Below are 144,179 nucleotides of genomic sequence, written 5' to 3'. Positions count from 1 at the left end.
AATTTAATTAAATATATGATTTTATTTTGATGCAAAATTTGGTTCAAAATTGTTTCATAATATGTGAAAATGTGTACAATAGAAAAGATGCATGGATTTCAAATTCTTTGTCAAAATAAATTCATACTGTTATTTCCATTTCCATAAATTCTGGGGTATTATTCACCACCCAGGATTTTGTTAATAAGGATCTTTAGGGGAGTTTGTTAATAAGGATCTTCAGGAAGTTTAAAAAAACACCCCACAAACACAGTGCTCTTTTCTTCTCTCCCCTATACCTACAAAACAAATTACCCACCACATTCTAACCAACAGATTAAATTCTTTGAAATCAACAAAGAAAATAAAATACATGAAGTGATTCATTTCTGTCACAAATTTGTAAGTAAAAAGAAATATTTGAAAGGGTAGTTTCTTGTGACCTGTAAGAACTATACATTTTTATCTGAGATGCTATTTAAGTGCTTTACATGCCTGTCACACTTACTTGTCACAAAACCCACGTCATAAGGGTCACATTTTTGAAGAAAGCAAACAGACACACAGAGCTGAGTAAGTCGCCAGAGGCCTTGTAGTTAGCAAGAACAAGAACCAGAATCAGAGCCTCTAGCAAGGCAACTGGAGACGACTGCTTGGAAAACGCTGCCAGCAAATAGCTGACCAGTCCTTAAGACAAAAACTTACTTTGTTCTGTCTTAAACCACAGATACTTAATAAAGTTTGAATAAGCTGCCTTATAATATAAAAATTTTCTCTAGTTGGCAAACTATTCGGATCAAGTCACTTAAGAATATAAAATATAGGCCTGGCGTGGCAGCCTAGCAGCTAAAGTCCTGGCCTTGCACACATCAGGATCTCATATGGTCACTGGTTCTAATCCTGGCAGCCCATTGTGGTCACTTGGGGAGTGAGTCATCCGATGGAAGATCTTCCGCTCTGTCTCTCCTCCTTTCTGTACATCTGACTTCCAATAATAAATACATCTTGAAGAAAAAATGACATAAAATATGAAGAAACTTGTTATAAACATCAAACCCATGCAATTAGTAGTATCTATAAAAATAATTTGTATGTTCATCCTCAACAAGCAAAGTATTCTGCTCTATCAGCTAAGAATGAATTATGGTAATTCAGGTATACTGATTTATCAAAACACATAACAAAATCAGTTTTCCTTACTTTGATTTTAATTTTATAACATTATTGCGTGAATGTTAACAAACCGAGGGCACAAAGCCCTTCCCCAACCATGAAACTATTCCTCAAAAATAATCTATTGTGGGGGCCCAGCATGGTAGTCTGGTGCAACACATATGGGACAACCCAAAGCTTGAGACCCTGCAAGTGCATGGGAATCCCAGAGGAGGCTCTGGGCTCCTGGCTTCAGATCAGCTCAGCTCCGGCTGACGTGGCTGCTTCAGGAGTGATTCATCGGATGCAAGATCTTCCTCTCTGTCTCAGCTCCTCTATATATATCTAACTTTCCAATAAAAATAAATAAATCTTTTAAAAATAATATATTTTTTACTGTTTGTTTAAAAAAAAACTGGTTCTTTGCTTATTCTCATTTATTTCAAGCACAGAGAAATAGAGACAAACAAAAAGTACCCAGCACTGGATCACTGACACCCCAAACCACTCCCTGAACACCCATGCCTGTAATAACTGGGGCTGTACTTGAGTTAAAGCTGAGAGATGGGAAATCATGTGTCTGACAGCAACCCTGTTACATGAGCCATTGCTTCTGCCTGTCCAGGTGTGTATTAGCAGGTAGCTTGAGTCAGGAGCAAGAGCCGGAAATCACACAGATACAGCATGTCAGAGCATCAAAGAGCATCTTAACCACTCTTTCTCTTTTTCAACTCTCTGGAAGTACAGACGGCGTGTTTTCTGATTGTAGCTCCTGACAGGCATAGCCGATAGGAAAGACTAGCCCTCCATTGTCGCAGTTCCTCTGGTCCTCTCTCATGTTTCCTGCTTTGATCTTTGTTATTTTTAGTTCTCTTCTGGTTACCTAGGTAACTTTAAATACTATACTTAAAGCTCTATTTCTCCTTCTATCAGCCTCTGATAGTATCTCTTGAATAGTATGTATTTAGGAGCAATATTGACCAACTAGAACATTGCATGCAGACAGATGCAGCTTCCTAGGTCTGTTACACATGAAATCACACGCAGTCCTGTGCCTGGAAGGGCTTTACATTTGGATTAATGCTCCATTGTGATAGTGTTGAAATACCTGACACAATAAAAATGTTTTAAATAGAATGTGACGTGTTGTTTATGAATAAGTAATCCCTATTCAATGCAATGCCAATTAAAACTCCAAAAGATTTTTCAAGCAACTCAACAAGTATCTTCTTAAATGTATATCTTGAGAATATACAACATTTTCCTTTGCTATATCGGATGTCAAAAGCTACTACAAAGCAACGTTTGTTTTTTTTTTTAAGATTTATTTTTATTATTTTGTTATTGGAAAGGCGGATGTACAGAGAGGAGAGACAGAGAGGAAGATCTTCCATCCGATGATTCACTCCCCAAGTGAGCGCAACAGGTCGATACTATGCCAATCCGAAGCCAGGAGCCTCTTCCAGGTCTCCCACAGGGGTGCAGGTTCCCAAAGCTTTGGGCCGTCCTCTACTGCTTTCCCGGGCCACAGGCAGGCAGGGAGCTGGAAGGAAAGGGGGGCTGCCGGGATTAGAACCGGCGCCCATATGGGATCCCGGGCGTGCAAGGCGAGGACCTTTAACCACTTGCGCCACCGCGCCGGACCCTACAAAGCAATGTTAATGTAATATTGGTATAAGGATAAAGAACTGAAAAATGAAATAACATAAAATGTGGAAAATCAGATCCATAAACATTGGAAGTATATATGATAGGAATGAGGAGTGTTTCTACAGAGGCAAGATAGCTTATTTAATAAATAGTTCTGGGAAAATTGCTAAATATTCTACTCAAAAATCAGGTGTTGGTAGATTAAGTCTACACTACGAAGAAAGAAAACTTTAAAAATTAAAACACATAAAATATCTTTTAAAAACTCAATCGTTGGGTCTGGCATGGTAGCCTAGTGGCTAAAGAGCTTGCCTTGCAAGCACCAGGATCTCATATGGCTGCTGGTTCTAATCCCGGCAGCCCCACTTCCCATCCAGCTCCCTGCTTGTGGCCTGGGAAAGCAGTTCAAGACAATCCAAAGCCTTGGGACCCTGCACCTGTGTGGGAGACCCGGAAGAGCTCCTGGTTCATGGCTTCGGATCAGCTTCCACTTGGGGAGTGATTTAGTGGATGGAAGATCTTCCTCTCTGTCTCCCTTGTCTCTGTATATCTGACTTTCTAAAAAAAAAAAATAAATCTTTAAAAACAAAAACAATCTTTCAGGAAGTATTTCTTTTAAAAGACCAAAAAAAAAGATAAATCTAAGTTCATTAAAACTATTAACATTTGTTATCAAAAATAAAGCAGTGAAACAATAAGTTGGATAAAGGTATGTACAACAAATATGCCTGAGAAAAATACTAATACCTATGACACTTAATGAACTCCTCTAAAACCATAAGACAATGAAACAGCAAACTGGCCAGAAGACAGGAACAAGTATGATCGAAGACCAAATATTTTTAGGTGGCAACTCATTAGAACAGCTTGATAGGAATACGAACAAATATAAACACTTAGAAAAACACTTTGCCACTATGTTGTAAAGTTTGAAATTAACAAACTCTGTGAACTATGTGAACTAACGATTCTATTTCCGGGAATATATGCTAAACTACACATGCACATTTTCTTTTTTTGCACATATTTCTAACATACATATAAACATGTTCACTCCTACATAGCTCATGATAGAAAAAAAAATAAAAATAGAAAAAATCCAGCAAGTGAATACAGAAAGAAAGGTGATATATTATGATAATTAAATGTTGTAAGGTAGAAAAAATGAATTCACTATGAATATATTCAACATCATGACTGAATCATGTAAACAAGACAGCATGGGAAAAAAAATTAGCAGAAAACTATGTAAACACAAATGCAAAACCCAGGGTGCTAGTTAGTCCTGTGGCAGGCTAAAGGATGAGAAAGAAGTGTAGGGTGGATTCACCATCCAAGATCCTTACAGAAACACACAAGCATTGTTCTCTACATTTCTGAGACAAAGAAATGCTTTAGTTCCATTTTTACTTAGAGTGGCCAGTTGTTTGTGCCGTTGCTGCCACGGTTAGGGCATTCTAACCCATTTGTCAGTGATGTTGGCAGGCATGGAAGCCACAGTCTGCACCTCAGCTGTAGCTTGCCTCGGCGGCTTTCAACTTCATTAGGCTTTTCATCTGGGTATTGCCTTTTCTTTCTTTGCCCTCAGATGTGCTTTGGAGAAGATCCTTATAATAATTTATCCAATACTGCCAACCATCTTTTGCCATGGTATACCTTAAATCAGCTTTTCAGTTTCTTCTATGAAATTGATATTTTCCCCAGCATTTTAACTTCCACTTTTGTCAGTGCTTGTCAACCCATAGTAAAATAAAATCAGTAATCCCTCTGTTTTCAGATCTGCTGCCAAACACATCCATGTAATATTTACTTACAATTCCATCACTATCTAATGTAAGAGTTTCTGTCTCGTCTCTGCTTACAAATTTCGCTTTTGGCTTGTCATACATTTTCCCTTAGTCAAGCATATGAAGTTATCTAGCTTAAAACTATTTTTAATGAATATGCTTTGGAATTTTATTCTATACACAATCATGTTGCTTCATAATTTATGAGTTTCAGCTTTTGTTTTTCTTGCTTGCTCCTAGTTTCTTTCTTCAAATATTTTAAATGACTACTAAGTTTCTTTATTCTTCATATTATTTTTAAAAATACTTTTAAAGATTCATTTGTTTGTTTGAAGAGCAGAGTTAGATTGGAGAGACAAGAAGAGTCAGAAGGAAAGACCTTCTGTCCACTGGTACACAAGATAAATGGTGAGGGGTTAGGGGTTAGGGTTAGGTTAGGGTTAGAGGCTATAAGCCTCCTCCCTTTTTCCATCTGGGTGACCAGGTCCCAAGGACTTAGGTGATTTACCAATGCTTTCCCAATTGCATTAGCAGGGGACTAAATCAGAAGAGATTCAGCCAGGAGATGAACCAGAGAGCCAAAAACTTTTTTTTGATAAGGTACATTTTTTATTTTAATTACTTTCGTTTTTATTGTAAAGATTTGTTTTATTGGAGCTGGCATCATGGCGCAGTGGGTGAAGTTGCTACCTGTGATGCCACAATTGTTTTTTAAAAACATTTTTGAATTTTGATGATCTTTATATAGTTGATTAGGGCTCAAAGGGTCAAGAACTACAGGAAAGTGGTTAAAACTATGGTTTCCACATTTTCTTTTTTTCCTTTCTGTATCTGGGGGAAAGGAAGAGACAAAGGTAGAAGCCATATCCACCCTCCTAACCATCCCAGGGTGCTGGATGTGGGGCATGCCTCAAGGGCACTGCTCAAGTCATTTCACTAGTTCAGCTGTTCTGAACTGCTGCCAATCTTGCCATTCCAAGTATGATGAAATTTCTTCAGAATCCACTGGCTGACATAGTCCACCTTAATATCTTCACTTGCCCAGATTTTCACTGCCAACACTTGGCTGGGCGAGTTGATCAATTTATTCTGTCTTCTTTTGGTACTAGGTGTCCTATGCAAGCTCCATTGTACTATCATATCCTCCATGTGCACTTGGATATACTGTCCAGTGCTCCATCTGAGCCACTAAGGCAGCTCAGATTTGACGCGTGAACTCCATGGTCAGACCATGGAACCTGCAATTCTCTTCATGGTTGGGGTTCTCAGTCTGGCAGCTTGATTGGAGGGATCCCCAAAGAAACTTTGTCTGAAGTGAACAGATTCTTGAGTGTGCTTGCCAGTACAGGGTCTGGCACAATCTGTCACTCCAACCAGCCTATACATATGTTGGTGGTTGCAATTGCTGGGTCAGTTCTGCCTCCAGCCCTGTCTTCTACATAACTCAATAGGTGTTGGAGCCCATCCCAATCCTGTCCACCACATACTCAGCCCTCATGCAAACCAGTGGGAGCTGTAGCCTAGTTGGGGAGACCCCCAGTAACCCTCACCAGGCCTGCCCCATTCCCTAGTTCCCATGCTTGCCAGTATGTACAGCAGACTGGTCCAGTTTATCCCACATCCCTCACATTCAGCTCTCATACATGTCAGTGGGCATTGAAGCCTAGTTCAACCCAACCAGCCCCATTATCCAGCCCACACACCTGTCAATGGGTGCCACTCTCTGTCTAGCAATGCCTGCCCAAGTCCTGGTTCTCATGCTCCCCAGATGGAGTGGCAACCCCAGAGGGAGGTGCCCACTGTTTTCCTACTGGCCCATTCACACTCCCGGATCATGCACTCTCCAGGTGGTTCTGCAGTTTGGCTTGACAGAATTAGCTTCCTGTGTTAGCATCTGCTATCTGATGCTGTGGCAGAGCCCAAACAACCCACACCCACTTTGATATATAGTTACACCAGCAGGAACAGTCAACCCACCCTGGCTTTTCCCTGGTCCAGCTCACATGAAGCCAACAGGTGTTGTAGCTCTGCCCTGTCTGGTCTACCCCCATCCCAACTTATGCTCTCCAGTAGGAGTGGTGTTCCAGCAGGGGAGCCCTCCACATCCCCCTACCAGCTTTGCCCCTTCTTCCCTGTGTCTTACATGCACTGGTTGGGTGACGCGGTTTGGTCTGATAAGGCCTGCCTCACCTCAGCTTTTTCCAGTGGGTGCTGTAGTCTAGCCCGGACCAGACCATCCCCAATTCCACCTCATATTGGTGGGGGCTACAGACCAATAAACTGATCTTAGAATTGTCTTTCAACTTTGTTTTTGGAGTAACTTATTACTGATTTCTTACATTGTAATTTGCTTCCTCCCTCCTCTCCACAACTTAGCATGCCAATCAATCTAGACATAGTTTTTTGATTGAATGTATTGATATTCAAATACTCTATGTATCAGATAGGAATTGTATGGATGTGTTAGAAAGACAACATAATAGTATCTTAGTAAAAACTACGTTATTCTTTTCACATGAAAATAGTAAATCTAAAATAAGTGGTTCAAGACTGTCTAAAGTGTTCTAATGTTAATTTTCTGTGTTCCTTTTATCTTTCTGCTTTGTAATTTTGAATTGTCCACTTCATTTTCAATGTTGTCTCATGATCACAAGATGGTTGTTACTGTTTCAGTAATTAACTTCCAACATTCCAGGCAGAAGAACTAAGAAAGTAAACAGGAAAAAAATATTTTCCAGTTGAGTCAGCCTGCCTTAAAGAATTTACCTAGACCATGCACCAAGGATGTATGTTCATCACCTCTTTGTGGATTCAGCTTTAACTTGTCCACCGCATATCGGTTTCTGCTTACATTTGCTACAGCCTTGCCTTTTAATCACATAATGTTCTTATTTGTCCTCTTCAGTGCTTTTAATTTTAAATTCCTCTTCCATTATTTTAAATTTGCATTTACTTAACTAATGCTTAATTAGTATTAGTACACCTTTCCTTAATTTCAATATTTATCCATTTATGTAAGTGTATTTTTAATCTATTTGACTGCTTTAAGTGGAGAAACTACTTGTCTGTGTTAAACAGTGAAACTTGGTCCATTCAAATATAATTTCAAAACTGAAATGCTTTCTTTTGTGTTTTGTAACTGTTTTGTGTTTACAATTTATGTTGCATTGGTACTTGCTGTATTTTTCTTTCCTCTAATACATATATTTCTTCATAATATATTTAAAATAACATAGCAAATGCTGCATCCATCATAATGCTCAATTTATTCACCCATTTCCCCCCGGCAACAAGATGACACACTTAAATTAATTTACTTCACCCTAACTTTACCACCCCTGATGTTTGGTAAACTTTTATTTCTGCTCACCAGCCACACACATTGCAGTACAAAGTTTATACGTGGTCCTGGGACAATTGGACCTATTTGGAAAGAAAAATTGAAACTCAACTCAAACCACCAACCTTAAAGAAAAATTAAAGCCAAATGCATTATAAACCTAAAGCTAAGAGCTAAAACGTTCAGAACTTTTACAAGACAATGTAGAAAGAAGCTTTTCAACCTAGGATAAGCAAGGAGTTTTTAGAATACGACATCCAAAGAGCAATGTGTAAAGAAGACACTGGAGAACACCAAAACGTAAAACTGTTGCTCTTTGAAATAGACATGTTAATATGAATGTGAAATATACACATTTTAACATGAAGCTACAAACCGAAGGAAAATATTTGTAAGGCACACAACTAACAAAGGACATGTATCCAGAATAATAAGGAAATAAGCAACCAATTTAAAAATAGGGAAAAAACTTTGGGGTAGTCGGCCATAGAAGATATACAAATAAAGACATGAACTCAATATGGCTACTCACTGGGAAATAACAAATTAAACTCCATCTATAGCATCACCATGCCTATTAGAAAGGTAAATTCTTCAAATGACAGTACTAGTGTTGGCAAAAACTTTGAGCAACACACTTTACCAATAGAAATACAAAATAATATAACTACTTTTGAAAATGAGTTGACAATTTCTTATAATGGTAAGCACATAATCACAAAGGAGCAGCCCCATTTCCAGATATTTACCCAAGAGAAACATATTTTGTCTTCAGACACATGCTCCTATGCAAATATTATACCAAATTTTCTCATAATCTCTCAACTCAGGAAATAAAAACTATGCCCTCCAAATAGTGAATATACTTAGATGCTTATACATATATACATATAATTTACTACTGTTCATCAACAGAAACTAGTTAGCCATCATACATGCAACAACATGAAGTCTGAATATATTTTGCTAGTTGCAAAAAATTAGCCTCAGGACCACCACTGTGGTATGACAAGATAAGCTGTTGACTGTGTGGCCCACATTCAGTCCAGGACCATGCCAACATGCTTAGGAAAGTAGAGGGGAATGGCCAAAGACTTTGGATCCCTGCAACCGCCTGGGTAACCCCAATAAAGCTCCTAGCTTGCAGCCCTTTGGGGAATAAACCAATAGATGGGAGGATATCCACTTCTCCTCGCTTTCCCTGTAATTCTGCCTGTAAAATAAATGAAAGAAATGTTTGAAGAAAAATCACTCTCAAAAAATCACATATTGCACGGGTCCATTAATATGACATTCTGGGAAAGATGAACTTGTTGGGAAAGAATACACAGCAGTGATTGCCAGGGTTTGAATGTTGAGAAAGAGGAGGTCACACAAATGCTATCAATTGTCCAAAAAGAAAAAAAACAACAAAAACAAAAACAAAAATGTTGTCATTTGTCAAAACTCAAAGAGCCATACACCCAAAGCAGTAAATTGTAATTATGTAAATTGAATCTTTAAAAAAAGAAATCAATAACTGAATTGTGTGCTTTGTGGTTACTTCAGAACCAACACAGCCATAAAGCACAAAATCCGTTCTTCTAAGTAATCTGGTGAGTAAAGCCCATAGAATCCTAAAGAATGGCAGACGGCTTTTTTGCCAGAAGCATAACAGGCCAACCAGAAACTGAAATACCTAGCTAGGCCTGGATCAGACCAAGACCAGTGCTGTATGCTCCAGGAGCTCAGCTGCTACAGATGAATTCTTTTCTTGAGCCTGGTAATACTAGCAGCTCTTGCTGTGCACATCCATTTTGGCACTTGTTTTCAGCCGCCATCTAACCTGGAGGAGGGACTCAGCCAAGGCCAGCTCCTCAGAGTTCAGTTTTTGGAAAAGGTTTTTGCTCTGATTCTAAGTGTTCCCTGCCTTTGTGCTCATCCTCTGGGCTCAGCTCTAGAGCTGGGTAGCACAGTTCTTACCAGATCTCATCTGATCTCCTTTGCTTATCTGATTCATGGCATTTTTCACTAGTGGCTGGTTCTGGTTGTGCATGTAGGAAAAGCCCAGCTGTGATGTTCACGGATACTAAGGCAGAGGTTCTCAGCTGACTTACTGAGCATATGCCTCTCCGGTGTGTTTAATGTCAGAACTACCATTACACTGTCACTAGACTATAGTTCCCTCTTACCCAAACTATGCATTTAACACACCCTTCTGCCATTTACAATCTTTCCCCCACTTGTCAGATTAAAACATTACAGCCTAAGCCAAGTTTTCAACATATTCTAAGAGGAAGAAAATAAAAGAGAAGCAAAGAAACTATTCTTTTCTCAAGACTTGTGGCCTTGGAAAGGAATAATTCAGCTGCATCTGTGCAGTCTACAGGCAATCTCAGTTACATTCCACTCTGCAAGGTCATTATTTCCGTTAAATAAAATCATACTTGAATTACAATGAATTATTTAATTTTCTAAAGCAATAAGGAGTACTTTAATCCTTTAGTGAAATTGTAACAAGACAATTTCAATTCTCGATGCTTGGAAAGCACTGATGATTTCAAGATGCTATTACTCAGAAATCAAAAACTCAAACCAATTAAAAATCCAAACCCTGCTTTGATCTATGTGCCCAAAACACTTGAATACCTGTCACTCATCTTTAAATAAATTTATAAGAGAAACTATTTTTATACAACTAACCAATGGAAATTTCATCCAGTTTACATACACTTTTATTTTGTTGGAGGGTCCTATCCTAGGTAGGAAATCATTTCTGAACCTATCATACAATTTCAACAACAGATTAACTCATCCACATAAATCATAAGACTCAAGAATTCAAGCTGTCTTTAAAGAGGAGTTTTAGAACACATTTTAAAAGAATCACCCCCCCGCCCATTTCATCTAAAAAAATAATGATTAACTTGAACCTAAATTCCTCCTTGACTTCTTTTCCAGGGAAAATCAAAAGTCACAAAGGCTTTTAAAACATTCTTAGCATTTATTATTCTTTCCTAAATGTAACATTTCTACTATTTAAACCTTTCAGCTTTGTAGCTCTGTATCATTTCTGCAAGAACTGGCTCTGTGAAAAGCAGAGCTTTTTCATCTCTGTTGTCACCAGTTTGTTCTTCTAAAATCTCTAGCTGCTGTCACATCAATACTGGAAAAGCACCCAACTGCTAATGTTTAAGGCTTTGGGTTCCGCCGTTGCTATCTGTAGTACCAGGTCCTGGGGCATCTCTCGGAGACACCTCTTTGGACTCACGTCTGGTTATCCTGCTTCTCCTGCCTTCAGTGTTCCAACTCCATTTTCTATGTTAAAAAACAAATATATTTTTTAAAAGCACTAAAATAAAAAAAGAAAGACTAAGGAGTGAGATACTACCATGTTCTCATAATTAAGAATGAGAAATGGCTACCATAGTCCCTGCTCACAAACATTGAGCTCTGCTTTGGACCTCTACGGAACTCAGTATCAGTGAGGAACAGGGAGCAGATTCAGTGCCCTGGACCTCTCTTTCCTCTTTCTTTTCTCATGTCCTGGAAAGCCCATCTCCCATCGACTATTTTTCTCATTAACTCAGTTGGGAACCCAGTGATTACCTTCAATCTATAGATTGATATCTTTAGTACTCTTAGGAAGGGGAGAGAAAAAGAGGGGAGAGGGAAGGAGGAGGGGAAGAAAGAAGCAAGAGAGCCATGTCAGCAGGGAGCTGGATCCAAACAGCCTGAACCTGATGCTGGTGTTGCAGGTGAAGGTTTAAGGCACCTTAGTGCGGATTCCAGGAAGATTTCCTTCATTGTTTCTTCACTACTGACTCTCCTTTATCTGTTCCTTTTGCTTCTCCTGGAATTTCTACTAATTTTCACATTGCTCTTCTCATATTTTCCATATCCTTTTTTTTTTTTTTTGCTTTGTGTTTTGAGTTAGATTCAAGATCACAAATTTGGATCTTGATAGTAACTATCCTCTCCTTTAGTTCATCTAATACATTGCTTAGTTGGCAAGTCAAGTTGTATAGTTTCAAAACTATCCTTTATGCTGCATTTGAATTTCCTCAGATGCTCTCATTTTTATTTAAATTGTTATGATGTTTTTTGGCAAAATTAGGACAAAATGCTACTTTAATTCCCTTCAATATTTACAACAATATACAGCATCCTAAGACTTTGAGAAAACTGAGCATCCATATTCTGATTTGAGAAGAAATTTGTTTTTTAATAATAAATTTATTTCACTTTGATGATGTTTATATAGTTAAGAATGATACATGCCAGTATGGACTACTGAATACCGTGGGGAGGGTCAAAGAATGGGGGACAGTGGATGAAACACCTGTTTCCAAACTCCTTTGTCTTTCTGTGGCTGGAGAAAATGGAGAGGAAAGGGAAGAGGCCACTCCCAGACAGCCACCTAGTCATCTCAAGGTCCCTGATGCTGGAGCATGTTTGAGGATACTGCTTAAGTGGTTTTAATGTTTCTGAAATTTTGTTGATTTCGCTGCTCAATGGATGAGGAAATTCTTCCAAGGTCCACTGGCTGACATAGTCCATCTTAGAGTTTCCACTTGCATACATACTCACTGACAAAACTCAGCCAGAAAAGCTATTTAATTTGTTCTGCCCGCCCGCCCCGACCCCCCCACCCACCCCCGCCGCCATGGTACTAGATGTCCTCTGCAAGTCTCAATGAACTGGTTGTCATGTTTCCCACGTGCATCTGGGCATGCTGTCTACTGCACAGGCTTCAACAATCATGGAGACACAGTTATGACACATGCACTCCACCATCAGACCACAGATCCTATGATTCTCCATGTGGTTAGAGTTCTGAGTCCAGTGGTCCAGTTGGGATGTCCCCAAAGAAACCTCACCAGAGTGACACCAGACCTGACTCTTGTGTGTAACCAGCTGGTAATGGGGTCTGGCTCCGTCCATCACCCACATCAGCCTACACAAACATTGGCAGTTACATTCACCCAGTCAGTTCTGTCCCCAGATCTATCTCATACTGTGGCCCAGTTCATCCCTGCCACCACATATTCACCCCCACCCCCCCCAAACACACACCAGTGGGAACTGCAACCTCGTTGGAGCGACCTTTGCCATTGAATGATGCAACCCGCCATAATCTGGCCTAGCTGGGTCTGCCTCCAATCCAAACTTTCTGTGGTGAGTGTTGCAGCCTAGCCCTGCCCAGCCTGCTCTTTCCCTGGCTTTCATGCAAACCAGTGGGTGGTGATAGCCTAGTCTAGCCCATCCTGGCCCGCACCCCATCCTGGTTCCTGTATATGCCAATGTGCTAAGATTTGGCCTAGCACTGCCCAATCTGTCCCTGACCCCAGAGCCAACTCACATACCTACCAACAAATGAGGCAGCCCTGTATTGTCTGATCAACATCTAGCCCTGACTTACATGCTCACTAGCAGAAGCTACAGCCCACCAGGGGTATTCCCTAAGTTCCCTCACTAGGCCCATTCCCATACCCATACATGTGCCAGCGTGTGCTAGGCCCTTACCCGACACAGTCTGCCCCCGAGTGTATGGGCTAGTGAATGTTGCAGCCTGGCACGCCCTATATCCAATGCTTGGGTACACCTGTGGCTAAATCCTGGATCAGCCTAGCCTGTTCCTAATCCATGAGTGTTGGAGGGTTCCATGGTTATGCCTAGCTTGATCCATCACCACTTCCAGCCCTCAAGCAATCCAGTTCCACAGGGGTGTGCCCACAAGTCCTCCACAGAATTTGCTCCCAGACCTGGTTTTCTCATTATGCTTCGTGTCATGGCCCATTCTGAAATGATCTATGTCCTGCCCCAACACTCACTGGCAGGTGCTTTGGTTAATTCCTGCCAGGCAGGCCTCCCTATCCCCAGGATCTACCAGTGCTTTTGTGTGCATCAGTAGATGGTGGCTGATACCAAGAAGCCCAGCTGAGGTCTCCCATGTTGGCAAGTGCATTGGTCTAACCCAGAAAGATCCTCCAGTTTCCCTCCTCCAAACCACCTGGTCTTAGCCCCTAATTCATCTGCAAGTGCAGCAGCCTTGTTGGTAGAAGTCCCCCATAAGGCACTCCTCACTTGCCACATTCTACCTCTGCAGTCCTCCCTGCCACATATTCCCAGACCCTTACCCTGAGCAATCCACAGAACCCCATGCCCACGAGCATGCAGATCCCCAAACCTAGTCACTGAGCAGTGTGTTGTGCCAGCTTGGGTCCCTGTCTACTTTCCAGGGTCCCACATACACTCAAGCCCAGGTTCCCAGACCCTGTCTGCCAGTGTACCAACATTTGCCCCCCCCATATCTTTTTAAAAAATAGGCACGTATGCTAGCACACTGGTATAGTAACAAATATTTGGAATTAAGCATGCCCAGAATGTACATCTGCTATTACCTGCTTTAATCTCCCCAGCGTTTAACACTTGCCTAGGTACAATGTAACCTAGGCAGTTGCCTACAGCTGGGAAAAGCACTATGTTTTTTCCTAGCAGATTTGTTTACTTGGATGTGTCCCATGGATCTTGCTATTTACAGCTGCTAGGCTCCTGAGCTGGTGTTTTATTGTATTGCCATTTTTCACTCTGTGAGGTTAAGTTCTGGTTGTTTTGAAAGCATTGAGATATAAAGGTGGAGGCAGTTAAAAAAACAAACAAACAAACAGACTAACAGACTCAACTCCACAAGTCCAGTGCGGATGCAGTCACCTGTGAGCAGTTACTAAACACACACATCACTTTTATTCTGATCACCGAGATTTGGGGGGTGGGGATACAGTGTTCTCCATCTCAGCCCACAAGGTCATGGATGCTGGTTTCCAGGTGTTCCTGAAGTCAGTGGTGGAAAAAACACCCTATGCACATTTTGTCCTGCAGAGCTCAAGGCTTTATATGTACTCAAAGCTGGAATTGCCAGTGTCTGTTTGCCTCAGAACAGGAGATTAGAGTTTGGCTCTACATATCAAAAATACTTGTCTCTGCTTCCAAAACCTTAAAATTCCACTAATACTAAAAAAAAAAAAAAAAGAAAAAGAAACACCCTTTGGGTCACAGATTGACTTTCAGCTTTAAAATTCTGCCTGATGTTCTCTAGGTGTATTATAAGCATTTTCACAAATTCATCACATTACAGAAGCTTCTGATTTTAAAAAACTACAAGATTTATACTCTTTTAACGTTGTTCCTATAGTCTTCGGTCTTAAGATGTGATTGTCAGTGTAGGATTAACATTGGCTCCAAACTCTAAGATTGAAGAATGAATTTCCTCTGAATAATTAATTGGTGAATTTCCATGAATAGTAATATCCTGTTGAAAATGTAACTTGCTCTATTCTTATTTGCAAAAACAAAAACCTTTATTTAGACAGATCAGGATTTTCGGATATACATCTTTCAAGCCAAGCTGATTTCAGTCAGCATTTATAAGTGAGGTTTCATGTACTAAAAAAACACAGCTAATAGTAATTGGTTCCACGTGAAGGTTTAAAAACAATGCAAAACAAAACAAAACAAACCAGAACATTCTGTTCTGAAATATGATATGTGATGCTCAGGGATATCAACCTAGATGTGGAAGAGTTAAACCAGCAGTTGTGTTTTCCTGACAATGCTCCCATACACTTCTGAGGAAATGTTTGTGTCTTCAGTTTCCCAAAATTAATTCTGATGGATACCCTGGCCATGCTTGATATGTGTATCTAGCACAAGCCTTCTTGTCTCCCATGACATTTACTATTTCCCTTGTTTCCTGTGGTAACAGCTCCTATGTCTAAAACTGCACTCTCATTGGAAACATTATTGCTAATATCTCCAGCCTTCAATTAGGTCGATGATGCTACTGGTGCCACTAATGAATGCTCAGGCCAAAGCAATACACTGCCACCACTGCTGAAACAGCTGCTGTCTACCCACTGTTTAAAGCTGTTGGGCCCAATGCAAACAGCCTCAGTATGCCAGCTTTGGAAATCTTTCACTGTTTCTCTTGTATCCCCATTCTACAGTGAGGCCATGGGTTCTAGGGCAAGGATACAATCTGATTGACTGAATCAGGCCTCCTTCCCAATAGCCTCTGTCCTTTAAACACTTTTGTTTGATATGAGTGATCCAAATAATATGCTTCTGGTTCCCAAGAAAAACAGATTTGTGGTGGGCCTTTTCCCTTTAGTATTCTGGTCATAACCTAAATCCAGGCTGTGAAAAAAGCTTAGGCTCATACAAGCACATCTGGATGACATTCATTCAAATTATTGTTATTTAAATGTAAATATTAACTTTGTCATGCAGTAATTTTTCTTCATTATTTTCTTATTTTTAAAATAAACACTTTAGAAATACTTTTCTCTCATTGAACATTTATTCATTTGGAAATGAGAGTTACATAGAAATCGGGATACAGAGATTGAGACCTTGAGATTCCACCTGTTGATTCACTCCTTGGGAGCTTCATCTGGGTCTCCCAGGCGGCTTCAGGGGCCCAAGCATCTTGAGTTGCCTTTTCCAGGCCATTAGCACAATAGTAGGGAGCTAGATTGGAAGTGGAGCAGCTGGGATTCCAACTGTCACATGGCATGCCAGCATCTCAGGAGGCAGGTTTTCTTACTATGCCACAATGCCAGCTGGGAATAATTTTCTTTTTGCAAAATGGTACAAACACAATGTAGAATTCCTTAAGTTCTCTAAGCACTTTCTCCTCATGTTAGCACTTTACATTGCCATGTAACATTTGTCACAAGAAACCAACATCTTTGAGTTACTATTGACTATAGATTTTGTTAAGATTTAATTAGCTTCCTTTTGCTCTTTCAGAATCCAATCCAGGATATCATACCACATTTTGGCATCAGGTGTTTTCAGTCTCCTCTGACCTATTACCATCCTTTAGTCTTTTATTCTTTAAATTTTTATTTAATTTTCTGTTTTAAATTATTTTATTTATATAAAGTGAACCAGTTTCATGTATTTCATGACACAGATTTCAGAGCATAGTAATACTTCCCAGTACATTCTCCCTCCTGACTGTAGTCCCCACCCGTCCTTCTCCCTCCTTATTTTTCAGGTTTCACAATGGCATATGACCACTCTTTGTCAAGAGTATAGACAACAATCAAATCTCAAAAAGCCAATTGTGCTTATACGAGTTATAATTTTTCTAATGTATGTATTAGTTATCACATATCAGGGAAAGCATATGATATTTATCTCTTTGAGACTGCCTTATTTTGTTAAATATAACGGTTTTCAGTTGCGATCATTTTGTTACAAAAGAAGATATGTTATTCTTTTTTTAATAGCTAATAAGTATCCTATAGTGTATATTTATCACATTATCTTCATCCAGTCATCTGTTGATGGGGACCTGGGTTGATTAATTTTTTTAGCTACTGTGAATTGCACTGCAATAAACATGTGTGTACAAATAATTATCTTGTATGCTGATTTCATTTTATTTTAGTAAATTTCCAGGATTGGGATGGCTGAATCACACAGTAGATTGATTTTCACATCTCTGAGGAATCAGCATACAGGCCTCCAGAATGATTACAGTAACCTGTATTTCCACCATCAGTGTATTAGAGTACTTTTCCCCAAGTCCTCACCAGCGTTTATGGTAGCCATTCTAACTGGGGTGAAGTAACACTTCACTGCGCTTTTCATGGCATTTCCCTGATGGCTAGTGATCCTGAGAATTTTTGTGTGTGTGTGGTTGTTGGCCATTTGAATTTCATCCTTTGAGAATTGTCTGTTCATGTGCTTAATCATTTTTTAACTGGATTGTTTGTTTACTTGTCATTGAGTTTCTTGAACTTCGAATAGATTCTGAATATTAGTCCTCTGTAAGCTGCATAGTTTGCAAATATTTTCTCCTATTCTCTTCGTTGCCTCTTTGAGTATTTCCTTTATAATACAAAAGCTTGTTAGCTTAATATAATCTCACTTGTTTATTTTTGCTTTAATTGTACTTCCGGGGTCTTATTCAAAAACTCTTTGACTATGCCTATGTCTTACAGAGTATGATACGTTGATATATAAACATATTCCTGATACATTTTTCAAGTAATTTGCTGGTATCAGGTTGTAGATCTTGACCTATTCTGAGTTATATTTTTTGTATAAGGGTAGGGGTCTTGTTTTATACTTCTGCTCATGTACATCCAATTTTCCCAGCATCTTTTATTGAAGAGACTGTTCTTTCTGGATTGATTTCAAGTCACTTATCAAAAACTAGTTGTTGCAGGTACATGGGTTAATTTCTAGGATTCTATTCTCTTCCATTGATCTGCATATCTGTTTTTATGAATGAACCATACTGATCTGTTGATAACTGCTCTAGAGTACTCCTTAAAGTCTGGTATTGTGAGGTCACTGGCTTTGTTTTTGTTGTTTAAAACTGCTTTAGTTATGACTGGTCTCCTGTGTTTCAGTATAAATTTGAAGATCATGTTTTCTTGACCTAAGAGGGTCACAGATGTTATAACTGTACTTACATTTAATCTGTAAATTTCTTTTGGTACTACAGACATTTCTACCAATCCACAAACACAGAAGATGTCTCCATTTGTTGTGGTCTCTTCTATTTGTTTCTTTAATGTTTTGGAATTTTCATCATAGAAGCCCTCACATCTTTGGTTAAATTTATTCCAAGGTTATTTAAAATTTTGTGCAGCTGTTGTGAATGTGATTGCTCTTACAAGTTCTCCACCATTAAACCGTATATACAAAGGCCATTAATTTATGTGTGTAGATTTAATATCCTAAAACTTATCAGACTCTTTTATTAGGTACAATAGCCTCTTTCTCTTAGTACAGTATTTTGGTTCCCCCATATACTTAACTTTCTTCCTTTGAATTTATATCTATTCGATTTTATTTTCTTCCCTGATGGCTATAGCTAAAACTCCCAGGACTATATTAGATAGCAATGGTGAAAGTAGGTATGCTTGTCTGGTTCCAGATATTAATAGAAATGATTTCAACTTTTCCCTATTCAATACGATGTTGGCTGTGGGTTTGTAATGCGTTACTTTGTGTTAAGGAATGTTCTTTCCACACCCAATTTTTTTTTTTTTATTGGAAAGGCGGATATACAGAGAGGAGAGACAGAGAGGAAGATCTTCCATCCGATGATTCACTCCCCAAGTGAGCGCAACGGCCAATGCTATGCCGATCCGAAGCCAGGAGCCTCTTCTGGGTCTCCCACGTGGGTGCAGGGTCTCAAAGCTTTGGGCCGTCCTCGACTGCTTTCCCGGGCCACAGGCAGGGAGCTGGAAGGGAAGCGGGGCTGCCAGGATTAGAACCAGCGCCCACATGGGATCCCGGGGCATGCAAGGCGAGGACCTTAACCACTTGCGCCACCGTGCCGGGCCCACACCCAATTGTTTAAGGATTTTTTTCATGACAGGACATTGTATTTTATCAAATGCTTTCTCTTCATTTGTTGAGATAATCAATATGGTTTTATTCCTCAGCTTGTGAATGTGATGTATTATATTTATTGATTTGCACATATTGAACCATTCCAGTGTACCAGGGATAAATCCCATTTGGTCCAGGTGAATGATTATTCTAATGTATTGTTATATTTGATGAGCTAATCTTTTGTTGAAGATTTTTGCATTTATGGTAATAAGGGATACTGGTCTACCAACATATTTCCTTGTTGTAATACTTATTTCTGGTCTGGAAATTAGAAAGATGTTGGCCTCACAGGAGGAATCTGAAAATAGTCTTTCACTTTCCATTGTTTTGAAGAGTGATAAGAATTTGAATAATTTCTCCTTGAAAAGTTTTGTAGAAGTGAAGTCATCCAGTTCTGGACATTTATTATTTAGGCTGGTCTTTATTACTGATTCCATCTCCAAGTTAGTTATTGCTTTATTTGTTTGCTGTCATCATGACTCACTTTAGGCAGATCGCATGTATCCAGAAATCTACCCATTTCTTCCAGAGTTTCCAATTGTTGGCATAATCTGTTTTTAGTAATTTCTGATGATTCCTTGTGTAACTGTGGTGTCCCTTGCTGTAACTCATTTTTAATATTAGATTTTATTGACTTGGGTCTTCTCCCTCTTGATGGGAGGGGGTTAGTTAGGTCAATGGTGTGTCGATATTTTTATTGTTACAAAAACTATTCTTTAATTCACTGATATTATATATTGATCATTTGCTTCAATTTCTTTGTCTTCCATAATTTTAATTATTTCTTACTTTCTACTACCACTGGATTTTATTTTTCATAATGCCTTGGTTTGATGCCCTGCTCTTGCTCCTAACTCCAGTGAGGCATATCCTGGGAGGCAACAGTGATAGTATAAGGAATTCCATTCCTGCTACTGTCATGGGAGACCTAGATTGAGTTCCTGGCTCTTGGCTCTTTCCCAATCCTGGATTGAAGGCATTTGAGGGGGGGATGGCTGGATGAAAGATTTCTCTCCCTGTCCCACTTTCATTTGTTCACTTACTTATTCATTCACTTACTTAATTACTCAGTCTGTCTGCATTCCAAATAAATGTTTTTTTTCATTTACTCAAAAGGTGACATACACCTAAGTGAAAAACACACAAAAATATAGAATTTCTACAAGATAACAAGATGCAAGATTGCTGAATAGAGATAGCTCCGATGTAGTGAAGAATCAGAACACCAAAAGAAGGATCGCATTTCCAGGAGATTGACTGAGGGAAACTCTAGCAAAGACGTGACGGGAACTGTTAACCGCACAGAAATCCATAAGCCAGCAGAAGGAGAAAGAAGGGCAAAGCTCAGCATACACACACACACACACACACACACACACACACCCCTAGAGGATTTGGTCAACTTCAATTGAAATCCCTCAGTGCAGAGAATAGGCATTTTGGTGCTGTAAGCCTTGGCATCACACAAGCCCACCCAACAGGAACTGAAGAAAGTCCCATCCATATCACAGATCCAAGGCAGTAAGTATTCATGCCCAAAGTCACAGCATCACTCAGGCTTCCCTGGCAGGACCAGCAAACATCACCCTCTGTCCCACATCACCAAGCGTGTAGCCCCTGCCATCTAAATCCCCAGTGTGATTCATTCATATTTCTATGGTACCTAGAGAAATACACCTTTGTAAGTTAATATCCAATGCAAAGTCATATTACTGTCTCTGTGAATTGTAGCATTTTATACAACTGTGACACTGATACATACTGCTGACACTGATTATAGCTGAAGAGATCATTTGGGGGTTGTAATCCCAATCAACTATCCAAATGATACCCCATAGTTCATCTGAACAAAACAAAACAAAACAAAAAAACCCTTTTTTTTTAAACAAAAGTTAGCACCACAAAGATCAATAAACTGTTATACCAGACGTACAGATGATAACATGGTCACAGGAAACCAGGAGAAGCAAGCAAGTAGATTATCTTCAAAACATCAATCATTTCTCAAGAAATACATCCTAATTTGAAGGAAACCAATGAAATGACTAAAATAATTGAAAATGGTGATTCTACGGATCTCAGAGAAACACACGTGAATACAAGTAGACAGCTCAAAGAAATGTGTTAAAACAATGTATTGTATGAATGAGAAATTCAACAAAGAGAATTAATTAGAAAGAAATCATCCTGCACATCCCATTTGGTTGCTAGTCTCAAATGCTCTACTTTTGATACCGCTTCCTATTAATGCATATGGGAGAACATATAAAAACAGTCCAAATACTTGGGGATCTATTACTTACATGGAAGACCCAGATGAATCTCCTGACTCCTGGCTCCAGCCTGGACCAGTCCTTGCAGCCATTTGTGGAGTAAGGCAGCAGATGGAAGATGTCTTTCCCACCATGTCTGTATCTTTGTAACTCAGTCTCTGAAATGCATAAATAAGTAAATCTTTAAAGTCCAGCTGTAATGAAGGAAAAATTCAGGAGCTGATGGCTTTATAATTGAATTCTACTAAACATTTAAAGAAAAACCAACTCTAATCATCCTAACATTATTCCAAGATACTGGAAATCTGTCAAGCTACTTTTTATGACGTCAGCATTACTATGACAACAAAACCAATATCTTTGATAAAAATAGAAGCAAAAATTCTCAGCAAAATATTGGCAAACTATATCCAACACTGTATCAACAACATAATGGTTCATTATCAAGTAGAATTTATCCCAGGAATGTAAGGAGGTTAATTAACTTGCAGGTTAATAAATGCAGTAAAGGATACCAAAAGAATAAAGAAAATCGCATGATCATCATGTAGATGCAAAAAAAAACATATCTTCATGATAAAAGCTCTCAGAAAATTATATATAGAAAGAACATCACTGAAAACAATAAAGGCCACATATAACAAACTCAAAGATGGCATCCTACCAAGTACAGAAAAGCTAAAACATTTCCTTTTAGACCTGGAATAAGAGAAGAAGATGTGCACTTTCACAACTCTTATTCAATATAGTATTAAAGTGTTAGAAAAAGCAATTAGGGAAGAGGAACTAAAAGAAACGGCATGAAAATTGTAAAGGAAGGAGTCAGAATATCTATGTTTTCATCTGATGTGGTATCATACATAGAAAAACCTTCACACTATCAAAAAGCTGTTAAAGCAGATAGGCAAATTAAGTAAAGTTACAAAATACAAAAATCAATATTGAAGAACTGTAGCACTTTACACACCAACACAGTTTTTCTCAGCGAGAAATAGAGAAAGCATTCCCATTCACAAAAGCCATAGAATATGTTGAATGAATTTAACCAAAAAAGTGAAATATATCTATAATGAAACTAGAAAACATTGATAAAAGTAACTATCAAAGACACAAAGATGGAAGGATAATCCTTGCTTAAGGATTTGAATAATTAGCATAATAAAAATGACCATGCTACTCAGAACAACCTATACATTCAATGTAACCCCTAGAAAATACCAATAATATTTTTATAAAAATAAAAGAAATGCACCTAAAGTACAAATGGAACCACAGAATTTCCAGATTAGCCAAAGTAATGATGAGTAAGTAAATATATAAAGCAAGCAAGCAAGACAGAGGTATCAAAATAACTGAGTTAAAAGGTATATTATAAAGGTATATAACAGCATGGTACTGGCATGAAAACCATCACACAGATCAGTGTAATGAAATAGTAGAATCCAGCTTACGTGCAGCCACCTGACTTTTGACAAAGGTGTCAAGAACATTACTAGAGAAGGGATAGTTTTTAAAATAGATGATCCTGGAAAAACTGGCTATTTTATATCCTTACCTCTTTGGGGCTGGCATTGTGGCACAGGGAGTAACACAGTCATCTGCAATGCCAGCATCCTGTGTGGGTACTGGTTTGAGTCTTGCCTGTTCAACTTCTGATCAAGCTCTATGCTAATGACCTGGAAAAGCAGTGGAAGGCGGGCCCCTGTCAGCCATGTAGGGAATCCAGATGAAGCTCCTGGTTCCTGATTTAGGCCTGGCCACAGCCTGCCCATCGTGGCCACCTGCAGTGTAAACCAGTGAATGGAATCTCTCTCTCTCTCTCTCTCTCTCTCTCTCTCTCTCTCTCTCTCTCCTCCCCTATCTCAAATAAATTATCTTTTCAAAGATTCCTACCTCTCACTATATATGAAAGTCAGCTCAGGATGGATCAAATAACTTAATATCTGATAAAATAAAGCATAGAGGAATTACTTTGAGACATTTCAGACTCAACAAAAGCACATACAAAAAAGCAAAACAGAAATGCATTGTAACAAACTCAGAAATTTCTGTAGAGCAAAGGCAATGACCAATAGCATGAAGAGACATCTGACAGAAAGGGAGAAAATATTTTCAAGATACTTGTCTAAAAAAAGGATAAATATCTAGAATATAAATCCAACAAGAAAATAAAAGAGTAATCCAGTTATGAAATAAGCAAAGAAACAGAATAGACAGTTGTTAGTTGAAAAAATACAAATGGAGAATAAATACATTTAAAAATGCGTACCATCACTCGCTATCAGGAAAATACAAATGAAAACGACAATTAGATATCACTTCACTCCTGTCAGAATACCTATTACCTAAAAGATTGAAAGCAATGAAAATAACTGAGGAGAAAAAACAGGAACTCTTATACATTGCTGGTATGAATATAATTTAGTACCAATATGATGGAAAACAAAATGGACATATCTTAAGAACGAACAACAATAACAACAACAACAACAAAAAAAAAACACTAGAAATGAAGTGCCATGGGACCCAGCAACTCTGCTATTGCGTATATACCAAAAAATAAGAAATCATGTTTCAAAGAGATACCTGCTGTACCACATTCTTCACAACATTCTTCACAAAAGTTAAGATACAGTATCAGCCAAGATACCCATCATCACATGAGTGTCTAAAGAAACAATGTTACATACAGAGCCCATCAGGAGGCTTAGTTCTCATCTTGCAAGTGCCAAGATCCCATATAGGTAAAAGTTCATATCCCGTCAGCCTCCGCTTCCCATTCAGCTCCCTGCCTGTGGCCTGGGAAAGCAGTAGACCCAAAGCCTTGGGACCCTGCACCCACATGGGAGACCAAGAAGAAACTTCTGGCTCCTGGCTTCAGATCAGCTCAGCTCCTACTGTTGCAGCCATTTGGGAAGTGAGCCAGTGGATGAAAGATCTTTGTCTCTGTTTCTCCTTCTCCCTGTAAATGATCTGTCTTTTCAATAAAAATAATTTCTTTTTAAAAAAAGTGTTACATACACACAAGAGATTACTATTCAGGTATAAAGAAAATGATATTCAATCATTTGTATCTAAATGGATGCAGTTGTAGCACAGCATAGTAAGTGAAATAAGCCAGACGGGGCAGGCATTGTGACACAACTTATTAGACTCCTGCCTACAATGCCAGAATCCCATATGAGCAAAATTTTGAGTCCTGGTTGTTCTACACCACCTACCAACATGGAAGCTCTAGATAGAATTCTGGACATAGAATTCTAGCATCTATATGGTCCAGCCCTGGCCATTGTGGCTATTTGGGGAGTGAATCCGGAGATAGAAGATTGATTCTCTTTTTCTCCCCAAATTTGTACTCCTGCTCTCTGTGACGTATTCGGATATATAAATCTCTTTAAAGAAGAGAGAGAGAAAATTCAGGCACATTAAGATAAACATCATAAGCTCTCCCTCATGCAGGACTGCTTTCTCCTTTATGGGTAGGAAGCAAGAGGTAGTTTGAATAATCAAAGCCAGACCAAAGTAATAGGATCCTATTGTTACACAGTATAGCAGGGAGACTACTCTTCAAAATAACGTAGTATGTATGTAGACCAGAACACATAGGCTTTATGCTGTCAATAAAAAGGAATATCAAAGTAAGTGAATGCTGTTTATCTGATCAGGGTATATCATATATGTGTATGTAAATGTCACAACGTAGAACATAAATGTTATTACAACAATAACAAAGAATTTTTTAAAAACTACTTAAGAGAAAATATAAGCAAACTTGTGTCTGGTGATAACAGTTTTGGGTAAAAGCAGGGAACTGGATGGGAAGAGGAGCAGCCAGGACATTAACTGGTGCCCATGGGATGCTGACACTTGGAGGTAGAGGTTTAGCCATTTAACCCATTGAACTGCCCTCCCACCCCCTTGCACAACTCTTAGAATGGCCAAAATTCAAAACATTGAGTACATCAAAGTCAGGTAGACATGTAACATCAGAAAGTCTCATTCATCACCAGTGTGAATGCAAAATGATATTGCCAATTTGGAAGAACTTTCAGAACTTACTCAACAAGCCAAACATAGTTTTACTATGCAATGCATCAATTGTGCCCTATGGGGTTAATTCTTTTTTTAAGATTTATTTATTTTTATTGTAAAGTCAGATATAAAGAGAGGAGGAGAGACAGAGAGGAAGATATTGCGTCTGATGATTCACTCCCCAAGTGGCCGCAATGCCACAGCTGCATCAATCTGAAGCCAGGAGGCAGGAGCTTCTTCTGGGTCTCCCATGTGGGTGCAGAGTCCTGAGGCTTTGGGCCATTCTCAACTGCCTTCCCAGGCCACAAGCAGGGAGCTGGATGAGAAATGGGGCCAGCAGGATTAGAACCGACACCCATATGGGATCCAAGGCACGCAAGGCAAGCACTTTAGCCACTAGGCTATTGCTGGGCCCACGATGGCGCTTATTCTAATGAGTTAATAATTTAGTCAATGGGGCTGATGCAATGATTTAACTGACTAATCCTCTACCTGCAAGTGCCAGCATCTCATATGGTAACGGTTCATGTCCCAGGTGCTACAGTTCCCATCAAGCTCCTTGCTTATGGTGTGGGGAAACACTGTAGGATAGCCCAAAAGCTTTGGATGCTACACCCATACAGGAACTTTCACATCACCTGACTTCAGGTCAGCTCAGCTCTGGCCATTGTGGCCATTTGGGGAGTGAATCAGAAGACAGAAGATGTCTTCTCTCTCTGTATCTCCTTCTCACTGTAAATCTGCCTTTCCAATAAAAAATAAATAAATCTTTTTTTAAAAATTGGGTCCACACTAAAGCCTCAAAAAACAAAGTTTACAGTAGTTTTATTTATAAATGAAGAAAAAGTTGGAAATAACTAAGATGTTCTTCAGTGGGTGAATGGATACACAAAGTATGGCAGATTTTTCACAGTAAAAGTAGAGAAGCTGGGCCCATCGCGATGGCGTAGTGATTAAAGTCCTTGCCTTGAATGCACAGGGAACCCATATGGGCACCAGTTCTAATCCCGGCAGCCCCGCTTCCCATCCAGCTCCCTGCTTGTGGCCTGGGAAAGTAATCGAGGATGACTCAGAGCTTTGGGACCCTGCACCCGTGTGGGAGACCCAGAAGAGGCTCCTGCCTCTGGATTGGCTCAGCTCCAGCCATTGCGGCCCCTTGTTGAGTGAACCATCAGACAGAAGATCTTCCTCTCTGTATATCCGTCTTTCCAATAAAAATAAATAAATCTTTAAAAAAGTAGAGAAGCTAACAAGTTATGGAAAAGACACAGCAAAACCATGACTGCTTTCTTCCAAGTGTTTCTTCTAATGTATAAGAATGTTACAAAGTCCATGACAAGCTGGAAAAGGGAAAACTATACAATCAGTGCTCACCAATGTTGGGAAGCAAGAGGATGAATAAGTAGAAGACAAGAAATTTCCAGGAGAGTGTAGCTATTCTGTATGATACTGTAGTGAAGGATATTATGCACTTGGCAAAACACATGGCACTGCACAACACAGTGAACCTTAGTGAAAACTACAGACTGGTTAACATTAATCATCAATTGTGGTAAATATGCTATATTCAGCAAATATGCTGAATGTGTGATTTCAAATTTTGTTAACCAAAGTGAACTTATTATTTTAAAAGTCTTATTTGACTAGAACCAACAATGAAGCTGTTGCTTAACCTGGTTAGGTCACTATACTGACAGAAAGTATATTTTTATTCCATTTTCCCATAAGAAGTTTTAAGGGAAAACTGGGTGGAGGAGCATATATGGGAACCTTGTACCATCTATCAAGTTTTATGTAAATCAAAAACTGTTCTAAAAATAAAGACTGAATTCTGTTTGTCCCAGTATTGAGCTCAAATGAGAGGTCAAGGGAAGGTGAGAGTGTCAGAGTCATGAAAGAAGTGAGACTTATGCTAGGTTCTGAAGGGTACATAAAGATTTCTCCAACTGGAAAAAGTGGAAGACTGTTCAGTTGGAACTGAGAGCTGAACAAGACCAAGAGAGTTCAAATTGTGAGGAAGAAGGAAATAACAGAAAAAATCAGTGCAAAGACAACTGGCAGCAATTTAACAAACTAGGCACCAAAGCCAGCAGAGAAGTGCTACGATTCTTTCCAATATCAGATATCAGAGGTGGGAGCAGACTTGACCTTCATGGATGCCCACTCACTCATTCATTCATTCATTCAGTATTTAGTAAACATCTACTATGTTCCAGACATTGTGGCGGGCACTGAGGATAAACAGTGCATACAATTAGTGGGAATATTTGTTTTCACTGAACTTACACTCTAAAAGTGGGGGATGAAGGGACCTGGTATTTTCAAAAGAGAACAAAAGAACTGTTATGACTAGAATGATAGAGAAAAAGCGAATGGTACATAGACAAGATATCAGAAAGCAGATTGTGTAGGACACTGGGGCCATAATAAATCACTCTGCCCTTTACTTTCAAGATTCAGGGAGCCCCTGGAGGATTCCGAGCGGCAAGTGGACTCAGTTATACCTGAACAGGGACAGTCTGTCTTCTGTGTCAAGATGTAACAGAGATGACAAAAGTGGCTGCCAGGATATCAGTGAAGAAATTATTGCCATAATCCAGGTAAGAGAATGGAAGTTGGAACCAGGCCTTCAGCAGTGCAAGTAGTGACAGATTCAGAACTCTGAATGGATTAGATGTTTTAGAGAAAGAGTGGGACAGTATGATTCATTTTAGGCCTGAGAAACTAATTTGAAGGTAGAGGTTTCCAGTAACAGAGGGAGAACATGGAAGAGTGTTGCAGTGAGCTTGGCTGAGCCCATTTTCTATATTCAGCTGAGCTACCTTTATTTATTATTCCATGACACAGTTCCATAAGCCGCAGGGTTTCATTTCCCCCCTCCCCAATTCCCTGCCCCTCCACTGATTTCACCCATATTATTACAATAGTATAGTCCTTTATAATCAGTCATAAGTCCATCGTTCTGCTATTTAAATGTATCCTCACATTGTAGGCATGGACAATGGCAGAGCCCAGCATCCTGTTGTCAAGACACAATCAGCAGTTTCATTGCAAGTCCATCTTTGACTTATAAGTAGAGATGCACACTGCGTTTTACCTCCGCATCTGGTTGTGATCATCTCTACTACATAGTTCTTATACATCCCCTCACATGAAAAGCTATAAAACAAAATCAACTACAGAGAGAAAAACAAAAAAATTACAACATGAAATGAAATAACATGCTACTGAATGGCCAATGTATTGCTGAAGAAATGAAAAAGAAAATCAAAGACCTTCCTGAAGCAAATGATGCAATTGTCTTACCTAAGAGTCAGTAAGGAAAACAATTTTTTTGAATGAATGAAAATAAAAACAAAATAACAAATCCCCTGAAACAGTATTGAAAGGGTTATTGATCTTGAATCATAAAGCTTGCCTTATGTCTAAGAGAATATGACATTTGCCCTTTTGGGATTGATTTGTTTCACTGAGCACAATGGTCTCCAGTTGGGATCATTTGGTAACAAATGGTAACATTGGCTGAGTAGTATTCCACCAAATGTATGTAACACAGTTTCTTCATCCACCCCTCTTTTGATGAGTATCTAGGTTGTTTCCATATCTTTGCTATTGTAGACTGCTGCTGTGAATAGAATTACAGATCCATTTTTTATATGAAGACTTCTTTTCCTTTGATGTAGTCCCAGAAGTGGGTTAGCAGAGTCATATGGCAGATCAATTTCCAGTTCTCTTAGCATTCTCCATACTGACTTCCATAGAAGTGGTACTAGCCTACACTCCTACCAGCAGTGAAGGAGGGTGTCTTTCTCCCCACATCCACATAAGCAGGGGTTAGTAGAGTTCTGCATGTAGGCCAACTTCACTGGAGTTAAGTGAAACCTCAATGTGGTTTTCATTTGTATCACCCTTACAACTAGGGAGCCTGAGCATTTTTTCATGTGTCTATTCAGCTGAGCTAACTTGAAAGGGGATTTGAAAACCAAAGATCAGAGTGGGGATGAGGGCTAGTCAGGTGGGCAAGACTACTTCACAGTATGTGCAAGTAGTGAGGATAGGTACTTATTCATTCATTCAAAATGTCTTCATATCAACAAATTTTAATATCACAAAGACATCAAGAGAAACAACATAACTTCTTTTCCTAGAAGAAATTAATATCCCAATGAAGCAAACAGAAACACAATTAAATAATTATAGTACATTAAGCATCATAGATGTACTCAACATTTGATTCCCTTCTATGTGTTGAGCAGTGTGGTGAGAATGGAGCACAAAATGGGAAGCAGGTGTTTTAGCCTAGCAGCTAGAATCCTGCTTCTGACAATGGAATATTTGGGCTTGCTTTTCAGCTCGTTCCTGACTCCAGCTTCTGACTAATGCACTACTGGAGACAGCAGTGATGGTTCCTGTTATCCATATAGGGCAGTCTGGACTGAGTTACTCACTCTGAATTTTGGTCTTGACCTGGGTCGAGATGTTTCTCTGCCACCCATATAGGAGAACCAAACTGAATTCCTGCCTCCTGGCCTTTTGCTCTGCCTCTTGAATGCAATCAGTTGATCGGTCAATCAGTCAATATTAAGAGCACACAATAAATTCTTGCAAAAGTTAATGAAGTTATTCACAAAGGATTTCATCACAGTATGATATCATAGATTCAGCAATAACCTAAGATAGCTCATCACTACAGATATGTATCAGGAAAACCTACGGAATATTCAGTAAAAGTAAGAAAAAGTGTCTATGTACACATAGCAATGTGGATGTAACTCAAAAAATATCAAGTGAAAACAGTTGGGGATGGAGCTTTACACTTCAATATCACGTCTGTAAGTACAAAGGCATACACAAAAGATTACCTGTTTTAAATGGTCAAGCATCTCTATAAAATCCATTCTGGTTTTTATCTAGAATAATGTGATTTGGTTGAGGAATATGAAGAAAAGTAACTTTAAGAATATAATAGCCATGCCATCACCCCATATGGGTACTGATTCTACTCCTGGCTACTGCATTTCCCACCCAGCTCCCTGCTTGTGGCCTGGGAAAGCAGTGGAAAACAGCCCAAGTCCTTGGGCCCCTGCACCCACATGGGAGACCCAGAAGAAGCTCCTGGCTCCTGGCTTCAGATCTGCTCAGCTGCGGCCATTGCAGCCATTTGGGGAGTAAACCAGCAGTTGCAGCATCTCCCTGTCTGGCTTTCCCTTTTTCTGTCTCTCCTTTCTGTAAATCTGCCTTTCAAACTAATAATGACAAGAGTAAGCAGTACATACCTAAGCTTCCTCCTTAAAAAAATATACAAAAGTAAAAATAGAAGGAAGTTTGTTTTTGTAGAAATTGATGACGACAATGTGCTAACAACTGAAGAGCAAAGTTAACTCATTGCACCTGAGGCAAAATAGACACCTAATAGGAATCCAGCTGACCGTGCGAGGGGGCAACTCAGAGACGGTGACCTATGAAAGGCTGTCATAGGTTCAGGAAACAGAACCAGGTTGAGTGTGGATTGTAAAAAAACAATATGTTTGAAAAGCCTTGGTGAACCACACATTTTAATGTGGGGACAGAATAATCTTTCTGATCCATGTGTCCTTTTTACCTTGTTGGAGCTAAACATAATGCCCTGTCCTCATGCACAGGGTGAAATTCTCTTGCAGAGACGACGGTTACTTGGGATCTCACGAGTGCTCCAAAGAGCCCAGGCCAGTGAGCTTCCTGTGTTTAGTACTGCGACAGTCATGACCCTTGCTCTGCTGCATGACAGCCGCGCTCCTGCACCGAGCAATGTTGCTGCTCTGGCTGACGTGTGGCGTGAGGGCAGTGTGAGGCCTAAAGATGTCTCATTCTGGGGTACCTGCTGGCGAGGTTCATTCCACGTCCACCAGCTCAGCGCTAATTCTCACCTGTCACATTGCAGTTGCAACCATTTCCCTGTCGCGATGCACCCCTCTCCATCAGACTGGGTCAGGTCCCAGAGCCACAGGCGTGCGGCTCTTAGCCCTATCACAACTATAGGTCCAACGTTGCTTTCCTGAAATCCACTCCTGTAGGCTCTAGGTTCTAAGTTCAAAGCTGTCAGTCTTTGTCAGTCTTTTTTTTTTTGCTCAGCAGTATTTCACTTGCAGATAGAAGTGCCTGGTGCATGGGAGATACTCAATAAACTTACTAGCTGGCTACCAGCACTCCAACAAAAGCAAAACAGCAGGAAGGGTGGGTGCTCACGCAGTACAGGGGCGGGGATGGTTTGGGTCAGTCCTCACAGAGAGGGCCAGGGCAAGAGGTACAAAGGTGTGCTGGCGCCTGGAAGCAAGAATGCCCATACACACAGTCTGCACTAGGCGGTGGGCATACACAAGCAGAAATGAACTGTAAGGGAATTAAAGACTGTTTAGCACATGCTTTTCTCACGTATACCAAGTAAAATATGAAAGCTAATTGAGGAAGGGCCAATGTTTCCACAGGTCCTGCCCAGCCACATTACCCCGCAAAGGGCACAGCAGTGTTTGCCTTCTGCTGCTATGGGCGGCTGGAGGGAGGTGCGTGACCGCTGCTCCCACTGTTACAAGTTCACAGTCGTCTCCAATCTAATCTGTCACCTCTATTCTCCCCATGTCGCACCTCCAGTTCAATGGGACGCGAGGTACTTCACAAAAACCAGACCAATCCTCTCGTTCCAACCATAGGCAGGCCAAACTGTGGTAAGTACCTGTAGTCTAACCCTGTGGGCGGCTCTGTCCCACGCCTTCCGACTTGCCTCTACAATAATGGGGACCCAGGCCTACGCCAGCCGACGCGACACCGCTCAACCTGTCACCGCCCTTCGCGCCTTGCAGCCCTCTGCCGAGCTCGCGCACGCCCAAGCCCGCGCGCCCCGGACCCGGCATTCGGGCTGGTTCCCGGCAGTGCGCATGTGCGCGCTCCGCGGCCCTCAAGGAAGGAGAGGGCGGGGCCGAGGGGGCCAGCCCGCGGGGGGAGGGGCGGCGTCGCTCACGTGACTCAGTTTCACTGTTTACACGCGGGGCCGAGCTCGGAGCCTCAGTCAGGCGCTAGGCTCCGTTTCGGTTTCACTTCCGGTGAGGGGCCGCCTGCGAGCGGGCGGCGAGCCGACGGCGAGCGCGGGCGGCGGCGGTGACGGCGGCGCTGCTGCCGAGGGGCGTGCGGCGGCGCGGCGGCGGCGGCTGGGCCTGGAGCGCCCGCAGCCCGGCTCTTGGGGGCGGGCTCCCGGCGCGAGCGGAGCTGACGAGAAGATGGAGGAGCTGGTGGTGGAAGTGCGGGGCTCCAATGGCGCTTTCTACAAGGTACTCGCTTCTAGGGCAGGGCCCATCTTCCTTCTGCCTTCCCTCCCTTTTCTTCTTGGCGTCGGCTGAAGGCAGGCCTGGGGCCCTGTTCCCGAGCGCCGCGCCTGGGGCCGGTGCGCGCTCGGCGGGATGTTATTTGGGAGGGAAGAGCAAACCTGGGCCTGTAGGAAGCCCCGCTCCGTCTCCACCCTGAAGCTCACGGGGATGAGAAGGGAGCTGGGCGAAGTGGGGGGTTTTTTAGGGACAAGACCCGCCAGGGAGAGATGGGGATGGGGCCAGAGCAGCCGGCAGGTGTGCGATCCTGGCGGGAAGGGCCAGGATGGGCGTCAAGTGACGGCGATGGCTTATTGCTGCCCTCCTAAATACCCTCTCCGTGTGATCCGGGCCTGTCCTATAGGTACTTGTGGAGGCTCAAGGGGCGCTTCAGCCTGGCCGCCTCCTGCCTCGCACAAGAGCGTTTAAGGTCTCCTTTGGCTGCTTTCCAGTCCAGCATGGGGACTTGGGAGAGCTCCTGTGTTCTGGACAGCTAAGGGGTGCGGGGAAAGGCTGCGAAGTGCTAGCCAGCAGCAGATCACAATGGCAACTGATGTGCAGTGGCCTCTCTTTGTGGATTTCATGGCAGATTTTACCCTGAAAAGTTTCAGGAAAACCCTCACATATCTGAGCAAGAATGCGTGAAAGAAGTGGGGCGACGGCAATCTTCTTGGCCGCCCTTTGTAGAAATGGAAATAAATTCCTGAATGCACATGCCTCAGTGTCTATGAAGACCAGTGCTTGTGCTACTGAGGTTTGCTTGTGTAAGTCTCCGGAGACTCGAACAGATGCCATAGAACTTCGAGAAATTAACCGAGAGCATTGGATGATTACTGAGGCATTTTTGAAAAGTTTGGGTTTGTAAATATTGTGTGCGCTGCAGAACTTCACCATGTTTTCTTTGATTGTGTAATGCTGCAGAGCTTCTTGAAATGTTCGGTGGACATTCACGGGCTTACTGGCTTTGTAAGTTACATCATTGCAGCTCAGCTCTCCTGCATTTTCAGAAAGAAGAGGAAAACTTTCTCCCTCTATTTGTAGTGCGTTTATTAGGATGCACTTGTTGTAGATGCAGTCATGTGTTAAGTTCTTTCCTCTTCCATGTCTGTCGCTTCTATGAATATCTCATCGCCAGTCGAAAGCGCACACGTCAGGAAGCATGCAAAAGGGCATGCTTTTAACAGTTTGGGGGGAAACTTTGGATTACAATATGTAAGTGAGTAATATGTGTAAACTTTTTAATACTTTTCGCAAAAGAAATCCCTTCCTGCACAAAGAAGCAAAAGGCAGCATCTGTGTTCTTCATCTCACTGATACATAAGCGTTCCAGCTGACAATGCACTCAGTATTTTTGGTTGCGTTTATTTCAGCGATCCATACTTTTTGCTTGTTCGTTTGTGTAGAATCATTCTGGATCCTAGATTGGTAGTCTTAGGCATTACATTTGTGATTTTAAGTCATACTGCATATATGCCTATACATGTATGCTATATGCTATATGCTAATGGGTGATCAGCCCCCTAATCTGCAATATCAGCCTAGATTAATCTAAGTGTAACTCTTGAACTATCTTTTTGTGACGTTTACTTGCCATAGCGGTAAGGACTGCATCCTGGCCGTGAAAGCTGTCTTGGCTCCTGCAATTTTTGTTTGTAAACTGTCTGGAACATAAGAAATATCCTCTGCCTTGGCCAATGACCTGCACTTTCTGGGTTTCATTTTTTAAGAATTACTAAATTTGAAGATGAACAAAAAATAATGGGTTATCCTTTAGTTCCTTGGGGAAAATTATGCAGGGGAATTTTTTGTTATGGTTGTTTCAGGCTGATTTTTAAGAAAGCTCAAATGGTCTAAATTGATGAAAAAGTTGTTTTGTTAATTAAGAAATGTTTAAATCTTTTAAGTGACTTCTAATATTGCCTTGGGTCGCAAAGCAAAAATAAGTTGAATTGCTTATCTTCTGGGATGGACAGGAAGGACAGGCACTAAAGACTAAAAACAGGAACACCTTTGGAGAAGTGTTCAATTTGGAAAGAAGAGTGGGAACCTTGCTCATTAAGTTGATAGAAACCTCTTTGGAAATTAGATGCATTGAGCAACTTTAGGGTGATTTAACTCAGACTTTCTTGTACCTGACAGAACCACCATCTTCTGAAGGGCCGTCTTCTGATGACCTTGGCCATGTTTGCAATAGAAACCATGGATAAAGTATATCCTGACAACTATTTGATTCTCTCTCTAAAACACAGCTCAAGCTCAAGATTCAGAGTGAACGGAGCCATGAAGTCTAAACCCCAAAATGCAACTTGTGTCCTCTCTTTTTCCCCTTGGGTGTTTATTCTTCGCAACTTCAAAATTGGGTCTGATCTTCTCCAGAGCCCGCACTCTGATGCTAAAGTATGTTTCTCTGAGTTAGAGGAAGTTGGTCATGTGTACCACTTAGAGAGCCTTATGGGTACAGAAAAACACCTTATAGAATCTTTACAGAGCATTTCCTAAAGGAATAGTGTTTCTTCTAGGAGCGTCTCCCCCAGGTAACCTAGTTGTCTTTGGACTAGGAGTTTGGATGTGCTGAAAATGGTAACGAACCAACTCCATTTGAAATAGAGGATGCACATCATTCCAGGAGAAGTGCCACAGTGATGTGTCCTAGGTCCCTGGGTATTAGGAAACAGATTGTCCTTTGATGATTGTCTTGGTAGCTGGCAATTAAATACAATAAAATATACAATCAACGGGATTTTTAAAAATAAAGACATTAGTTACTAACACAACCAGCTAAAAATTACTGTTTTACTACATGTAATCTTGCATAAAGTTTCCAAGTTTAAAAACTTCCATAAAATGAAAATTAACTGTACTGACGAATTTCTCTAGAGATAACTTTGCTTGTAGATGTGATGTTGTGCTCCTGGCACTTCGAGGAAATGGGTTACTGAGGTCAACCACGTTCCCCCTCGCCCGGTTTACATACCCTGTTCAGTGTTTGTTTTCTTTATGGATGCAGTGCTTGTCCATGTGATTAGGGTCATATTTACAAACATGTGTGTCAGTGTGTCAGCCTCTGGCACCTCACGTGTAGTAACTTCTGGAATCCTCCCCCACAAGTGTGAGGTGCTATTGTCATTGCGCTTTTTGGGTGAGGCTGCAGAGGGACAGAAAGGTATCTGAATACCCAGTACAAGAAGGTAGAGTCAGAAAGCATCACTCCTGCTAGCAGTATGTGTGCTGCATTTGGAGCTTACAAACTGAAGTACTTAAGATTAAGTGCATACACACAAGAAAAACTATTGACTTAGTCAGTAATGGTTTATTTATAGCTGTGGTGGCTTTTGGTCGAATGAACCAGAAAGAATTGTATTTTTCCCCAGGATTTGTGGGAAAACCTGCTGGTAATGTAGTAGCTGTGTTCCTTGGTGGTCAGGGGTTTATGTTGAAAGCTCACAGTAACCCACCTTATCACCAGTGGCTGGCTTTTAGGGTGCTGATTACTAAGTGAAAAATACGAAGTGCAGTGCAGGAGTTGAAAGTTTAATACAGATGGAATTTCTCAATTTCATCATTTCTGGTAATGTAACATTAGAATTGGATAGCTGCAGTCGTTACATACTTTGTTACGATTACGATGTGGTGATAGCTTTGCTTCTTTGGCCCAATTGCTGGTAAACTGGTAATCCCATACTGTGGTTTTTTTTTTTAAGTCCTCCCTCCCAGCCCCCCATGAAGAACCTACGTCTGTTTTGAGCTGTTTAACACTTTTCTCAAACCCTAGAGATTTCAGGAACTTTTTTTTTTTTTTTTACATTCCAAATAGCCGTTTAGAATTTGGTGACTTCTAGAAATATGTTTCTTTTTCTATCATTTTTTTTTAAGTTTGCCTTTATTGAGAGGTAACTTTCTCAGATGCAAGAGTATTTCTGCTACCGCATTTTTTAGAACATATGCCCCCATCTAATTTATCCCTCATTTAGTGCCACCTCTGTGTGTAATTTCAGTAGCCACAACTCCAGAAAGTTGCCTCAGTTCCTTCCTTGCAGGAATCTGAAGTCTAGAGATTACCTCTTGGAGATTCTCACAGCTATTACGTCGAGCCAACATTCTGAATCTAGGTTTCATTCACAGCAAAATTAACTGCCAAGTTCACAGACTACAGGAAGAGCCCTAGTTCTCTTCTAATCCAGTGTGATTCTCTGTATGTTCACTAAAAACTCATTTAGTCTTCTGCCTTTGGAAGCATCTTAGAAATTTCCCTTTTTTCTTTGCAAACACCAGCTGTGCTTGATAGGTAAGGATCAGAGCTAAATGAAATTTCCAAATGCTTGGTGGTGCCATTGAGGTTTTCAGAACAGTATGATTGTTGCAGGTGAAGAAGGCATGAGATTGAAAGGAGGAACCTGAAAAATAAGGAACCCTTGTGAGAATGATAGTTGAATGACTTGATACTCATTGGAGCTATATGCCCTTTGTTTGAGGGCTGGCTGGGCCAGTTCTTGTATTCTACTTGTTAAAGTAGCAAACAGAAGATATTACAAGCCTTCTATATTGAGGTAATAGGCAAACACTGACTAAAAACAACTGATTTCGAAACAGTCTTGCAAACATCCCTGTGGAGATAACTCTCTCTCCCTCAGGCAGAGGCCCTGTTGTGCTATAATGATTATTCAAACCGTGGCTGCATTTGGAATTGCATTCAGAGCCTGTGGACTTTTTTTTTTTTTTTTTTTTTTTTTAGTAGTAGCAATACTTGGACATCTTCCTTTTTTTGTGGGAATATGTGGTGTTAGGCAAGTGACAACTATTAGCAGTGAATGATTAAACTTGGCAGTAACTTTTAGGCAAACATGAAAAATAATGTTGTGCAGCAGTGTCATAAGACAACTGACTTTTAGTCTGTTTCTTCTGGTGGGTATGCAAAGTCCCCAGAGTTTGTGGATGATTTAAATAAGTGCTGCCCTCTACAGTAGCCACTGAGCCATAGGTTGCTTATTAGAACTGGAAATGTAGCAAGAGTGGAAGAGAAACAAATTTCAATTTTATGGTCAATAGCTGAGAGTAACTTCACCAGACTGAATACAGCTCTACAAGCTGACCAAAATCTTATCATTCTCAACAGGTAATGTACAGTAAGAAACTAATATAAAATTTTAGACAAGGATAGACAAAGACAGAACTATGGCTCTTCTTGTTAAGCAAGGAATCACTCATCTCTTAGTAGGAGTCTTTATTTTAATCTAATGCTATCTTCCAAAGCACATTTTTAGTTTAATATTAGCCGTCATGTAAACACCAGAGAGATATAGGGGTATCTTTCCCATTGTCTGTCTGTCATGACTAAGAGCCCAAGAGTGTCAAGTTTCCGCACCCTTAGCTCAAAATCAGCCTTCTTTTTGCAGAAGTAATGAAGTCATAGTGAGGCGAAATCTCAGAGTCCAAAAGATCGTGGTCAGTATTAAAACTAGAGTTCTCAAAATACGTTGTAGAAAATGTTGATAGCTTAAATATAGGTCAGTAAAACTAAGCAAGAGCACAGTGCTAGCAAAAGAGTGTGAATTTGTTGGGGCTGGTTGTATGACAGTGTGACAGTGACGTGCCATAATGGCCATGGTTCCCAGCTGCTCCACTATGCTGCTGCAACGGGAGATGGCCCAATGCTCCAGCTGCTGCCACCTACTTGGGAGACCTGGAAGAAATCTGTGGCTTGGGCCAGGCCTAGCCCTACCCTTTGAGGCTAGCTGAGGAGAGAAAGCGCAGGTGGAAGATCCCTGTCCCTCTTGCCCTCTCTATAACTTTGAAATAAATAAACCTTCTTTAAATTTATTTTTATATGAAAGGCAAATTTTTATAGAGAGAAGGAGAGATCTTTCATTCTCTAGTTTACTCTCCAAATGGCCACAGTGGCCGCAGGGGAGCTGATCTGAAGCCAGGAGTCAGGAGCCTCTTCCAGGTCTCCCACTTGGGTGCAGGGTCTCAAGTCTTTGGGCCGTCCTCCACTGCCTTTCCAGGCCTCAGACAAGGAGCTGGATGGGAAGCGGAGCAGCCTGTACATGAAGAGGCGCCCACAATGGTTGTCAGTGACTAAGTAAATCTCTAAAAAGAAAGGAAATGTGTATTTCTCCCACTTTGAGCCAGCAACTATGAAGATTTATTTGTACACGTTAAGATAATAATTTAGCTACCTCAGTTATAATGCAGTACTTGATGTTACCGCAATGTACTTTAGTCTATAAGCAAAATTTTTCACCATAGTTGAATTTTCTTTATTTCAGCATTCTTGGAGAAGTGTGATTGATGCCTGTTTAAGTTGATTACAGTTCTGTTTTCCAGGGTCCTGCTTCAGCTTCTGTAGTTTTTCCTAGAAGTAGATGATTAATACTTGATTTATATACTTTAATTTGGATTTTGAGGAAGTTTAAGTAAAAAAAAAAAGGCGACCCTGTAAGTACCGGTTCTCCCAAATGGCTGTGATGGGTGGGGGTGAGCCAGCCAAAGCCAGGGGATGAGACTTCCGTGTGGCTTTTCCATGCGGATTGCATGGGCCCAAAGTCTTGGGGCATTATGCCCTGACTTGCCAGGCAGATTAGCAGGAGCTGGCTGAGAAGCAGAGCAGCTGGAACTCTAACAAGTGCTTCAGTGTGGCGGAGGGTAGTCTTAATGTGCTGTGCCCCACCTCCAGCCCCAGGAAGCTTCATGTGTTCTCCTCAAAGAATCCTTTTACTTACATCAAGCCTCTGAAGGCATTTTCTTTACCAAGGTGTCTGCAGTAAATCGTTGTGTTTATTTGCAACATTTCTCGAGCACCTACCATGTACTAGAACTCATGAGCTACCGAGGCTACAGGGAGTGAAGACAAGCTACCTATTTTCCGAGTACATATTCAGGATCCAAAGCCAAGTGGGTTCATTACTGTGTTTTTCCTAAGAGGTTTATAGGTTTAGCTGAGGTTTAGATCTGATGTATTTTAGTTACTTTTTGCATATGAGCTAAAGATTGACATTTCTTCTTTTGTCTGCAGTTACCCAAATGCCTCAGCACCGCTTGTTGAAAACACTCCTTCCCCTTGTTGAATTGTCTTGACAATCCTTTTTGTCTTGACATCCTTTTAAGCAAAAACATATTTTATTATAGTTTTAAATTCACAAAACAAAATTATTGAATTGTACAGAGTTCCCATATATGGCTTCCTTTTTGACAAAGGATTTTTTTCTCTCACACCCTGAATTGTTCCTCCTTCCTAAATCTGTGTGCCTTTTGCCCTTTCGCTCTGGGGAAATGCCTCTGCATCATCTACTCCCTGTAGTTCGGCTCATTCTTACTTCTCTTTTGATGTTCACTGGAAACCAGATTTTATTCTGGTGGTCTTCTCTTGTTATGTGTCCCCTCCCCCCATAACATATCTTTGTTTTTTAAAGATTTACCTATTTTTATTGGAAAGTCAGATGTACAGAGAGAAGGAGAGACAGCAAGACCGATCTCCCAACCACTGGTCTACTTCCAAGGTGGCTGCAACAACCAGAGCTGAGCTGGGCTGATTTGAAGCCAGGAGCCAGGGGCTTCTTCTGGGTCTCCCATGCAGGTGCAGTGTCCTAAGGCTTTGGGCCGTCCTCCACTGCTTTCCCAGGCCAAAAGCAGGGAGCTGGATGGGAAGAGCAGCAGCTGGGACTTGAAGTGACACCTGTGTGGGATCCTGGCTCATGGAAAGCAAGCACTTAACCAATAGGCTTCTGTGCCCTGCTCTGCCTACTTCCCCTCCCTCCCAGCACATCTTTACCCAATACTGTGATTGGAACCTCTTAGGAAATAATCCATTTGGTAACTCCACGTAGTTACTACTAAGCTCTCTGGAGCATAAGTGAACAAATTAAGATCTACACATCCTCAGGAAGCTTATTCTTAGTGAAAAAAAAAAATAAACAGTACTGATATAACGGAGTGAGGTGTGTGATGACAAGGATAGACACAGAAATGCCATCAGGGCTTTAATGTAGTCATCTGAGTTTTCCCTTACCTGAACTGAACTGAAAGCCAGCAGCAATCCAAGCAGCCCCATCAGTGGGAGATAACTGGATAAAATGGAAGATCAGTCAGAAGAAAAGGAGGAACCGGCTTTATGGAGAGTGGCCCCCAAACTACAGAGTGTGTCATAAGCAGTTGAGCTCTTCCAGAGAGCCAGCCCTAACGTGATAAAATATGAAGCTTCCAGAGTTTTGGGTATGGAGTAACAGATCAAGAAGAACCTCTCACAGCCAGAGGCGTTTGTCTGGCCCTACAAGCAGGGAGAAACCAGTGAAGGAGAGTAGAGAAATAGTAGGTACAGTGCAAATTTTAAAAAAGGTTGACGTCTCTCAGTTATTGTAAAATGAGTTCAGATACAAAGTCCTTCTGGATTTTCTTTATGCTTTATCCTATTCCTCTAATTGCCCAAACCCTGCTTTTTTATTACCTATTTGCTTTGTTTTATAGAATTACAGACAACATGCCAATTAAAGGACTCTTCATAATTAGTTGTTATTTTGTTCTTTCTATAAATTGCTATAATTGTGTCATCACATTTTAAAATTTGAGCCTCTAGACTTTATACTTATTTTTTTCCCTGCAAGTGCCTATGAGATTGAGAATTTAAACACTAGTAATTTAGACTTGGTGTTTGCAGCATGTGATTGGAAAATTTGTACCTGCCTATACATAGTTGTGAAATATTTAATCACTGGTGCATTCTCCTAAAATGCCATTGAAAGATATGTTAAAGCAAAACTACACTGATGGACATAGAACCGAAACATGTTTCTTCATTATTAATCGTGCTAATCTAAAGTATACCTTTGCTTTTACACTCAACCTGTGCATTGTAGCTTTCCAGTATCCCCGTATTTCCCATAAAATGCTGAACTCTGTGGAGCTGTTCTCTTGTTTAGTATTTGGTTTTACTTATCTTTTACAGTTCTAGAACCTAGCACATAGTATCTGGTATTCATTCAACTCACTAGGTATTCTTAAATATAAACTATTTGATAACTCCATGAAATTTTAACTGAAAACAAAAATGATCTTTAACTTTTTCTTTTAGGCATTTGTGAAGGATGTTCATGAAGATTCAATAACAGTTGCATTTGAAAACAAGTAAGTGTCTTGCTATATAGACTTAGTCTTCACATTGTTTGATATTTTCTGCCAATCTTTTGACTTTTTTATAAGTTAAGTCTAGTTTGAATGTTTTTCAGGAATGACTCTTCATTTTAGCCTGAAGTTCCTGAACAACTCCAGTTAAAGCCGTGGAATGACTGTGCTAATGACCTCAACTTCTCAGTCCCCTTGACTATGGAAAAAGTTCCTTCCTTTCTAGGAACTTGAAATTTGGATAGGGATATTTATAAATTTTAAAAGATGAAAATGAAAAATTCTTGGGTATTAGCAAAAAAAAATCTGTGAGTTTTATAACATTCAATGTAAAATTGGTGGCTTTTGTTCTTTAGTATAATTTATCAGGTAGTCATGTTTAACACTAGCTTGTATTGTATATTTCATATATTTATAATTCAAATAGTGATAGCTGATCTTTTCTGCTTTCTTTTGCTAGATGACAAAATGAAATTATGGCTCTAAGAAACATTACTTGTAGAATAGCAATGAGAGTATAGATAGTAACATTTTGGAGAGAAGTGAGATTGGTCTCCCAATGTTTTCAGTGCTAATAGTCTGTTTTCATAATCGTCATTCAAAAGTTCAAAGGAAAAATAAACTCCCTAATCTAAGTATGGAGGTAGCCATAATATTAGAATTTTATTAAAATCTGATGAATAATGGACAGTTAAGAGGTTTTGGCGTTTTATGTATCAAGAGACTTAATAGTATGTCATAACTAGTCTGCAAATCTGTAGAGACAAAAAGTAGATTAGAAGTTGCTTAATGCTAGTGGGGGATGGGAAGGACTAGAGCTAAGGAATACAGAATTTCTTTTGGAGGTGATGAAGTTGTAGGTTGATTTCTCATGATTGTACACATATGTGGATATAAGAGCCAGTAAATTATACATGTGATTTGGTGGGTCATATGATATGTGAGTTATATCTCAATAAGCCAGCTAAAATACAGCCTATGATTCGTATTGAGCAATAAATAAAACATCCTGATTCTAAAACTGTTGAAAAACACAACTGCATATCAGTCCCTAGAAAATAAGTGTTGTAATCAGAGCATTAGATTATTGTTTTAGCCAACAACAGAGCAAAGCAGACTCACACCTGAGGAACATTAGTTGCAGAAGACTGAGGACTGAGCATGTTCATCCCGTTACTGCCTGCAGACTGATCTCAGTCCAAAACACAAGTTTGGATAATAAAATACACATTCTCTGATCACATTAAGACAAATTCCAGAAATTGCCTCTGCTATTTCAAATATCCCTGATTGTGCAGTAGGCAACGGTATCACACTTCTAATGGAAAAATCTCTGATCACCTGGAGGGTAATTTTTTTTCCTTGTAATTTTTCTGTTTTTTGCTTACTCCCATCACTAGGTAAACAGTTTCCCATTAAGAGAGATATCTTCATTTGCCACTCTTAGTTTCTCCTCTAGTCTCTAGCCTGAAGTGTTAAGCAGATACTCATTCCCTCTGTGCAAGTAAGAATCTCTCTCTCTATATATATATATAATATATATATATATGTTTGTATTTGTATGTATATATGACTTTACCACAAGGGATTGCTTATTTTGAATCAGATTTCTTAATATAAAGTCAGAAGTATTGCATCCTTGAACCTTCTTTATCTCTTGGATCTGCATGTACTTTTTTTCAAGCTATCAGTCATCCTGGAAATTTGAAATAAACCAGCTGTTTTCACGTGTGTTCTTAGCAGCACAGGGATGGGGCACTGCTCTGCTTGCCAGGGCCGCCATCGCTCTGTTAAAAATCCATCTTCTGTAGAACCTCAGATTTGCATGTATCCATTCTTCCCTTTCAATCAACTTGTGTTAATCAGATCGTTTTGGGTGATTTTATTTTTTAACCTCTCATGTTTTTAGTAACTAATTTTTCTCTTTGTATTCTTGACTTAAAATTGTTTCTTATTCTTTGAAATCAAGGATATCATACATTATATACTTTACAATTAAAATTTAGCAATTTATGTTGCAAAGTACCAGTTTTCAATCCATAGACAAGGCTGTTTTGAAGTAAGGACTTAAATTTTTTACGGTTTTGAAGTGTGTATGAGTCATGGAAAGGCACATTCTAATACTTGTACAAATTCTGACTTAATTATTTGCCCTCTTAAATAATTATTTAAAATGTTTTGGAACAGTTCCAGAGAGGGAGGGGTTGGAAAGAGTGGGAGAGTGTCTTCCCTGAAGCGCTTCACTCCCCACAACGGCTGGGCCGCACTGCGACCAGGAGCTTCCTGTGGCTCTCCCACATGGCTGGCAAGGCCCAAACATCTGGGCCGGCCTACTGCTTTGCTCAAGCCACTAGCGGGGAGCTGGATTGGAAGTGGGGCAGCTGGGAAACCAGCTGATGCCCATATTGGATGCTGGTGTCATGGGCAGCTGCTTTACTTGCCACAAACCAGCCCCGCAATAACTCTTCTTTAAAAACAAAAGCAGGGCCCGGCACAGTATCCTGGTAGCTAAAGTCCTCACCTTGAACACGCCAGGATCCCATATGGGCACCAGTTCTAATCCCGGCAGCCCCGCTTCCCATCCAGCTCCCTGCCTGTGGCCTAGGAAAGCAGTTGATGACGGCCCAACTGCTTATGACCCTGCACCCACATGGGAGACCCAGAAGAGGCTCCTGGCTTCAGATTGACTCATCTCCAGCCATTGTGACCACTTGGGGAGTGAATCAGTGGGCAAAAGATCTTCTTTTCTGTCTCTCCTCTCTGTATATCTGACTTTCCAATAAAAATAACAAAACAATCATTTTTAAAAAGCAAATTAGCGCTTCCCTCATGCCCCTTTAAACGCAAGACATTAGCACTGTGCAGTGAACAGATCTTAATATTTGCTGGTAACACACCCCAAGAACCCAGAAGGACTTCTCCAGAAGTTGAGTCCTTCACTGTTTCTGCAGTTTGTTTTTTAATGTATCGTTGTGGACATAAAAGGAAATTTCGGGTGTCTTTCATTTTTTTTTCCATATAATTTAAAAATGGAAACCATAGGCCACTTGACTGACTTTTTGTAGGCTTTCTCCATTGGGTTTCTGTGGTTTAGGGGGTCACCACCAGCCCAGTGCCTGCTGATGTAGCATGCTACATGTAGCAAGGACTGACAGCCTCGTGGGATCCAACATTTAAAAGGGGGAAAAGTGAGTTGTGAATTGCAAATGTGCTGACTGGGCCAGTTTGCTTGGGAAATTGAAGACAATTTCTGCGGTGGTTGGATGTGGTTAAAAATTCCCTGGCAAGTAGAATTATGTTGATGCTATTACTAACAATTATTGATGCAAGCATTTAATGTAAATATCGAAGGAGATTTCTGTTGGTGCCGTGATATCTAAAAGTCTTAGGAGATGAAATTTAAAGAATGACTGTTGACATGATCTAAAATGAAAGGTACAGAGCTGCTGTGCTTTGTGGAGAATTTGCTGTAAAATGTCTGTCTTGGCATTAAGCTGCACTTGGCAAAAACTGACCCTAGTGAAGCATTTGCTTCTTAAGACTAGATAAAGAGAGTTCCTCTTACGGCAGATGCTGATGGCAGTGTGGTCAAGGGTGCAGTTGGCCTCCGAAAGTGTATTACATAATGGTACATGTGCTTACTTTCAGCTGGCAGCCAGAGAGGCAGATTCCGTTCCATGATGTGAGGTTCCCACCACCTGTAGGTTATAATAAGGATATAAATGAAAGTGACGAAGTTGAGGTAAGTTTCTCCTTTAGCGCTGGAGGAGTGGAGGTACTTGAATTGCCTGTACTTTTTTAAATACCTTAGCTTTGGTACTACTGAGCTACCTAGATGAGTGTGGCTAAAACATTCATTCCTAAGGCCAATCTTTTTAATAATGATTTGAAAATGGTACCTGATTTAAATGTGACAGTCTGAGGATCACCCAGGATATGGTTTTGAACATCCCTGTCCCGAGTTTGGTGTGTGTGCGCGTGCACACACAAGCACACAGTATTGATATTTTCTCCTTTTATTGCAGTCTGTAAATCTTTATTTAGGCCATATATTGTTTGTCTACCGCTGTATCGCTGTTTTAAGCAAAATGGATTAGGAAAACTGATTTTACAAAGAAAAGAAATAATGCTACTTAGTAGAACAATAACCTGGAATTTATTTTAGTGGTAGCGAATCTTCCTAGTAAGCTGCAACTTTCAGTTTGTACGTATAGACCACAATTCTTTCACTCAATCATCTGCCGTTGCTACAGATTGAATACACGAGCGAGAAAATAGTGTATGTGAGTGTTCACTTTAAATTACTTTTGCACTTCGGGCAGATGTAGTTTGCCTTCTATTACAGTACGTGTACTGTCCTACCTTTTCGCACATACCAGTTTGGGCTGCTTCTCTTCGTACAGTACGTTATAAACAGTTGCAATTTCATGAGTATTTATATCATGAAGGAAACACTAAGTAGGCTTTTGTCAGGTAAGACAAATGACACTGGGTTCTTGAATTCTTACTTTCTGTGCTAGGTACCAAATGTACAGCTGAAACAGAACAAAGTTCCCTGCCTTTGGTGAGGTCACATTCTAGTAGGAACAGCTAATAGCATGACAAGTGTGAGTAAGTCATATGAGGAGGAAACAGCAAGAGGATGAAAGGTAATGTAGGGAAGTCCTACACACTGTTTGACAGTAGCACAGGGGCCTCTGGATGTCCAGGCCTAGGAGAAAGCATTACTTTTATTGTACTCAGTACCTGCTAGGTGCAAAAAAGCTGGGTTCTTGTAAGGAATGCTCATATTATTTGTACCTCCTATCCACTTCCTTAGGAGAATATAAGCTGTGTGAAGGCAAGAAGCAGGTCTTTTGGTCTGAGGAGGAATGGTTACAATACCTCCCCAACCTGCTCATGCTGACAAGTGAAGACGAGTGAGATGCCAGGATGGCCTCCCTGTGCTAGCTCCCAGTTAGCTGAGTTCATTTCTCAGTTACTGCGGAGGTAGAGATAGCTGCAGGAGGGAAAGGTAGATTGGGTTGTGCTTGGTTCCCGTATTGTAAGTGTGTAAGGGAGATGAGTTGGAGCCCTGACTCGTGAGCCCCACGCTGTACCTCTCTCTGCTCTCTGGGCCTCTCCTCCCCACTTCCTGTGGTCCTCAGCACTTCTCCCTCCTGTTTCTGGAATGTTTGCATCTTTTCACTTATGCATACTATATTGTCCCTACTCCTGTTGCTCTCCGTTTGCTTAGCGTGTTCACAAAGGTTGCACGCTGCACACCTTCAGTGAACTCTGAAGTCGTCACCAATCAGTTAGAAGAGGTGATAGCTAGCATCTGAAAGAGCAGGAAGATAATATTCAGAAGGTCACCAGGATGAAACTGCAGGTTTTTTTGTTTTTTTGGTTTTTTTTTGGAAAGAAGGCAGGAAATGGCAATCTGTCCATTTAGTGCCCAGGAGACATGAATGTCAGAAGCTATGCTCAGCCATTAGTGGTCTGATCCATTTAGTAACTAAGGAACTAGGTATTCTATCCATGACAAAATCTTCCAAATAGTTCTTGCTTATTTGAATAAAATGAAAACAGGTTTGTCCATGTTTAGATGCATTTCTGAGGCTTAGTAAGTACATAGGGAAGCTATGGCCACACTTAGGAAGGACAGCTCGTTGGGAGCACTGGCATTCCTGAAGTAGAACAGATGTGCAGGAGAGCTGCCTTTTGCAGGCGGGTCTCAGGCAGTCTCCAGGAGCTCCCGGTCATGTAGAGCTCAGAGTACTTAGGCACATAATCTGGTTGAAGAGAAGCAGCATGATTTGAAACACACATCCGGGCATTTTTAAAGAAAATTTCCTAGACATCTAATTTATAGATTCCAAATGGTGTTGATCATGAACTATGTTGTATTGCAATTTTGTGCAGGTTTATTCCAGAGCAAACGAAAAGGAACCTTGCTGCTGGTGGTTGGCTAAAGTGAGGATGATAAAGGGCGAGGTAAGGAAAACACTGCAAGATTTTTTTTTTTTTGTCTTGCACTCATTCCCTTTTCTCAATCCATTTACTGCACTTTACTCTCAATTTCTATCTTGAAATGTTACCCATTTTGAATTTTGAATTACATCTCTAAGGTTTCCACTAGGTAGCTGGTATGTTTTAGGGTTTCCATTGATTTAACTTTGTTTCCTGTAGAAAATTTGTTTCCAAATACCTCAATATGTGTAGCTTCTTTCAGTCTAATTGCTCTGGCTAGGTATGACTCTTATTTATTTCTCTCAGTTTTATGTAATAGAATATGCAGCATGCGATGCCACCTATAATGAAATTGTCACAATTGAACGTTTACGATCAGTTAATCCCAACAAGCCTGCTACAAAAGATACATTCCATAAGATCAAGCTGGATGTGCCCGAAGATTTACGGCAAATGTAAGTGGGATGCTGGCAATGCTGAGAACTTATTGTATACAGTTAACTTTAAAAACTTTTTATACATATTAAATTCATGTTAAATGCCACAGTTCAATGAATTTAATATTTAGCTTTTCCTACTTATATAATCAAGGCAGCCTTGTATGTATTGAAATTTCTTTGGCTAGATACATGGCTACTGTACATAACATGTATTTGCTTTCTAATGAACCAGCTTCATTTGTGAATTGTAAGCCTTTGAAGCTGATAAAGCAAATGAGATTAATTCTGTCTTTAATCAAGTTAATTTCTCTCAGCTTTTCCTTTTTTAGCCAAAATATCTCTGTATTATCAGATTGTTGAATTGGCTCCTGTTTTGAGACATAAGCAGCAAAGAAATTAAACTAAACTTTCATGTTACATGTTTTTTTCTGCAACCACGATTCTTTTTAAACCCTAAATCCAATTGGATGTAGTTGTGTCACTCATTTATTTAACGGTACATATTCTGTTTCCAGGTGTGCCAAAGAGTCGGCGCATAAGGACTTTAAAAAGGCAGTTGGTGCCTTTGCTGTAACTTATGATCCAGAAAATCACCAACTTGTCATTTTGGTGAGTTTTCGATTTGTATTTGGAGGATTCATTTCTTGGGGTGGGGGGGTTTGCTTTGATAATGATCTTGTTAACTTCAATGCTTTAGTCCATCAATGAAGTCACCTCAAAGCGAGCACACATGCTGATTGACATGCACTTTCGGAGTCTGCGCACGAAGCTCTCTCTGATCCTGAGGAATGAGGAAGCCAGTAAGCAGCTGGAGGTATGTCTCTCTCCAGAGCACTGTGGCCAAGGCTGTCTGGAAGTAAGAACTGTACTGGTCCAAAGCGGAAGGGGCAGCTTGGCATTACTTACTATTTGCTAGCAGTTCTTTATAATCTGGAAAATGAAACTGTACGAAAGTATAATCATACTAAGATTTTCAGGCCTGAGCTTTCAACATAAAGCAGCACATTGTGGTATGTGAAGGGACTTCTGACCGATTCACCTTTTCTAGAAGTTCGTCAAAGCTGTTAGTAAATGAGGCAATGGTTCTCCCATATGATGTTATCATTAAAGCACTAGAGTATTGAAATATATAATCATTCCTTTCATTGTGTATGTTTATCTGTTTAAAAGGGTGGAGAACTTGCAATTGGTTCTCATTCTGTAAAACTGCCTTCAGATTCCTGCAGAGGCCCTTTCCCCTAACTTACTAGTTTGTCTCTTAAGGTGCATTTTATCTACTTTTATTAATTCTCCAATAATTTCCATCACCATACATTTAGTTTCATTTAATAACGACCTAGTATTGCCATTCATTATCATAGATGCTAAATGGATTTAGTTTATTATGCCAACTGATGTATTTTACTGTTAAATGCGGGAGTTCCCCATCATTATTCATTTTGATAAAGAAAAAAGCATCATGAAGTTGAAATTGGTTTTTAAAATGAAAGTTGAAAGCTACATTTTAAGGGAGAAGGTAGTCAGTTCTAGTATATTTTTTGAATTCCAACTTGATGTGTGAGTACTGAACTCTTATTAGGAGAGGAAAAAGTCAAATCTCTTTGTTTTCCTTTTGGCCATGAGGAATCTGTTTATTGTGGGGTTTTGTTTTGTTTTTTGGGCTTTTTTGCTTGTTTGTTTTGTTTTCATTCTTTCTTAATGTCCCTATGTTCACAATGTTGTGGTTTCTTCAGCAATTCTCTCGTAACTTTTAGGCCAGATCAGCCTCCTTACTCGTTGTGAGTATTAATGGATATATTTGTTTGCCTCTTAAATCTCTAATTCTCCTTAAATGATCTGTATCCTGTCCTTGACTTACCATACATTAGTAAAGTATCAATGAAGAGAATGACCAAGTTGATGAATCAGGACTCAAAAACATGACTTTGAAAAAAAATGGATATTGTACTTACAAAATTTTTTATACCAGATATGTGCATTTATTCAAATTATCGGGTGTGCTGAATAATGAGCGACTAGTGTGCATGCCTTTCGTCACTACTAATAATATTCCTGTAAGAATTTTGCATTTTTCAACATGAGCCACTAATATGTTTGGTTTTCATTAATGGCATGCTAGAACTAAATGTGAGACTTTGACATTCTAGTTAAAGATGATGATTATCCACAAGTTTGGGGTGTCAGTGTAACTTAGTTTCATCATTACTGAGTATTTGAAAGAGTTCATCATATTCCTGGAGCCAAATCTAGGTCTCACAGACTTGGATGGAAAGTAGGATAAGCTTAAATCTTTGGCATGGTCCAAGATCTCTTGTTTGTAACTACTCGGTTACCAACAAGCCTTAGAATCTTTTTCTTTAGATTTAAGGAGGAAAGAAGGTTTTAATATCATCACTGCAAAAGAGAGCTAGATCACCATCCCTACTTTCCCAGGCTACAAGAAGGGAGCTAGATAGGAAGTAGGGCTGCCGGGATTAGAACCGGTGACCATTTGGGATCCTGACGCGTGCAGTATGGTCACCAGTTCTAAACCCGGCAGCCCCACTTCCCATCCTCCTCCCTGCTTGTGGTCTGAGAAAGTAGTCGAGGATGGCCCAAAGCCTTGGGACGCTGCACCCATGTGGCAGACCAGGAAGAGCTCCTGGCTTCAGATTGGCTCAGCTCCAGCTGTTACAGCCGCTTGGGGAGTGAACCATCGGACGGAAGCTCTTCCTCTCTGTCTCTCTTCCTCTCTCTATATCTGCCTTTGCAATAAAAATAAATAAATCTTAAAAATAAAAATAAAAAAATTGTAAAAGCAATGCTGTTTGCAGAAAGCATATGTTTATGTCCTTTAATAAATAAAAACTGAATTTTTATAAAGATGGATGATTTTAACATTGCATCTGTCAGACCAAGGGAGACTAAATAATCTACTTCGTAGTCACTGCCTTGGCGATGTCATTAGTAACTAAAGCCACCTTACAGATAAACTTGTCAAAGTGACTTTGGAAAACTCAACAAGCTCTTTCCTATTAATAAAAGTGTATCAAATGGTACACATATCAAGTGACCTAAACAATATCTGTGCTGTGGGACATAGTTTCCAAAATTAATTTTCAAATGAAACTAATGTACAGGTCCCTGATATACAGGGCCATGACAATTTACATGGCTGACCTAATTGCAGTAGTCTTATATTATTTGATGAAACATGTTGATCAGCTGTACATTTTTCTTCAGAGTTCAAGGCAGCTTGCCTCAAGGTTTCACGAACAGTTTGTTGTACGAGAAGATCTGATGGGTCTAGCTATTGGTACTCATGGTGCTAATATTCAGCAAGCTAGGAAAGTTCCTGGGGTCACTGCCATTGACCTAGATGAAGACACCTGCACATTTCATATTTATGGAGAGGTAATTATTTTGCTAAATATATTTTTCCCAATCAGTGTTTCAGTTGGCTGGTTTTGGTCTTGAACCTTTCCCTTCTTTTTCTTAGGATCAGGATGCAGTGAAAAAGGCTAGAAGCTTTCTCGAATTTGCCGAAGATGTCATACAAGTTCCACGGAACTTAGTGGGTGAGTCAGAAATATCCGTTAACTCAATACAAAGCCAAAATTTACATCAGCAGTATATACCGATGGAATTTAATTTCCCCTCACTCAAAGGTATTGTTGAATTGAACCAACCTTTATAAATTGTGGTGTGCTGCTGCAGTGTATAGCAGTATCAGCCAGTTAGTGCATCACTTAAAGAACTGAGGATACTGAGAATAGAAGCCTGGCAGTGAGTTGTTACATGATTAACTGCAGAGAAATGAATTCCCTTTAAAGATGTTTGAAGATTGGGAATTAGGCCAGTGTTGTCGCACCACAGCTTAAACTGCCTTATGATGCTGGCATCCCATATGGATGCCGATTCGAGAAGCAGCTGCTCCGCTTCCAGTCCAGCTCCCTGCTCATGCATCCGGCTTAGCAGTGGAGAATGGCCCACGTATTCGCGTTGCTGCCTCGAAGTGGGAGAGCTTGAGCGAGTTCCTGGCTGCTGGTTCCATTCAGGCTGGCCCAGCCCTGGCTCCCATTTGGGGAGTCAGTTGTGGATGGATGATCCTCTCTTAATTTTACCTTTCAAAGGGAAAGCTTGCCAAACAAAAATCAGGAGTGAAATTAGAACTGTAAATGGTCTCACCAAATTGTTACTGGATGAGCGGGAGCAGTGTCTTTGTGGAGAGAAATGCTGGTGGAGCTTTCCAAGGTGTTTAGAAATTGACCCTCACAAAACATTTTCCTAATAGGCAGGTGTTACTGTCATTTTTCGGCCTTCCACAGAGGTGACAAGCAAAGTGTTTAGAGCATTGCAACGAAACTGTGGCCATGAACTTTGCCTTGACTAGCACCCCTTAAAAGGCCCAGCGCTGACTGAGTTCTGTCTTCAGAAGCATGTTGATAAAGCAGTGTTTCATCTTGTGTTTCATCTTTCTGTGGAGAGCTCTGCTCTTGTCTGCCGCTGACCTGAGCACGGCAGTTTTGGTATAAAAGCTTTGCCTCACTTGAGTTTTAGAGTCAGAGTTGTCAAGGCAATTGAAATGTCTGTAGTGTTTGCTGTTGTTGCTGTTGTAAATCATTGATCCTCTTCAGGAACGCATGAGCAACATTCATTTTGTCCCCACAATTAGACTGATGTGCATGGTCTACCGCTGGGAGCTTCGTTGCCAGTGTCGTCTCATTGTTTCCATAACATGAGTTATCCTGGGGAGCGTGTTGTGACACACTAAGTCGCCACCTCCCCTTAACCTTGGTGATGTGAGTCCAGCTTGCTGTATTCCTGATCCCGCTAATTGCTAATGAATTCTAGTAGGCAGCAGATGATGACTCAAGTGCTTGAGCCCCTTCCACCCACGTAGGAGACTCAGATGAAGTTCCCGGCTTCTGGCTGTGGCAATGCAGGCTCTTACAGGGATTTGGGGGAATCAATCAGCACATAGACAACCTACCTGGCTCGTTCACTCTGCTTTTCCAGCAGATTACATTTGAAATGTTCATCCATTTACAGATTGCTGACTCTTTAGCACATTATTCCCGTGACCTTTTCATAAAGCACCAGTGATCTTGCCATTCTTCCACCTGGCTTCACCATAAATTTGATATTTGTACTTCCATTTTAGCAGAATTTGTGTTGCTGTGATAGGAACCCTTTTCATATTGGTGTTTTACCCTTTAATATCTCAAACTAAATGTTGCCCAGAGAGTACAAAATTACTTTGGTGTAAAAAGGTTGAAAATGTTCCTGTTTTGTAATGCACATTTTCCACAAACTTTTTTAAAACCCTCCTCATAAAAACATAAACATTTTTTGATTAAAAAAAAAAAAAACACCAGGAATGATGCCCCCCATGTCCAAAAAAAAAAAAAAAAAGCTACCTGAAATGTAAGACTGTTGTTTTTAATTATCAATAGACAGAAACGTGTATGGGGCATGGTATGATAGTAGAGGAAAGTACTTGGGTGCTTCAGTTGCATCATTTCTCAGTATTTGTTTGACCTTGGCAGTTGATTTAGTCAATTGGCGTCCTTTTCCTCCACTTGTCAAACATCTCACAGAGTTGCAGTAATTAAATGGGAAGGTTACCCAATTGTCAGCTCTATTTTAGTGCAGCAGAATTTTACTAAACTGCCCATTGGGCTTTGGAAGTGACTATGTAATACAGAAAGTGGATTATTTGTTATTAAATAGTAAAAGCAGGTTCTACTTGTGAGCTCAGAAGATCATCAGAAAAGTTGCTGAAGTGAATTGTCTTAGTTTTTTTCTGTTGCGTTTCTGTTTGGTAAAATGAGAATTAAGGTTTCCAGATGGTCTGTTACAACGCTGGAAGCAGTTGTTTTCAGATTGTGTTTTTATATAAGATTTCACGAGGGAGATGCCATAGCAGTATTTCACAACTTTTGCCTAAGTCTTACAATATTATTTAGGATATATACACAAATTTTCCATAGAATATACACTCATGTATCTTTCTCTGAAATTTTTCCTTTTTCTTCACCTTCTTTGCTAGTGATTTGCTTTATTCCATTAGCTGTGGACAACATTAAATTCAGCATTAACTTATGAAAATGTGTCATCGATTAAATACAAAGTCAGAGACAAATTTCACATAGCTTGTCTTGCCCCCGCCCTTAACTTTTCATTTGAAGAAGAGCAATAATAATTTAGAGGGGACCTAGATCAGTGGTCCTGGTTTACTGCTATCAGCACTGTTCCCTGAACAAATAGCCGATCTGCGGAAGTTCTCAAGGGGTTGGGATAGCCCTGTGCAGCGAGAATTCCAAAGTTATGGTCTGATCAGAAGAACCACAAGATCCTGTTGTCAAAGGGCCTTTCACTGGGCTCTTATTTATCATACACACGTGTGTGTGTGTGTGTGTGTGTGTGTGTGTGTGTGTGTGTGTGTGTGTTACATCTGCTTGTGAAAAAATAATTGCCTATTTCAAGTAGTTGAAAACTTTGGGGTTTTAAGAGATGTTACTGAAGAATAGTTAAACTGGTTATAAGCTTTCTCATTATGATGTTGTTATCTTAAAAATGTGCTCTCTTCATCTTGGACTAAGCCCCTTCCTTACCTCTTCATACTTATTGTAACTTGTGACTTATGCACAGGAATAATAATCTGTTAACACATTGGCCCGAAGAATGGTGCTGTTTCTAGATGTATCTGGAGCTGCTGAACCCATTTGTCCTTAGGATAACTCTCATAAATGTATCATATCTGATTTTTAAAAATATTTACTATGGAGGAAGAAGCAGATTTCAATGAGTTACACAGGAATTGAAATTTGCAGATATGTTGCCTATTAAGTCTATTTCTTTATTTTTTACAAGTTTTACAGTAAGAATCTACACATCACAGTACCAGCAAGTTTAAAGTGTTCTCTTGTGTGCAAAGTAAGAGACTGTGAACCACAATAGCAATTAAAATTATTCAACTATTTCACAAATACCTTATCAAAGAAATTTAAACAATAATGACCAAATCAAACTGGAAATTAGTTTAATTTTGTGTTCCTGAGAAGAGTATCTGGCTTGGTATTAAAATCTTACAAGTCGGGCCCAGCGCAGTAGCCTAGTCATGAAAGTCCTCTCCTTACATACGCTAGGATCCCATATAGCACCTGTTCGTGTCCCAGTGGCCCCACTTCCCACCCAGCTCCCTGCTTGTGGCCTGGGAAAGCAGTTGAGAATGACTCAAAGCCTTGGGAGCCTGCACCCATGTTGAAGACCTGGAAGAAGCTCCTGCCTTCAGAGCACCTAGGCTCTGGCCATTGTGGCCACTTAGGAGGGTGAATCAGTGGACCAATCCTTTCTGTCTCTCCTCTCTAAAAATCTGACTTTCCAATAAAAATAAATAAATCTTCAAAAAAAATCTTACAATTCATTTGTGTATATGTGTGCATTTGTGTACAATTTGTTTATGTATGAATGAATGAATGAATGCTATAAGGCAGTTTACAGTGGGGGGTGTGCTTCACTTGAGATAATGTATTTTTAAAACCAAACATGCATTATTTATTTTTTAGGCAAAGTAATAGGAAAAAATGGAAAACTGATTCAAGAGATTGTGGACAAGTCAGGAGTTGTGAGGGTGAGGATTGAGGCTGAAAATGAGAAAAACGTTGCACAAGAAGAGGTATGTTGCAATATGTGTTTCTGCTTTGTCTAATAGAAGTTTTAGTTAACGTTAATTTAGAGGCCTCTGTAATATGTACATAATATGAACATAAATACTCTGAACGATCAGGCATGTCTGATGTAACTCGTTATATATTTGAACATAATGATCTCTGGCCTCCTGTGATGTGACTTTGGGTAGATCACTTTAACCTTTGCAAGTTTCTTTCAAATGGGTAGGCATACATTTAAAAAATACACAATGTACATCGTTGGACCTGGACACTAATGACACATGAATGAAATGCAGGAAATTTTCTGTTGCTGATAGAGCATTTTCAAATGTTAATTTTGCTGGAAAAAAGACAAAATTGGGACACAGTTATGTTTTCTGGCATTTATCTTCGGCTGCTTTAGTTTGGGAGCTGGGTTGGTATATATGTTTAAATTTGAGAGTGAGGTGGGGGAGAAACCTCTCTCTTCGCCAAGGTCCGTGTCTCCAGGTTGGTGACCCTGATCTTTATCTTCCTGCATAGATGCCTTTCTGCACTGGTTTACTTGCTGAAACTCCTGTCTCCTCAAAGTGTCCTAGTTTTCATATATCTAGCCTTTCAGGAAAGTTTGTTTTAGAAGAGGCTTAGAACCTGTAAGATTGCTTCATAAGTTTTGTGTTCTGTAATTTTATGTACCAAAGCTGCTATAATTTGTATTCTTAAAATATATGATCATTGATATAATAATGTAGCTACCTAAAATTCTTAACATTTGGATTTTTTTTTTATCTTTCACGTTTTTTAACCAAGGAAATTATGCCACCAAATTCGTTACCTTCCAATAATTCAAGGGTTGGAGCCAATACCTCGGAAGAAAAAAAACATTTAGATATAAAAGAAAACAGCACCCATTTTACTCAACCCAACAGTACAAAAGTCCAGAGGGTAAGAATTATTTGTCACTTTGAGTTATACTCTGTTCAGTCAAATATCACAATGGGTCTTTTGGGTACTTTCTCTGGTTACTTATATGATGCTTATGTTCTGTTTTTTCAAATCCGACTGCCAGGTTATGAAGTACCGCAGATGAACTTGACACATACTTTTCAGCTTATTCACAGTGACATAGCTTATGGTGTAAATGCAAAATAACAGTTATACTTACTAGTTGCACTTTTCATTTGAGGGTGGTCTTTTTTTTTCTGTTCTTTCTTTAAATTTTCAGGTGTTAGCAGCTCAAAATGTACCTTCTTTTAAATGCATTTGTTACTTAAAACCATGTTTTAGAGCCTTAGCTTCATTATGTGGACTAACCTAACTATTTAGAAATGGGTTTAGAAGGCCTACAGTGAAAGTCTTGCATTCACACTTGTGTGTATCATTGTTATAGTTAATGACATCACTTGCGTTCCTTATACTGCTTTAGGTATTAGTGGTTTCAACCACTGTAGCAGGGGAATCCCAGAAACCTGAACTTAAGGCTTGGCAGGTAGGAAAACATTCCTTGAAAAATACGTTTGAAGTTTAGATTTGAATGTTTAGTCTCCTTGTTGAAGAATGCAAGTGATCTTCATGGTTGGTACGGGTGCAGGAGTGTTTATGGTTGTGAATTTATTTTCCTAACCATAAAGCTCAACACCTGCTCCGCCTTCTCCTACACACTCTGCAGAAACTGGAGTCACACTAAGGTACTTGGAGTTTTCTTAACGTCATCATACTCTGTTGCTTGTGTAGGTTTACTCTGCCTGGAATATTCTCTCTCCCCTACTAGCCACATCACTGACCTTATGCTGTGAAGGTGTTCTGTACTGTGTGCTGTTCTCGCACCCTCCGCCGGGTTGCAAGCCTTTCCCCTCTGTCCTTGAATGCGCTCACACCTGGTTTAGTACTTACCTATGGAGAGAGATGCTTGCCCCCGAGAGCTGTTGATGAGGAAGATGCCATGATTCCCAAGAGATTAAAAGCACAACTGCCATTTTACAAAGAGAAGTGTAACTGAAAGTGGATTGGATGTTCTTACAGCATGGGAAATCACTTTTTCTTGGTGTCTGTGTTGAAGGCCACTGTCCTTTCTTCCTTTGGATTTGCTATCCAGCCTCGCTGAAGCAGTTCCCGGATACTCCCACAGTTTGGACACAGCGAAAATAATTTTATTTGTTCCAAAATAAATCTAAATAGATTTAAAAGCTGATTTTAGTGATAATCAACCTATTGGAAGAATATGGCATTTATTCCTTCATATGATATTTCGTAAAACAGTGAAATGAGTAAATGCCTTCGTAACAGAATTGGGGAAAGTCAACACCCAAAAGGAAAGAGAGCCTGATCTCCAGGAAGGAGCTTTGATTCTTAAGCCTGTTCAGCTCGTACTTCACACGTTCTTTGGTGTAGAGAAGCCATGGGAAGCCTGTAGGTTTTCAGTGGCACCTGACTTTTCAGATGGTTGCTATACTAGCAGGCCTACTGAATCCTCAGCCTGTAAACAGTGTTTGCTAATTCTTCGATGTTACTCCCCACCAATAGCTACATTCCTGTGAAGAGAAAAAAAATCCGTTTTAATTCCCTCATGGCTTTAAGATGTGTGTGATACCCTGATTGGATGCAGACCACAGCAGCGCGACTGTAGCCAGACCAAGCAAATGCAAGTTATTCAGAGTGGTACTTGGCTCAAAAATACAGCTTCGTACTTTGTCTCACCTTTAAATTTGCCTGAAAGTTAAAATGTATCCACACCGAAATTATCATATGATTTTCATTGGTCTCTTGTGAGTATCAGTAACAAGGTGCATTTCTTCAAAAGCAAGGTGTTGAACTGCTCACCAAGTTGAATGTCTGTCATTGTTGCCAGCTACTACTTACACAACTGTTCAGGCTTCATAGCTTGTAACAAGAAATAGATTGTCATTTATACTGATGAACTAAAGGAACACTTTATGCTCTTTAAAAAATCTATACTTACATTAAAGTATACTTTATGCAGAAAGAGAAATGCAAACTTTCTTTGTAAGGCAGTCTTTTACAATGTTTCGAGTATATTACTGAAATGTGAGCCTACTAAACTTTATGTTCATAGATGCACCTAGGTGTTCTTGTGTTAGCAGATGAATTGTTGAGCTTTCATTTCTTTTGTTCCATTGCGCTTTGTTTCGTCTTGATCAATAACAATAGCAAATGGATATGGTTTTTATTTTTGTGTCTCTGCTATCTAATTTTGAAATTTTTAAGTATGGTAAATGAATTAGAATTTTTCAAGCTATTCATTTATTTACTTATATATCTTATATTAGAATTTGTATAATTCTGAATCTTATGTTTGTGGATTTTGCCAATATTTGATAGTAGTCTGTAAAACACTGGGAACATTTAAAGGACTACTCTGTTGATTCATCTTTATTCGCAGATGTGCAAAGTATATTAGCTATATTTGCTTTCATGCATTAATTATACTTCTAACAAACTTGTATACTTCCTGTTTACCAGTCCCTGTGCTAGGGATTGAGTCACTCTTTACATTTTTCAGATTAGTTCTTCATTTTTTCTTTAACACTTTAGTTGAATGTTTATTTCTCAAATTAACAGAATGTGTGTGTGTGTGTGTGTGTGTGTGTGTGTGTGTGTGTGTGTGTGTGTGTGTGTTGTGATATAGTTCCTTAGGCTGAGGGATTTCCCCTTGCACCCTCTCCCTCCCCACAGCCCCTCCCACTGTTTTCTCCTATATTATAAAAATAGTAGTCCTTCATTATTTGTATAGACTTGTTGTTGTAATTTTTTTTCAGGGTATGGTACCATTTGTTTTTGTTGGAACAAAGGACAGCATCGCTAATGCTACTGTTCTTTTGGATTATCACCTGAACTATTTAAAGGTGAGAACCAAATTTCTAATCCTTTTGCACTAATATATAAAAACTCTATAGTAAGTTTTTCAGCAGTTCAGCAATTAGGATTAATTCAGCTTGTATGCAGCAATGTATGATCAGCAAATAGAGAAAATGCTCACTTTCATTTGCTTTAAAATTGTTCTGAAAGCAACTCAGTTTTTCATCATTACAAATATAAGATTGATATATTTATTGTTAATCAAAATCCTCTGTGTCTGCTTATCCTTAAGAGCTTACATTCCATTTAGGTAATCTTGTACAGAGCCTTCTAATCTAGATGGTCTTTGCTAGATTTTCTGATTTGTTGCCAGCCAAATCTGTGTCAGTAACACGTTGTTGTACCTTTTATGTCACTTAATAAGGAAATCTCTGCATTGCATAAAATCATCCTCTGCACATAAACATGTATCTATATATTTGATTATTCAGATTGTAAATGATTTATTTCTTCTTGTATTCGCCCATCTTAGTATCTGTCAGTTATGCCTCCTCTAGGTTTCTAGGTTGCAGCCTGGAGGCTGTAATGTGTAGTGGACAGAGCATTGGATTGCCAGTCTAGTGATTTGCTTCCTTTCTTTGGCCGTGAACTAGCTATGCAACTTCAGGCAAGTTCCTTCCCTAGATTGGTTGCATTTTGAATGCTTTTTAGCCAAAATGTTCTGACTTAACAAAATGGAATTTTATCCATTTTCTGCAGTTTCTTCTTTATTTCCATACGTATCAAAATTATGTAGCTCATGTTACATAGTCTTTAAAAAATAATCAAACTTTCTGTTTCGCTTGTGTTGCTCTTCAAGAATTCTGGATAATTTCTTGAAGAAATACAAGGAAGTGATTTTTGTCTTGGGCGTTTCATCCATGTTGTGGTGGTAGGCTGATTAAAGGTGGGAAGGCTTCATCTAGCAAGGTTTGCATGGGTCGGGTGCCTGTTTGATTTGCTTACGTGTTTTTTGTTTTACAGTATGTTATATCTAACATTTTGCGTGTTTTTCTTTATATTTCTGAACTAACTACAAAGATCTGGAGAGTTAAGGATGTATTATATCAAACCCTTTGTTCTTTTGACTGATGTTCTCTTAAATAATTTTCTTGTTCACAGTTCTATGTCTTTTTTCATTATTATCAGCTGTCTTGTTGCCATTCTTTCCCATCTGGCAACTCTCACCAAAAGTGATTACTTGTCCCAATGAAATAACCTAGAATGCAATTCTGTTTTGCAAGATATACCCAATACATGTACTGTATCTTTGGAGGAAGGAAGCCACCATCTGCAGTCTTCTTTTTCTCAAGTCCTAGGCAGAGTAGGGTATGGTTCACAGCACAGATGAAAGTCATTGAGATGCCACCTGAGCATTCCTCACCACATGTCATACCAAGGACTAGGGAATTTAGTTTTACAGTGCCTTCTTCAATGACTGTTCATAAAGACCAGAGATGGCCTATGTTCAGTCTGCGGGCCATGGAAGAGCCACAAAATCATTTGATCTGATCCTGCCAAGGCAATTGCAGGAAGGACTCAAAATTCAGTACATCTATAGCAGTCTTAATTTTTTATGTTGATAGTTTTGAATGGCCTACAGATGATTTTGTAAGCATGCAGTTGGTCCTTGCCAGAAAAAAGGGTTTCCCACTCCTGGTTTAGACAGTCACTTCAATGACCTTTGCTTAAATGAGACATCAGTGGTACCATAGGAAGGGATCTGATTCCAAGTAGCCTGTCAGTTAAATGTTTACAGATCGGTTAGCAAGACGGGTTTGAAAGGAGGCTTCATCTGGATTTGATAGAACCCAGTGTATTGGAAGCAGTTTGTGGCCTCAGACATTTATTTTGGTCAGCTAAATTTATGCTGTTTCTTGATCTTACAGAGTTGTGGTCCTCTAGAGTTTTGAATGCGTGCTAATACCCCTTGATGCTTTGGTCAGATATTAAGTAGTTTTTTTTTTTTTCCGCTTAAGTAAGGAATATTAGCATTTTCGGTTCATGGATAATTGTCATTCCTTAATTGTATAATCTTACCCAAATTAAGTATATTCATATTTTCTTTTAAAACAAAAATAGGCCTATACTCAATGCTTTTGTAAACTTAAGTCATTATCTTGGAAATCTGTTTTAATAAAAATAACTTCAACATGAGGTTTTTAAGGTTAGTTGTTTCATCTTAAATGTTATTGATCTGTATTCATAAATTTTAGCATTGTTTTATTCAATGTCTTCTCATCAAAAAGTCCCAAATCTATCATATCTGCCTTAGAAGAATAGAATAATAGTGTCAAATCAAATGACTTTAAGTTCTGTTTAGTATAATTGTAACATAGCATGTTTTGGTGATGTCTAATACAGGATATAAATAATCTCTTCCCTGTGGTCATTTTCTTTTTAAGGAGACCTTTTACTTTCCTGACAATTCTGTGTGATGCTGTTTACTGTAAATTTAGAACTGAAATTGAAGTATTTCTAGTATACTTTTTATCTTTCTGAAAAGGAGAAAGATATTATTAAGTAAAATGTCAAATTATTTTTACTCGTCTCTTGTATATTTTAAATAGGAAGTAGACCAGTTACGTTTGGAGAGATTACAGATTGATGAGCAGTTGCGACAGATTGGAGCTAGTTCTAGACCACCACCAAATCGTGCAGATAAGGAAAAAGGCTATGTGACTGATGATGGTCAAGGAATGGGCCGAGGGAGTAGACCTTACAGGAATAGGGGGCACGGCAGACGCGGTCCTGGATACACTTCAGGTACAAACTAAGCATTTTACTCAGTAACTTTATCTTTTCCTAGACTTAATAGCTGCTAACCTCTAATACTCATTAGTACCCCATTTTAACAGTTTCTCACTACATGGTTTCCAATTCCCAGTGGGTCATATGGTGTTGTAAGAGACAATAAAAACCTGATGACAAAGCGTGTAGTTCCCAGGGCAGGTATGGGTACTGTCCATGTTCTGACTGGGGATCCATCTGCTTAATCCCTGTGTACTGATGTCCCAGAGGCCTCTCCTGATTCTATTACTGGGTAGCCATTTGTACATTTCATTTGTACTACGGCTGATTTTATGCCAGGCATGTGCTGGTCAGTTTTGACTGCAGTATCCTATGGGTCATGGAATGATTTCCAAGTGGCATGGTCAAAATCAGGCCTAGGCACAGTCAAGAAGTATGCAGAGTTTCTCTTTGCCTTTCCAGCTCTTCTGTCCTTGGTTCTTTCTATTCTCTCTCCCAGTACTTTTCAGTGAACCTGGTCCCCCCTGCCAGTGCAGTGCCTATTGTCTTTTTGCTCAACTATGTATCTACTATGTAACTTTCTAATTTTGGTATACGGTATAATCCATCTCACAAATATTTGCATTTCAAAAAAAAAAACTCTTAACATGGGAAAACCTACAAGATCCACAGGAATGAAGCTATAATGATGAAGCTAGAATTGGGCGTTAGCTCCAACAGAGGAAGAGAGAGAGAGGTACTAGAGTGATATTCTGGAGTCCGGAAGGGTCGCCTACGCTTAGAGCCAGCCTTGAGCCTAACCCACCCCCTCTCCCAACAGTCTGTTCTTTTGCCTATGAATTTTGCCCACACTGTGGAACTCTTTTCCCCTATTTCCATCTCCTGTGGTTTAATCCCCTGACACAATGGTTTATTAGAGTAACACTTTTATTAATGATCAGTTGGTCTCTTGGGAGTGGGAGGGAAAATTATGAAATGAGCATCAGGGAGACATTTCCCTTTCAACAAGGTCCAAACCCTGCCCCTCTTTGGAGACAGTTGTCACAATGGCCTTTGGCACATCTCTGAACAAAAATGCATCCATTACCCTCTCTCTGTGGCCCAGTCTTGTTAAAAGGAGCTCTCGTCAGTGAGGTTTTGTTTGTCGGATGTTGAATTTACCTGATGTAGACAACCTTTCCTCTAGAGAGCACAGATGTGTAAAGGAACACAGCTGGTTAATGATATTTGAACTTAGGTGGCAATAATAAAATGCCATTTTCAAAAAGGAAACCCAAAACAGTTTATGATCAAAAATTAGCTACAATATTTCAGTGCCCTTCAATTTGAATTTAAAAGCTTTATGTTTTACAAACTGGAAGATGATTGTTTTGTTTTGGGGGGCTTACAAATTGAGAAAAGCATTGCATTACCCCCCTGAAACATCTCTGGAAGCTTCTTTTAACCTTTTTTTTTTTTAAGTTGGACAATGGTATATAACTTTTAACTCTCGATAGGAACTAATTCTGAAGCATCAAATGCTTCCGAAACAGAATCTGACCACAGAGATGAACTCAGTGATTGGTCATTAGCTCCAACAGAGGAAGAGAGGGAGAGCTTCCTTCGCAGAGGAGACGGCCGGCGGCGTGGTGGGGGAGGAAGAGGACAGGGAGCAAGAGGACGTGGAGGAGGCTTCAAAGGTACAGAGGCTTGCATTAGTAATGAACAAAGCATGGAACTCCTGATGATGTGATGAAATAGTATCAGGAGCTCATCTTTGTCCTATGGTGATTAGGGCAAAACAGGCTCGTATTTTTGTGGTACCTAATAAAATCGTAGATAGCCTTCCTTTATGGTTCGTGTAGAACACGAGATTAAACATTGCTTCTTTGGAGATTCTAAACGCATCTGGTTGCTATTTCATATTGACCCTTAACGCTGGTGATGCAGAATTGTAATAATTTTGGAATATTTGTTTGCAGCAAGCTACGTTATTAACTGTTATGTAATTAGAAATTTTTGACTGTTGATTACACACTAGAGCCAATGGTTTGTCTAAATAGAAGGTGGGAAGTAAGAATCAATAACTGTTAAACTTTTGGAAAACCTTGCTATAGGAAACGACGATCACTGCCGGACGGATAACCGCGCACGTAACCCAAGGGACGCTAAAGGAAGGACAGCGGACGGGTCCCTTCAGGTAAACTCTGAGTCACTGCAGTGTGCAAGGGCGAGATCTGGAAGTTGATGTTTATGTTTATACAGATATAGAATTACAGATTGAGTATATGTGACATACTTTCCCTTCAACATTACAATTGTATGTAGTTTTACACCTTGATGAAAACTACACAGATAAGATTTCTCTAGGGAATGTGCAATCTATGTATTTGTGAAGCCTTGACAGTAACGTTGCAATTTTAATAACCTGTTTGTGAGCCCTCACTTCGCCCAAAGAAGAATCATCCTAGAAAATAAGAAGAGTAAGCTCTGTGGCTACGTCCTCCCTTCCGTTACAGGCGCACGGTATTTAAATGAGGAAAAGAAAGTTCTGTCTCAGAGCAATGCTCACGACAGCTGCTGCTCGGCACAGCTCCGTGCTGCCTCAAGGAGCTGCTAGCTCACACACAGGGACTCTGAGGGCCCCCGTCATCCTCAGTGGGAAACGCCCAGAGCGATGGTTTTTCAGTTTTGAGCATGTCTAGGCATCTTTGGCTAAGTGCTTTGTGTGTGTGTTATCTCATTTCTTCATCCAGCAGCTCACTGTTGTTGAGCAAGCTGAAGCTTCAGTCCTGTGGTCACGGTCACATAGCTGGTATATGGGGAAGATACTCACAGCTTGGGGTCTGATTCTCAGAATGAACATTGCCCATTTCTATAACGTTCAGCTCTCAAGGCAAGTAGTTAGGGTTCTTGCTAATTGTGTAACTACAATTCAACATTCTAGAACCACACTCAACATTAAAGACCTTACGGTGAAAACCTTGCAATGGAATATTCCTAGGATTTCATAGCAGCTTTCGTTTTTTAAAGAAATAACCAGAAACATTAATTTTCTTGGAGAGACAGATTTACAGAGAGACAGAAAGAAAGATCTTTCATCTGCTGTTTTACTCCCCAAATGACTACAGCAGCAAGAGCTGAACCAATTCTAAGCCAGGAGCCAGGACCTTCTTCCAGGTCTCCCACGCAGGTGCAGGGTCCCAAAGACCTGGGCCATCCTTCGCTGTTTTCCCAGGCTATAAGCAGGGAGCTAGATGTGAAGTGGAGTAGCCAGGGCACGAACAGGTACCCATATGGGATGCCAGCTGGCACTTGCAGGTGGAGGATTCGCCAGTTGAGCCATAGTACCGACCACTTAGCAGCTAAGTGTTAAGTATTAGTGGGTTAAGGACTTATAGAAAAATTCTTGTGCCTAGCTAAGAAGATTGACAAATAAATGTCTATGCATGTCATTTACAAAAATATAAAGTATATATGTACCGTTTAGGTAATTCCCCACTGAATTTGGTGGTCTTAACAGTCTGACCCTGTTAGTTAAAAGTATGCATAGTTATATTTAAAATGCAGTATTGAATAACACAGTTATGTTTTCTGTATGAAAGTAGGTGGAAGATCAAAGCACTGAACCTTTGATGACCCAACACTTAAACATACTTTTAACTTAAAAATCAACCATTTGGGGGTATTTTTTAGCACTTTTACTGAAAGCAAATAGATACTTAAGAGTTGTTTAAGATCAATTTGTCATGGTTTTCCTTTGGTATAACATCTAGATTTCTATTAACTATGTTCAGTGTTTGCCCTTAAATTATTTTGTAGTTCTTCAAAAAAACTTTTTTTTAACTTATTTTTTGTTATTAGAAAGACAAATTTACAGAGAGGAGAGACAAAGATCTTCCATCTGCTAGTTCACTCCCCAAATGATTGCAATGGGCAGAGCTGAGTTGTTCTGAAGCCAGGAGTGTCCTCCTGGTCTGTTATGTGAGTGCAGGGTCCCAAGGACCAGCTCATCCTCCGCTGCTTTCCCAGGCCATAAGCAGGGAGCTGGATGGGAAGGGAGCACCCAAGACATGCGCCAGCACCTAGATGGGGTCTCAGTGCCTGTAGATGGAGGATTAGCCATTTGGGCTATTGCACCGGCCCCGGAATCTAAGTTTTTAAACTGCATTAATCTTTATGGCCTTCTAGGATTTGTCTTTCCACAAATTATTGTCTCTAAACTTGTTTGTGGAAAAACAAATTAAAATGTGTTTCTCGTGCTTCAAAGAACATAGTATTTTTTTCTCACAATATGTATTTACCATGACTTTCTGGAAGATCTGTCCTACAAGCTAGAAACCGGGGCTCGTGTTGTTCTGCTGTAAGCTGATGGAGTTCACAGTGTAGAGAAACACATCTGGGACGGATGTAAAGCTGCGAAGTAAAGGCTAATCAGTGAGTTCTTGAGTTCTTAACCTGCTTGTCAGGATAAGTAGGCATTATTTTTTCTCCTAGGTATCAAAATCTTTGGAGAATAATCATTTTGAACTCTAGTGTTAGGGTCATGTATAACAACTGATAATCGGTACTAGCATTTGATTTTAACCGTTTCCTACAGTTTTATTCTGCTTAAAAGAAGACGTGGTAGGAGTGTGAGTGTGTCTCTTAACTTATGCAATGAGATGACCGTTGTGTTCCAGTTCAAGAAGAGTGCTTTAAAATGAAACCCAATAAAGACTCACTCCTTGCACTTCTTACATTATCATCTCCATTTCCCATATGATATGTAGCCTTTACACTTTTTGTCAGGCCAGTGACATGAGGATATGATCTGTATATATAACAATTATAACTTGTTTTAGATCAGAGTTGACTGCAATAATGAAAGGAGTGTCCACACTAAAACATTACAGAATACCTCCACCGAAGGTAATCGGCTGCGCACGGGTAAAGAGCGTAACCAGAAGAAGGAAAAGCCAGACAGCGTGGATGGTCAGCAACCACTCGTGAACGGAGTACCCTAAACCGCAGAATTCGGAAGTTCTATTTCCTATACCATTTCTGTAATTCTTATTCCATATTAGAAAACTTTGTTAGGCCAAAGACAAATAGTAGGCAAGATGGCACAGGGCATGAAATGAACACCAATTCTGCTAGGAATTTTTTGTTTGTTTTTGGTACTGACCATAAGCAACACTTTTGACATTTGCACAAAAACATCTTGAAATTTGGATTCTTGCTTTTAAATATACTTAGCACTTCAGGGCGGGATTTTAGTTTTATCTTTCAAAGTACTGAGCAGTGATATTCTTTGTTAATTTGGACCATTTTCCTGCATAGAGTGAGAACTCACCAGTACATTTCAATTTTTGGAATAAATAGCATTTATGGTAATCATACTAGACTTCTATACTCAGTCTCAGAAAAGTCTCCATGAAATGCTATGTCATTTCATGTCCTGTGTCAGTTTATGTTTTGGTCCACTTTTCCAGTATTGTTGTGGACCCCGAGATGTGTGTGATGTGACATTTGTCATTTTCATTAGCAAAAAAAAAGTTGTATGATCTGTGCCTTTTTTATATCTTGGCAGGTAGGAATATTATATTTGGATGCAGAGTTCAGGGAAGATACGTTGGAAACACTAAATGGTCAAGATGTAGCAAACCCTGTCAAATTAGTACTTTCTAGAACAATGCATGCTTTGCATATTTTTTCTTACATAAACATCAGGTTAGGCAGTATAAAGAATAGGACTTGTTTTTGTTTTGTTGCACTGAAGTTTGACAAATAGTGTTATTGAAAGGGATGTGTAATTTTTATGTATAGACTGGAGAAGAAATAACTATTCTTCATTTGAGAGAGGCACAAATGTTTTCAGCTAGGAACAATTCTGGGGCGAAAGTCAGTAGAATATGCCTGCTCTTTGGCCTGATGACCAATTTTAACTTAGATCCTATTTTATTTTGTCCTCCAACTTTTGTGAAGTTTTTCATATTTTGATTTCAAAGTTACTTTTCTGAGATAACGAAGGTCATTTCCATGATAGGCGTAATTATCCAGTAAAATGCAGGTACTTTGTCTAAGGAATTTGGGAAGCAGGTGAAATGTTTTGTAAACTTTGAAATATAAGGCCTGACATATAAGCAGAATCATAAAGCAGAATAGAATCGGTTAACAAGTAACACAATTTTTTGATTATGTTTTTCTCTTTGTTTTTTGATGTGTTCGGTTTCAGTTTTGTTTTTTGTTTTTCTTTTTCAACTAATAAAATTTGATGAGGAAAAATATGTGAAGGACCTTCACTCTTAAGATGTTATATTTTTCTTAAAAAGTAACCCCAAGTTGGGGTACCACTGAATCTGTACAGAGCCGTGCAAGCCGAAGTTCTGCCTCTGATGTGTTTTGTGAGTTTGTTTCTTTGAATTTTCATTTTACAGTTATTTTTCCTTGCATACAAATAAGCATATGAAATGGCAACAAACTGCACATGATTTCACAAATATTAAAAAGTCTTTTAAAAAGTATTGCCAAACATTAATGTTGATTTCTAGTTATTTATTCTGGGAATGTATAGTATTTGAAAACAGAAATTGGTACCTTGCACACATCATCTGTAAGCTGTTTGGTTTAAAATACTGTAGATAATTAACCAAGGTAGAATGACCTTGTAATGTAACTGCTCTTGGGCAATATTCTCTGTACATATTAGCGACAACAGATTGGATTTTATGTTGACATTTGTTTGGTTATAGTGCAATATATTTTGTATGCAAGCAGTTTCAATAAAGTTTGATCTTCCTCTGCTAAATTGATGTTGATGCAATCCTTACAAATGATTGCTTTTAAAGTTTTAAGATAGGAAAAGAAATCTAGAGAAAGTGTTCTGTTACAAAGTGTAACTGTTACCACTGGCGATGTCACATGTCATAGGAAGTTAGCTGTTATCTACCAACTTTGAAGAACTTAAATCTTGTTTAATAAAACAAGTGAAAAATCCAAGTGGTACAAAAATGCAATGTACCATTACAATATGCACTAAGTCTCTTTTTTTACCAAGGCTGAATCCAGCAAGGCGCTAACTTGCTTAAATGTGAAATACTAACTTCTAAAACTGTAATTTGATTCACATGTTTTCAAATGGAGTTGGAAGTTGATTCATATTTCAATATTTGTGTGCTAAACGTGTATGTTTTCAGTTCAAAGTCATGATGTTTTTAAAATCTTATTAAAGTTTCAGAATCTGAAGATTGTTTATCTAGATGTAAATTTTTATTAAAAACTTGCACTTACGAAAAAGCAAAAAATTAGTCTGACAGATGTTTGCTCCGGCTTTACATTTCCTAACAAAACATAATGGGGGAATGTTACTTATCATGCAAAGCAAACGTATGCTGCAAATCATCCTTTCTATGTCCTTAACAGGCAAAAGTGAACATGTGAAAATAATTCTCCATATTCTCACAGCATTTCACCTGTGACCTTTAAAAGGCCCATACATGTAGAAGGTGACAGCACCTAAGTTGCACCTGCTGTTAGAATCTGAAATAACATGGGGCAGCCTTTACACTGATGAGCTTTTTTTAATCAGAAAAAGGAATGCCTATCTGCAATTTTCCATGGTTTCACTGTGGTTCTTCTTTGCGTCTTCACTGCATATCGATGTCAAAGCACAGAGTACTAGCATTCAAAGAAGCTATAACATTCGAAGTTGCCAGTGCAGCCCAAATGTAGTTCTCTAGTCTGACTCCTAACAGGGCCCCTCAAAAGGAAGGTTGCTGAACCAAAACTGAAGTTGGCTCAGATCCCAATCTGGTGCTTCTTCAGAGATATGCTAACTGCATTCCTATACATGTAGCCTGGAACACAGATGGATAGGGTACTCATCAGTCCTCGATTTAGTAAACACTGGCCCAAGAGACACAACTTGTAATATGGTCCACTCCTCAGCAAACTAACATCCCTGACAGATTTGGGGACTGATGTTGCCACAGATACTGTTGCTGCGTTTCCTGGTCTTAGTCAAACTCTGTTTGTATGGATGTGTCCATTTCCCTTCGCCTAGCGCAGTATGTATAAAAACATTCCAGATGGGTGCAGGCATGGTGATCCCTCCTGGAGGATACTATGCGTTAGTCCTGTTAAGTCTCTGAAGCTGCCTGTACTTCCAAAGTGTGCTGGAATTGTGCAACTAAAACACTGTCGGGGGTGGGCATTATGGGGAGGCAGATTATGCTACCACTCGGGATACTTGCCTGCATTCAGGGCTCATGGCTCTTCTGTGCTTCCGATCTTGGCAGTGTACACCCTGGGGGGCAGCAAATAACCCAGCTACTTACCTGCCACCTACACGAGAGACCCAGATGGAGTTATTGGTCCCTGGCTTTGGCCTGGCCCGGCCTAGACCCAGTTCTTGCGGGTATTTGTGGAGCAGATCAGAGGTAGAAGACCCTTATTTCTGTGTTGCTCTGCCTTTCAAAATTAAAAGAAAAAAATTAAAATTAACTTACCATGAAGTGAGAAAGAAAATATTGCTGTCATGCAAGGTTTATAGCCATTTCCAGGAGGGAGCAGAAGGCCATGCCGCTTCAGATTCCACAGACGTGTTTAGGCAGTGAGGAAGCCCGGCGTCTCCGCTCCCCACCCCCAGTTAGATATCATTGTGGTTTTACTAGTGGCTACCAGGGCACTTACAATGCCACATGATGGAACTATTTACAACCATTACTAGCGCTTGACATCCAATCCTAGAGCACTGTGATGGCAGCTCTTGGGGCACGGGCGCTCTAACCGTGTGGCTTAAGCGTGCTTGAAACGTGGCTCCTCGGGATTTGCATTTTAAGTGTAGAATGCACAACATTTTGAAGACCTTGATCAAAGAAAAGAATGAAAAAAATCTCACTTTTACAAATTTAATCATTGGAATGTTAATGTTTGACATCTATTAACTAACTCATTAAAATTGTACCTATTCATTTTTACATTTTTAGTGACTGTTAAATCATTTAAAATTACATATGCAGGTCACATTATACTTAAACGGGTGGGGATAGAGAAGCAGAGGCAGGCCACTCACACAGAGACATTGCACAGCCTAATAAGGGAAAGCCACTGGCCTCTCTGACACTGTATGAAGGGGCTGTGGCCTGTAGGCCTGTGTGCATGTTACTGACCAACACATCCTGCCTGCACCGGGGAATGCTGCTCAAGCATCTACAGAACAATGGTCTCCAATCCAACATCCACATCCTGCAGTGGATTCACTCTACCACATCTCTCAGATGACTGTCAGGGCACCATTGGAAAAGCATGAGTCACTCTAGTAATTGAAGTGTTTTGTATGCAGATTAGTTAAGCATGTTCAAGGAATGGAATTCTGAGGTAAGAGCATTAAGGTAGCAGAAAATAAGCTCTGCACAAGACTACCATCCTAAAGCCCGGTGAGGCTTCTTTTTACTCCCAAAAGCTCAAAAAGGATCACAGAATTAAAACCAATACCTTTGAGAAAAGACTGCTATCTGATTGATACTGACACAGTTGTAACTTAAAGGCAGCACCCTGTTAGGCCAGAACTTAAATCACTGAGGAACTATGATGGTGCTGCTTTGGAGAGTGTGGGAAACTGGGGATTGGGTCCAGCTGGTGTTCCTGGAGTGTCTTTCCCATCAGAATGAAGAACGGCCATCCTGCACCATTTAGAGCCCTGGACAGAACCTGGTGTGGAGCATCTGGTGAGGGAGCAATGGGACACAGTTCCAGTTTCAGCATCACAGTATAGTTTAGAATTGAGTGACAATACCTTAACACTTGGCCAAGTGTGACAAGCAGGAGTAGGGAGTAAAAATTTTATCCTCCACTAGTTGCAAGTCAAGTCAATTCCAAGGAAAGGTATTTGCCCACCCAGTAGGTACTGAGATAGCTCTGCTGCCTACCATGTCAAGTATAGGCTCAATGCCAGCCTTGGTTTCAACAATTCGTAGTATATGTAGAAGCCTGTTGACTGATGGAATAGTCCCTTCCATGGTAAACAATTTCAATGGAATGCTAGCCTATCTTGATAGTGGTAAGTGTTGACAAGCAGTGGCAGTGCTACTCTGAATATATGCCTAGAACTTCAGTTGCTTTTGGCAACAAAGCATTCTGCTCACTGATGAATGAAATATACCTTTACATACATTGATGGGCTTCTGTTAAAGGATTCACCCCTTGCTCAGAACATTAGGCCACCAAACACAAGATTTAAAATCATACAGATGCCATTCACCCTATGGAAACAAACATACCTCATGCACGGGCTCAATTAAAAAGCTGTATATGTAGTTTTCTCCAAGAAAGGACCACAGATTAAGAAAAATCATAGCATCTGGAGAGACCAAGTCAGTTAAGCTTGTGAAGCATCTTGTGCATGGTGACCTATGGGATCCATGTTCAGACCTACCGCAAGAACAAAACTGTTGTGAAGAGCTGTGATTCAACATACAGAGAAGCTACTGACAGGCCCAGAGCCTGCACTCCTTGGCTGCTGCGTAAGCTTGCAATTCCAGGTAAATGCGGCATGGTGCTACGTGGGAACTGGCTCATGCTGAATGATTTAAGTATGTGTTCCTTGCCCCTACACATGGGTATGCAGAAGGTCCTGACTGCTTTGGACACATACTAATCAGGTTGCTATCCACTTCTCCCAGGTAGTGCACTTGTATTTAAGGCTTTGACTGGCTCACCTTTGCTATATATTTGAATGTCCCTAATTTCATGACAACTGAACTTATAGGCATGGTCAAGCAGCAGTGCACCAATGGCCTTATAAGTGTGGAGTTCACTGACTCCTGTGTTCCTTTCCACTCCGGTGAATCAGGTGCAACTGTGCTAGAAATACCAGCTCCTGCAACAACTGTGTTGGTCTTTTCAACAACAAGCTCATTGTTGGGAACTAGCAAAATTCTCTAGATGTGTACACTGACACATCCCTTGTCTTTGTGCAGGTCCTCTGATAGGTAGAAGCCAAGACAGGATTACGTGTGTGATACAGTTTTTGGATAAACAGTTGTGAAGGATGACAAGCAGGAAATCCGTGAAAGTCAAGGGAGAATTCAGACTGTGCTGTGGATTTGGCATCGCTGAAACAAAGGGAAGAAAGGAGAATTGAATGGGTGGACCGAAGTACAAACAAGTTCTAAGAGTGTTGCATCCAGGATGCTGGGAGCTCCCTGAGCCACATCTTTAAAGGGACTCATTTCAACTTCCGAGCCCACTCTGCTTGTGCCCTGCGAAAGCAGCGCAGGGGTAATTCAAGGTCTGCACCCATGAGGGCAACCTGGGGACTTCAGGCTCCTGGCCTCAGATCAGCTCAGCTCCTACCCTGGCAGCCATTTGGCGAGTGAAACTGTGGGTGGAAGACCTCTCTGTCTCTCCTCTCTGTCTCTCCTCTCTGTAAAATCCGCATTTCCAATAGAAATAAATATTTTTTTTAGAAATATCTATTTTAAAGGCACAATTACAAAGAGGAAAGAAAGAGAGGGAGAGAAAAGGAGGAAGAATATTTTTTTCTACTGGTTCAAACCCATATGACCACAGCCAGGAACCTGGAACCCCATCCATGTCTCACGGGTAGGTGCTGGGCTCAAGGATGTGGGTCATTTTGTTCTACCTTACCAGGCACATTAATGGGGAGCTGGATCAGAAGTGGAGCATCCAAAACTCGAATCAGTACCCATATGGGATGCCAGAGTTTGCAAGCAGCGGTTGAACTTCCTATATACCACAATGTTGCCCATAGAATTTTTTTTTTAGACACTAAATTAGAACTCACTTCTTTGTAGCAGGCAAACTAGCAAAAAGCATCACCATGTTGCCCAAGGTGATGGATCCTGATCATTGTTAAGTGTTAGGTGTTGCAGGAAAAGTAAACCGATAAATAAGTTCAAAAGCTATTGGGGATGAAGTTGTGGCACTGCATGTTAAGACACCGTTTGCAGCACCTGTGGTTATTCACAATAGCTGATTGAGATGTGGATGAGCTGGGATAGGCTGCAGCAGAGTGTGGCATACACACAAACCGGGGCTGGGTATGAGCCTGGTGGGAATTATTGGGGGTTGCCCTAACTAGGCTGTGGTACCTGAGTCTGTGGTGGACTGACTGGGATGGGTCACAACACATCAGTTCATGTGAGAGATGGGGTTGAGGTTGAACTGACCAAGCTGCATCCACTGGTATATGCATTGCCTGATGCAAGAGACAGACCAAACCTAACCCTGCATTAGCTGACTCACATGAGTCAAGTCTGAGGGCACCCCAGTCAAGGTTTCTTAGAGAACTCCCCGACTCAGACTGCAGACACAGGGAAAATCACAGGATATGTGGTCTGACATTGGCATTCATGTGTCTGGACTGGGATTCCTCGGTTGCTGATACCTGTGCAGTGGACAGCATGTCCAGATGCACATGGGGGCCATGACGACAGCCAGCTCATCTAGACCAGCTGGAGATGCCAACAGCTCTTCAGAGAATGGAAAGCAGAACAGGTTGGACAATTCTCCTGGTCAAAGTTACAGCTTGCTCCTGGGACTGTGGCTGCACTAAGGTGGACTGTCACCTGGTAAACCTTGGAAGAATTTCTCACCCCTAAAGCAGTGAAATTGACACCTCAGGGCTATTGAAATTACTCAAGTAACACCCTCACAACACTGTTCCTCACATCAAGGTCTCTAGAGTGTCATCAATGGCCTGTCTCCCACTTCCTAGTGCTGATACAGTTTGACAGCGAGGAGCAGCCCTCTTCCCTTCCTTCCCTGTGAATGCAGGGAAAAAAAAAAAACTATGTTACACCCACCTTCTCCACACCTGGCCCTCCCCGCACTAATTAGAGGCCCACATGGACCTACATGCATCCCAGCTATGTAAACAATATTAAAAATAAGTTACAAGACACTGCTTGAAACACTGGCATCCGGTTTGAAGCAGCTCTGCTTCTGATCCAGCTCCCTGCTGATGCACAGGAGGGAACAGCAGATGATGGCCAAAGTGCTTGAGGCCCTGCCGGCCACATGGGAGGCACAGAGGTCCAGAGGTTTTTGGCTTCAGCCTGCTGCAGACCGGGCCATCACAGCTTTCTGGAACATGAACTAGTAGATGAAAGATCTTTAGTGTGTGTGTGTGTGTGTATGTGTGTGTGCGTGCGCGCGCACACGCACCCGAGCACGTACTCATGCACACACAATTGCCCTCTCCATTGTTTTGCCTTTCAAATAAACCAAAGCTATTAATCATTTTGTGGACATTTTTTTAGTCAAATATGTTTTTGAAAAACTGAGGCTTTTTTTGTTAAGATAAAAAGGGATCTGGTGCCATGACATAGCAGGCTAAACCAGCATGCCACACAGGCACTGATTTGCAGCCCATCCAGCTCCCTGCTTGTGACTGGGAAAGCAGTTGAGGACGGCCCAACTGCTTATGACCCCGCACCAGTGTGGGAGACCTGGAGGAAGCTCCTGGATCCTGGCTTCGGCTCGGCTGAGCTCTGGCTGTTGTGGCCATTCGATAAGTGAATTAGCCGAAGGGGGCTCTTCTCTATCGTGTCTTGTCTCTCTGTAAAATCTGCTTTTCAAATAAAAATAAATAAATCTTTTTAAAATATCAGTTTTAGTTTAAAGAGATAAAAGGGTAGTAAGTTTTTTTTTGGTGACACATCCTTAAAAACTAAAGAATGATATTTATAGACGAGAGATGGAGAAATTGCAAAAGAGAGAGCAAGTCACATTTAAAGAATCATTTGAATTTGAAACCTTATCCTTCTTACCCATATGGAATGTGATTAAAACTAGCAAAGACAATACAATAAAATTATTAGAAAACTTTCGGAAGACCAGAACATAGTAAGAATAGGATGACAGCACAGTCATCCACACCACTTACATCCCGGAGTGCGGTAGCTTCCTAATGGAAGCATTGCTCTCTGTAATCGAGTCAGCGGGTATGCCTAACCCAAGGCAATGAGCGGGACTTTGTGGCCACCGAGCACTTTCTGCCACCAAGGCAAGGCGCTGCCCAAGATGGCGCTCACAAAGCGCCCGTGGCTCTTGTGGTGGAGGAGCCGATGGCTTAGTTTGCGTTCATTAACATTCACATTGAACTAGGTACATTTCGTTGCTGGCTAGTTTAGTGAACATGGCAAGAAATTCCCGGCCAAGGCTACAGTCTAAATTCGGTACTCCCTTTTGTCAGGAAGCAGTTATGTTAATGGTGCAGGCCTCAAGCCTCATTAATTTATCAAGCGTCTAAACTGGTCAGGCTTTGCGTGGGGATACGAGCCTACAAGACAGGCGGGGGGGGGGTGGCGGGGGTGGCGGGGGGTGGGGGGGTGGCGGGGGGGGCGGGGGGTGGGGGGGGGGGGGGGGGAGGGGGCGTGGAGAACGTGGAATGAACCAGAAGGCGTCAAGAGAACCTGACTCAAGTCTCGCGAGAGTTTGCACGGGAAGAGCGCGTCAACCTGCCAAGGGCTTCTAGAAAGCACGCCGCGCCAGGGCTTCTGGGACAAAGGAGCGTGAGGTAGCGAGGCGACAGTGCGCAGTGAGGCGGCGGCTTAGGGAACCAGGCTGAGCCATGCCTTCAGAGGCCAAGCCTCTGAAGGAGAGGCTGCGATCTAAGCGTGCCTCGCGTGGCGCCCGCTCGAAGCTGGGGGCTTCTGACGCGGACCGCGATGTCCAGGTCCCGGCCCAAGGGGCCCAGAGAGCCACAAGCAGGACGAAGACTGCGGCCCTGCCTCAGGGTGCCTGGCAGACACCCCTGCGTGCGGCCCACCCTGAGGCCCAGCAGCAGCAGCAGCAGCAGCAGCAGCCTGTGGCCGGGCTGTGGGCTCGCAGGCGGTTCCGGATGCTGACTCTGGTCCTCTGGGCCTTTCTGGTTCTGGGCTACTATCTCAGGACTGGTGAGTCCCCGCATCAGCCCCGGCTGAGGGGAGGACGCTGGTCAGGGGGAGGCCTGGTGAGGGCCAAGATGTCGGTGAGGGGGAAGACACCCGGGAAGGCCCGATGGGGGGAGGAGGCCGAGTAAGGGGGAGGACGCCAGTCAGGAGGAGGCCCGGAGGAGGAAAGGGCCGGTGGGGAGGACAACGCCGGTGAGGGGGGAAGTGCTGGTGAAGGGAGGGCGCCGGTCGAGGGGCGGCCCAGTGAGGGCAGGCCTGGTGAGGGGGAGGACGCCGGGTGTGGTGAGGCCGGCGAGGGGGAGGACAGCGGTCAGTGGGGAGGCCCGGTGAGGATCGAGGACGCCAGTGAGGACGAGGACCCGTGGGGGGGGGGCGAGGCTCAGTCAGGGGAAGACCCGGTGAGGAGGGGGAGGCCGGGTGAGGGGAAGGATGCCAGTGAGGGGAAGGACACATGAGGGAGGTGATGTGGGCAGTGAGGCAGAGGACACCCGGGGGAGGGGAGGTGGGCAGTGCGGGAGGGTGCCGGTGAAGGGGAGGCTCAAGTGAGGGGGAGGACGCAGATGGGGGGAGGACACCAGGAGGAGGGGAGGGAGGGGTCAGAGGGGGGACGCAGGTGGGAGGGGATGCGGGCGGTGAGGAGAAGGCTGTGGGTGTGAGAGGAGGCTGGGGGAAGGGAGGACACCGGAGGGAAGGGAGGGGAGGCCACTGGTGAGGGGGAGGACGCCTGTGCAAGGGGGGATGAGGAAGGGGGCCGGGGTTAGAGGGAGGGCCCTGGGAGGAGGGGGGCCCCTCCGGAGGGGGAAAGTGGGGGGGGGAAGCGGGAGAGGGGAGGCGGGGAGGGGAGGGGGAGGAGAGGAAGAGGGGGAAAGCAGGGGAGGGGAGGCGGAGGGGGAAAGCAGGGGAGGGGAGGCAGAGGGGGAGGGGAGGCGGAGGGGGAGAGGGGGGGGGGAGGCGGAGAGGGGGAGAGGGGGAGAGGGGGAGGGGACATGGGCAGTGCGGGAGGGTGCCGGTGAAGAGGGGGGAGAGGGGGAGGGGAGGCAGAGGGGGAAAGCGGGGGAGGGAGAAAGCGGGGGAGGCGGGGGAGGGAGAAAACGGGGGGAGGTGTTAGGGGAGGCGGGGAGGGAAAGCGGAGGGGGAAAGCGGGGGAGGGGAGGGAAAGCGGAGGGGGAAGCGGGGGAGGGGGGAGAGGGGGAGGGGAGGGGAGGGGGAAAGCAGGGGTGGGGGAGGGGAGGGGAGGCGGAGGGGGGAGTGGGAGGAGGAGAGACGAGTTGGGGGAGGTGGAGGGGGGGAAACCAGTGGGAGGGGAGGTGGTTAGGAGAAGGACAACTACTGTGACACCAGACAAGTTTTACTTTGGAGCAATTAAAAAATATTTTACATCTGGAAGAGGAAATGGATATAAAATATTTAAACACACCACATTCTGCGAATTGTAATTTTACATTATGTCAAGTTCACCTAAAAAAAAAAAAGATGCGGGAGGGAAGTATTTTCTGGGAGAACTGAGGTTGGGAGAGTGGGGGAAACTCAAGGGAGGGAGGCGTTTTTGAAGGGGGATTAGAGTTGTTAAAGAACAGGCATTGCTGAAAAGGTGACAGAAAGACTTGCAAGACTGAAGGAGGGACAGAAAGGCCTCTGCTAGGGCAAGAGATGCGCCAGCCTGGAAGGTCACCAGGAGAGAGCATGGCACAGGGCCCCAAGGGAGCAAAGCCAAGGCTTGGTTGTTCGCACGCGTAGTCCCCTGCCCGCTCCCCAAATCTGATCCTCCAGCCCCTTCTCCCAATCCCCTCTACCCCAGAAAGCCCTCTCTCTGACCCTCAGCCCCACTGGCTCCCCAATCCCCCTCCCCCATAACCACCCTCTGCCCCAACACCTCCTATCAGTGTCCTCGCCTGCCTGCAACTGGAACCCCTAACCCCACCAGCACCCTTCCCCCCACAAGCCCAGGCCAGCCTGCCTCCTCTCTGCGTCTCCCCCCACTTCCTCTGCTCCCTCCACACTCACCCTTGCCCCCCACAGCAGTCCTCTCCCCGTACCCCCCCCACCCCCGGCTTCACATAAGGGCAAAAGGTCCTGTGCCAACTGCCTCACCTCCCATCCAGCCCCTTGTTTATGTAAGATCTCGGCGCTTGCAAAGTGAGAATTTGCCCATTGCGCTGGGTCCCGAATATGCCTTTCAAATAAAAATAAATACATGTATTAAAAGATTTTCCATCTACTGCTTTTTTTTTTCAGATTTACTTGTTATTTTGGAAAGGTAGATTTACAGAGAGACACAGGGAGCTATCTGCTACTGATTCATCCCCCAAAGGCTACAACATCCGGAACTGAGCTAATCCAAAGCCAGGAGCTTCTTCCTGGTCTCCTGGGGCTGCAGGGGCTCAAAGACTTGGGCTGTCCTTCACTGCTTTTCCAGCCAATAAGCAGGGAGCTGGATGGGAAGTGGAGCAGCTGGGGCACCATCAGTTAGTTTCTCATATAGGATGCCTGCAGTGTGGGTAGTTAACCTATCCTTTTGAGCCACCGTGATGGCCCCAAATAAATAAATTTTTTTTAAAAAGCCACTTGACCTACTGGTGGGGACTGGATGCCTTCACCCCAGATCCAAATGGGGCGCTGTGTTTTGGCAATGCTCTAGACGTTGCCATACGGATTCTTCACAGCCTTGGAAGGCAACGGTTGGTGGCTTACGGATTTGAGTTCCTGCTCTCCTGGACTGCACTCCTGGTCCCTGGCTTCTGTCTTGCCGAATCTGGCTGTTGGAGGCATTTAGAGACCAACTGGCTGGGTTTCTTTGTCTCTGTGCTTTTAAAAAAATTATGCCCATTTTTCAGATACTGCCATTCTCTCAGTCCATAAAGTGTTTCATTCCATTTTGGGATTGAATGAGTGTCGTGTGACTATTTTATGACCAGTTTATGAAATTTACTCAATTTAGGTTCTTTCCACTTTGGAACTTTTGTGAACAATGCTGCTCTGAAAAGCTATGTGCAACTTCTTGAATATTTTCAGTTCTCCAGGAATGGAATCATTAGCTCACATGGGACCTCTCTATTGAGTTTTTCAGAAAATCCCAGATTGTTTCCCAAATTGGCTGAACCATTTGACGTTTCCATGGAAAGTGGGCAAATCCAAATTTCACCAGCCTTTGCTATCTATCCCTTTTCAATTTTAGCCATTTTAGTGGGTGTGGATTGTATTTTGTAATTTTGATTTATATTTCCCTAATGACTAATGATATTGTTGCATGAGCCTGTTAACCATTTCTATATATTTGAAGAACTGTCTTTTCAAATCTTTTGATTTTTTAAAAATAGTTTCTTTGGGTTTTATTGTTGAATTATACATCTTTATATACTGAGTAATGCTAACTACCAGATACACGATTTTCAAATGTTCCTTCCCATTCTGAACATTGTCATTTTTATTTCTTTATCAGATATTTTATGTCAAAAGTGCCTAATTCTGAGAAAATCTAACTTATACACTTTTTAGTTGCTTATGCTTTTGTTGCCATATATAAAACTGATTATAAATCCAAGGACATAAAGATTGTTCCTATGGTTTTACCATTTTAGCTATTATATGTGGGTTATTAATCCATTTTGAGTTAAGTTTGGTATGTGATATGTTTTGTGGATCTAACATCATTCTTTTGCAAATGGACATCTAGTTATCACAGCACCATTTGTTGAAGATTGCTTATTGTCTATTAAGTATTTTTGGCACTTTTATAATAATCAAGTGACTTTCAGTGTATGGATTTATTTCACTATCAAATCTGTTCTATCAGTCTGTCTGTCCCCATGAGAGTACCATATCTTCACTATTGTAGCTTTGTGGTGGGTAGTGTGGAAATTCATATATATGTGTTCTGACATTATTTTTTAATTTTTAAAATTTTTAGGACTCTTAAATTTTAACTTAGATTTTAGGAGATTCAATATAGTTTGACTATATAATTCTAATAATATGATGCTATTTCTTTTTCCTTCCCCCATTTTCCTCCCATTTTTTTTGTTTTCAGGATAGTATAAGTTTACATTAAACTAAAAAAACTCACTGCTTTGCAAAATAAATTTAATAAAGAGCAAAAAGACTGCCATGTAGTGGGAAGATAAGCAAAGAATCTAAATGATAATTAAATAGAAAAAAGATAATTTCACACATATACACCAAATATTAACACAATCATACAATATTAAAAGTAACATAGAATAATAGTCTTAACCAATGAAATGACAAAGTTCTACAAATTTTCCGAACCTATAATTTCAACAATACTGACACACACAGGCGTTTCTTTTTTGCTTCGTTTCTTCTTCTTCTTTTTTTTTTTTAAGATTTATTTGTTTTTATTTCAAAAACAGATTTTCAGAGAAAAGGAGAGACAGAGAGATGTTCCATGCCCATTCACTTCCTGAATGGCCGCAACAGCTGGAGATCTATCTGTTTTTTATATCTTAAACTAATTATTTGTTTTGTTGATCTTTGCTATTCTTTTTAGTTTTAATTTTATTTTTCTTCTGTTGGTTTGGGTTTTGGTTTGTTTTTATCTTTCTAAATCTTTGACATGCATTATTAAATCTTTGATTTGAGACATATCTCTTATTTAATATAATCACTTAATATTGTAAGCTTCCCTGTTAATACTGCTATTGCAATATCCTGCAAGTTTTGATATATTGCATTTTACTTTCATTTATTTCAAGAAAATTTTTGATTTTTTAAATTTCTTCAGTGACTCATTGATCACTTAGTAGTATGTTTAATTTCTACATTTTTATGAGTGTTTCATTGCTGTTCATTCTAGTTTTATCACTTTATGATACAAGAATGTACATGATATAATTTCAGTTTTTTAAATTTATTGAGGCTTGATATGTGACCCAATATATGAGCTATCCTGGAAAACGTTCATGTGCTGATAAGAAGAACATGAGTTTGGTAGTTGTTGCGTGAATGTCTTATAAATATCTGTTAAGTCTATTTGCTTGATAGCATGTTTTATATATGTGTGTATGCATTGGCTGTGTGTATTTATGTTTGTTACATCTTTTTGCTGAATCTGGTCTTTCCAAAATAAATATCATTTGACTGTACAGTTTTTGATTTAAAGTCCATTTTATCTGATATCAGGATAACTATTGCTGCTCATTTTGGTTTCTGTTTGCTTGCTAATCTCTCCCTGGCTCTTCTCTTTCAGTGTAGGTACATGTTTGAAAAGTGAGTTTCTTATAGGCAGCATATAGTGGAATCTAGGTTTTTATTCATTCATCCAAAACTGAGTCTTTTGGCTTGAGGATTTAACTCATTTATATTCAAAGTTAGTATAGATAGACAAGAAGTCACACCTGTCATTTTATTGATTGGATGCTAATTATGACTGCCCTGTTAGTGAATTTGGTGGTGTTTGTTTTTATGATGTGTACTTCCCTTCAGAACAGGACTCCCTTCAGAATTTCTTACAAGGCTGGTCTGGTGGTGGTGAATTCTCCCAGTTTCTGCTTATCTGAAAACTACCTTATTTCCTTCCCTTTTAAAGGATAGCTCTTCTTTCTTTTAAGACTCAGAATGTATTATCCCAGACTCTTATTACCTGTAGGGTTTCTGTTGAGAAGTGTGTTATTAGTCTAATTTGTTTTCCTTTGTACATAACTTGGCACTTCTCTCTTACTGTCCTTAAAATTCTTTCATTTTACGTAACTATTCACAATTTAAGTACAATATGCCTTGGTGAAGACTCTTTTTGGTCGAGTCTTCCTAGGTTCTCCGAGCTTCCTTTTTGTTTGTTTATTTTTATTGGAAAGGCAGATTTACTGAGCAAGGAGAAACTGAAAGATCTTTTGTCCAATGATTTACTCCCCAAATGGCCGCAACAGCAAGAGCTGAGTTGATTCGAAGCCAGGAACCAGGAGACTCTTCTGGGTCTCCCACGTGGGTGCAGGATCCCAAGGCTTTGGGCCGTCTTGCACATCTTTCCCAAGTTACAAGCAGGGAGCTGAATTGGGAGTGGAGCAGCCAGGACATGAGCTGGTGGTGTTCATATGGGATGCCAGTCCTTGTAGGCAGAGGATTAGCCAGTTGATCTATTACACCGTCCCCTCTCTGAGTTTCATTTCACCCAACAACTATCTGGATGATCTCATGTTTTGCAAGTTGTGGGCAAATTTCAGCTATAATTCTATTGATCAGCTTTTAAATGCCTTTTCTTTTTCTTCCATTTTAGGAATACCTATAATATTATAATTTTGTTCATGTAAAGATATCTCATATTTCACATAGACTTTATTCTTTAAAATCACTTTCTCTATTTTATTTTGATTGAGTTATTTCAACAGTCTTTTGACTGTTGAAGATCTAGCTATTTTTTTTTTAATTCTGATTCAAAGTTTTATCTCCAAAATTCTAGTTGGTTCTTCTTCATTTCTATCTCTTTAGTAATATTGTATTCATGTCATTCATTGATTTCCTTATTTGTTTAATCTGCTTGTATTCTCTAGAATTGTGTTGTTTCCCTGAAGTCTTTATTTTGAATTCTGTATCTTCCATTTTATAAATTTCCTTTAGTTTAGGAGTTACTGTGTTCTTTTGCAGCCACCGCGTTGCTTTCTTAAACAGTGACAATTGCCATCAAAGGGTTTTGGAAAGTGATGGATGTGTTATATGTTGGTACTGATCGTGTCATTTCTTTTAAGGAGGCTCAAATTCTGGATCTTACGATGAGACTATCCTGCAGAACAATACTGATCAAACTCTGGGAGAGCAATCCATGTGGGACTCTCTATCACGTTTTTTCTTTCCAACAAGTAAGTTCTTGTTTGACATCCACCTCCAGCCCTGCCCTGCCAATATCATTGTTTTCAAAACAGTAATTAAATATCTAGGAGGCAAAGTAGTATAGCTATCAGTGTAAGATGAGTCAAAACCAATTGCATGAAATAACAGGCTTTCCCAACAAAATTAAACTGTTTCGTTTTAATAGAAACATCTGAGTTACATGGATTCCAATTTATGAGATGGTAATTAAATGCTTATACTATATAGACACACACATATATATTTATATACCAAGCATATTTACATACACTGCATATATTTTATATATACAGGTAATATATGTATATGTGTATATAGGTATATATAGTATTCCTTGAAAAGCATAACTACAGGTTTGTCAGATGTGAAATTTTTGATGAATTTATTTCCTCTTCTCTGTAGTTGAAAATAAGCACTCTTTTTTTTTTGTTAAGATTTATTTTCTTTTTATTGAAAAGGCGGATATACAGAGAGGAGAGACAGAGAGGAAGATCTTCCGTCTGATGATTCACTCCCCTAGTGAGCACAACGGCCGATGCTATGCCGATCCGAAGCCAGGAGCCTCTACCGGGTCTCCCACGCGGGTGCAGGGTCCCAAAGCTTTGGGCCGTCCTCGACTGCTTTCCTGGGCCACAGGCAGGGAGCTGGATGGGAAGTGGGGCTGCCGGGATTAGAACCGGCGTCCATATGGGATCCCGGGTGTGCAAGGCGAGGACCCTTAACCACCTCGCCACCGCGCCAGGCCCAAAAATAAGCACTCTTGCCACTTAAACATTAGCAACAATAATCTGAAGTTAAAATTGTTTTCAAAATTTTTAATAATTTGAATCTAAATATTAACATTTAGCATAAAGTTTATCAGCTACAATTCAAGTGTAAACTTGCAGAAGACTAACATCAGGGAATTTGAATATTATATCATCTAATCTTTTAAGTCATCTAGTCTTTGAATGTTTTAAAATCAGATTTATTTATTTGAAAGTCATAGTTATGGGGCAGTGGGAAGGCAGAGAGAGAGAAGAGAGGGAAGGAGGCAGAGAGGGAGGCAAGAAGGGAGGGAGAGAAAGAGAGAGGAAGGAAGGGAGAGAGAGAGAGAGAGAGAAAGATTTGCGATTCCATCTGCTGGTTCACTTCCCAGAGGGGCCACAATGGCCAGGCTGAAGCAGGCTGGACTTGGAAAGTAGTGGAAGACAGCCCAAGTCCTTGGAACCTTGTGAACATATGGTAGATCTAGAAGAATCTCCTGGCTCCTGGCTTTAGATCAGTTCACCTCTGGCTATTGAGGCAATTTGGGGAGTGAACCAGTGGATGGAAGATCTGTCTCTCCCTCTTCTCTGTAAATCTACCCTTCAAATAAAAATAAATAAATCTTTATGAAGTCTACAGTTAATTATGTAAGAGGTTGAAAGGAATCATTTCTGACCATAAGAGATATCGTGTTTTTTTTTTTAAGAAAAAATCTTCTATTGGCCTTTTTAGTTGTTTGTTTCTCATATAAAGGAGAATATTTTTAGAAACACTTGTTCAACCTTGCAAATGTTACAACATATCTGTACATTCAGATGCATACACATTTGTTGAAATTGAATTCATCTCGGTGTTCACACAATAAATAATTGCTTATTCAAATTACAGAATCAAAGCTTGAGGTCTATTAAACCAGATTGTAGTGCCAATGTAAGTGTTAACAGAAATAGGTCAGCATCAATTGTGTCACTTACTTTGCTCTAGCAGGAAACCAGAGCAATCTTAGTTACATTCATTCTCATTAATGCATTCAGTTTCTGTAGCTTACTCAAATTAAGTTAGAGAATATCCGTGGCATCATTTTAACAAAGTGTTAGTTTGAAGGAAATTTGGTTTATTCTTGAATTCCCTCTGTGTTTATTTTGCCACTACTTCTCATGATTTCTAAAACTGCCTTATCAATGATCTATTAAAACTTAATGTTTTGGCCCGGAGCAATAAGGTAATGGTTAAGGTCCTCCCCTTGACGCGCCCGGGATCCCATATGGGTGTCGGTTCTAATCCCAGCAGCTTCACTTCCCATGCAGCTCCCTGCTTGTGGCCTGGGAAAGCAGTTGAGGACGGCCCAAAGCCTTGGGACCCTGCACCCGCATGGGAGACCCGGAAAGAAGTTCCTGGCTCCTGGCTTCGGATCGCCATTGCGGTCACTTGGGGAGTGAATCATTGAACGGAAGATCTTCCTCTCTGTCTCTCCTCCTCTCTATATCTGCCTTTCCAATAAAATAATAAATAAATTTAAAGCAGCAACAAAAACCAAAAAGTTAATGTTTTTCTGCAGTTTAAGAATTGGAAATATTTAAACAGCTATTAAATGCTGTTGTGTTGTTTAGCTTTTCTTTTCCCTCATTCAACATTATTTCTGTATATGATTTAAATTTTTTTTATTATGTTGCATTATGTGACACAGTTTCATAGGCTCTGGGATTCCCCCAACCCCTCTCCGTGCCCTTATGATTTAAATTTTAATGTGCCACCTTAAATGTTGTTTTTTCTAAAATTTTATATTGTAGTACTTGTTTAATAGGAAATGTGTTCATTAGTGGCACTAATTCTCTTTCCTGAATTTCTGCTTTGGAAAGCATGCACAGTGAAGGAGAAGCAGGTGGTCAAGCCTTGCACTAGGCAGAAGGATCTCAAAGAGAGTGAATGTTTGAGATATAAATGTTGCTTCTCGTCATCCAGGATCACCAACTTAAGATGCTATGCTCCGTTGAGAGATAGTAAGTACATCCTCTTCCATTTGTTTTATTTCTATTGTAAAAATTGAAAACAAAAGGGCCACAGTTGCCTAAAATTGCATTTTATCCTCCAGTCTCCCACTTGCAGGGGTTCGCGGCCTTAGAGCAGTGCTGACCTGAGAAAATGGTGACATGGCCAAGATGTATGAACAGGTTCTGCTTGGCTTGGAGGTGGCTGACTGTGCCAGTTCAAAGTCTTTTTCCTCTGCTTTAGTCCCCTCTGTCTTTTGTCTTAGAAGTTCCAGGCTCTGTGAGTTTTATCCTCCACGCCCGGGATTATATGCTGTGAGGACGGAAAAGGAGGTGATTTCTTCCCTGCTCCTCATGACAGGCCACCTGCCTGTATCATCGAAGGATAGGTTAAACAAGAGGAAAACATATTGATTTGAGTATAGTTTAACATGGCATATGAACTTTCATACTGAAGACCCAAAGGTCCAGGGTGAATAATTCCTTTATATACTAGGTTCAAGGATACAGAGAACTGTGGTAATATGATTGGATAAATAAGGTGTTATCTGGTAAGAATAGACTGGTTTTTATCTTAGGGATTTTTGTCAGTTTTGGGAACTAAACCATCTGTTTTTGCAACCTTTATTTGGGTGGTGGGGATGTTACCACTTGGTAGCATGATGTGTTAAACACTAACAAATATTATAAAAAGGATGCCTGTAAAACAATATCTTACATTATTGCAGTCCTTTTTCCATTTATAGCTCTTTGTTGAACATCTAATATTAATAAAGGAAGCCCAAATCTGATTATGAATATTACATTACAGTTTTAACACTGTCACATGGTGCTTTGTAATGCATTCATTATTTGGGTCTTTTTATTACGTGTGAAGAGACATTTTGTTCTTGTTGATGAAAAAAGAAATTGAACTGTGACTTGCAATTCCCCAAGGATGTCAGAATACATTTCCCAATGAATGTAAGACTGAAATATGCTTATTAACCTGCAAATTCTCATTTTTTGGTTTAATTTAATGTTTTGTAATTTTAAGTAAATGTTTAAGGAATCATTTCTTTACCGAGTTCATTGCTAACAGATTAATTTGTTCCTTGAGTGCTTTAGGATTTACAACATGGCTGAGGAAAAAACACAATTAGAACCACAGGAAAAAATACATACCATGCACTATAATAATCTGGTTTTTACAAAGATTTGTTTGAAAGGTAGAATTAGAGAGAAGGACACAGAGAGGGAGAGACAGAGAGAGAGAGAGAGAAAGATTTTTCCATCTATTTGTTCACTTCCCAAATGGCTATAACAGCCATTGGGATTGGACCAGAGGGAAGTCAGGAGCCTGGAACTCCATCCGGGCCTCAAAGGTGTTTTAGGCGTTTTAGCAGAAAGGTGGATTTGAAGTGGGGCAGCTAAGACTTGAACCAGAGCTCATGAGGGGTGTTAACATTGCAGGTGGTAATTTTAGCCTGCTGTGCCACAACACTAGCCCTTGAAATAATCTGTTAGTAAGAATGCAGCTTCAGTTAACACTTCTATTGGGGTAGCATATATTGGAAATACAACTTTCGTATTTAAGGAAGATTTGATAAACTGCTATTTATAGAGTAACAGATATTTATGTATCATAGAGGAATCCCTCCTCATTTTACTTTACTAACTAGTAATTTAAAAAAAAGGCTTGATAACTCAGACTTGATTTCTTTGTTTTTGTTGAAGTCCTCAAAGTAACAGGATGTGATTAACCCAACAGAGCCTACACAGGTGCTGCGGATGTTTGGGGTCAGCGTGATCACCATGATTAGCCTGGGAATCCTGCCCATCTTGTGCTGCTCTCTTTTCCAGAGGAGGTAGGCAAGCATCAACTTTTATTGCTGCTTTCTGAGTGTACATGCGTAGTTCTGTGTAGACACATTTGTTCATGTGCTTCACAAAACTCAAGGACTTTGTTTGGGTTCCTTTTGTTAAAAATAAGGTGGTTTGGTTAAAAATATGCATGTGATTTTACCTTTCCACAGATTCAAATTACCTCTTGCACAGTGTACATATATTACTACATGAAAGAAACCTCCAATTAGATTGAAAAATAAACCAGCAAGCTGAAAATGTGCACAGTGGGAGTGACTAGGGAGGACAAAGCAGGATTCCTCTACGGTGTTAGCTCCTCAGATTCACCTTCTATTTCTTCTTTAAAGACTGTTTTTATTTTATTGGAAAGGCAGATTTATAGGGAGAAGGAAAAATAGATATTCCATCTTCTGGTTCATTCCTCAAGTTAGCTGCAATGGCCGAAGCTGAGCTGACATGGGTACAGGGCACAAAGGACTTGGGCTATCCTCTGATGCTTTCCCAGGTCTTAAGCAGAGAACTGGACCAGAAGTGAAGCAGCCAGGACACAAATCAGCATATATATGGGATGCTGGCACTGCAAAATGGAGGATAGCACATTGAGCCACTATACCAGCCCCTGCCATTGGGTTGTAGTAGTCATCAACCACTTGGTCTTTTAGTATATGTGCTGCCGAAGCGAGTACCAACCACTCGGTCTTAAATACATGGAATGTCCTCAAGCCAGTTTGTAATGCTTTTCTTCTTATAATCTTTTTTTTTCCCCATAGGCTGATTCATTCTTTTTTTTTTTTTAAGATTTATTTATTTTTTAATTGGAAAGTCAGATTTACAGAGAGCAGAGAGACAGAGATGTCCCATCCGATGATTCACTTCCCAAGTGGCCATAATGGCCAGAACTGAACCGATCCGAAGCCAGGAGCCAAGAGCCTCTTCCAGGTCTCCCACACGTGCTGGGTCCCGAGGCTTTGGCCGATCTCTACTGCTTCCCCAGGCCACAAGCAAGGAGCTGGAAGGGAAGAGGAGCAGCTGTGATAGGAACCTGTGGCCACATGGTATCCTGGTGCATGCAAACTGAGGACTTTAGCTATTGGGCTATTGTGCCAAACCTTCTTGTAACCTTATATAAAGTATCAGTGTAGTGCTAATATGATGGTCTGAAATTTACTCTTTTTTAAAAGAATTATTTCAAAGACAGAGTTGGAGAGAGGGAGGGAAAGAGAGAGAGAGAGAAAGAGAAAGAGAGAGAGAGGTTCTGATCCTGGAAATCCTGCTTCCCATCCGCCTCCCTGCCTGTGGTCTGGGAAAGCAGTCTAGGACGGCCCAAAGCCTTGGGATCCTGCACACAGATGGGAGACCCGGAAGAGGTTCCTGCCTCCCGGCTTCTGATTGGCTCAGCACTGGCTGTTGCAGTCACTTGGGGAGTGAATCATCAGATAGAAGGTCTTCCTCTCTGTCTCTCCTCCTCTCTATATCTGATTATACAGTAAATAAATAAATAAATCTTTTAAAAAAAGAAAATTGTAAATGTGAATGTAATGTGAACGAGTTTGGTTCAATTTCAACATTTATGGAAGGATGACTCCTTGTAGATTAGAAGTGAAAAGGAAGGCTTGTTAAGCAAGATGATGTATGAAGCAGGTGGTGAAGGATGTGCACCACTGATGGGAATGGAGAGAAGTAGGAGGACTTTACTGTGGTGGAGGATCCGATGATAAAAATAACTGTAAACTGAACAACAATGATGGTCACGATAACATGAATGAGCCAGTTCTGTTATTTTCTAGCATTATTACATCAAGTGGGTAAGCATAAAGAATTCTCTGCAAATATCCATTTCCTCCAAGCCCCCATTGTTATTATATCACTGTTGAGAAATAAGGCTTCACTTAAATTTTTCATATTGCAGCGGGTGGACCAATCCATTACGAAAGAAAAATAGTGGTCTTTTACAAGTGTTTAAGAAACCGAAAATCAAAATTAAAAGTGATATCGCAAGGATGGAGGAGGCAATGGATGAGGAAAATGGTGAAAGTGACCCAGAAACTAAAGGTAACTGACAATAGGATATAATGTTGAAGAGCTTAATCTCTGATTCTTGTTAATTTTAGAGTTCCACTTTTCACCTTGGTTTGACTGATCATTTCTACTGTACTTAGGTTTGGCCCAGAGTGAAGTCAGCTTCTGAAATAGTGTATTATCATTAGGGGTGTTTGCATGGTAGAAAATGGACAAGGCAAATGCCAATTTGTTTAAGTGCCATATTGTATCAAAGAAGTAGTTAAGGCCTTTAGAGGGAAGGGAAAAGTGAAATCGGCCTGCTTTGACTGCTGAGCTCCCTTGCTAAGCAGTGATGTCTGTAATCTCCAGTATGTGTTTGTATCACACGGTATATCCAGGGAAAGAAGCATTGCCTCAGGAATCTGACGGACCTGGGGTAAAATCCTGTCTTAGTTGTTGCTCTTAACTACTAGGACCTACTCCCCAGACCTACACATTGCAGTGTGGGAAGAGGTTTGAAAGAAGGGTTCTGAAATCACACACCAGGCTTCACACACCTTGGCTTCAGTTAAAGAGACTTACAAATCCCATAGCCTTGGCATGAGTTGTCTCCTTCTGAAGTAATTATGAAAGGCTAGTAACTAAGAATAACATTGTTGGTGAGAAAAGAGGGTCACGTAGTGATGTCTCCAGCACTAAGCACGTTTACTAATCAGCTCCTTAATGTCATCATTGGAGATTTTTCGTGTAGTTTAAACTTTAAACGATGCAGCTTTGTGAATGCTTTTGAAATGGTAATGCACCACTCCAATTTGAGATGTTAATTCCTAGCCTCAGTTGCAGGGAACTGGAAGAGCGGAATAGTACATCACTGAATTTAGTGTCAGGTGACTCCGACTGGTCTCAATGTTGTCATTATTTACGGTGGAGGGATGGGCCAGCTCCTTGGTTTCCCCGAACCTTGCCTCCCCGCGATGTGGAATGAAATTAAACTGATGGGTAGGAAAAAGGAATTGTCTCAAGAGAAATGAAAGATAATCCTTACGTAAGGTATTATGCATAAAACGTGGATATAACTGATAACATATGTATTGCTTAGCTATGGTAATGCGTAAGTTTTTAATGCATGTGTATTATTCATACAATGTGTTATTACCTTGTATGAAGAATCTTCATAAATTTCTTTGAAAATACATATTATGAAAGAACTATACATGTTTTTCAAAATGTTTTTTATCAAAATAGACATCTTTTAATTCCATTTTCCATGAAGTTTATGGAATATTCTTTTATACATGTTATGCAAAACCTGTGTGTGCACACATGTGCATATTATAACTAGTTTAATAAAACGCGTTTTTGTGAGCTAGTCATTGGGGCATGGAAGCTAACTTTATTTTCCCAAAAACTGTTTATGTGTATGCCTCATGGGGATGTTAAGATGATGCACTGCCATGCTGAAAATGCTTAATTATGACAAATACAAAAAACTTGAAAATTGTGTGCATTTTGTTATATGAAAAAGTGTAATGTATGTATACTAGTTCTTTGAAATGCTTAACCCATTTTACTTTTCTCTTGCAGCTTTATTTCACCACTGAGATGAATGCAAGTGGTCCAGAACAGTGGGATTTCCAAATTTCCCACTTAATTTGGTCATGTATACCTCAAAATACTAAATAAACCTTATAGTGCATCAAACCAGGATCCTTTCCTTAAAAAAATAATTCTTGCAAAATTATAAAAATTGTGTGTAAAACACTGGTGGCATTTCAGACTCTAACTGGTGATATGAATTTTGTAATTTGGCTTAGTTTGTCAATATTTATTTTTGCTGGTACAAAATGAGAAAGGTTTCATGCTGTTATTCACCTCAAGTGTGTGTGGAGAGGAACACAGCCATATTGTGCTGGGTGTAAAACTGTTTGCAGGGAAAGAGAATACTTTCAGTGGTGTTGTCCTTCTTCATTTATAACATTCTTTCCCCCACCATAAAAGTGAGGCCTATTATACTAAATTTGGCAGATAAGGATATGGGCAAAGAAAAAGAGAGCAAGCAAAGTCCCACTGCTCAGAGCTAAACACCGTTACTGTGCTTTCTTTACCTTTTTTTTTTTTAAAAAAAAAAAAACAAGTTGTGTTCCATGATATGTATTAATTGAATGTACTTTAAAAAATAATATTCCTTTATGATTCACTTTCCTGTTTTAATGTGTATAAAACTTAGGTTTGTTCATTCATTAACATTCCTTGTGCCCTGCTGTGTCCTAGAGATAACAGTGATTATGGCAGATGCCACTGTGTCTTTGTAGTGCTCACAGTGGATCTGCAGAAGCCAGGGCCGGGTGCCAGGTTCCATGGGAGTACATGCTGAGAGACCTAGAGAAGACAAGCAGTTTCTCAGCAAGTGAGAAAGAACAAAATGAGAGGGCACTCAAATTTCTTAGGATTTAGTTATGACTTGAATAGATTGTATTTCTTTTTAAAAATTTTATTGTTACTGTTTTCTATAATACAGTTTTATAGATATAGGGATTCCATCTTTCATTCCCATTTTCTCTCCCCATTTTCCCTCCCACTATTTTCTTCTATCTTATTATAATAGTATAGACGAACCCTGAGGAGGAATATGTGGGAGGCCATCATTGCTGAAGGAGTGAGCCAGGGGCATAGATACGGGAGAATAGGTCAGGGAAGTTACAGTAGGGGGTAGGCCGGCAGATTTGCTTGGTACTTTGAGTTCTGAAGCCATTGAAGAAGTTTCAAGAAGAATAACGCAATCTTACTTTTGTTTTAATGTGTACGCTGTATTTTGTTTTGAGAAAAATGTAGCAAACAGGTGCAGAAGTGGGGATAGCAGCTGGAAAATGTGATGATGACACATAACAGGGTAGTAGCTGTGAGGGTTGTCAGGTGCTCTTATGTTTTGAAGAAGAAGCTGACAAGATTTGGTAAAGAGAAGCATATGTAGTGTAACAAACTTAGGGATGAGAATTTGACTTCAATACTTAGAATATCAATCTTGTGAACAAAATAAAAAGTGGGGCAAAACTAGAAGGGGGATATACTCTCTGAAAGCAGTAACATCAGTCCTTGAAGAGTGTAAGAAAAATCATGACATTTCTATGGAATGATTAAATGTTCAAAATATGCAAAATTCATTTGAACCTTCACTTATAGATAACTTGCCTTCAAAAACGATTTTTGCTAGGAAAGACAGTCCTTATAGTGGTATATATATGAATCCATAGGATGAAAACAATAAACAAATCTTATGACCAATGGTTAAACAGTAAATGAAAAATAAAATTTTATGGGGTTAGGGAAGAATTTATGAAAATCCTGCTGGCTAAATACTTTTTAAAAATATTTTATCTTAGTTTGAAAGGCAGAGTTACACAGAGAGATCTTCCATCTGCTAGTTCACTTGTGTGATATTGGCCCAGATGATAAGAAAAATAACCTTGCCTGTCTTCTCCATTAGCAAAGTTCTCTGAAAACAATTAAGACAGTATTTATTAGGTGTTATAACATGATTTTTGATAATAAAATTCTTTGTGGTTGTTACTCATTCTACACAATCTAACAAGTGTTTATTGTATGTTAGTGTTAAATACAGGAAGAGGAATAAAATGAACAACCACAGCCCTTGCTTGCAAACTTGCAAACTAATGAGGTAGACATTTGTAAAAAGTGTCTTGCATTGTAAACAAATCATACAGAAGAGGTGGCTAATTTTCCCTTTGATGGGAATAGCAGGAAAGAGTTTTCCCAAAGTTCTAAGGAATTTTGAGCAAAGAAAAAACATGACATGGAAGGGCTCAGAGTAAGTCTAGATTTTCCATTAGATCAAAGGAAGGGAGTTAAAGTTTTAAAAGGCCTCAGTTTCACAGTTCCTTTTAAACCATAAAACCAAGGTCACATTGAAAGAAATTGTCATATGACAAACCAAGTTAACGTATAGCTTCATGTGCCACCTTCATTATTGCCAATGATAGAATTTAATGGAAGTTAATGGAACTTACACAAAACTTAAAAACTAAAGATCTATCGAAAGGACAAATGTCATGTGTTCTCTGATATAAGGCAACCTCCATGAAAAACATAAGATAGAAGGTAAATATATACACACACATATATGTATATATACACATATATATGTATATATACACACACACACACATATATATATTCTCAACGATGAACTGTATAATGGAGACTAGCACACAAGGAAGTGAGGATGTTACAGTATATATCTCTACTCCTGAATAAAAGGAAGACTCTAAATGAAAGTGTCAAGTATTCCTTAACAATAGGAAACTAGACTATCTACCATTGTCTATAGTTCTATGACATGATACACTAAATAGCAAAATGTTGGACTTGTGACTGTTGTTGAAAGACTATACAATTATAATAATAAGAGGGAAAACAGTATTGTGGGGGCATGGGGAGGTAAAACGGGGAATCCCTATACCCATGAAAGCATAGCTTAAAAAAAATAATTAAAAAAGGCCTTTGTGCAGGAACAGTACATGGAAGGAAATGCAGGGGACAGTTTCTCCACATTGCACAGTGTTTAGGGAAAGACTTCCAGTTGCTCTCTTCATTTTCCCCTGGAGCCAGAGTTCATTTGTTAGGTCAATTTTCTTTAGCTTTTCTTTAGGAAAAAAGTTTATTCTTTACACAAATTATTCTAGAAATTTTAACAACAAAACACTGCTTATCACATCTCTGAAACTAGTATAATGTGGTTATCATAACCAGCTGAAAATAACACAAGAAATAAATACTGGAGACCAATTTAACGTAAGATAATTTATGCAAAAAGGTTAAAGTATCTGTCTTTGTATCATGTATCTATAATTCAACACTATTTTTGAAGCTTTATTAATTTGAAAGACATAATGAGAGAAAGAGATCTTCCATTTGCTAGTCATCTCTCTATGTGATATATAAAGCTCAAATGGTCACTACGATTTTGATTCTGATTTCATTTCATTTCTTATGAACTCTAGAAATATCATTTGCTTTCAAGCTAGGATATCTGTTGAAATGTGTGTTTTAACCACTTTATGTATGTTATGTGAGGAGCAGAGAGACATTCCCTGAAGTCCAGGTTCAGAACCAGGTCTTCACAGGGGCAGCCCAGTTTTGTTTACTTGAACCATCGCTTGCTGCTTTCATAGCGTGTATTGTCAAGGACGCAGAATCAGGATCAGATCTGGTACTGAAATGCAGGAACTTGGGGCATCTTATGAGCTGCACCAAAGGCCTGCTCCTGGACATTGTTTTATCCAGCATTTCCAGAAGGTTTTAGGATGGGGTCGGAACCACATCAGCTCTATCTGCTCGTTTGCCAGAATTCTCCTTATTTAGCCCCCAAGAATAAAGAACTGTTTAATAACATGGAAAAGTGCTCATGAACAGAGATTGTAAAGCAGATTATAAAACTTTATGTAAACTAAACTACTGGTTTTATTGTAAACATGCATCAATAGTAATTTTCCTGAAGATTTTATAACTGCCCAAACTTCTACAGGTAAAATTTATTTTAATATCATAGGAATGAATTATTTTGAAACATGATAAAAATATTGTCCTATGAATAGCAACTGGAAAAAGAAGGGATAGTAAGATAGGCAAAGAAATGCTGAATATTGGGCGAGGTAATGTAGAAATAATGTTTCCATTGTAATGTAGGGGCTTCAGTTTTGCAAACCTATGACCCTTGGTTCTTCATGCATTGGAGACAGGCAGTGATCAAAAGTTATTTCTCAGAATTCTAGATCCAGATTGCAGGTCTTAGTGTGCATGTAACTAGGGCATGGGAACAGGAATTTTAAACAATTGCTTACTAAAGGAACTTTTCTTTTAAAGATTCATGATTTAACTAGGGCAAGAATAGAATAAGTTAACTCAAAGATTTGAATGTTAAATATCCCTGGAAAGATTGAAACAACTCAGTTTTTAAAAATCATTTTATCTTTGCTTATTTTATTTACATAATTAAGAGATATGAATGTCAACGTGGGCCTCTGATTAAAGTGAGAAGGTTCAGGAACAGAGAAACGTGGGTGGGACATGCTTCAGGTTTTTTTTCTCTTGTGTGCACAAGGGAGGAGGAGGGGCACTCCTAGATGTCAAATGACATCAGCACATGCGGATGGAGATGGCCATTTCATGCCGCCTTAGAGACCCTGATGGGGGGAAAAACAACATTATTTCAGTGGTTGTGACAGAACTGAGAAGTTGTTGGTTTTGTTGCTCCAGTATTGACAAACTCTTTGTCTGCTGGTTGCCTAAGCCCACCTTAGTGCATCCACAACCCAGGAACATGCTGCAAAGCTTGGCTGGGGGAATTGTGCCACCTGTTCTGCTTTCTGTCCTCTGACAAGGCAGTCAAAATCCCCTGCTAGCCTAGATGAGCTGGCCATCCTGTCTCTTGCGTGCAACTGCACATTACTGTCTACTGCACAGGCACCAGCCACTGGGGAGGCCCAGTCCCACCACATGCAGTCCAAGGTCAGACTGCACATCCTGTGATTTTCACTGTGACCGGGGTCTGAGTCCAGTGGTCTAGTAAGGGAGTCTCCCAAGAAACCTCACCTGGGGTCACCTCAGACTGGACTCTTGTGTGAGCCACCAGTGCAAGATCGAGTCTGGTCTGTCATCTACACCAGTCAACATACATACTGGTGTACTCGGCTACCTAGTCAGTTCCACCTGAGCTCCATCACTCACACAAACTGATAGCAGCTGTGGCCCAGCCCAGTCAGTCCACATTAGACCTGGTCCTCACGCACACCAGCAGGTGCTGCAGCCTAGTCGCGGCAGCTCCCAGTAACCCCCATCAGACCTTCTCCTAGCCCCATCTGTGCATGTTTCAGCCTCTGCTGTGGCCTAGCCCAGCCCAGCCGATATCCTGTCTGATTCTTGTGCACACCTGTGGGAGCTGAGGCTTAGCTTAGCCCTACCTGCCTCCAGACCCTGCCTTCACATATGTCAAAGGTGCTGCCACCTTCATGCCAGCCTGAACTGCCACCAGCTCTGGTTCTTGTGCTCGCCAGTGGTAAGTACAACCTAGCAGGGGAGTGTCCACTGTAGCCGCCGCCCAGCAGTGGTGACACTAAAACGACGAGGCATGCTCTTGAGGGTCCGGGAAAAGCTGGAACCACAGCCGGACCCCTCACTGCCAAAAGCAGTTGCGTTTAAATCCTTATCTCCGCTGCTCCTGTCCCCATTGGTGTAAGCTTTCCTCTGCCGCTTCTCCAGCCCTAATTCCGCCACTCTTCTTCCCGTATTTCTTCCCGTACTTTCTGCTGCATTTCTCCGTTCTTGTCCCCCCGTCTGTCCGTACTGCTTTTACTGCTTCTGTCTGTATCCCTCTTTGCCACTTTTCCTCCCCATACGCCTTAACTTTTCCACCTGAAGTCTAAACCCTTCTTCCCCTCTCTGCTGCCCCATTCTTCCTATTTCGTCCGTCGTGCTTTCCCCAGTCTTTCTCCTCATCGCCCCCAGTCTTTCTCTGTCTCTTTCTCAGTGGTTAAGTTCCACTAGGTCAGTTAGACAAGAACTTAGACTTGAAAGCAGATTTATCAGTGTCTCAATTGCTCCATGTTTTTGCTCTCCCTGCTCAACCCCAATTATTCAGGTGTCTCCACCATAAGGAAAGTCTCTTGTTCTTTTCCCCATGTGCTTCCACCTTCATTTCTTCCTTTCATAGAGGGTGGCCCAAATGCATAGGTGACACTGTACAGGAGTAAAGACAACCTGCCTCTGGAAAAACACAAGACAGAAACATGGACGCAAAGGTGGCAGCTATGGGAATCTATGGAGGTCCATAGCTCTTCAGTTTTCTCAGATAAATGGGAAGCACAGTCACGAGCTGAAAGTTGTTTTGGCAAGCTGGCTCACATTGTGTGAGCAGTATTCTGTGAGAACAGTCACTCTCAACCATAGCTTGTGGTAGTGTGAAATTATAATGACTTCTCTGGAGAGAGATTTAGCAATATTTTAATCCATTGACAAAACAATGTCACTTCTAGTAACTTAGCCAGAAGAAAACTGTGGAGAAGGCTCAGAAGGTTGACTTTCTCTGATGAGCAAGAGCATTCTGCCTGGAGTGGGGTGGCGTTCTTCAGGAAAACCTCCAGCCTTGCTACGGTAAACATCTAGAACACAATCCGTTTGGGAGGGCAGTGTGAGTTGAGCACAGCTGCAGCTTGTGTCCTTGAGTTGATAGCCTTGTTTTGGTAGAACAGCGGGGAACGAGCCCAGCTGCTTCGACCATGACCACGCGTGTTGTTTACTGCTTTCTATTTCATGCTGTGCACTCCGACAAAGCGTTTGGATTACTGACCGTTGGCTGCCATTGGTCGCTCCTGTAAGTAGAATAAACCCAGGTCTCTCCCAGTTGGACTTCCAGGTGATTGCTTTGCAATGAGGTAACCTTATATGTGAGTCCTTTTGAACCTTGGGCTTCAGTTTTGAAACAGCATACTCACCAAGGTTATTTATTATGGCATTGTTTGCAATATGAAATATCAAAAATAACCCAAAGGACCACTGACCGGGGACTAGTAGATGAAGTATTCCACAGCTGTAGAAGGAAGGGACATCTTCACATGCTTACAGAAGATGATTTCCTGCTTATGTTAATGAGTGAAACATGGAAGATACAAGACAGTTTATATAGCATGAGCAGGAATGAGAAATGACAATGTATACTTATTTTTATAGAGACATAGAAAGTAAGAAGTGATTCTTTCAACGCAGTGGGTAGGAAGGGTGCAGAGGGAAAAGAGATGGGATATGACTATTAATTTTGAAATAACCCTATTGCTATGTAACTCAGTACATCAAGTTTACCCTTGAGAGTGTATATAATTCAGTGAGATTTTTTGGTGTAGTAACAAAATTTTGCCTCAATAAATAATCACATATTTTCTAATTTAAGGATATTTGATTCTTTTTTTTAACCTTTCTTAAAATTTAATTTTAGTTTTCAAATGTTTGTTACATAGATGAGGGGATTATAGACCCATGCAGGACTCTGGGTGGAATGGTATCTAGTTAAGGAGCTGGGATGGGGGAGGTGCAGGAGAGAAGAGTGAGGGAAAAAAACCCACCTTCCCCCCTGTCACCATGGGACTGACTGAAAGGGGAGATATTGTGCCACTCCTTGTGGCCAGATTATATCAGTGCCAGGGGACAGAGATGGTCTCCTGGTTTCCTTCCAGGGACCCTCATGGGGAGACATGTGTTCTGAAGGTCTTGTATGAGAAATCTCGATTGTTTTCAGATGCTATTGGCTTCATTGCAGCAGCTGTGAGTTAACACCCTACCTGCTAGCTGACCTATGTTTTGGTATGTCCATAGCTTTAGGTGCCTGGAGGAGATTTTGGCTTGCAGCAATACAGAATATTTGCTCTTTTCCAGAACAAAATGCACTATGTATTAGCAGTCATTTCCCACTGCATTCCCTAGCCTCCCCCGCCCAGCCAATGAACTGCTGCAACCACTAATCCACTTTTCTTCTAGACAAGTCGTACAAATGAAGTTGTATGGTATGTGAGCTTTTGTGCCTGGCTGCTCTCATTTAGCATAATATATTCAAAATTCATTCAAGTTGCTGCTTATGTCAGGTTTATTCTTTTTAAGAGTGCGATAATGTAGTGTATGAATATACCACCTTGATCAGTTTGCTGAACATCCACACTGCTTCCATTTCGGAGCTATTATGAATAAATCAGGTATCAGGTACAAGCTTCTATATAAACAGATTTTTGTAACTCTTGGGTATATATATCTGGAAGTAGAATTTCTGGGTCATTGGTATTTTTATGAGAATATGTTTCCTGATTTTTATGCGAATATGTTTCTTGATTTTTATGCTAAGATCTTGACTCTGAGATAACGAATCAGAGTCGTTAAGTAAGGGTACAAATGAGAGCACAATTAAATGAGAGAACACATTCACACATGAATGTGGACAACTCTGTGGAGAGAGGTAATTGCCGGGAGAGGGCCTGAGAGGTGCTTAGGAAGACAGAGGAAGGGGAAGGTAAGAGAAGACCCCAAAAGACCAAGGCCACGCCCTTGTGTAATAGTTCCCTTTATGGGGTGGTTCTCTGAACGTGCACAATGGGTGGAATAGGACCAGGTTTGGTGTGTGAGAGGTTTTCTCACACATGTAGTTTAGCTTCTAACGTTTTCATCATAGCATCTCCTTTTCAGGTCCAGAGAAGACACAGTGCATCATGGGAAAGTGGGCATATTGAATAGACATGTAAGGATATGGAGTTACAGTAAGGGTTGCAAAATAAAAATTAGAGGAAAATCTCCTAGCTCATTTATTCTTACCTAACTTCCTGCCTAGATCACTCGTGGCAGTACTATCATGCTTAGAATCTTTATTTTATTTTAAAAATGCCTTCCTTTATTTCTTTGAAAGAGTTAATAGAGAAGAAGGGAAGGAAAGAGGGAGGGAGGAGAGAAAGGAGGAAGGAAGAGAGAAAGCAAGAGCAAGAGCGAGAACACTTGCAGGAGACTTTCCGTTAGCTGGTTCATTCCCCCAATGTCCACAATGGATGAATCCAGGACAATCTGAAGCCAGGAACCAAGAGCTTCTGGGTCTCTCACACCTAAGTAACTGAGCCATCATATGGTACTTTCCCAGGTTCATTCACAAGGAGTTTTATCAGAAATGGAACAGCCAGAATTGGAGCTGGCCTCTCTATGGGATGCAGGCAAGGCAGGCAGTGGCTTTGTCCATTGTTTCAAAGTGCCTGCACAAACATTTTTGTATTTGATGGTTGCCATCTTAGTGGATGTGAACTGGTATCATATTGTGGTTTAATCTTTTTTGTTGTTGTTAATGGTTGTTGATGTTAATATTATTTTGTGTTTATTAGTCAAATCCTTAATAGACTTTGGAGAAAATGCTGTTCAGATCTTTTGGCTAGTTTTTATTGGGTTTTTCTTTTAATTGCTGAATTCTAAGATGTCTTTAATATTCTTGATAAAATTCCCTTATCAGACATGTAGATATCTTTCCTCTTACTATTTTTATAAATATCTTTTGAAGCACACTTTTTTTCTCACTTTGATGGTGTTCACGTTATCTTTCCTTTGTAATTATAAAGACCACTCTTCCCTCACTGCACTGCAGTAAATCCTTTGTTAAAGATCATATGATTATGTAATTGTGGGTACTGTAATTTCTATTTTGCTTCACCTATCTGCTTATACCTCACAGTCTTAACTGTGTTAATTATTATAGCTTTATACTGGGTCTTGACATCTGACTATACACATATTCCAGCTTTGTTCTTTAAGGTTGTTTTAGTTATTGGTAATTTATATTTCTGGATAAACTTCAGTTTAACTGTGTCAAATTTCCTATGAATTCTGCTATTTTTATTGGAATTTTATGTACTCCATAATCAAGGTGGGAGGAATTGACATAGGCAGAGGAATTGACATAGTAACAATATAAAAATTTCAACCTGTGAACATGGCACATTCCTAAATTTACATAGGTTTCCTTCAATTTCTTTCACAAGTATTTTATAGTTTCTAATGTAAAGATCCTATAACTCTTTTGTTTGATTCATTTCTAGATACTGGCTTTCATATGCTATTGTGATATTTTTTTTAAAAATCACTTTGCAGTGACCACTGTTGTGGCATAGTGGACTAATTCTCTGCCTATAGTGCTGTCATCACATCTGGGTACAGGTTTGTGTACCAGCTGCTCTGCTTCCCACTCCAGCTCCCTGTGTATGGCCAGGGAAAAGCATACAAATCTTTGGGATCTTGTACCCATGTGTGGTTCCAGAAAGAAGCCCCTGGCTCCTGGTGTTGGATTAGGCCATTGTAGCCATTTGTGAAGTAAACCAGAGGATGGAAGACTTCTATGTACTCCTCTCTCTCTGTAACTCTTTCAAGTTAAGCAAATAAATCTTAAGGAAAATACTTTGTGGTTACTTTTCCAGAACTGCAAAAATGGTTTTATCTCTGTATTTTGACCCTCACATCAACATTATTGAAATTATGTGTTAAAATTGTTAACCTTCCTAGATGTGTCGTGTCATTATAAGCAACAGTAGTTTCTATTTTTTCATGTATAATCCATATACCTTTTCCCTTTTTTTGCCTGATCACATTGCCTAGGATCTTGTCTAGCACTGAGTATGAGTGTTGCTAATGGACATCCTTGTCTGTTTCTCATCTCAAATAAGTTAAAAAAATAGCAGTAACTATAATGCTTTATCTCTAGTGTTGTTAATTTTTTATTCAGATTAAGGAAGTTTTCTTCTCCAAATGTGCCAGTAAGTTATTTCTTCATATATAAATGACAACTGATTTTCTGCATCTATTGTGATCATACCGTGTTCGGCCATTGTTTTTTTCCTACTAATATGGTAAATGATATAAATTTTTGCCTCCTTTGTCTGTGATACATGGTTGGTTATCCCATGATGATCCCACGGTGCAGCACCACATGAGTGTTTCTTCAAGTCTCAGCTTCTCCATTGCTGATACAGTTCCCATTTGTCTTAGACTATTTGAAATCTCATATTATTATAATTTTTCATTTTAAAACTCTAGTTGAAAGGCAAAGTTAGAGTGAGGAGGGAGAGAGAGTCAGTGGGAAAGAGATTGTCCATCTGCTGGTTCAGTCTAAGGTTGGGCCAGTTCAAAGTTAGGAATCTGGAACTTCGTCTGGATCTCCAGTGAGCTAAGCGCTCAGGCCTTCTGCTGCCACTTTCTCGGGTGCATTCACAGGAGGCCAGATCAGAAGGGGAGTAGCTGGGACTGAAACTGGCTCATTGGCATCACTGGGGGCAACCTGCTCTATTATATCACAATGCTGACCCTTAGTTTGACACCTTTATTTGTTAAAATGGTCAAGTTATACTATGGTCAGTGTTTTCTTTTATCCTTTTTTTTTTCTTTTTTGGTGGAAGTCTTTGTCATTCCTTCAAGTGTTTGAAATAATTTATTAGTGAGGCCATTTCATCCTGGAGTCTTACTTTGAGGGTCTGGTTTTAACAACAGATTTCATCTCTTGTACAGTTACAGGACTATTCTTGTGTCAGTTTTATAATTCCATGAATTGTCCTACATGTTCTTGTTTTTCTGAGCCCTCAAATACACATGTATTAGACCTTTCTAACATTTGGTGAATTTCTTACACTCTATTCATGGGTTTTCATCCTTTTTATCTCCACGTTTCTTTCTTAGTTTCATGTACTGATTTAACTTTTAGTGTTCCGATTTTGTTCTCAATATAGCCTGATGTGCTATTAATTTTGTTGAGTTTTTGCTTTTAGTAATTGTATTTCTGTTCCAGAGTTTACATAAAAAGATTGCAATTCATTGGTGAAATTCTTTCTCTTGTCATATAGTTTATAAATATATTCATCACAATTATTTCAAAATCCACTTAGTGACTCTAGTACCTCCTACTGTCTCTTTTTTTCTTGTGATCTTATTTCTTTAATATGGCAGTACATTTTTCTTGAGTATCCAACATTGTGTGCATGAGAATCGAAAGGGGCCGCAGCTCCTTATCTTCATCCCATGTTGATTGTCCTTTGCACCTGCAGATCACACCAATTTATCTAGGGACATTACTGACTCAAGCATACTTGGTCGACTTGATGTATTCAAATCTACGCTTGTTTTACACACACTTCTACAATGTTAACTATCTAGGAGCTCTAGGTCAGAAGCAAGGTTGATCTCTAGGGCTTCCCCTTTTTTGCCAGCTCATGGACTCTGCAGTCTCTAGCACTGTGAGCCTGTCACAGACATGCTATTTGGCTGATGCTTCTGATTTCCTTCTTAGTCTCATTCTCTGTACCACGTTCAGTTGTACATGTCTCTAGAAACAAGAGGAGCCCAAGTGCTGGGTTCTGCTCAGCCTGCCCTCTGTTATCTTGTTCCTTTCACACGCAGTGATCTTGTCAGCTCTGGACTTTTAGCCGCCTCAGTGCCATGAGGTCACCTAAACCGAGTTTGCTTGCTTCTCTGACTCATACTCCTTGTGAAAAATATCTCAGGGGAAAAGAAGTATCCAAAACACAAGGCTCACATTAACAAGCCCTCTTCTTTCTGGCTCCACTTTCTTAAGTCTTGACTGCCTCAGCAGCTCTCTGCTTCCTTCACAAAAGATGCTTTTGAACATATAAGCCAGTCTCAAAAAGACAAATATCATTATGTTTTCCCTGATCTGTGGTAATGAATACACAGAGTACAAAAATGTAATCTATATGAGCAAAATTGATATTTTGATGTTTGATTATTGTTTACAGCTTTTGCCTACATTCTCAAGGAACAGGATTTTTTTCTATAGTTTTAAGAAAAAAACCCTGACATCTGGGAAGATGAGAAGATATAGAGCACTAGGAGTTTTATGTGAGATTGGTCACTTCCGATTTGAGAATAATTGTAACAAAACTGCTGAAAACATCTCGTTGGGAACAAAGTATTTTCAGGACTAATACACTGTATCAAGAACTATGTTTGTAAATGACCAAGAACATGGCTGGGTATTCTACTTTGTAGCTTAAAAGATTTTTTTTCCACTAAAGGCTAGCTATATACATTTGTTCAAACTTTCCTTAAATGAGAAAACATAGGGGGAAAATACCAGAATTATGGAATTAAATACTTGACTTTGAAACCATTTAGCAACTTTTATGATACATGACTGTTATTTTACTTTAATGGTGATACTTAAATTCTTTCTCTATATTAAAATATTTGTCATAGAACTTCTCTTCACTATTATATTTATACAACCATCTTTTCCTAAATGTGACATATTCCTTCCCCCAAATGAATATACATAGTTTTAAAATATTTATTTAAATATTTGAAAATCAGAGTTGGAGAGAGAGAGAGAGAGAGAGGAGAGGCCAAGACCCAGTGGGAAAAACCTTCCATTCATTGGCTTACTCATTAAATGGCCCAGATTGCCCAAACTAGGCCAAGTGAAGGCAGGAGCTTCGTCTGGATCTCTCATGTGGATGTTGGCGGCCCAGCTGCTTGATCCATCTTCTGATGCTTTTTCTAGGCCATCGCCAACAGGTTGAGTTGGAGGTGGAACAGCCAGAACACTAATCAGTGTCTGTGTAGGAGCCTGGCATCACAGGATCATAGGAAATGGTTTTACCTGTTATGCCACAACACCAGACCCCAACTAAATGCATATTAAGGCTTTAACTTTTTCTTCATTTTCATCTTCACTTTTGTACTATTTTCTTTTAAAATTTGTACTTGTGGGGCCAGCGCTGTGACATTGTTGGCTAAAGCCTCTGCCTGTTGCGCTGGCATCCCATATGGGTGCCCATTCGTGTCTTGGCAGTTCCGCTTCCGATTCAGATCTTGATTATGGGCTGGGAAGGTGGTGGAAGATCATTGAAGCCATTGGTACCTGCATGCACATGGAAGACCTTGTGGGAGCTCTTGGCTCCTGGTGTGGATTGGTTCAACTCTGGCCTGGCCTTTGGGAGAGTGAGCCAGTGCATGGAAGCTCTCTCCACGACTCTCCTCTCTGTAAATCTGCCTTGCAAGTAAAGATAAAATAAACCTTTAAAAAAACACCACTTTTTTCTAAATATAAAGTAAAAATTGTGTCAAAAACATTGAATTTGTGGGGCCAACACTGTAGCAGCTTAGGGAAAGCCTCTGTGTGCAATGCCAACATGCTACCTGCAGTGCACCTGTTTATGTCACAGTTTCTCCAGATGCAATCCAGTCTCCTGCTAGTGTTCTGGGAAAGCAGCAGAAGATGGGCCAGATATTTGGGTCATTGCCACCCATGTGTAGATTTGGGTAAAGAAGCTGGCTCCTGGCTTTGGGCTGGCCCATTGCTAGTCAAAGCGACCATCTGGGGAGTGAATAAGCAGATGCAAGATCTCTCTCTCTCTCTTTTTTGTTTTCTCTTTGTAACTCTTTCAAACAAATGCTTAAATGTTTAATTTATGATGATTTTATTAAGCGTGCTAATGTGATTAAGGGGAATCATTGGAAATGCATACTGCAATGTTTCATGGTGAAGTATCTAAATGAAGTCAAAATACTTTTCTGCTTCGAAAAAAGGTATGTGGAGAGAGCGGCTGAGTGGGTGTGACAAGATGTTCGCAGTGAACACAGGTGAGGTATGTGGTGAGCATGTTGAAAATCAGATTAAAAAACCCAAAACTTTTGTAGCCTTTGGTTATTTTTTCCAAGAGGAAATCCACTAGATGGCAGTAGAGGAACACCCTTAGAATGATCTTCTTTTGGGTCTTTAATGACCTTATTTTTCTATTTGAAAAGCAGGGAGAGGCAGCAAATGTTTTTTTTTTTTCTAATACATTTACATGACAATCATACAAATGTATTTACACACAATTCTATTTTCTACAAGCTGTTTTATTGAACTCAGTAAATTTTTGCGCAATTTGGTTTTTTAAATTCGTTAAAGGTGTCTAAAATGGTGTGTGCCTCTCAAATCTTGGTGAGAATATGCACAGCTTTCACACATCTCAAAGGAGTTTGTTACCAATCCCCAAGCCACGAAACTTGATTGGTTGGAAGTAGTGGCAGTAGGTCGATGCCTTCATTACAATAATGATCTCTCTTTCTTTCTCTCTTTCTCTCTCTTTAATGAATTGATACAGGATAGCTAGGAGTTAGAAGCCTTACAGTATGTGTGTGGTACTTACATCATTCCCTCTCCACAATTTCCTCTAAAAACACACTCTGAGATGAAATATTGTTAGCAAGATGTTTCTGGTCATAAACAGAAATTTCCTGCCAAACAGAATCAGCTTTTTGCCTATGTGTAAATTTTACACCTCAAAAAACAACAGCCTATCATTGGAGATGCCAGCTGTCTAAAACTTCATAAATAGTTGTCAAAAAGTGTTCCTTTATTGATTTGTATTTATTTGAAAGGCTGACACACACCTTGAGAGAGAGAGAGAAAGAAGATTAGAGAGATAAACCATCTACTTTGTCACTCTTCAAATGCCCACAGCAGCTAGCACTTGACCAGGCCAAAGCCAGGAGCTTGCAGCTTAAAATAACTGTCCTGCATGGATAGTAGGGGTTGCAAGTTCTTGATTCGGCAACTATTGTCTTGCAATGTATACATTAGCAAGAAGCTAAAATGAGGTGCCGGAGGAGCTAAAACTTTAATCCAATTACTCCAACATGTAACACAAGTAGTCTAAGTAGCATCCTAAGCACTATACAAAATGCTTGCCCCAGATGAGATGATTTCTTAGGGTATGATGAGTCATGCCTATGATGACTGACGGGTCTACCCTCTTGTACTTGTTACGGTGCTTTGTCCCTCAGGCGCCCCAGCACTTGCTTTCCACAAATAGCAAGGTGAACATAATGCTCTCTTTTTTTCTGATTCATTGATCAAAATTCATTTTGTATTGAATTGAAACCAACTTTACAGTTGTCTTTAAAACTTGTAATTTGACCTCTTTGTAAAAGAAAATCCCTGCTGAGCACTTCACTCTTGGCTATTTGAGGCATGCAGATTTTCTAAAGAGGCTCATGTATTGAATAAAGAAAATGCACACAGTCACACACACTATGGAATACTGGTTACACATAAAAAGAACAGGATTTTTTTTTATTTGCAGCTAAATGAATGCAAATGAAAACCATTATGCTTAGAGAAATAAGCTTTCTCTGATATGTAACAGGTAATACAGAACACATAAAAACTGTAGGAATGAAATAGTCGCTTTGGGATATGATTGTCATTTTTATCCCGTATTTATACTCCAGTAGGTATGTGGTCCTGTGTTCTTTTTAGTTGTTGTTTATTCACTATTATGGCTAGTGGAAAATTAAGCCTAAGAATATAGAGTGGATCAAAACTATGACTGAAAATACTGTTGAGGAGAGTGTGCGGGATGGGCAGAGCGGCAGAGCAGGGAAGCAGTGGAAGCTTCTAGAAGCTGCACCTATGGGATGCAACAAGTACTAGACTCAACCCAGTGGAAAGAAAATGCCCATTTAAGATGAGTTGATAGTAGATAGATGGTTTAAATCTAGAGTTTGTGTTCTTTAATGCTCTCAACTTTATTAATATTAAATAAATTCCTTTTTGATGGACTATGCTCTATGTAGTAAGCACTCTCACTGGAAGAGACTGAGTAGTGTAAAGATCACATCTTGAGAAAGGAAGGATTACATTCTCAATGCAAACATCATGTTGTGCAGTGTTGGTGACAAAAAGCTCCTGCACAGTAGCAAACTGGAGAAGTAAATTATGATGCATTCCTATTATGGGATCCTATGTAGCTGTTGGAAATGACATAAGTCCATAAATATCAACTTGGAAAATACCCACGCTAACTTGTAAAAAACAAGAGAGGGCAAGTTGCAGAGAAATATAAGTACAATTCTGTTTTGAAATATATGTTTGCTATTGTATGTTCAGAATGTAAGATCGCGGAAACTGTATAGTAATCTATTTAAGCGCTTTATGTTTGTGGAAGGAAGTAACATTCTAGTATAAGAAGAAAAATACTTTATTACTTTGTTTTCCTTTTTTAAAGATTTATTTATTTGCATTGGAAAGTCAGATTTTTGCAGAGAAGGAAAGAACGATCTTCTGTCTGCTGATTCACTCGACAAGTGGCTGGAAAGCCAGCAGCTGAGATGATCCAAAGCCAGGAGTCAGGAGCTTCTTCCAGGTCTCCCATGCGGGTGCAGGGTCCCAAGGCTTTGGGCTGTCCTCCACTGCTTTCCCAGGCCACAAGCAGGGAGCTGGATGGGAAGTGTAGCGGATGGTTTACAAACTGGCACCCATATGGGGAACCGGCACCCATATGAGATCCCAGCTCATGCAAGGCTACAACATTAGCCACTAGGTTACTGTGCTGTGACCTATATATTTTTCTTTTGTCTAGACTTTTATGAGGATGTAGTCTGAATAAATAATGATATAAAAATTATTGACACAGACCTCTGAGACCTTTATATACTCAATATTGTTTCTCAGTATAATCAGTTCTGTTATTTATCTTTAACAGGCAAAATCCATAGTCAATTAATTTGGAAATTATATTCTTTCTACATTCAAAGCTATTTACAGTGTTAGGAGGCATAAAATAGGTCCACAAAAATAAGTGTGTTAACCAAAAAAAGACACATTGTTCAGAAAGAATGAAATAACTGCTTAGAATGAAAGAGAAAACAGTACTAGAAATGGGGAATGCCTTCATATGTGAATAGAATACAGAGTATATCTCTGGTTATTTTGGTAGCCAAGAGAAAAATGAAAATATGTTTGTACTATTCTTTATGTGTTTTATATTTTACAGATTATTTTATTTTACATAGAATGAATAAATTTCATGTGTTTCACAGTACAGATTTAAAAACATACTGATTCTTTCCCTCCCCTCTTGTCTATACCACTTACCTTTCCCCTCCTTCCTTCTTTGTTTTAAGTTTTTTACAGTAACATATTTTCAGCTCATTTTATGATTGCAGAGTTAGCACTCCATTAGATAAAGAATTCAATAGATAGCAATCAGGACATGAACAGACAAATGACAAAATCTGTTCCTCAAGAGTATAGTCAGAAGCTATAAACAACAATCAAATATCAAAATGTCCATTTTGCTCAAATAGATGACATTTTTGTATTCTTTGAACTCTGTATATTAGTTGCCATAGATCAGAGAAAACATATAATATTTGTATTTTTGAGACTGGCTTACTTCACTAAGCATAAACTAAGATTTCCAGTTGTATCCATTTTGCTATAAAAGACAGGATTTCATTCTTTTTATGGTTAAGTAGTGGTTAAGTACTATTCCATTGCTATGTGTGTATAATTATATACCACATTTTCTTTATTGAGTTATTCATTCATGAATATCTGGGTTGATTTCATTTCTTGGCTATTATAAATTGAACTGTAATAAAGATGGGTGTGCAAATTTTACAAGAAATCTATTATATGACATCTTATGTAAGTGTCATTGAGTGACACATTGGGCAGTTTATTAAAATTATATTTTCACAAAAGGCATATAAACCTTTGATACAATAACTTTTCTATTTATGGTCTATAAAATGCAGCCACAGGCAGCTATTTAGTCTAGTGATTACGATTCCTGTGTGCATAGTGGAGTTTTTGAGTTTGCTAATTGGCTCTGGCTCCTCACTCCAGTGTCCGGCCAATTCGGAATCTAGAAGGCAGCATAAATGGCTGGAAAAGTTGAGTGGCCTATGATATAAAAGCACAGTATGTCTTTTAGCAGATATTTTACTTGAAGGTAAATGAGTTATTTTCATGTGAAAGCAAATAGATGAATTATGAAACAGAATTGTGATTGAAGTAAATCATGAATCTCAGACATCAAATGCATGCAAGGACTCATTTAAAGTTATATTCCCAGAGTCTGATGAAGTAGACTTCACACCTTATTGCTGTTAAAAGATTTTGTTGTTTATAATATCAAAGACGTTTGAAGTACCAAAGGCATTCCATTGATGAGAGTTCTGTGCCTATAAACTCGTTGGAAGTACTAAAAGATGGAGGGTCAGGGCACACCTTCATAGTTGACCTAGAGGTGACGATGCACCTGTTGTAGCCTCTATCGACACTGTTGATCCACCTACTACCTCTCATCCCCATAGAAGCTCAGGGTTGACTAGTGACACTCCACAAACTGTGATGACAGCCACATGAATAATTACTTAACCTTTCTTCCACCTTTCAAATCCTATTAACCTCATTAACTTAATGGAATTCACTTCAAGGACACCAACTTCAAAAGAACCAGGGAAGCAGAATTTTGGGTTTTCCAGCCCTATGGTTTAGGAACATGGTTTGGAAGAGGTTATTGAGGATACTGAGGGTCAAATGGTGTTGTCAAGCACAATTACAGCTCAAGTGCTAAGCAGTTGGATCTGACTGGCTAGTGAGAACACTGAAGTTCAGAAAGCATGGTAATAATGCTGCCCACTTGTAAAGGATTCCTTCAAGATGCAAGCTAACATGGACATTTATTTCATTTTTTGCATGGAAACTATTGTACAGATGGCTGTCTTTCCAAATGGTGTTTGTTATTGGCACTGGAATCTAACCCAAACACCTTCAACTAAAAGTTTTTGAATCATTTCTTCCCGATTAATGAGTTACTTATCAACTAGGCTGGCAATTTCCTGGATAGTCTGGACACAGGTTGAACAAGTCAAACTTCAGGTTGCCTATGCTCTTGGGGGCTTGGAGTCAGAGAGGGGCACTTCTCTGCAAGTAACATAGGGTATTTATTGAGCACTATTCTGTGCCTGACACTGTGAGAAATGCTTTACGTGTAGATTTTTTTTTTTAAATTTTGAGGATATCTATGTGAGGGATGTATTATTGTCTCCATTTTACAGATAAGGAGAGAAATATAAATGGGTTAAATGATTTACTGAGATGGCAGTACTAGTAAGGGATTCAGCCAGAATCTGAACCCAGGATTATGATACCAAAACTTCCACTACACCAGGTAACATTGGAGAGAACTGCTGAAGATTACCTGTGGAATTGCTGAGGCCTCTTTTTCTGTTTTAGTCTATTTTTTGAAAAGTAATTATTTTTGTTTTAAAGTCAGAAATACAGAGAGAAGGAGAGATAGATAAAGAGAGAGAGAGAGAATCTTCCATCTACTAGTTCATTCCCCAAATGTCCTCAATGGCTGGAAATCCAAAACCAGGAGCCAGGAGCTTCTTCTGGTTCTCCCACATGGGTGCAGGGTTGAGGGAGCTCTCCCCTGGGTCTCTGTCTGCTTAGTCCATGTGGGAAGCCTAGGCACAGGGCACACCGTGTCCCTGGGGCAACTGCCTGACAGTAGTCTCACTGGGCATATAGCCAGAGTGGTGGACCCCACCCCAGTCTCGATAAGCAACTCCAGGAAGTTAAATACAGCTCTCATCCTATTCACCAGCCACATGTAATGAACATGACTTGAAGCATAGCTTTCTGTCCAGGTGCTAGCTTATCTAAGCCTATCTGCCTATGGCCTGAGACACAGCTTCTAGCCCTGGATGGGTACAGAATGTGAGCTGTGATTTGATTGGGGGACCCAGAGAGACAGACATGTGTACTAGCCAGTCACAATGTCACTGTTGGGTGGGAGTACCGATGGTACCACTCTTCTGCCTTCTGACTTTTCTACTCTGTATGAGCTTCTAAGTTCTTCCCAATAAACGGACATCTCTCACCAGTTTGTCTCGGTTCTGCAGCAGGACATCATCACCTCACCCCTTGCTGTTCTCAGAGTCTACTGATCAGGAAATCCCTGAGACAGGGTCTCAAGGCTTTGGGCTATCCTCGGCTGTCTCCACAGACCGTAAGCAGGGAGCTGGATGGAAAGCAGGACATCATGCAAGCCCCCTATTTTACTCTTATTTCTCCATATTTTGATTAATACACAAACAGAATCTGGAGTTGTATGAGGCTGCTTTCCCAAGGTGAGATGACAGGGGCCCTGCAGAAAACCACTGGAGAAAGGAAACAACCAGGAGTCAAACTAACTGATCTGTTTTTTGAGTCTAATAGTGAAGCTTATATACAGAGTGGTAAACAGAAGCCCAGAGCATTAGAAACAGTAACCTGATTGGTTCCCCCACTCCACATAGCCATCAATCAACTTAAAAGTCAGTTTTTGATAAAATCCTTCCTGAGTGGCTACTAATCGTTTCTCTCGTTTCCCCACTGCAAGGTGGGGACCTTCCAAACAGGAAAACAGGATCTGTACATGTGGTCCTGGGCTGGCTGTCAGCTATCAGAAGAAACAGGGTCTCAGTTTGCCAAGCCCCTGCCAGTTTCCTGGGGGCATAGTGTGCTGTGCCCTCATGACTCTGGCATAGGCCAGGAAGGCCTGGGTCAATGGATGGCTACCCACAGTTGTAATATCGAGTGCAATAGTGAGGAGAACTGAGGACCAGTGTTTTGGTATTTCTGGTTAAGCTGCCAGCTCTGATGCCAGTATCCCATAGGGGTGCCACTTTGAGTCCTAGCTAGTCCACTTTCTGTCCTGTTCCCTGCTAATGGGCCTGGGAAAGCAAGGAGACCTGAATGAAGCACCTGGCTGCTACCTTGAGCATGGCCCAGCCCCAACCATTGTAGCCATCTAGAGAAGAAACTGGACAGCTGGAAAATCTCCCTGTCTTACCCTGTTTGGTTCCGCCTTTCAAATAAATAAATAGATTCATATTTTTGAAAAAAGGAGAAATAGTTTTTACTACAGGTCAAAATATTTACCCACAAATTTAGACATAACAAAAATTGTAGTTATTGAGCAATCAATGATTCCAGGGCAGCCATAAAATCAGAACCTTCTCTTCTTTCCTTCTTGCAGTTAGTCCACAGAATTAGATTGTGCAGTGGAGTCACAGTACCTTATGTATGTTTCCATGGTATGTGGTGTTTGGATAGTGAAATACATTGGGAAAATATTTACATTGTGAAGAAATTATGCATTTCTCATGTCCTGTCTGAATAGATTCTGAGCTAAATAGGAAATTACACTTAGAAAGTCACAAGAATCTAATTATGGGCATTTTCCATTGTTGGAATGATGGCAAAAGAATTAGAGTGATTTCTTGCTCATTTTCTAGCTTTGTTACTCCTCAATTTCATTACTCCAGGGTCCCTGTGCAAACACCCAAATCAACAACAGGGTAAGCACAGCTGTCCATATCATACAGGTATCTGATGGAGTGTTTTCCAAACAAGGTGTCATTGTTGTTTTTGGAGGGATGGTTCTTCACTGTGAAAACCTGGTTAGTGAGACTGGGAGCTTTGACTTCACTATACTAGCTGCCAATAGCTCAAACACCATCTCTTGAGAGTCCTGCCTCATCTGTAGTATGACTGAGTAGAGGATGTGTCTTCCTTTTGGGCCATTTTTTCCAAAGAAAACTGTCTGAAACACAGATAAGTATTTTTTTTCTCAATGCAGAATCACCACAAGTTTTTGCATATATAAGTATTTTCCTCAAATTTAAATGGGCATCTTGGATTCTCATTTTCTAATGTGCCAAACAATCAGGCAATCGTAGCCCAGAGTCAAATGGCAGAAGTGTGACTTGAAGTCAGTTCTTTTTAGAATTACTTCAAAATTTGCATGCTTTCTACTCTGCTGTACATCCTTCAAACAACTCACATATGCCAAATTTTGCCCTGGAGTATGCAAAGATAAAGTTATAATTTCTATCATCAAGTCCTTTGGATTTTCAATGACAAGAGAAAGAGTTCTAAAGAACTGTGATTAAGATTGTATACTTGAGAGCCTACTCTGATGAAAACTGAATAAGTTGATATTCTAGAAGAATTTAAAATCTTCAATGATTGACTTATGGTAGGATTTTTCTCTGAAGGGTCTTGCAGAAATGTGCAAGTTATTTCACAGACTGAAACATCTACAGGAGAACATTAAGAGAGGCACTTTCTAGATATGACTTCCTATGCTGCTTTAGTTTAAGGGGTAGCTGATAAGGAGACTCAGCTGAGGTCACAGCTTACATTGAGTAATGGGTTTCATATATCCAGTAGGATGATTCTAACAATAAGAATAGAGCCTACCCAAATAGCTTTTTTGAGATAACTAAGTCTTTACCAAATTTTTAGAAATCTGCAAGCTGGTAAAGCATTTCTAGCATTAACAACTTTATCTTTCCATTTGCATTGTTAACAGAATTGTATACATGAAAGTGCTTTGTAAGCTGGAAAATGTATTTGATTGAAATAACAAATGGTAGGTTGAGATTCCTGTTTTCCGTATTAAGAACCCAGCCAGTATTGTGACACAATTTAGGCTGCCACTGGTGAAGTCAACATCCCATGTTAGAGTGCCATTTCAAGCCTGGGCTGCTCATATTTTAATCTATCACCCTGCTAATGCACCTGGGAAGGCAGTAGGTGGTTGACCAAGTGCTTGGGTCCCCCAACCCCTGTGGGAGACTTAGATAAAGTTCCAGGCATCTGGCCTTGGCATGGCTCAGCCTCAGTAAATATGGCTGTATGGGGAGTGAACCAGCAGACAGATCTCTTTTTTCTGTGTATGTCTCTCTCTTTTTGTTACTCAGTCTTCAAAATAAGTAAATTTTGAAATATTAAACAGAAAGATTGTGGCTATATATGGGTTAAATATATATAGTTATATCATCCTGCCTGTATATTTTTGTAACTTACTTTATTTACTCAACACCATTTCTGATATTTACTTCTATTGATACATGTATATCTAATACATTTATTTTAAAATTGTTGAATGAATAAAAGATTTATTCACTCTCATACTGATGGGCACAATTTTGAAAGTGAGAGTTACAGAGACAGAGGGAAAGGCAGAGAGATCTGCCATCTGCTGGTCCACTCCCCAAAGGGCTGCATCAGCCAGAGCTGGACCAGGCTGAAGCTTTTTCCACCTCTCTCACATGGGCCATGCTGCATTGCTTTTCTGGGCTCTTAGCAGGAAGCTGATTTGGAAGTGGAGCAGGCAGGACTAGAACTAACACCCATATGGGATGCTGGTGCTGCATTTGGGGATTAGCCAGTTACACTGCTGCCCTGTGCCCTAGACAGTATTATTTTAAGTGAACTTTTAATTTCAGAATACTTTTAAATTTACAAGACAAACATGAGGTAGTAATGCAAGGAGGTTGTATCACTTTTCTTTTTTAAGATTTACTTATTTTTAGTGGAAAGGCAAATTCACACAGAGAAGAACTGACAAAGAAAAATATTTCATCTGCTGGCTCACTCCCCAGTTGGCTGCAATAGCCTGAGCTGAGCCAATCCAAAGCCAGCAGCCAGGAGCCTCTTTCGGGTCTCCCACAGGGGTGCAGGGCCCCAAAGCTTTGGGCCGTCCTCGACTGCTTTCCCAGGCCACAAGCAGGGAGCTAGAAGGGAAGAGGAGCAGCTGGAACATGGAACTGATGCTCATATGGGATCCCAGTGCATGCAAGGCAGGGATTTAGCCACTGAGCTGTCACACTGGGCCCTGTGTTCATATCATTTTTGACTGGCAAATTTAATCCACATACATTCAAGGCTATTAGTGATAGATTAGAAATAGTATCTATAATATCTATCACTTTACCTTTTATTTGGCTTATTGCTGATTGTTTTATACATTCTAGATTTTTTCCTTTAATTATTTGTCTTTGTACTTTGGTAGATTCTGTCATGATAAGCATGTTTTATTTTCTCTTTGTCTTTTGTGTATCTGCTGTGTTAGTGAATTTTGTACTATCATGTATTTTATTTTCTTTTTGGGGACTATTGAAGGTTAATTTTATTGTAGTCCCAAAAAATTGACACTCATGCATGGTTTTCCAAATCTTCATTTTCACTCATTTTTTTTTTGGAAGTGCCCTCAATGCATGTTGTATGATCACTGGGTTCAGTTATATTCCATCAGTAGCACCTACTCTGTCCCAGATAACCTATGTTGATTAAAAATAACATGCTCTGAAAAATATGCATTATTCAGCTCAAGTTTTGGAATACTTAAATATTAAATGCTTAAGTGTTCAGCTCAAGTATTGGAATGCTTCAGACAGTGAACTTATAAAGAGAAGAGGGGTTACCAATATAGTAGTTTTGCAGGTTTAAGGCTCCAATGTGCATAACTTCATTGATTTATCCTCTGGTGGAAGTGACACATGGTGGCATATCATGGTGGTGGTTCCTGTCTTCACAAGAAATTACCACACAAAGAGAAACCAAGGATGAAAGGATAAAAGCTTTATTTATTTGTTTGTTTGTTTATTTGTTTGTTTATATTGGAAAAACAGATTTACTGAGAGAGAAACAGAGAGAAAGATATTTCGTCCACTGATTACTCTGCAAATGGCCACATTTGGCTAGAGCTGAGCTGATCTGAAGCCAGGAGTTTCTTCCAGATTTTCCACACAGGTGCAGGTTCCCACGGCTTTGGGCCTTCCTCAACTGTTTTCCCAGGCCACAGTTAAGGAGCTGGATGGGAAATGGAGCAGCTGGGACACAAACCGGCACCCATATGGGTTCCTGGTGCTTGTGAAGTGAGGATTTTAGCTATTGAGCCATTACACCAGGCCCAGGTCTGCTCTTCTTACCACAAACCTCTTGTAAGAACTACCAAAGGGGTCACATGAAAAATAGCATATACCCCCAAGTAATATAGACTTTCCACTAGGCCCCATCTCCCAGCAGCACTGCATTGAAGACCAAGGTTTTCAGCTAAGTAGAAAAAATATATTCAAATCACAACAGTGTTAAATATGCTAATTCTCCTGCTCTTTCAAAAGTTTACCCCATTTTATATTTGCATTATAATAGGATTGTTCTCTAACAAATTTGGAACTTGGATATTCCTTTTGATACATGAATTTAAAATGTTTCATTCATCTATTTCCATTATATTTGAGAGAGAGATTGATTTTCCATCCCTGATTCATTGTCCAAATGCCAGCAATGGCCAGGCCTATGTCAAAACCCAGAGTTAGTGTCTCCAACACAGGTGGCTAGGACCCAGATCCTGGAGCCATCATCTGCTGCCTCCTAAAGTGTGTATTACATTAGGAACATAGGTTGGAAGCTGGGTAGCAAGGACTCAAGTATGACATTCTCGTATGGTATGCAGACACCTCAGGTGGTGTCCCAGCACTGGGTGAGGCCAGCTCTGTATGACGATTACAGGTTATGCTGGGGATTGTGAACTAGAAGGTGAAGGATTGAAGCAATGGAGTGTGTGTAGGGTTTGCTGTAACTCCTACAGTGTGGGTTCCAGTAACTTTGTGACATGTCTCACTAATAGTTGTAGTTCTAGAGCTACAGGACAGGAAGTGTGTCTTGCCTATGTCCCACAGGTATGATGTTTATTAAGCTGGGATTTATGCAGTGGCAACCATGGTCCTGGAGCACTGCAATGGAGTACAATCCAGGTCTCACAGGACAAGTGCATCTATTCCTGGGCCACTTAGCTTCAGGACGCATTGTACACATTATCTGTGTCTCATGTTTTATGTATGGGTTATGCTGGATATAGTATATACTGGCAGACATGGGTCTGGGATAGTAGAATACAGATACTGTAATTCCCATTCCCAGTCCCAGTCTTGAAGCATCAGGACTTGGGGGCTATTTTAAAAATGTGCCACGGATTGATCACAGATTATGATGGATATTATGTATTAGTTGGTTTAAGCCTGGGCTGGTAAGATGCACATAGGGCCTTCCTCATTCCCCATGGGTAAGCATAGGCAGTGCTGGGACTTACAAAGTCTCACAAACCTACAATTGCACAATGTAGTGGGGCCGTTACCTAAGTCCCTTGGAGTTAATTCAGGTAAAACTGGAAGATAGCTACAACAGTCCCAGGCCCAGAGCTCTAGGAATTGGAAGGCATCTATCTTACCCAGGTGCTCAGGTCCCACAGAGTGAACACATATTATATTGGGGATTGTGCACCAACAGGTACAGGTCCATAATGGAGGAACGTATGTAGGACCTTACTCAAATCCCATGGCAGAGAATAGGTGTTCTTGGAACTTATAGCACCAGCAATCACAGTTCCCTAGCCACGAGATTCAGTGGCTTCCTTACTCAGTTCTCAAAGGATGTGTGCCAGTTGTGTCACTGCTTGTAGACTTGCAGGCAGCAACCTGAAGCAGATGGTAACAGAGTCCAGGTCTGACATACTAGTGCAAGTTACTCCAGAGATTGAGGCATCAACAGCCAGTCTGATCTGAAAGCTGCAGGAACTGAAAGGACTGTCTTCAGTCCCCACGGGGCATACAGGAATGAAGTTGGATCTTGTGCTTTGGCTATCTTGAGTCTTGTGTAGGAGATGCAGAAGAAGACTTCCCCAGTTCTAATTCTCTGGGCTTGTATGTTGACTGCTTCAGGCTGTCAAGCCTCAAGAAGTGGAAGGGAACTTCCTAGAGTGGGAAGCATGGCTGTGAGACTTGTGCTCAGAAATACTGTGATACAAAAAAATGTATAGGAATGAAATGGTCACTTTAGAATATGATTGTTTTTAGCTTATGTTTATTTTCAAGTGGAATTGTGGTCTTATTAATTTTTACTTGTTAAATATTATGATGTGTGGTGAATTAAGCCTGTGATTATGGAGTATATAAAATTATGTCTTTGTAAAAAAAGAAAGAAAAAGGCTATTATTCCCTCACCCCAACCCCCTACCTCTAGCCATTGAATGATCTCGTTAATTGTACAAGCTTATTTCTGGACATTCAGGTCTATTCCATTGATGTTTATGTGTATCTTAAACCAATACTATATTGTCACAATTATCATTACTTGTTATTTAATTTTAAAATTAGGAAGAGAAGGTCATATTTCAAAAACAAGAAAGAAAAAAAAAGAAAAGAGAAATCCTACAGCTCTGAGATGCACAGGGAGCTTGGGACTAGCCCCTTTAGGGCTTCTGATAGAAACAGCACATCCTGCTGTCACCCACGACACACTGAAGCTGAGCAATAGCAGCATTGTTGTGGTTGGCATAACCTTCATAGCAGTTGCTGGAGTGGTTTAAGGAACTGGCATTTGGAGGCTCAAAAAACCCTCAATGAGTTTTTAGGGTTAGGGTTAGGCTCTGGGGGTACAGGGAGACAATGTGGCTCTTGGTTGGAGAGGGGTAGGAAGGAAAGAGGGATAAGAATTGTCTGGCTGTTCAGCTACAACATTTTGTTTCTTAAAAAAGAAACTGCAGGGGCCTGACGTGTGGCCTGGTGGCTAAAGTCCTCGCCCTGAACACGCTGGGATCCAATATGGGCGCCAGTTCTAATCCCAGCAGCTCCACTTCCCATCCAGCTCCCTGCTTGTGGCCTAGGAAAGCAGTCGAGGATGGCCTGAAGTCTTGGGACCCTTGCACCCATGTGGGAGGTCCAGAAGTTGTTCCTGGCTCCTGGATTCAAGTTGGTCAAGCTTTGACCATGGCAGCCACTTGGGGAGTGAATCAGCAAATGAAGATCTTCCTCTCTGTCTCTTCTCTCTGTATATCTGACTTTCCAATAAAAATAAATAAATCTTAAAAAAAGGAAAAACTACAGGAATACATATGACAAAATGTTAAGAGCTGCTGGATTTGGGTGGTGAATACATGGATGATTTTATTTTCTGTATGATATAAATAGTTCATAGCTGATAACGCATGATGACATACAGTACAACTGAAATGATAAATTGAAGGAATTGAGGACTGCAGCTCAGCGACTGGTCACTAATTCTCTCTCAGATAAAAAGTGATGACAAGAAATCTTTTCCTCTTAGATCAGCTCAGAACGTTCTTCAGAAATGCCATCTCCCTTGTGGACCAAACACTGGAGACATGCTTGTTCTGAGCAAAGAAAAATGTACTCTACAGAACTCCACAAAACCCTAACAAAATGATGACTAATGATTTCCTAAACATATCTTTCTTCGATCAACCTTCATGTTCTGGGACAGAAATAAAGATCCAATAGGAGATCTTATGAGATGAGTGGTTTCAAATAGAGCCACATCATTTCTAAAGCCTAAATTTGTTTTTCCGTTGGTGATTTTTGAAAATTGTAGTGATAAATTGCATGAGGGAGCTACGGGCAAAGGAAAAAAGAAGATTGTGATGGGGAAGCATATTTTGCACTGGAAATGGGCATGAGAACCATCTGATAACCCGAAGTAACTACCTCTCTTAGTTACTGCCTATTTGAGCAAGGATGAACGTTTCTTGCAATTGTATCCCTCATCTGAAAAGGGAAGGGCAACAGGAGTCTCCTAGCAGCTCTCCAGTCCCCAAATGCTAACTGTGAGGCAAGAGTTTCCTTCCTAGTTAAATGAAGGGATACTTTATTATTTGGTATTACTAAGTATAGGATGAGTTTCTGAATTGTGAAGCATACCTGTTTGATTAGCAAAGACATTAATGTTATAAAAGAAACTGAAAGACTGTATAAACATGGAATGGAGATCACATTTTTGTGCTTAATCAGAAGGCTTTAAAAATATTATGCAGCACATGGCAATTTCCAAGTTTTATCTGATCGGTTATAATTGTAACCTGGCAAACTGGTAAGCAGTTTATTATGGTTTTCTGACCAAAGCCTAGTCAATGCACATAGCGTTTTACTATAGTAAAACCAAAATTATGTGGACATGTTCTGCTTAATACTTTACTGCCATGTAACATTGCATTTCAAAGATTCAATTAATCCAACTGAACTTGAACTATGGTTATGCAACAAGGTGGAGGAATCCACCATGGGGGGAGGGGTATGGGAGGGGTGGGGGGAATCCCCAGCGCCTATAAAACTGTACTACATAATACAATGTAAGCAACAATAAAAAAAAAGATTCAATTAATCTACCAATCTTAATAGGAGTTGAATTAAAGGAAGAATCCTAGCCAGTCACACAAACTAGCAAGGAATTAACCAGCAAAGAATTAAAAAGGATTCTGCTTTACTCTGTTCCCAGAACCCACATGCAGGAGAGAGCTTTGTGCTGGTTACAGATCCTACCATGTGGGGAAAATTTGTTAAACTGCCTTTTGCGCATGCAGTGGCAGCATTGGGTCTGGCCAGTGTTACGATTCTTCGCCAACAACTGCTTTTGAACGTTTGCCACCTTCCCTGCTGCTGCTGGGGCTCAGGAATGGATGCGGGGAGGCCAGCAGCCATCACAACTTCATCTGTTGGCACTGCAGGCAAGCAGGAGGCAAGCAGCAGGACAGAGCTTTTGAAATCTTCAGTTTGAACATCCTCTCTAGAATCAGCAAATATGAAGGGGAGTAAAGAGGACCTGAAGTGAAAGGGCTAGCAATGGCTGCTGAGAGAAATGGGGCAGAGAGGGAGGGAGGGAGAGTGAGAGCGAGAGCGAGAGCGAGAGCGAGAGCGAGAGAGAGAGAGAGAGAGAGAAAGAGAAAGAGAAAGAGAATAGTTTGGGAACAGGCTAGGTAGAGAGGACCACTGTTCTTTTGAGAATTTGAGAAGATGATGAGGTTTTGTTGCTGTAGCCAGTCACTTTGACATTCTGAAGCAAGATACTTTGTGTCAGGGGGGTTTGTGATTCTCTGTAGGATGTTTAGTGGCCTTTACCCACTAGGTATCAACAGTAGCTCCCTCTACCCCTGCAGCCAGCCTCTTTTGGGACAGCAGATGTGTCTCCAGGCATTTCTAAACAGAGGACAAAGTCATCCCAGTTCGGAACCTCTGGTGCAACACACAATGACTCTTTCAGCAGGCTGCATTTTAGAATTTGTTCAATTAAATATGGTATAATTTGAATTTTTAATGGGTCAAATTTATTCTAAGAAAATATCTTGAAGTTCTAACCTTCAGACCTCAGACCCTTTTTATATGGCTCCTTTTATAAATAGTCCCATCACAGATGTAGTTAGCTGGTATAGGGTGCCTCCTAACCAATATGACTGTGTCCTGATAAGAAAGTTAAGCGTACCCTGGTAACACCCTGATTTAGCTGTTGTAGCCTTCAGAACTGTGAAATAATGCCATATTTATGATACTTTGGTTCAGGAGACTTAGGCAGTTAATATTGCTTCTCTGCAGATGTTGATCTATTGATCTGTTCCATTGAAGGAAAGTGTCCTAGTGCAGCTCCAGGCATAGACCCGATCCATCAGAAGCCTTCTAGCTCTCTGTCAACCCAACTCAGTCTGCTCATTTCTCCTGAAATCCGTAAATCCCTCAGCTGCGATGGAAGGTTGTTTTAATGGCCTCAGAGTGAAGGCAATAGGGAACTAGCCCTACCCTGTGCTGTGTCTATTCTGTGTGCCATCCCTCTCTTGTACTTTCTCTGATGTTATGATTCAAAAAAGCAAAGTCAGGGCAGTGGAGAAATCATCCCACATTGATCTATAAAGAACTAAACCCATTCACTCTCCTGTACTCTTGTGTCAAACACTGGCAAAATTTGTTCCTATCATGAGTTCCTGGCATGTGTTCCTTCTTTCAGCTTACCTTCCTAAGAATTTAGCTCAGAGCAAAAATGACTTTCTTGAATTTAAGAGACAAATGGAAAGGGGAAAAAAAGATGAATTGAAAGGACCTAAAAGGGGTCATTGACATTTTATGTTTTCTTTCCTTAAAGAAAGCTTAAGTTTGGATTATAGTGCAGATTTGTTTTTGGATTTTTGAGGGTCCTCCATCCTGATTTCCCATAATGATAGCACATAATTTCCATTCCCAATAGCAGCATGCATTTTCATTATCTCTACATCCTTGCCAGCATTTATTATCTTTTGTCTTTTACCCAGTAGCTAATTTACTATAAATGAACAAGGTGATATCTCATTCTGGCTTTGTCTTCCATCTCCATGGTGACTAGTGATTTTTTACATGTTTTTCTATACTTGTTGGTCATTTGTACATCTCCTTTGGAAAAATATATATTCAGAACATTTACCCATTTTAATTTTGCTTCTGGATATATATGCAAAGATAATAAGATCATTGTCTTGAAGAACTATTCATCTGTACTCCTGTGTTCATTGCAGAACTATTGGCAATAGTTAGCACATGGAAAGAGCCAAAATGTCTATTGTCAGAGAAATGCATGAGGAAAACATTACCTGACCTGAAAAAATAAGGTGAGCCTGCCATTTCTGAGAACATGGATGAACCCAGAGGCCAATACTCTAACTAAATGAAATAGACTGGATACAGAAAGACACATATCATTCCACTTACACGAGGATACTTCAAAAAGTTTATTAAAAAGATGCATGCATGTCAAAATTTTGTGTCAAAATGTCCTTTTAATCATATTTTCTGTAAACTTTTTAAGCTGTAGTGTCATTTGGAGTCTTAAAAAAGTAAATCTCATCAAATTAAAGAGTAGTATAGTATCAGGAGTTAGGGATTGGAGGAAATTAGAAGATGTTGATTAGACAGTGCAAATATACAGTCATAAGATGAATAATTTCTCCCCAGCTGTAGGCAACTGCCTAGGTTGTCTTTACCTAGACAAGTGTTACACTGTTGGGAGAGAGCAGCCAAGGTTGGTGGGAATTCTGGGCCTGATTAATGCCAAACTGTGGTAACTATACCAGTATGCCAACATAATTGCTTCTTTTTCTTCTTTTTCAAAATGTAAATTGGGGGGCCCGGCGCGGTGGCACAAGTGGTTAAGTCCTCGCCTAGCACGCCCGGGATCCCATATGGGCGCCGGTTCTAATCCCGGCAGCCCTGCTTCCCTTCCAGCTCCCTGCCTGTGGCCTGGGAAAGCAGTCGAGGACGGCCCAAAGCTCTGGGAACCTGCACCCGCGTGGGAGACCCGGAAGAGGCTCCTGGCTTTGGATCGGCATAGTATCAGCCCGTTGCTCTCACTTGGGGAGTGAATCATCGGATGGAAGATCTTCCTCTCTGTCTCTCCTCTCTGTATATCCGCCTTTCCAATGAAAAAATAATAAAAATAAATCTTTAAAAAAAAATGTAAATTGGGAAGGCAGGAATCTCTTGGCCGGGACATGTCACCCTAACCCCCAGATCAGAGGGTGTGGGACTGTAGATTGCTCAGGAAAAGGGGTCTGGTGATGTGTTGGAGTGGGAGCAGCTAAAGGCATGCTTGACAGGGAGGGGTGTTTTCTACAGTCTTCCATGGACCACACCACTGAGCTTGCAGGGAGGATGCAAGTAGGTGAGCAAGCTGAAATGGAATGGTTGAAGTGTGTGGAACCTGAGGGCATGTTTGGGTTAAGCCAAGGAGCTGGACCAAATGGCATCGCCATCTGCCCACCGGTGCTCATAAAAGCTGAGCCTGGGGGGCATGCCTGGCTGGCTAGGCCACAGTAGTTGTCCATGACTGTCAAAATTGGGAGTGGTCCATGTCCCCGTGGGTCACAACACCCAACAGAATGCAAGAGAACTGGATCTGAGAGGTGGTTCTCTAGAGGAACTGTAGCCTTTGTGGGGCTTCAGTGCTTGCTGGTTTACATGGAGAGCTAGTAGCAGTTATGGACTGAGCCGGGGGGACCATAGAACTCACTTGACAGGAACCCACCTGACACTCCCATGGGAGCTGGGTCTGCAAGAACGTTGGGAATAAAGGGGTGGGAATGGGGGAGCAGACTGCAGCACCTTCTGGCACATGCAAGATCTGAGGCTGAGAGTAAACCATGCCAAATAGGGCTGCTCCCCCCGCCCCAGTACATGTGAGATCTGGGGCTGGAAGCAGGCCTGTTTCAGGGATTTGGGCTACAGGAATAGGGCCACTCCCCTATTTGGATACAGCTGCCACTAGGGACTACAAGAGCCAGGGCTGAGGTTGGCAGGCCAGGACAGGTAAGGTTGCAGCACTCTTAGGAATTTGTGTGGGCTGGGTCTGGGGTTGGCCCAGGCTAGGCTAAACCTCAGTACCCACTGGCATGCATGGGAACCAGGACAGTGTGTGGGCCATGCCCAGCCGGGCTGGGCTGCAGTACACACCAGGGAGAGTTTAGACTAAAGGTGGGCCATCTCAACCTACTTGAAGCATTCACTCACATACACAAGACTTGGGGCTGGGAATGGACCTGGTAGTGGAACCTGGGGACTTCTCTGCTAGACTGCATTTACCCCTGGTAAATGTGAGAGCTGGGGCTTTAGGAGGACCAGGCTGGGCAAGGCTGTAGCTTTAGATGGCATGTGTGTAGGCTGGATCTAGGGATAGGCTAAGCTGGGTTAGAGCCATAAGAGCCAGAATGGGCCTAGGACAGGTCAGGCTAGGCAATGATACACTTCAGCTCATATGAGAGCCAGGTCTGGTGCCGAGCACCCATTGGTAAGAGCCAGAATGCATGTGGGTCAGTCTGGCTAGGGAGCAGTACCCACTGGTGAGTGCCAGGAGTGCAGGCTGACCATATAAGTCTTGGTAACTGCACCTCCTAGCACATGCAAAAGCTATAGCTGGGGGTGAGTTTGGAAGGTAAACTTGGGGAACTCCCCTGCTAGACACAGCTGTTGCTGGTGAATGTGAGAGCTGGGCCTGGGGGCAGAATAGATAAGGTTGGGCTTCAGTACTTGTTCTCATACCTGTGAATTGGGCCTGTGGGAGGGCCATACAGGGCCATTCTACAGCACGCACTGGAACAAATGAAAGCCAGGATTGGGTGCAAACCAAGCTGAGTTGGACATCACTATCGACCAATTCACATAATAGCTAGGGGTGGGCCAGGCTGGGCTAGGCTGTTGTACTCACTGGCAAGAGCTGGGACTGGGCATGCCTGGGCTGAGCCAGGCTGTAACACCCACTGATGAGTGCCAAGACTGGTGGCAGGCCATCTCAGACTGGGCCAAAGTGCTTGCTGGCATACACAAGACCAGGGATTGGGAGAAGGCCCAATAGGGGAATTTCAAGGAACCCCTTGCTAGACTGCTACTTCCACTGGTGAGTGTGAGTTGGGACTGCAGGCAGGCTGTTCTGGGTGCAGGCCTGGCTGGCTGAGCTGCTGAGCTCACCTGTAGGCATGAGAGCCAGAATGAATGCGGGCCAGCTGTACCACAGCACTAGCTGGCAAGAGACAGGACTGGGTGGGAGTCAAGTTACACTGGACTGCAGTGCCCTTTGGCACATGCACGATCTGGGGCTGGGAGCATTCCTGGCAGGGAAACTGTGGCCACTCCCCTGCTAGGTTGTACTTACCACTGGCGAGCACAAGAACCAGAACTGGTGGCAGTTCAGGCTGGCATGAAGGTGGCAGCACCTTTGACATATGTGAAGGCAGGGTCTGGAGGCAGGTAGGGCTAAGCTAAGCCTCAGCTCCCACAGGTGTGCACAAGAATCAGACAGGATATCGGCTGGGCTGGGCTAGGCCACAGCAGAGGCTGTAACATGCACAGATGGGGCTAGGAGAAGGTCTGATGGGGGTTACTGGGGGCTGCCGCGACTAGGCTGCAGCACCTGCTGGTGTGCGTGAGGACCAGGTCTAATGTGGACTGACTGGGCTGGGCCACAGCTGCTATCAGTTTGTGTGAGTGATGGGGCTCAGGTGGAACTGACTAGGTAGCCGAGTACACCAGTATGTATGTTGACTGGTGTAGATGACAGACCAGACTCGATCTTGCACTGGTGGCTCACACAAGAGTCCAGTCTGAGGTGACCCCAGGTGAGGTTTCTTGGGAGACTCCCTTACTAGACCACTGGACTCAGACCCCGGTCACAGTGAAAATCACAGGATGTGCAGTCTGACCTTGGACTGCATGTGGTGGGACTGGGCCTCCCCAGTGGCTGGTGCCTGTGCAGTAGACAGTAATGTGCAGTTGCACGCAAGAGACAGGATGGCCAGCTCATCTAGGCTAGCAGGGGAATTTGACTGCCTTGTCAGAGGACAGAAAGCAGAACAGGTGGCACAATTCCCCCAGCCAAGCTTTGCAGCATGTTCCTGGGTTGTGGATGCACTAAGGTGGGCTTAGGCAACCAGCAGACAAAGAGTTTGTCAATACTGGAGCAACAAAACCAACAACTTCTCAGTTCTGTCACAACCACTGAAATAATGTTGTTAAGAACACTCTTCCCCCTTCAGGGTCTCTAAGGCGGCATGAAATGGCCATCTCCATCCGCATGTGCTGATGTCATTTGACATCTAGGAGTGCCCCTCCTCCCCTCGCTACACTGGAGAAAACAGAAAAGCAAACAAAACCTGAAACATGTGTTCCCCTGTCCTCCACAGCGCCTGTGCCTGCCCACCCGAGTCAGACGCACAATGGGTGTGCATCTCTCTCAACTCTGCAAACAATATTTAAAAAAATCAAAAGGATTAATAATTTCTGTAGAGCTAATTATAGTATGATGACTATGATTAAAATTATTGTATGCTGCATATTTGCTAGAAATATAGATCTTTTGTGTTTTCAGCACATAAAGCAATTTTGTAAAATGTATATATTCACTTGATTGATTTTAGTAGATATAGTGTGTATAGGTTTGTAAAAATCTTGTATATCATGTATATATAACTTCTATATATATAACTTTATATATATAAAACTTCATTTTTATATATGTCTGTAAAAAAACATTTTTGGTGGTTTACATATTTACCTGGCAGAATTATAGAGAGAAGGAGATAGAGAGAGAGAGAGAATTTTCATCCTTATTTGCACCCCAGATTGTGAGGAGCCAGGAACTTCATCCAGGTCTCCCAGTGGGTGCAGGGGCTCCAGCTCTTTCCTTGTGTTCTGCTGCTTTTCCACGCCACCTGCAGCGGGGAGGCGGATGGGAAGCGGAGCAGGCCTGGACCTGCCCCTCACATGGCAGTCCCGTGCTTCAAGCTGTAGCTGAGCTTGTTTACAATGCTGGCCTCTTGGAAAAGATGTTTTAAATGTAAGACATGTTTTAAATGTAAAACAAACAAGTGAAGCCTGGGAATTTGGCATGTTCAGAACACTCCGAGCTCGTGGCTTCTGTTTCTGAAGAGGCTGGAGGCTGAGATGCTCTGAGTGCTGTTTCGGGAAGGAGAGCATGTGGCCAGCAGCTCTTGAACTCCTGGTGAGCATTCCAAGGGCCTGCTGGGAGCACGGTCACATGTGCTCTTCAGAAGTGAGAGCACGTGGAAGTGTGTAGACCACTGGTTTTGTTTCTCTGTTTAAAACTTGTAAATGAGGGGACATGAGATTAAAGCTACCATTTTGTGTATGCATATTTTCAAGATTTATTTATTATTTTTTATGGAAAGTCAGAATTACAGAGAGAAGGAGAGACAGAAAGTTTTTCCATCTGCTGGCTTACTGCCCAAGTTGCTGCAATGGCTGGAACTGCACCGATCTGAAGCCAGTAACCAGGAGCTTCTTCCGGGTCTCCCATGTGTGAGCAGGGTTCCTTGGTTTTGGGCCATCCTTGACTGCTTTCTCAGGCCACAAGTAGGGAGCTGGATGGAAAGCAGAACAGCCAAGATATGAACTGGTGCCCATATTGGATCCTGGCATGTTCAAGGTGAAGACTTTAGCCACTAGGCTCCTGTGCCTGGCCCTATGTATGCGTTTTCTTAAAATAAGATTTATTTATTTATTTGAAAATCAGAATTACAGAGAGGTGGAGAGATATGCAGATCTTCCATCCACTAGTTAACTCCTCAGATGGCCACGGCAGTTGGAAATGGTCCAGGCCCAAGCTGGGAACCAGGGATTTCTTTCAGATCTCCCAGTGATTTACAGGGGCCCAAGTAATTGTGTCATCTTTTATTACTCTCCCTACGCCATTTACAGGGAATTGCAACTGAGGTGGAATAGTTCGGGCACAATCAGTTCCCATATAAGATGCTGGCATTGCAGGCAGTAGCTTTACATACTTTGCCCTCATACTCAGCCCCTAATGTATGCTTTCCATATACTAAGTGTCCCACAGTCTGCCTAATGAGATTCTGGTACTCTCCTAGGATGATTGAGATTAGACTAGTTTTCAGAAGAGATAAATGGGTTTTCCTGAAGTTTGCATAGCAGCAAGGAGGAGAGGCCAAGTTGAATCTCAATCTTGCTGAAGGCCAGAGGAAAATTTTTTCCAGGGGTCCCTTGCCTCCGCTGAAAGGACTGTGGATAAACACAGTGTGGTGGGTGAAGGTCCCAAAGAACCTCCATGTGGTCAATCAGATAACCTCTGCCCCAAGTCTGTAAATACATTACATTACATGATACTAGGAGTTGAACTGTGTGCTTTGGGAAAAAAAAAATATGTTGATGTCCTAACCCCAGGTACTTCAGAATGTGACTTTATTTAGGAATGGGTTGTTGTAGGTATAGTTAAATTCAGATGAAGTTATACTGGAGTAATCCGAGCCTATAAGCCAATGTAACTACTGTGTTGATGAAGGGGAGGGACTTGGAACTCAAGAGCGCGCAGACAGAACACCATGTGCTAATGGATTGAATTGCTGCAGGTGGCAGCCAAGGCACACCTGTGACTAGTAAAGGCGGACCGGGCCCAGGATGGACGCATTCATTCCTGAGGCTTGTGAAGTGAAAGGCATCTGCCAACACTTCCACAGTGGTCTTCCAACCTCTAAAACTGTGGAAGAATACATTTTTGCTCTTTAAAGCTTCCCAGTTTGGGGATCATTGTTATGTCAACCATAGGAAGTAATATACGTAAGTAGACAGAGTTTTGTGGCATGATTAAGGGAACAAAATTTGACAGAGATTATTTTGGGTTTATCAGGGTGGACCCAATGTGATTTCTTGAGAGTCAAATCTAGAAAGATTTGAACATGCTCTGCAGCTGACTTTGAAGATGGAAGAAGGGGCCATGAGCCAAGGAATTCTAACAGCTGACAAAGGCAAGGGAAAAAATTCTGCTCTAGAACTTCTGGCAGAAACATTGGGCCATAACAACACTTTTGTTTCAGTCCATCGAGACCTGTTTTGTAATTCTGACCTCTATAACTTTGGGTGCTTTTTTTTTGTGATTTCTTAAATTTTGACCTCTATAACTTTAAGATAATATATTCATATTGTTGTAAACTCCTACAGTCATGGTAATTTTTTGTAGCAGATGTGATTGATGAATACGGTGGAGAACCTGGCAGCCTTGTTTATGACAAGAGTCTGGCATCCAGCTGCTCTCTTGGACAATCGGATCCGAATGAATTATTTTATTCACTCACTTCTGGATCTGTTCCATGAGAAAGAATCAAATATGCATTTCTAAATTGGATATTTCCTCAGATACTGACTAGCATATAAGACTGTCAATAGAGAAAGTACAAGAAAAATGAATATAAATGTATGATTGATAATTAAAGTATTTGTAGACAGCTTTATCATTTACAAAATCTTTTCTCCCACAGTATTTCATTTTACTTTCATAAGGATGCTTGGAGAAAAACAAGGCAGGGCTCCCATTTGCTTAAGGACGCCAATCATTCAATGGCAGACTTGGGACTTGAACATAGAGGTCCTGATTCCAAGGCAAACCCTACCCTAGTCAGTTATGCCTTTTCATGTAGTATTGTAGATGTTTCACGTGGCTGTGTAGCATATACAAATGTTATAACTCATAATGCTCATGTGTGCCGCTTGGTGCATTGTTTCTATGAGTGAACTTCAGCTCTCTCCTCTGTCTCAGTCCTGTGGATGACACACAAGTGTATGACTCTTGGTCACCTTCAGGGGTCAAAAGTAATTTCTGATCTTTCCTCATGAAAGGATCCACCTCTCTGTTCTGCTCTGTTCTGCACACACACAATATCCTTTCAAAAATGAGGTAATTCAAGATATTTACAGGTAAATAAAACTTGAGAATGTACAATCAAAACTGCTCAGGACTGGGAAATTTTGAAAGCTATAATTGAGATAGGAAGAACATTACCTCAGGTAGGATATCTGAAAGATAATAGAGAATATGAATACAGATTTTTGTTAATGTGTGTATACATGTAAAGAAACGCTGATGATAAAACTAATTCAGTAATTCATAAAATAAGAATATCTCAGAAGTAAAATATTGGACAAAATATTATATATAATTTTGGATGTGTCTGGATCACTGACTCCTTTTTTTCTGGAATTAAGAGTCCCGAGAGCATTATTTCTGGAATTTGTATTTGACAAACACCTGTTAATATTTGTTGAAAACATAAGGAAACTGACTGCTATTTGAATACTGCACTTGGCTCCAAGTTTGGCAACTATGATTACATTAGAGTTAGTCTAACTGTCCATCCTTAGTATTTTGTAACTAAAGCTAAACAAAAGAAAGAACAGTGAATTAGACATGTCGAAGCTTCTGCCACAGCTCTCTACCTCAAACTGGTTTCTTCAGTTGGGGTTGGTAGTCCGAGTGTCAGAGTTGACAAGGCTGATGGCTGCCAGTGAGGGAACAAGAGTCTGCCTTCTCTCTTAGTGTTCTTGCTCTAGCACTGCGTAATCCCACAGTGAAGTTATCTTGCCCTTAACTGACACAGGGTGATTAGTTTGAGGCTAGCATTTCGATGTGATATCAGACACCTGTCTGTGTGTAACCATGTCAGTGCTCTTCTGGTCTGTAGTCAGCTCAAGGATGATTACCTCATGCTCTCGGAAAAGATTAGGAGTTTGAGATCACATCTTCGGAACTTTCAATCTACTCAAATGATAGCCTGTAGTGAACTAGCAGTTTCCTTCTAGGAGTCACTACACATACCAGCTCTCAGAAGTCTTTGTTCCATGACTGCCTGAGGCTCACTTGACCTTGGAGTAATCTAACAATGTGGTTTTCTAATTTATGAGAGGAAATACTTTTAAGTTAATACGCCTGGATTTTGATCAGCTTTTTTTTTTAAAAAAAAACATTCGTTTATTTTTATTGGAAAGGCAGATATATAGAGAGGAGGGGAGACAGAGAGGAAGCTCTTCTGTCCAGTGGTCCATTCCCTAAGTCACTGTAACAGCTGGAGCTGAGCCAATCCAAAGCCACGAGCCAGGAGCCAGGAGCCTCTTCCAGGTCTCCCACACAGGTGGAGGGTCCCAAGGCTTTGGGCTATCTTCAACGGCTTGAGGAGCAGTCAGGGAGCTGGATGGGATGTGGGGCTGCTGGAATTAGAACCGGCCCCCATAAGGGATCCCAGTACGAGTAAGGTGAGGACTTTAACCACTACACTATTGCGCTGGGCCCTTGATCAGTTGCTTTAACATTAGAGTGGGGTGAATGTATCGGTAGCTTTACATCTTTTTTTTGTGTGTGTGGTGTTGTTTTTAATCTTCTATTTTTATTGTTGACATTTGACACATAAGATGATGAGAACCTAGTTGGGCTCTTTAGTGGCTCAAATCATGACAAGAATAAAATAGTTCTAGCAATAATTTATCCTTTCTTGAGGCTGAAAAGCTGGCTGCAAAGCTTAGAAATAGAACATACACAGGTTTATCTTTAAGGGTCTCAGGAACGAGGCTCTGCAAGACGCCATTAAACAGTTTGCTGAACGGAAGGAAAGACTCCCCAAGAAATTTTGACATACTGAAAAGAGTATTTGTTTATACTACTCAAATCTACATTTTCATGTCCTGTATGGTTTTTCACATTAAAACAATTTTAATTACATGCAATTTCTTCTTTTTGAAAATTTCCCTTGTCGGTAATCTCTTATTTTTCTTTCTCAAAATCCTCATACCACCGGAAGTGTTATCAAATTGTCATGGTTGTGAGAGCTATCCCTTTCCTGCACCTGTATGGACAGAATCAGTTGCATGGGACATTTTTGCATTTTCCTGCTTACTTGATCACATTTATTCCCAGGGCTTTGTGCCTGGAGTGTAGTTGACTTCACTGATTATTAGTTGAATGGAAGAACAAAGGAATGGTTTGCAAGCAAAATTTTGTGAGAGTTTGTAGAAGAGATAATTTGTAGAGTCAGTAGGTTATAGGATGTTGCCTAAAAAATGTATTGTTAGATAGGATTGAAAAACATGCAGCATTTCACATGGGGAAAATCAAGGGGTATTCCAATAAATGAAGCATCATGAACAAACCAACGAGACAATAAAGTATAATAATTTAATGCACAGTTCAGATTGGCTAGATGGATGGTTCTCAACCTTGACCATTTATTAATATTACCTAAAAAGCTTATGAAAACTCAGATGGCTTGGTAGATACCGAAAATAAAAGTCTCTGATTAGGTTATTTTTCTAGTGGGCTGTGAGAATGTACATTTATTTATAACAAGTTCCCAACTAATGCTAGTCCAGAAACTTGAAGAACTCCTGATATGGAAAATTTACGTTTGGAAGGGATAGCAGTAAATAAAGTTGGAAAGCTAACATTGTGCAATATAGTGGCTGATTCTTAAATATTCTTAAGCTGAATATTTTCTTTTATTGGTTGGTCCAGGGGGACTATTGGAAATTTCTGGATGTGGAAGTAATTTGATCAGAGGTGTTACTTTAGAACATTTGATCTTACAGTAACCGAAAAGATAGCTTAATAGAGGGACTCAGTGGCAGTTGGGTGGTGAGATTGGAGGAAGAAGATTTGTTAGAAAGTGACTGATATTTGAGATTTCAATAAGCCATTTTGTATTGCTGAGTCTTATGTCTTAAAGTGTTGGTCACTCTGGATGAAAATCTTTCTAAATTATGGTACTCACTCCCTGCTTTCTTACAGAGAAAACCCTGAAATTAATGCATCCTCTCAGACTCCTAGTTATCATTTTGAACATCGTTGATTTCACTGAGTTTTAACATGGTGTGTTCTCATGGGAATGAAAGTCTAAAGGCTTTTGCCCAGTTATAAATGCCCGAGAACAGCTGTGAATTTTAGTTTTATGTCTTCTATTGATACAGTTTCTAACTCCCCTGGCAGCTCCTCTCTCCATTGTAATTGGCTGATTCTAATCTGCAATGGCTGGAAAACCTGGTGTAATTGTGTGTAATGTGAGAGCAAATAGAATATGGCTGAAGTGGTCTTCTATGAATAAATGTCTAAAAGCTTTGGGGTGCAAACTCTGAGGAATTTATTCGGACTGCCTACAGATATTGCAATGTTCTTCATATTTTGTGGCTCCATTCCAGGTAAGTAAGATTGCCAGAAAGATAAATACTGTGCTGTCAGTGGGAGTTGCATGTCTTTTCTTTGAAAACCAGAATACTTGAAAGGCTTTATAAATACTCCATTTTTGATTAAATTTACTTAGAGCAAGGAGGGAAAATAACAGTTTAAAAGATAAACACATTGTTCAGTTCATCCTTGGCCCTTGCTCTTTCCTGGTAGTTGTGGAAATTACTTTCTAAAACACAAGTCATTTGTGATATTCCTCTTGAGAAGCCACCATAAACGATGCAAAAAGTGTTTCTAATGTTAAAGATAATAGTTTAATTAAAATGATGAGATAAATTGTTTACTTGGTAAACTGCTGAGAGTGAGGAAGGTAGGGTGGATTCCATTTGATGGCATACTGAGTCTCCAAACAGTCTGCCACCTTTTCAAAGGGTGTAGATTTAAAAAAAAAAAAAAGGAAAAGAGAAAAAAATCTTCAGGCAACCACATCTGGGCCCTGTGGAGTTTATTAACTTGTGTTTCAACAAAGTATCAATACTGCAGATCCAAATACAGTTGGGGGAGGGGAAGGGAAAAGAGGATGCTAGTGGAAAATTTATCACTGTAGTGACATTGTAAGCCACTTAGAGACCATTTGCTCATAAGTAAATATATATGCCATTGACAGAAAAATCTGCTTATGAAGTCATCAAATTTTATCCTTAGAACAAAAAGCCAGAACACAAGACCACAAATGACAAGCATCCTAGTTAGAGCCCAGATGGCTGCATAAAATAAATAGCCATTTCCTTGATGGAAGAACAGGCAATTTGGCTGTGTGAAGCTGCAATTCCAGCAGAGATCCTTCAAACAGATGTTTATATTGCTTGTGCTTCAAAACTTTCTCAAAGAGCAAGCTGCTCAGGTAGCAAAAGAAACAAATAACTGGTACCTTCAAACCCTTATGTCATTGTCATATGGAGACAATTCTCTCCCAAATGGAGAATGGTTCACAATATCCACAGTGGTACACAAAAGTATAAAAACCCAAGTAAACTAGAGCAATTCTATTGTTCTCATAAAGACTGAAACAGTTCCTAAATCTCCTTGCTACTTGCATCATTCCAATTCTCCTGTCTTGCCTCCCCGGGTAGCTCTGCTTCCCAGAAATCATGTCAGAAAGGACACTTACACTTCCTTTGGAGAGGTTGAAAGAAGTTAGGGAGAAGAGATTTGAGATTTTCTCATCTCAAAAGAAGATATTGCCTAATTGAAGATGACTATGACTCTGGCCAATGAAGAGCAAAAATGTCTTCCAGGTAGAGGAAATGGCAGAAGCAAAGACTAGAGTTGGAAAAGCGTGTTGTATGTTTGTGAACTGATGACCACAAAAACACTACTGGAATGTCAGATTTGCAGAGTGGTAGGGAAAGTCAGAAAAACAAGACTGGGGAAACTGAGTGGAAAATAATGATGGGGGAAATGTTAATTTAAGAATATTTTTCAAGAAATCTTATTCTAGTCATAATTTTCTTAGAGTTTTCAGTCTGTACATTATTTGAGAAGAAAATCCACATTTCAGCAAAACTGAGCATATTCACCTCTATAACGGAATCAGATATTATGATATTTAAAAGTGAAATATACTTATAAAAATTTCAGTGACAGAATATAGTTTTAAAAATATGTAAATATATTTTTCTATTCATCCTATAAAATATACATCATCAACAGGGATAAGGAATATGTCACCATGGATACCTTACATTGGGTGTAAGAAATCACTACGGCATGCAGCTTGATGGCTCAGTTGGCTAACTCCTCACCTTGCAAGCACCACCATCCCGTATGGGTACTGGTTTGTGTCCTGGCTGTTCCTCTTCCAGCTACCTGCTTGTGGCCAAGGACAAAGCAGAAAAGGATAGCCCAAGTACTTGAGACCCTGCACCCGTGTGGGAGACCCAAGTAGGCTCCTGGCTCCTGGCTTTGGATCAGCTCTACTCTTTGCAAAACTTCGGGGAGTGAACCAGCAGATTCGCTCCTTCTTTCTGTAAATCTGCCTTTCCAATAAAAATAAATAAATCCTTAAGAAAAGAAATCACTATGAACAATTTGATGGCAAAAATGTGAAAAATTACATAAATGTTATGTATTTACAAAGCTGCAATACAGCAAAACCCATTTGACATGATTTGGAAACCTGAATAGTTGTATCACAATGAATGAATTCATTAATCAGTAGTCTTACTACAAAGAAAATCACAGGTATGAATGGCTTCACTGATTAGGCCTATCAGGTATTCAAGCAGATTGCAGTTTCGCATTACATTCCAGGGAACAGAAGATGTGTGAAAATTCCTGGATTTGTTTCGTGAATCAGCAATTTCCTTCAGCAGTTTGTGGTAGGCAGTATTATTTTTTTTTTTTAGTTTTGGATTCAGGTGACTTAAATTTTGTTTTATTATTATCTATTCTGCTTATAAATACTACATTTAAAACATTTTAAAAATTCAATTCTAAAATTTAGCCTGAAAAGCAAGAAATAACTATTTATTGCAAAGTTAATCTGAGAAAAGTAGACCCAATGAGACAAGTTTGATGCTTAAAAAGTCACATATACTAGGAACACCTCAGACAAAGTTTCTTTGGGGATCCCTCCAATCAAACTGCTGGACTCAGAATCCCAACCATGAAAAGACAGAGGACAGAACAAGTAAACCACCTCAGCTATATGTTGGCAGCGAAAAACTGGGCAAATGGAGACTCTAAGATGGACTATGTCAATCAGTGGATTCTTCAACGACCTCATTGTGCTTGGAGTGGCGAGATTGGCAGCGATTCAGAACTTTTGAACTATCAAAACCACTTGAGAAAGATCCTCGGAGCATGCCCCACATCAGAGACCTGGGGCGGGTGCGAGACTGGCTGGGGCTTCTCCCTTAAAATCCCCTTTTATATCAGGTATATGAAGGAAACAATAAAAAAAGTCACATATAAAGCATGTCTCTCTTACACTTTTTACATTGCCTATATACTATATGTCCATTTATTATATAATGTATAGCTAATATGTACATATTCTGATATACATTATATAATAACACATTTTCAAGGCATAACAATAAACATGTAATCTTTAGTATATTTCTGGTAGAATTTATGTAATATATAGATATAGATATATGCTTTACAAGGTGCTTTGGGTATTATTTGAATTATTTGAATTTGCACTTGCATATGTGAGGGGAAGATAGCTAATGAGCACCAATAAAAAATCTAGAAAGTTTAGAAAAATAGTTGGCAAGAAGTTCTAGATTTCCTTTGAAAAAAGTGTTTTGCATATGTTTCTAAACCTTGCAGGAATGTTCTGACGGCTTTGGTCAACTAGAACAACATGAACTTAGGGGCACTCATATTGGCAAAGCAAGTAACGCTGTTGTGTGGGACACCTTCACCCCATACCAGAGTGCTGATTTGACTCTGCTTTCACTTCCAAGCTATTTTCCTGCTAATGCTCCTTGGAAAACAGTGCAAGACATTCCAAGCACTTAGGTCTCTGCCACCCGTGTGGGGGATCTCAGTGAAGTTTCAGTCTCCTAGCTTCAGACTGGCTCAGTCTTGGCTGTTATAGGCTTTTGGAAGTGAACCAGTAGATGGAAGGTCTCTCTCTTTCACACACTGATTCCCTCTTTCGTTGTCTGCTTCTCTCATTTATGCCACTCTGTATTTCAAATAAATCTTCCTAAAAATATTTGTTAAATAACCATTTATCCCAATCAATTCTTCACTTTCTACTTTCTGTTTAGTGACCAGTGGCCCACATGACAAATCATTTAAAATTTTCACTGGTGATGAGAGGTGCTGCTAAGATGGAGAAAGCTTTTTTGAGCCATCTTTCTATTTGAGAATTTAAACACACAGGTTATCCTTGATTCCATAAATGGTGGTATAGACAAGCCATAATCATGAATGAGGTCTTTTAATGGCAAGACCATTCTATTTACTATATGTAACTACTGCACTCAGAATACCATTTACAACTCTTCTGATTTCTATTGCAGTTAAAATAGTTTATAAAATCCTCCTGAGGGCATCCACAAATATTTCTATAAAAAGCATAGCATTTTTTGGCACCTGTCCCAAGAGGTTTTCAGAGAAAAGATACTTTAGTTTAAAGACATTATCTTTAAGACACTAGCTTGCAGTATCTGCTATCTGAGTTTTTCCAACATTTGAAGTTGCAAAAGCTTCCACTGCAGAAAATACCTGCAAGCTCACACTTACCTTTTGGCATTCTGATACTGAATCAGTCTATGAGAGTGGAAAACAATTGAAAATACATTTTTATCATTGTGCAAACTTCTTATCAGGGCACTCAGTAGCTAATCTACAAATGCTAGACATCTTTGGGACATGATTTCATCACTTTTATTTTATACCTGGAGAAGGAATTATTTCTGGTCTGAAGTTAGATTGGTGTGGGTCACTTGCTGTCATGTCTGATCCCTTAAAGGTTTATACATCCATAGATCTTTACTCTAAATCTTTGAAGGAGCACTATTATGTATGTATAACAAATAATAGGGATGCAGCCAGAACCATGTGCACATGTAAGTCCTGGATGATCAATCAAGGTACATCTCATTGAATATCCCCTAATAACATATGGTGCAGATCATTTAATGGAATCACTTGCGTGATTAAGATGGAAAGAGAACAGGTCTTGTGGCCAACCCACATCTCTCATACCCCATCATGACTGATCACATGTGTTCTCCTTTTATTATTTCCTGAGGAAATGTACAAAGATCAAAAGGACTCTGAGATTTCCCACAGAATGTGCTAATCTTTGCTGACATACAATTTTAGTGTTTTATTTCTCTTCCATCTCCCATATTCAACTTCCTCACCAGTTCATACTCTGGTAGATATGGGAAGGGTAAGGGATTGTGGCGCTTTGTTTTATGTGTTGACTTGATTTGGCTCAGGGATTCCAACATAGCGGGTAAAACATTATTTTAAGTGTGTCTTTGAAAATATTTCTGGAGGATAACAGCGCCTCTAGTAGGGGAAGAAAAAAAGGTCGTATTCATTGATAGAAGTGTGCATTGTTCAATTTACTGAGGGCCAGGATAGAACACAATATGGCAATTGGGTCAAACATTCATCTTCTTCCCTTGCACACTCGAGTCCCTAGTTGTTGACTCTTTGGACCCAGGCTTAGGTTTAAACCATATTCTCCTGGTTTTCAAGTGTTTGGACTTGAACTACAGCACTGCATTTCCAGGGTCTCCATCTTGCCTATGGCAAATCATGGGACTTCTCAGCCACCATGATCACATACCGCTTTTTTTTTTTTCCTGTAGAGATCTCTATCTAATAGAAGTGTCTTCTGAGTGGCCTTCCAGTTGATTTCTGGAGAGACAACTCAAGATCACCACAGAGAGGACCTGATCCTTTCTTCAGATATATTCACAATAACGAGACATTTATTATTCATGGTGGAGATGTTTTACTACTGAAGTTTGTTTAGATGAAAGTTAGGAGAGGGAGAGACACACAGAGCAGGAGAAAGAGATCTTCCATTTGTTGTCTTACTCCACTAAAATTTGCAACATTTGAGGCCCTGTGTCAGTCCAAGTCCAATAACTATGAACTTCCTCTGGGTCACCCAAAAATGTGGCAGGTGCACAAATGCTGGAGCTCCCTCCAAGAGTGTGGTTTAGCAGGAAGCAGGATGAGCACAGTAGAGTAGTGGTGCTTAAACTGCTGCTCTGTTGTGAGATACAGGCATCTGAAGTGGTTACCTAAACCAATGTGACACAATGTTCACTCCAAGAGAAATATTTTCTTTATAACTAAAAGCATGCCAGGTACGTGTGTGTGTGTGTGTGTGTGTGTGTGTGTGTGAGAGAGAGAGAGAGAGAGAGAGAGAGAAGGCTAAGTGACAAGAAAGAACATAAGTTTTTGGAGGCAATGAGAGGGGAGCTGGTTTAACTTAGTGTACATACAGTTTAAGCGTAGGGTAACTTAGAAGTGAGGTGTTCTTTCACTGAAGAGATTGAAGGATGCTATGAATTCTCTGCATCTGTCTCAAGAATTCATGTTATCAAATAGAACACATATTCACATTGTCAAACTAAAGCATATAGAAGAATGCTTGGACTAGTGTGTTGTGCTATTGCTAAATATGCTTTTGCTGAGCCAGATTTTGATATCCCCAGAAAATCATCGAGTCTGAAGTTGATGCTAACGCATAAAGGTGGTTTATTCAGGTTAGCCTAGGTCTCCCAGCCACCTCCTCCAGCCCAGGAGGGCTGGGCAGGGAAGGGGCAGTTGCAGTGAGGCTGCTGCAGGATCAGCAGGAAGGGCAAAAGAGCAGGAAGGCAAAAAAAAAAAAGGCGGGGGCAAGATTGAACAGCACAAGGTTGTTATACATTTCAGGACAATTCCATGTTATTATACAGTCATGATTGGTCAGTTTTAACTGTTAACTTTCAAAAAGAGCAAGTTGGCAGGCTTCTATTGGTAGGTTTGAACCAAGCAACTTCAAAAAGTTACAAACTGATGAGCTATAGGGCAGTGGGTCTTACCTAACACTAGGAACCTCCTTCCTGAGGAGTACTCTGCCTACATGACCTGCCAGGTATCCTGCTGGATGTCACGTAGACTATCACACAGTCCCCAGCCAAGCCATTAAGGCAGAATCATAAAAGCAGAAAACATCTAGGTTCTTCACTTTGGAAAATGAAGTGGTAAGTAGACAGGATGAATTCTATAAATATGTATTCTCCATGTCCTGATTTACAATTACATGGTGAATTAAAATCTAACTATTCTTTCTTGACATTCTTCATGGAAATAGTATGTCAATAGGAGAATATGTAGTTTTGAAGCCACAGTGGCAGTTATTTATGAGTGTTAGGCACTTGGTCAGCATATTTTATTTAATCCTGATAGCAATCATGCGAGGTAGATACTGCTATCATCACATTTTTGTAGGTTTTATTGAGATTAGTTGATTTGCCCACTGGCCTATATATGATGTGTTACATAGCTAGGTTTGAATTTAGGAGTTGTGATTCTAATGAAAAGAAAATAATTTTTAAAGAAAGATGCAAATATTTCAGAAATGCAAATAAAAACATAATAGAGTTTTACATCACCCAAGTCAAAATTGCTAGCATCCCCCCCTTCCCACCCCAAAATGCTGCTGGGGATATGTGGGGAAAGTGCACTGATCCACTCTTGATGGAAATATAAACTAGTACAACCGTTGTGGAGGGCAGTTTGGGGATTCCTCAGCAATGTGTGTTTACCCAGTGGACACTTAGAGATGACACTTGTAAAGGGGGCTCAATGCAGGCTGCAAGAAAAATAATGCCATTTTTAAAGTAGTTTTTTGTGTTTTTAGATTCATATCATAGGAACCTGGCTTTAAAATATTTCTGGCTTATACTGTGCACAGTGTATAGTGCTTGGCACAGGAATGAAAAAGGGAACAGGATTCAGAAATTCATCTGGGCATGTATTTACCAGTTATTTACTGAGTGAGTACTGTGTGCTAGTTGCCTAGAAACAAGAAATAAGACTTTGTACCTTCCACCCTATTTTCACTTTAATTTTAAAATGACATGCTTTTAATTTGCCTGATTATCACAAGCATAGACAAACAGAACCCTGTATAATTCATTAAGTAGTAAGTGGAAAAATCAATGTTCTTCAAGAATATGTATAAGAGATATAAAGTATCATTAGGATATTTTGTTAGTATGAAGATAACAGATTTTACGCATTTCATAGGAATAGCTTTAAGAAGAAAACCACAATCCTGTACCCCACTGCGTGCTCCTCCACCTTACCCTCCATCTCTCCTTTTCTTCATCAAAATTTTCAAAGACTTAATTTTACTCTACTCTATATTCACTGCTAATCATAATAAAAAGCAGGAAGACAATAGTTCCACAGGAGTATAAACAAGGACTACACTGATAATTATATCTGAAAATCACTATTTCATTTCTATTTGTTTTTTATATTCTATGATAACTACCATATTTAAGACAAAACATGACATTTATTTTGAAAGTGGCTTATTTCATTAAGGATAATGGATTTCAGCTGCATGTACTTTATAGCAAAATCAGAATTTCATTCCTTTTTATGGCTGAGTGGATATACACACAGAAAGAGAGAGACAGAGAGAGAGAGACGGAGAAAGAAAGAAAGAATGCAAGAAAGAAAAGAGAAAAGAAACAAAAGAAAGAAAGACAAACATGCTCATCAACTTGCAGACATCCAGTCATCAGTTGATGAGCATCTTGGTTGACCCCATAGCTTAGTAACTTTTACATGGTGATTTCATTTCTTTTTGGTAAATTTCCAGTGTGGAATGGCTAGGCCATATAACAGATCTCTTTTCAGATCTCTGAAAAATCTCCATATTTTGCTTCATAATGGTTATACTAGTTTAAATTCCCAGGTTCTGTTTTTCCCTACACCACCACCAGAATTTATTGTTTTTTGAGTTTTTGGATGATAACCATTTTAACTGGGGGAGGTAAAATGTCATTGTGGTTTTTATTTGCATTTCACTGATGTCTAGTGATCTCAACATTTTTTTTTCATGTATCATTCAGCCATTTGAACTTATTCCTTTACAATATCCTGTTCATGTCCTTTGCCCATTTCTTAACTGAATTGGTTGTTGAATTTCTTGAGCTCGTTTTATAGATACTGGATATTAATC

At 40.5% G+C, this 144,179-nt stretch overlaps 2 protein-coding genes across 8 annotated transcripts; both read left to right on the top strand.

Annotated features, from left to right (window-relative positions):
* Window positions 1–32,615: 32,615 nt before the first annotated feature.
* On the top strand, window positions 32,616–69,943 carry FMR1 (FMRP translational regulator 1). Of its 7 annotated transcripts, none has more exons than XM_040999407.1 (17): window positions 32,616–32,914; window positions 42,012–42,064; window positions 45,710–45,803; window positions 47,966–48,037; window positions 48,320–48,468; window positions 48,969–49,062; window positions 49,151–49,267; window positions 51,676–51,846; window positions 51,932–52,010; window positions 56,004–56,113; window positions 56,898–57,032; window positions 57,514–57,576; window positions 59,864–59,950; window positions 62,513–62,708; window positions 64,265–64,372; window positions 64,790–64,872; window positions 67,568–69,943. In XM_040999407.1, the coding sequence occupies exons 1-17, from the start codon at window positions 32,864–32,866 to the stop codon at window positions 67,676–67,678; spliced, it is 1,773 nt and encodes a 590-aa protein (XP_040855341.1). In that variant the 5' UTR covers window positions 32,616–32,863; the 3' UTR covers window positions 67,679–69,943. The 7 variants fall into 7 exon arrangements, with proteins under 7 accessions (XP_040855341.1, XP_040855338.1, XP_040855337.1 ...); XM_040999404.1 differs by having other exon boundaries at window positions 64,190–64,372; XM_040999403.1 differs by having other exon boundaries at window positions 32,622–32,914; window positions 64,190–64,372; window positions 67,517–69,943.
* A 7,307-nt stretch (window positions 69,944–77,250) lies between these two features.
* On the top strand, window positions 77,251–92,573 carry FMR1NB (FMR1 neighbor). Its single transcript, XM_041000043.1, has 6 exons — window positions 77,251–77,575; window positions 84,271–84,381; window positions 86,998–87,138; window positions 88,877–88,973; window positions 90,881–91,023; window positions 92,557–92,573. The coding sequence occupies exons 1-6, from the start codon at window positions 77,251–77,253 to the stop codon at window positions 92,571–92,573; spliced, it is 834 nt and encodes a 277-aa protein (XP_040855977.1).
* The last annotated feature ends 51,606 nt before the right edge of the window (window positions 92,574–144,179 follow it).

This window comes from Ochotona curzoniae, unplaced genomic scaffold (assembly GCF_017591425.1).
Source record: "Ochotona curzoniae isolate NIBS_2020 unplaced genomic scaffold, NIBS_Ocur_1.0 scaffold_1852, whole genome shotgun sequence".
In the NCBI taxonomy this organism is placed as follows: Eukaryota; Metazoa; Chordata; class Mammalia; order Lagomorpha; family Ochotonidae; genus Ochotona; species Ochotona curzoniae.
The sequence above is the reverse complement of the archived record's forward strand: the minus strand, read 5'-3'. Positions and strand labels throughout refer to the sequence as shown.

Excerpts from the sequence above, each read along its gene's own strand:
- FMR1 (XM_040999403.1), top strand. The coding sequence starts at position 32,864 with ATGGAGGAGCTGGTGGTGGAAGTGCGGGGCTCCAATGGCGCTTTCTAC. Across the intron at positions 49,268-51,675 it reads AAGCCAGTAAGCAGCTGGAG|AGTTCAAGGCAGCTTGCCTC; the intron begins GTATGTCTCTCT and ends ATTTTTCTTCAG. Across the intron at positions 52,011-56,003 it reads AGTTCCACGGAACTTAGTGG|GCAAAGTAATAGGAAAAAAT; the intron begins GTGAGTCAGAAA and ends TTTATTTTTTAG.
- FMR1NB (XM_041000043.1), top strand. The coding sequence starts at position 77,251 with ATGCCTTCAGAGGCCAAGCCTCTGAAGGAGAGGCTGCGATCTAAGCGT. Across the intron at positions 87,139-88,876 it reads CTATGCTCCGTTGAGAGATA|AGCCTACACAGGTGCTGCGG; the intron begins GTAAGTACATCC and ends TTAACCCAACAG. Across the intron at positions 88,974-90,880 it reads TGCTCTCTTTTCCAGAGGAG|CGGGTGGACCAATCCATTAC; the intron begins GTAGGCAAGCAT and ends TTCATATTGCAG.